Here is a 144,179-nt window from a genome sequence, read left to right on the forward strand (position 1 = left end):
TTTAATGATATAAGTTTGCATATGATAGAATACTGCATGATGACCTCTTTATAACTCAGACTGTTTTCGTTCACTGTGACCTGTTATCATGCAGGGAAGGAGCAGTACCTGCTAGATAAGAGCTTAATAAGCAGTTTCACTTTGTACCAGGTAGAGGAGCCTCTCCTGGCACACGCACACACGCATGCACACACACACACACACACACACACACACATATTCGCACATGCTCACACATCAACATTCCACTGAACAAACGTATTCACTGTTGTATTACTCTTCTTGTGTATAAATAAAGACCAGGGCAGTGGCAGAGTGCGAGTCTCGGAGCCCTCACTCCAAGTGCGAGTGCTCTGTGACTGCCCTTGCATGCAAGTAAAACTGTGTGTTTCTCCTCTCTGATTCTCAGCTGAAGAAGTGTCTTAGAGTACATCTCTTGACAGTGTGGTTGTTCTTTTTTTAACTTATAACATTTGCATGAATATGAAATTGGCAACAAGATGTTACAGAAATGTTAATTTGTACAGAATGACAACATAATATCACAATTTGTGCAAAAAATAAAAAAGGTGTGGTTTTTTAACAAAATGCTACAAATGTGTTCATTCATACAAAACTGTCAAGATGTTTACAAAAATATTGGATAATTATGCTGACTTTAAAATGTTACAACATAATGATATTAACAGAAACAAATAATGATGCATGTTTAAATATGTCTCCAAAATTATTGTCAATATCTATTGTAAAAAAATTAACACTATCATGATCAGGTAGTCCATCTTGTATACAAATATTTGTTGTTATTATTAAAGACATTAGGATTAAAGATAAAATGTGCAACTTTGTTACTTAGGAAGTTTGTATCAAACAAGTAGCCCCTTGTATTACTCAGTACCCTTGAAGTGGCTCTCAGTTTCAAAAAGGTTGGCGACTTCTGCCCTATTCTATTGACAGTTGTATTGACAGTTGACGGCCCTGCAGAGTCTGAAACTCAACTTTGATCATTGAGGAAGACGGGGTGTCTGAAGACGACACTTCTTCAGACAACATGTATGAACATGTATGAAGACATGTCAGACGTCATGTTTTCATATACATAGCTTCATAGCTTACTGAATCTTTGATTAGCTTGTCCTAAAACTCCTTGAAAAGCTGTCTAATAACTACAAGATCTTGAGTAACCTGGCCCCATTTTATGTTAAAGACCTCGCAGTATCACCCTAATAGAGCACTATTAGCGTATTTGTGGTTCCTAGATTATTAAAAAGTAGTGTGAGAAGCAGAGCTTTCAGCATTTGGGTCCCTCTTCTGTGGAGCCAGCTCCCAGTTTGGATTCAGGAGAAATACACGGACTCTACATTTCAAATTAGGCTTAAAACTCTCCTTTTTGTAAAGCATATACTTGTAGTGATGTGTCGGTCACTAACGAAATGGCTCTTAGAGCCGACTCTTTGAAGTGAACGACGTGAGCCATGGGGTTTTTTTTTTTTTTTTCTCTCACCCTCTCTCTTGCACTTTTTTTCCGCCTCAGCACAAGGCTCGCGTGCTGAGTGAAGTAGCACAGAGCCGGAGGGAAAGAGAGAGAAAGAGAGCCAGGGACAAGAACGTCACATTAGAAAGGTATAGTAATCATCCACAACTATTTTCAGTTGCAGATGATAAAGGATTCAAAAAGTTAATTCATGCAGGCCCATATGACAGAGAATGTGCATCTTCTTTTTGTTTTCATATTTTAATTTATATTTAATTGTGTTGTGGTTTGCAGTGTTTTGTGTTGTTTCACTTTAAATTTGTTTAAAAGGAAAAAGCTGAAAATTTAAATAGTTAAAAGTTGAAATGTAAATAGTTGTTTTTGTATTATATGATTTATTTATTACATTTTATGTGGAGTGAATAAATAAAAGTATATTTACGGTGACCGCTACAGACAAAGCACGTACAAACTCCAAAGCACATACAAACCCCGAAGCACGTACAAACTCCGACGCCATGATAATCCACTTGGTAAAGTAAACCTGTTGGGCATCTTTTTTGGCCTTCAGACAACAACTCTGATGGCCAAAGAACCAAAAGGCAAAGAGAAGGACTCATACACTATATGAGTTTTGAACAGGTTTCACATTTATATCAACCCTCTAATTGTGGATTAACTAAAAAAACAAACAGAACAAAGCTAAAAAAATATTTATAGTGACTAAGCACTAAATAAGCTCACTAATTTTTAAACCAATTTATTTACCAGGGAAGTATTTCTAGCAAAAACTATACACAGAATTTTGATGTTACAGAATGGCTGACAGCATGACCAGCCACATGGTTCAGACTCATGAATAGACGCTGTGCACATTACAACACAATAAATATCAGCCGTGGCTTTTTGAGCAACTTTCTGCTTTGAGAAAGAAGCTGCTAGCACTTCATACCATCAAGTAGTTGTTTGTCTGCAAAATGTGATGGCTTTATTCCAGTAATAATTACATTGGTAAAGCAGTCACAAGGAAGTTGCTTGCAAGATCCCAGCACTGCCTGTTGGCATAACCAGCCATTCCAGTTATTAATTATTCATGTGGTTTGCAGCAGTTGTAAAGAGTTGGCAGCTTTCATTTGTTTGCATGTTTCTTTGGTAACAAGCAAAACACCACAAGATTGTGTGTGTGTGTGTGTGTGTGTGTGTGTGTGTGTGTGTGAAGTGATTTCAGTAGCACTGAGGTGTATATGGGTTGATGCAGCAAATCGGGTTCGAACCCAAATGAAGTGAATCGGACTGGTCAATGTGACCTGCCATCCTGAATTCAACTCGTCGACTCATGAGAATGATATTTGTCTTCTGAAGCCGTCAGCTCCTGTGAACTTCACAGACTACATTCAGCCGATCTGCTTAGCCTCAGAAAACAGCACATTCGACAATGAGACCAGCAGCTGGTTATCAGTTTTGGTGATGCTGGTAAGTTATAAAATATTTATTGTCTTATAGAGATTTGTGTTGGAGTCCTTAGAAAAGTCTGATGTGATGACGTGACGAATCCTGGTTCCGGGCCTAAAGTAGTCTGCGTTTAACATAGCTTTTGTGTTGTTAACATGTTTTATGTTTTGTATTTTCTCCTATTTAATCTCAAAAAGCTCCTAAAAACAGTCAGTGATCACTGTTGGCATCCCTCGGCTTTTATTACCGCTAATCATTTTAAAGCTCAATTTTTAAAACCTTACGATGTAACTACAGCCCAGCCCATGCAGCAGTATATGAATGACTAACCTCATATTGTGGATGGATTGTCTTAGTTGTTCTCCTGGCTGAAGTTTGGTCCGTTTACAGCATCCTGCCATGCAATTACATTTGTTCCTGACCACCAAGAATCCTCACGTTAACTTTTATAGAGTGGAAAAAGTTAGCGTGTTTATATTATGCTAACATAGCTCTGTCGCTAGCGGTCACGTAGCACATCGTTATATGCCAGCTAGCCAAACTTCAGTAACCCTACAAACGCTGTGTAGTTTTCAGTCTTCATTTATGTCGGAAGTGATAGCAGAGCTGTACGTTTGAATTTGTTTCCAAAATCCCTCAGTCAGGACATGTTATATTGTGTTTAGATGGAAGCTAGCGAGCTAACTTCCTGCTAATTTCTAACTTCGTTAAATGTCATAAATTCCGTTTTCATGGATGCCTGAATGTTAAACTCAATTGTTACACCTGGTACATCAGAACGCTGATCATTTTATTACAGATGAAAGACTTTAGCCAGTTTTTCAACTCTCAGTGATGCCATAGTGATTGTGTGATTTATGAACCTGCAGCGCAGTTTAAGCCCAGACACGGCTAGTGGCGTCAGACTTAAAGACCGGATTACCTCAAATTAGTTGTAATGATTTACTCGCCAACACCCTTTCTGTCTGTGGTATCATGTTAAAAAAAGGACTGAAGAAGAAGAAATTGATGATGCTGTAAATCTGTATTTATCAAAAATATCAGTTGTTTTGACCATTTGTCTGCCCTTCAAATTTGTTTGATTTTATTAATAATTTATTGCAGTGTGTCTTCATACTTACTGATACTTATAACCAAATCACCAAAAAAGGTAACTGTACATACATTACAAAGTAATTGTACATAAGGGCTTCATATTGAAGTGGGTAACAAATACTCTCTTAACACTTTCCCTAACAAGACGTGTATCAAGTAGTGATGTGCGGATCGATCCTGAAATATCGATTCCTCCGATACCACTCATTTGTGTTCTAGAATTGATTCTCACATTAAAATATTGATATTTTAGTAATTTAGGGTAAATTTGTAGTTTATCATTAACAGGAACACAGTGGAAAGAAACTATAATCGGATTGTCTACATTCAAAGGAACTACTTCCTCTTCCACCTTTCATAGTTATGTGTGAAATACAGCTGTATAAATGTCTCGCAGCCGCTGGCGAGCCCACTCACAACAATGGCTGAGCGTAATTGGAGTCATGTGCGGACGTATTTTACCTCCACAAACAGCTGAGACGTGGTTTGCGATACCTGTGGCAAAAAAGTGCTCCAAGAGTGAGGTGTTGTGGCCATACTTGCCAACCTTGAGACCTCAGAATTAGGGAGATATTCAAAAGGGCTGTTGGGGTGGGTGATAAACACATTTTACAGTGTTTATTTATCGGATAAAATACATTAAATGTCCCCGTTATTATTGGCCGGCCTGGAAACAGTGGGGGTGTCCAAATTCAGAGGCTGCTTCCACCTGAGGACCCGGCCTTCGTGGTCTAAAGCAAGCCTGGTAGTACGTCACGAGCTCCCTCAGTGGAGTGAAATGCTGCCATCTGCTCCTTGCTGTCTAAAATATAACCGGACGCTGACGTAAACTCTTGACCGTCTCACACTTCTGTTTAATCAGTTTTCTGTTTGACGTTTATTCAGCTGTGTGAAAACCCCGGAGGAACCCACCCGGCCCAGATAGCAAGACTACATTGAATTGATGTTGATTTTTCATCCGATCCGTCGTTATGGTCAGGGTTGAAATGCCAATGTTGTAACAACATTGAAATACTGTGGTAAACCGACGGTCTTACTATAGGGATGTTGTAATAATGTTGATTTACCGTTGGTTTTTTGTCATTGATATTTGATCTATTTGTAGTCGACCAGATGACAACAACGTCGAGAAAACGTCTATTTATAGTTGACCACCATTCTGCGCCGGTCACCATCAAAAAGCCATTGATTTGTAGTTGAGCGTTAAATTGCATTGCAACTGAGCGGGTATAAAGTACCGGAGAAAGTAGATTTATTGTTCTTTTGTTATCAATAATTTCTGTTCTAGGTCACCAGCTTTAAAAAATCGTGTCGACATGCAATTTATGTATAGTTGACCGGGAAATTAAAGCAGCAATCACTTGGACTATTCCGCAGCACCCCTCTCACAGTGGTATATCCCTCCAGGTAACCATTGTCTTGTACAGTAGAGCGGGACATTACGTTTACTCTCAGCGGAATTGACCGGAAAAGTCACTGCTCTGGCCTGCACCACGGTTAGTATAAAGTAAGAATGAATGAATTTTCTTCTATTCGTTATTTCCACGGTCGCATTTGAATAACAGTAAAAAAACTCGTTAATGTACAGTTTCGGACAAAATGTGGGAGCCCGAAATTGTGTCTACTTTCATCTTACAGTCCGGCAATAAATAAATTGTCTATCAACAAAGTCTATCAACAAAGAAAACATTTTCGTTTCATACTTTTCCGTTTTATTCCCTTGCAAAGCTAACCTAACGCTTCGAGGGTTCCTTTGTTAGTATTGCCGTCGCATCGGCGACCATTGACCCAGACTTTCGCTCTGTAGTTGCTTTTTAGCATAGTACTACAAAAAATTGTAAATCTGTGATATATGATTGGTAAACGTAAAGTTAACTGTATAAACGTGTTCAATGACTTTGTTACTTTTGATGATTGGAGAGCACCCGCTTCCATTCGCAAATGAAAACTTTAGACTCAGTTCGAATGCTCACGTTGCACGCTCACCTAACTTTACCTTGCACGCATACATGACTTTCCGTTTGTGCCTTGAATAATGAATAAGGCTACATACACACGTACCAGCATATTTTTGAAAACGCTGATTTTTCTATGCGTTTGCACCTTTTGTCCACACGTAATGTATGTCTGGCCTTACATTGTGTTTGTATTTCCACATTTCACGAAGCAGAACGCAGTCTTCAGAGATCTCTACGTGAACACTGTGATACGTCTGACCTTCAGTCTGACAGGGGATTTCTTTAAATCACCCTGCTGTTCTTCAGCTGAGACATCTGAGTTAGAAAACACAAACACTGCAGTTGTCTTTTCACTTGCGAGGGCAGTCATGAACGCACGACCTGTGCCTCATGACTGTCTGCGTCCTTTATTTATACAAGATAGTCTGTGTGTGTGTGTGTGTGTGATACAAAGATAACAACGTCACTCAGAGGAGCGGGTTTTTCCCTTTTCTACATCCGTATGTTCTTGTAAAAGAGCTGAGGTTTCTCTTCTCTACATCTAAATGTTCTCTGAAAACAGGAAGCGGTTAATAGCTGCACACAAGTTACTAGGTGAAAAGTCACGTAGACATGTGCTTAATGATACATGAAGGAATACATTTCATGGAGCTGATCACATATATACAATTTTCCTTTGACACAGTCCGAAGCAGAAACCTATGGAACGCCAGGACTGCCATAATGAATTACTTAAATACACCATTAAATAATTAATTAAATGTGGCAATAATTAATTAAAATTGGAATTAATTAATTAAATACATAGTTATGACACATGTAATTAATTAATTATTGACACATTTAATTAATTATTTATGTATTTCACATTTTAATTAATTATTGACACATTTAATTAATTATTTAATGATATATTTATTTATTTCATTTTGGCAGTCCTGGCGCCTGGCTCTCATCATGAATTAATTTTATCTGTCAGCCTCACCCATCAAACCCAGGGGGCGGGGTTAACGCTGCCCATGCAGCTTCTCTAACATTTGATTGGTTGCCGTGCAAAGTAAGTCAAAACAGGTCGATCCTAGATAATCGATTGCTTCTGTAGACTTGAGGCAGCCAGGTGTCCCAGAATGCATTTCAAATCACAGGCAGCAATGGTGGTGGTGTAGTTTTAAAATACCCCGTTTTTCTGTCACCAACTACACTTTTAACAGTGTTTTAGCCGCGAATGTCGCGCCGTAATCTTCACATGTCTGGTCAGGTTGTCAACATAGAACATGTTTGCAAAAGTGCTCAGATGTTTTCACAGACTTCACTCGCTCTGCCTACAGTCAGCTGACAGAGTGCACCGAGGGGGTTACGTCAACCGGTTTGTTTACATATTCCACTCTCCGTGTTCCACATGTTGCATTCGCACATTATCATTTTCACCAAACGATCGTCTCTTTCCGCCTGGTCTTGTGTGTCTGTGCTTCTGTAACATAAAGAACGAGCTGACATGTTTCTCACGAAACCAGCGATCAGCTCAACAGGCCCTCAGTTTACCTGCATGCGTCCTCCTCACCTGTCAGCTGTTTAACACCTGCTGCTAATTCAAGAAACACGCCCACGTTACCTGGTGATCGTCACAGTTTAACTGGGCAGCCGGTACTCGATATAACGCAATGTCAGCGCATTTTTCTGCACAAGATAAGTATAGTATTTTCCCGAGCGCAGAGCTGCTGGAGCGTGTTTCCTTACAGAGGACTTTATAGGCAAACCCACTTTATCGGCGGCTGATGTCCAATCACCGCACACAGCTTTGAAACCTCACCTGAGTTTTAGCTCTCAGTGGTTAAACGCTGGACTTAATTCACTCAGGTTTTGTCTGTCGGGTCACGTTTACTTCGCTGTTTTATTTAAAACTGAGCAAATCGGTTTGGCTGAGGTTAAAGTTACGTTTCATAACTGCAGAGTTTTACAGACGTTTAATGGTTCACTAACACATGTGTTAGACTGAACTATTCGCTTTTCTTTATCTGGTGTGTTTTGGATTTAACAGTGAATTTTGAGATTAAACTGACTTTTAAAATGTTTTTATACAAAGAGGAAAGAGAAGGCGCATTTCCACCGAGAGGAGCAGAGTTTGCAACAGCATGTTCAAGATGAAGACTGCAACCTGGACAGAAATATTATATCATCTGTTTTTTAATAGTTATTCAACTGTATTCTAAGCACCAGCTGTTTGTTAGAATTTTTAGAGTTTACTTAACTAAAAATAAATGAGGTTAACATATAATTTGTGTGATTTCTCTCTCTCTTTTTTTTTCTTTTTCGGTCATGTTATGTTTAACTGTCAAAGGCTTGTTACAAACTATGAAACACATCGTGCAGACTTCTGGATGTTAGAAGAAAACTAATACTGCTCAAGAATTAGACTAAAGGCAGGGAGGTGTCCTTTAAAACTAAACATGTTAGTAGGACCTCCCTATTTAAATCATAGTTTATAGCACGTGTATTTCAGTAATAGCCTACTGATTTCAGCAGCTCACATGGGCGTTATCTGTGATACTCCTTAACTATAATTTATCCAAGTTAACTTCAGTTAACCATTCAGACAGTTCTTTTGCAATGAAAAACATAAACACCCATGCTGCGCAATGTTTACATTATAGCTGCTTATGCAGTAACCATGGTAACCACGGACTCTGAGCGGCTGGATCGACGAAAGTCAGACAACAATGTACATGTATGATCTTAAAACAGGACACAGCCACTATACATGCTGGCCTCATATCGAATGTGAACGCAGACTGAGTGTTGGACGTTTGCTTTATATAATCTTCCTCTCAAACATTTAAACAGCAGCGAGTCTGCAGCTGAGGGAATACAAACTCAAACTGTCGGAACAGGTTCGATCGTGGATTCATTTGGTAATTTATTAAATGTATAACTGTTATTCTAATCTGCTGCTGAGTCTCTTACACTGATGAAAATGCAGATAACACAGATCACGAACACCTGTTCAACCAATCACTTTCATTCCACTTTGATCTGCGACAAACTGACGGTTCATCTCTGTTACAGTGTTGCGTTAGACTGCTATATTTTTGTGTTCTTTATCGTGTAGATTTTCACGTCTTGGAATAGTTGGCAGTATTAAGGATGCTTTTCTGTAAAATCATATTGATATGACCCGTGACATATTCGTAGATGACAGTTAGATAGTCAGCTGGGAAACTCTGGGTTAATTTAGAGATGAAGATATCGTGGATATGCTGATCTTGCTCCGTCGTATACCAACCCATGATTAATATTCACGATAAAAATATTAGCTGAACATCATGAAGTCTGTATGTTTCATAGTGTCGAACAACCTTTGTACAGTTAAAGCCAGCAGTTACTACATGACGGAAACACCAACGTTATCTCTCTTCTGCGATTATACGCAGGTCACGCAGATTACTGAACAAAAACCCAAAGATCAGCTGTTAATCGAATTTATTTGCTCTCTCTCCTCTTTAAACATGTTTTTAATGTTAGTTATAATTCAGAATTGGCGACTGAAACACGTAGGACACATACGAACATCAGGAAATAAAACCCCGATAAATAAAACCTCAGTAAAAGAAGTCAGTGTCAGCGGGGATTATTACAGCTGTGTACCGGGGCCTGCGCTTTGTCGGCGGTAACAACAGCTCGATTGCTTGCGAGGCGAGCGGGTCTATCCCACGCTTTGCCGTGAGACTGGGCAGACATCTCCGAAATCATCGAAGCACTTTTGCAAAGAGGCTGTATCTTGACAAACCGACCACACATATGAAGATTAAACCACTACATTGGTTAAAAAAATATTAAAACGGTATTTGGTGACACACAAACAGGGTTTTTCAAAGTTCAGTTCTGTTAGTTTCCAATGGTTGTGTGCTAAAAACAATGGCCACCAGGCCAAAGCAATGGTTTTGAGTCGATCAGCGTTAACCCCGCCCCCTGAGTTTGATGGGTGAGGCTGACAGATAAAATTAATTCATGATGAGAGCCAGGCGCCAGGACTGCCAAAATGAAATAAATAAATATATCATTAAATAATTAATTAAATGTGTCAATAATTAATTAAAATGTGAAATACATAAATAATTAATTAAATGTGTCAATAATTAATTAATTAAATGTGTCAATAATTAATTAAAATGTGAAATACATAAATAATTAATTAAATGTGTCAATAATTAATTAATTAAATGTGTCAATAATTAATTAAAATGTGAAATACATAAATAATTAATTAAATGTGTCAATAATTAATTAATTACATGTGTCATAACTATGTATTTAATTAATTAATTCCAATTTTAATTAATTATTGCCACATTTAATTAATTATTTAATGGTGTATTTAAGTAATTCATTATGGCAGTCCTGGCGTTCCATAGATTTCCCCCTGGTGACTTTCATGTTTATCAGCCTAGGAGTTTACATACCTTCTCCCTCCTGGAGACAATTAACAAGAGCTTATTCATGTGCTCTGATTCACTTTTTTTGTCTGTTTTTGTGTGTGTGTGTGTCTATTTTTGTCCTAGATGGCCTGACGCAGCAGGTAGGGGCGAACTCTATGTCTGAGTTTGTCTTTGCTCAAGCAGTCCAGAAATGGCTCAGATACGCTCCGGATCGTATGGGTGGCGCAGGACGCACATCATCCATCCCCATCCCGGAGTAAAAATTAAAAAGTGACGTGAAACATAGAAATCTTAATAGGAAACTTTGTCTTTTAATAAAGTATTTTGTAAACGATACATGTCTATTGACCTTTTTTTGTTTAGTTTTTTTTCTCTGTTACATGTGTGATGCTTTCTGTTTTTAGAATGTTTGACATGATACATAGTGAGACAATTTTTAACATATAAAGGTTGTCCAATTTGAGGAATAAGTACAATTATGTGTTTAGGTGGTTTAAGTATTGATGGAAACATGCAGTAGTTTAGCATTGGTTAAAATACCTATAACGAACGGTAGATTTCTAGTCATGATTTAACTTTTGTTCCACCTCTTTCGCAGTTGCGAAAGAGGTGGAAAATCAACATCATAGTTCAACAGTGTTTCAATATCAGAATCTGACATTGTTTCAATGTCAACAGTATTAAAAAATAATCAATGTCAGCTTTCAACATTGATTCAATATCAAAACCTGACGTTGTTTCAATAACAATAAACGGTGCAAGAGTGACGTTAGGTTAACGTCACACCTCAACGTTGATTCAATGACATCGCCTGATATTAACTAAACATTGTTTCAATGTTTCCTTGCTATCTGGGGATGGATTAATAAAGTTACATTTAATTTTAATCTAATCTAATAACTATAATCTCAGCCAAACCGATTTACCCACGAACAAATAAAACACTGAAAAAGCCAAACAATAACATTTTCAAGTTATCAAAGTGACTTATATATCATGTTTAAAATGAGTAGCAAAAGACCGCTGGGGGTTGAAGACGATGTGTCGGTCGGCTCAGATATTTTAAGTTTACACAGCTACATTCTCACCTGAAAATATGTTAAAAGTTTTTTTGCGACCCAGAAAGAGAAATAAGAGTAATATTAAAACTAAGTTGCTGCCGCCATTGTTGGAAACTGGAATTGGCTGGGCCGCGCTATGAATTCTGCGATATGGTTTTTCAATTTTGTTGTCCGGGTGGAAAATTGGGAGAAATTCAGGAGAATGGTGGCTCCGGGAGATTTTCGAGAGGGGACTGAAATTCGGGATTCTCCCGGAAAAATCGGGAGGGTTGGCATGTATGGTTGTGGCAACATCACTAACCTTGTCAAACACCTCAGAGTAAATCATATCACAGAATATGACGAGCGTATGTTGAGACGAACTGAAGAGGAGGAGAGGGACAGGTGCTGCTAGGGCAAGACAGACGTCTCTCACGGAGTTAGTGATGCAGGCAGGCAAGGTGTTCAAATAGAGCACAACTTCACTTTTTTTATTTCTATATGATGAACCCTGCATTATTAACTGATAAGAACAAGTAATCTGATGTCCTGTAGTGGTAGTTACACTCGCAGTAGCACAGGAACAGAGCAGGAGGGAGAGACAGTGAAAGAGAGCCAGGGACAACAACGTCACATTAGAAAGGTATAGTAATCATCCACAACTATTTTCAGTTGCAGATGATAAAGGATTCAGAAAGTTTGTTCATGCAGACCTATATGACAAAGAATATACATCTTCTTTTTGTTTTCATATTTTAATTTATATTTAATTGTTTTCTGGTTTGCAGTTTTTTGTGTTGTTTCACTTTAAATTTGTTTAAAAGGAAAAAGCTGAAAATTTAAATAGTTAAAAGTTTAAAATGTAAATAGTTGGTTTTTGTATTATATGATTTATCACATTTTATGTGGAGTGAATAACTAAAAGTATATTTACGGTGGCCCCTAGAGACAAAGGACGTACAAACTCCAAAGCACGTACAAACTCCAAAACACATTTCTAGCGTTAACTGAACTTCCAAAACAGAGCTACCTAGATCACTTAAATTACACAATTGACAGCATATGTGTATTGTTTGTGTCTTTATAGACAAGCACTCATATATATTCAAATAATTAAAAAAAAAAATGTACATTTACCTGTTACTACCACACACCAAATCTGGTCGTTGGTACTTCCTGGCTTGTGTAGCCACTAGGTAACAAAGCTCAACACTGCCACTAGCATCCTGGATCACTTCTGTTGTGTTTTGTACTTGCTTCGGAGTTTATTATGTGTTTTGGAGTTTGTACATGCTTCCGGGTTTGTGCGTGGTATGGAGTTCTTACGTGTTTTGGAGTTTTTACGTGTTTCGGGTTTTGTACGCGCTTCAGGGTTTGTACGTGCTATGGAGTTTTTACGTGTTTTGGAGTTTTTACGTTTATATATATTTATATATAAACATATATAAATAAAACTACATTTTTTTACATTAGTAATTCCTTTTGTGCATAATTTCATATTGTTGTTAATAATAAATTAATTAAGGCAACAAAACAACCTGAAGAGCCGATTGGGAGCCGAAAGAGCCGGCTCTTTTTAGTGAGCCGCGCCGAAAGAGGCGGTTCTCTAAAAAGAGCCGGAAATCCCATCACTAGTTTGTACGTGCTTTGGAATTTGTACATGCTTTTTGGAGTTTGTACATGCTTTGTCTCAAGGGGCCACTGCATATATTTATATATAAACATATATAAATAAAAGCACTTTTTTTTTTACATTAGTAATTCCTTTTGTGCATAATTTTATATTATTGTTAATAATAAATTAAGCCCCACGCCCCCGGTACCGGGGGCAAAAGGGAGGAGATCACGTTTAATCGGTTATAACGCCGGTTGAGAAATATAACTCCAGACATGTGTGGTATCCACAGAAACCTCAGAATCTCAGCTACAATGTCATATAAACCATTTCTACAACCACCAAACACACCGCAAACAAGCCGCGATTAAACGAGCAGTTACGTAAATGCGCAGAAGTCCGCTAACACGCAAACGAGAACCAGACATTCTTCAGACTTCATGTAACCGGTTATAAATAGGCTGGCTAGCTTCCAGGGCTATCACTGCGTAAACACACAAAGTTTGACCACGATCGGACTAAAATTCACCGAATTAGCTGCAAAAGAAGAAAAAAATTAGGCGAGAATAAAATCTACTTCCTTTTTCTGTGTTCCAGTCTCAGTAACTTTGACACAGTAATATCCGCTTTAATATTTACACCTCTGATTAAATGTCCCAAGTGTTAGCTTCATTTTGATACCAAGATTGTAAGGACGGAGTTTGTAATTGCAGAGAAATAATCAATTTAATTGAGGCATTGCATTTTCGAGCAGGAAGCTCAGAAAACCCCTTGGGGCTCAAGAGGTTAAAGCAACAAAACAACCTGAAGAGCCGGTTCGGAGCCGAAAGTGTCATGATCCTGGGCCATGTTGGCCCAGCATTATTGGTTCTCTTGTATTTTTGGTATGTTCTGTATTTAGGCCATGGTTCCTGCCCTGTTACGTTGTTCCTTATGTGTTTTCCCCCTTGTGGCTCTTACCCCCTGTGTGCCCCTCTGTGTATCTGAGCCCTCGTTTCTCCTTGTGTTTTATTCCATGTTTTCCCCAGCCCGTTATGTCTGTGCTCTCCCCGTGCTCTCTCTCCTCCTGTCTGAACCTCTGTACTTCCTGTTTTACTTTGACAGTCTCCCGTCAGTGTTGCGTTTACTCCTGCCTTGTCTTGTTATGATTATCAGTGTTACCTGTGTTCCTCGTGTGCTCCCACTTCCCTCCCTGTTATATTTTTCGTGCTAGCCTGCAATAAAGCAGTGTTTTGAGTTCACTTTTGTCTCGGTGAGTTTTGCGTTTGGGTCCTTCTCCTGCCTGCACACAGCCGAAACATGACAGAAAGAGCCAGCTCTTTTTAGAGCTCGGCTCGCTAAAAAGAGCCGGAAATCCCATCACTACGGAGAACGTCCAGTCAGGTCTGCAAATATAATGTTTACATATGCACACCTCTTAAAAGAAATTAATGAAACATTTTGTAAAAATTCAAAAGTTGAATGGCATTCAAGAGAGACCAGCAGATTTCAATTCAATTCCTGGAGCACCTCCTCCATTGTTCTGCATACAGGGTCAAACCTCCAGGTTCATTATGACATCTATAAAGAGAAACTTCACAATTATAATTTACAACTGAGGAGTGCAAGGAGGTCCTACTTCTCTGACATCATCACCAAAAACAGTCATAATGCTCGGGTCTTATTTTCTACAGTTGACAGGCTAACAAACCCTCCTGTGTCAGTGGCAGCTGAACTTCATTCGACCGTGGCCTGCAATGACTTTGCCAAATTCTTCACAGAAAAAATCCAAAAGATTAGACAAGCAATTAGTACATCAACAGCAGATCCAGGATATGTACTGTGTCCACCAAAAAACTGTTTAAATACCATGAACCAGTTTCACCCTATTAACAGCAAAGACCTGGAGGACATCTTAGGTCAACTGAACTCCTCCTCTTGCTGTTTAGATGTCCTGCCAACAAGATTTTTCAAAAAGGTCTCAAAGACTTTGGAGTCAGACCTATTACAGATCGTAAACTTTTCTTTAATATCAGGTGTGTTTCCAGAACCACTAAAAACTGCTGTAATTAAACCTATACTGAAAAAGGACAATCTTGACAAGACACAAATGAATAACTACAGGCCGATCTCAAATCTCCCATTTTTAAGTAAGATCATTGAAAAAGCAGTTTCTCAACAGCTCAATTACTTCTTAACACAGAATAACTGCTATGATGCCTTCCAGTCAGGTTTTAGACAGAACCACAGCACTGAAACCGCTCTGACCAAAGTGTTTAATGACATATGTCTGAACACAGACAGTGGAAAAATGTCAGTCTTAGTTTTACTGGATCTCAGTGCAGCATTTGACACAGTTGACCACAACATATTACTCAAACGACTGGAGAACTGGGCAGGTCTTTCAGGAACTGTACTAAACTGGTTCAAAACATACTTAGAAAACAGGAAATACTTTGTATCAATAGGTAACTTCACATCTGAGCAGACAAGTATCACATGCGGAGTTCCCCAAGGTTCCATCCTGGGACCCCTTCTGTTTAACATTTACATGCTCCCACTGGCACAGATTATAAAGAACAACAAAATAAACTATCACAGCTATGCAGATGACACACAGATATATATCACAATGTCACCAGGAGACCGAGGCCCTGTACAGGCTCTTGGTAAATGCATTGAGGAAATTAATGACTGGCTGTGCCACAATTTTCTCCAGCTAAACAAAAATAAAACTGAGGTAATAGTCTTTGGTGCCAAAGAAAACGATTACAGGTCACCAGAGAACTTCAATCTATACACCTAAAACCACAAACCAGGCGAGAAATTTGGGTGTAGTGATGGATACAGACCTAAACTTAGAAAAACACATTAAGACAATAACAAAATCAGCTTACTATCACCTCAAGAATATTTCAAGGATAAAAGATCTGATGTCTCAACAGGACCTGGAAAAACTAGTCCATGCATTCATCTTCAGTAGGCTTGATTACTGTAACAGCATCTTTACAGGTCTACCTAAAAAATCAGTCAGACAACTACAGCTCATTCAGAACTCTGCTGCTCGAGTTCTCACTAAGACCAAAAAAGTGGACCACATCAGTCCAGCTCTGAGGTCTTTACACTGGCTGCCTGTCTGTCAGAGGATAGACTTTAAAGTTCTGATGCTAGTCTATAAAGCTCTGAATGGTTTAGGACCAAAATACATCAGTGACCTCCTGACCCAGTATGAACCTTCCAGATCTCTCAGGTCATCTGGATCCGGTCTTTATCAGTTCCCAGAGTCAGAACCAGACACGGAGAAGCTGCATTCAGCTTTTATGCTCCATATATCAGGAACAAACTCCCAGAAAGCCTCAGATCAGCTGAAACACTCAGTTTATTTAAATCCAGGTTGAAGACTCACCTGTTCTCTGCTGCTTTTGAATAAAGCACCAAATCCACACTTTTAAGCTTAAATTCCAAAACTTACATTTTAACTACTGATTTTATCTACTGTTTTGTTTGTTTGTTTGTTTGTTTGTTTGTTTGCTTGTCTTAATCAATTTTAAATCATGCTTTTTATCTATTTTGTTTTTAATGTCTCTGTAAAGCACTTTGAATCACCTTGTTGTTGAATTGTGCTATATAAATAAATTTGCCTTGCCTTGCCTTGCCTTGTAATTTTTACATGGTTCTGAGTTTTTACGTGTTTTGGAGTTTGTACATGCTTCAGAGTTTGTATGTGTTTTGGAGTTTGTACATGCATCAGAGTTTGTACGTGTTTTGTCTGTAGGGGCCACCGTAAATATAGTTTTATTTATTCACTCCACATAAAATGTAATAAGTAAATCATATAATACAAAAAACAACTATAAAATTTTCAGCTTTTTCCTTTTAAGCAAATTTAAAGTGAAACAACACAAAACACTGCAAACCACAACACAATTAAATATAAATTAAAATATGCAAAACAAAAAGAAGATGCACATTCTCTGTCATATAGGCTGCATGAATAACTTTCTGAATCCTTTATCATCTGCAACTGAAAATAGTTGTGGACCATTACTATACCTTTCTAATGTGACGTTGTTGTCCCTGGCGGTGAAACTACCACCCCTAACCCCTCTGCCGAGCGCAAGCACAAGGCTTGCATGCGGAGTGAAGAGGAATAAAAGTGGGAGAGAGAGGGTGGCTCTAAGAGCCATTTCGACACATCATTACTGTATAAAGGGCTAACATCTCCAAGATGTCAGGAGTTGTTAGTCATTACAAGAAGCATTTGTGAACTAAAAATCAAGAATGCGGGAGACTGTTTGTCCGTGATTTGGAGAGCCCAGCGCATGCTCCCGATGCAGGGAAAAATAATTCTGTCGCAGAGACCTAGCTTGGCACTTGTGCAGGTGAAGCCAAAGGGAAGATATGCTTCATATTTTCTAGTCTTTGGTTTGAAAGGTTGGTTTGGAAACATATTTGGCGATGCCTCATCTCCTGCTTTGCGTTTGTGTGGGAGCCCCGTCAAGAATCTGTGTATTATGCTAGCAGTGTCCAAGCGTTCTTTTTTTTCCTTCCTTTTCATGCGCGACTCCATTTCAATGGCTTTGCAGGCAGGCCCCACACTTTGGGAACCTCTGAATTAAAGCAACACTTTCCATAATATCAAAACCCCGGTCTACTATGTCCCTAGGTGATAGCTTCTGCTGAAAGCCAGATGTTTCAGCTAGGGATGCAGCGATACCGATGCTGGTATCGGGTATCGGAGCCGATACCATAAAATGTGCGTGTACTCATACTCGCAAAAGTTAACCGATACCATGAATCGATACTAATTTACTTCATGAATCAGAGGGTGGCCTCTACTTTCTGTTGTAATTTTTTAGATTGGCCGCTAGGGGGACATGTCACTAGGGGGTTAGGCGAGTGAGACTGGCGGCTCCTGTAGCTACGCTAAACAAAATGTCAGCAGTGTGGACTTACTTCAAAATTTGTGAAGATCACAGAAGCAAGGCCGAGTGCAAACTGTGTACCAGTAAGGTGTCCAGGGGAGGGAAGGAGAGTACATCGTTCAATACAAGCAATTTAATGTTATGTGAATCTGAAACCTGTAGACCAGGGGTCTCAAACTCGCGGCCTGCGGCCCATTTGCGGCCCACATCTTCTCTACTTGCGTCCCGCATATTCATGTGAAGAAATATTTTTTTTAAATTATTATACGAAAATGATTTAATACGACAGCAGAGTGTTACAGGCATGGCCCTTTAAGACTGTAGCCTCATGGGCGGTGTAGTCCTTGCTGCAGGGAGAACGTGTGGGACCGCCCCTCCCGCTGTGTGTCTGAGCGTGAGGGAGGGAGAAAAAGGAGAGTCAAAAAGTACGAGGTGCTACCGAGCAGAAACGGGAGCTGGAAGCATGTAAATATAAAAATAACCACTGCAGCCAAAAAGAGTGCCTGACGAGCCCAGTTGTAAGTGCTATTAAGACTCGACTGTACACCGTGTTCCTGTTTTCCTCCAAAACAATAAAGTTCTGCTGGAGCAGCCTTTCAGTGCCTCTCTCTGTCTCTCGCTAGCAAAGTTGACCCAGACAGTAAAGCTCGTTCCCGGCTACGAGCCCGACACGGAACCCAAAGTATTAGCCAGAGGTCTCTTTACCACTCTTCGGAGCCGCGGACCTGGCTGAGGTAACAAGAGAGTGCAAACAAGGTTAGGGCTGTGTTAGTTCAGTGAGAGATTTATTTGGAAAGAAAACTATTTTCACTTGCAGTCGAAAACTAATGTGTACGCTTATGCCTGCATTTTAATTTTGTTAAATACAAACAAAATTGTAGCAAAAGTGCTGGAAAGTATCTGGCCAGAAAGAGCTGTTTATTTGGTAGTTCAATGAAACTACTGTACTATACTGTACTGTACTGCTGAGTGACTGTCTGCTGCTCGTTAAATTCATTTCATTGCAATGTTGACCCTGCGCTAACTTGCATATGACAAATAAAACTGAAGCGGAAAGGCTTCAGATAGTTAAGAGTGAGAAAAAAAATTGCGTTCATGTTTGCAATTTTGTCTTGTTACACAATGTTTGGAATTAAATAGAACAAACAAAACACTACATTTTAGGAAATATTAGAGGGTGTTTTCGTGTTTGTTTTTTTGTACTACTTGGACACTAAAGTGGCCCTCCAATGAGATGACGGTGCCAGAAGTGGCCCGCGGCTCATTTGAGTTTGAGACCCCTGCTGTAGACAGTGCCACATAGTTCACTGTTATTTTGTTTGGATATAATATGGACATTGTGCAATAATTTAACAAAAGTGTTTATTTTATTCTGAAACCTAAGTTTTATTTGTTTTACTCTGAACAGAAGTGTTTATTTTTCAATCTGAAAGCGCGAAAGAGACCCAAAGAGTTCAGTTATTTTTGTTTTTTATTACAATGTGGATACTCTGCAATAGGTTCATTAATGTTATGTCTGTCTGAAACATGGAGACTGCAAGACACTTTAGTTATTTTGTTTGTTTGTTTTCAATGTGGACACTGCAATAATTTAAGAGAAGTGTTTATTTTATTCTGAAATCTAATTTTTATATATTTTATTCTGAACAGAAGTATTTATTTTTCAATCTGAAAGCGGGAAAGAGACCCAAAGAGTTCAGTTATTTTATTTTTTAATTACAATGTGGATACTCTGCAATAGGTTCATTAATGTTATGTCTGAAAGCTGGAGACTCCAAAATACTTTAGTTATTTTGTTTCTTTGTTTACAATGTGGACACTGGACAATTTAAGAGAAGTGTTTATTTTTCACTTGAAATTTAATTTTTGTGGTCATTTTTATTAATATTTTATTTTTTATTCACAGAGAATAAAAAAAAACTGTCTTCCAATTCATTGCATTTTTCTCTGTGTGTGTGGTAGACGTATCAGTTTTTGTACTTGGTATCGGCAAGTACTCAGATCCAAGGATTGGTATCGTATCGGTTTGAAAAAATTGGTATCGTTGCATCCCTAGTTTCAGCTATATGTTTGTCACTGGTACGCCCTCCCCATCCCTTAAGAAAGGAAAGAGATGGTCCCCTGTGCCTATGCGACATTTCATTGTGTGCCTACTTTTTTTATGTGGAATATGTCTCTGCCTTAGCACATACATTTTGTGCGCTCTCTATGAAAACTTCTAAACAGTCAACAATAACTGTCATACAGTCACCAAACATCTCAACATACTAGTATGGCATACTGGCCTGTATGCAATGTCTTTTAGGCCAGTGCACCAATGTGCTGAGGTGAGCGTAGAGTACATTTTCAGTAATGTTAAACACAGTGCATGCAGTTGTCCGGTAAATATCAGTGAGGTGTGCAACATGTTCAAGTGAAAGGTTTAGTCTTAAACGCAGGAGAGTGAACAAGAAAATTTGAAAATGAGAATTTTTTCTGTCAGTATCTGGTAAGCTCGTGCTAATTTGTTGTAGCACCCCCATTAGTACAGCAAAAGATGGCAGCCCTGTGTTGAACTTCACTTTAGAGTCGTTGTCTTTCAGGAAGTTCTTGTCTAATTTCTTTCTTTCTTTCTTTCTTTCAATTTTTCATTTTCTTCCTGCAGGTATGCTATTTCTTTTAACCTTAGAGAACAGATTTTACACTCCTACTGATCTTCATCCTCGTGCTGTAGACTTATCTGCTGTGGTTAAATCTCTGCTGTGGTTTCAGTAGTGACTGGTGCTGAAAAACACACATACATACATAAAAAAACAAGATTATTTTTGGTGCAAAAACAAGGCTAAGTACTAAAACACCACCAGACTTGGCACAACACACTAGTTAAATAACAAACAGGCACATTTCTATTTTGGCATTGTTAAGAAATAAATATATATTCTTAGTGCTTATTTGCTGATTATGTTGTTTTATATATTTTAATAAAAGAGGGCCAACTTTGAGTTTGAACTAGGTCGCAGGCTGGCAGGAAACTACATGCTTTTGCAGAGCACAGGAGTTGCAGACAGAAAGTGAAACTAAGCAGATTGTTTTGATCGAAACTATATGTGACATAGCAGAACTATATATACACATGCAGCTTGTAATGCTTTCAGAACTGTGGGTGCATGAGAGCGCCTAACAGTTCTTCTTTTCCGGAAATGTAAAATAAAGATCATTTTTTGAGCTTTAACCACTCTGAGCCCAGTCTTTCTCTTCCGTCAAAAGAATAAAAAGAACAGAATTTAATAGCATTTAAAACTTGACTTGGCCCTGTGACCCATGCAATTTAAAAATAATTGACCCATGCAATTTAAAAATAATTGCTTTTAAAAGAAATGACCGTGATGACAAAACTTACAACATAGACATCAAAAACAGTAAATGACTTGTAACTGTAAAGTGAACTATCCACAGTTGCCAAAGAGCAAAATAGTTAAGCTAAACACAGGTAAACACAGTGGGAAAAGTAGAATATTTTAAGGTAAAATAATAATTTTACCTGCATATATTTTGCCTGGATTATTTGTCTCTGGCCCAGAGTAGCTGTTTTGATCTTGCTCTCTCTCTCAAATCTCGCTGTGGTAGCAGCTTTAAACTTGGTATGATCCATGTTGATATAGGGTGCCCAGTCTGGATTGCATTTTGTAGGTTGGTTTTTCTACAAAACACAACAAACATTAGCTCCCAAATCCACAGTGAACAAAACAGCATAGCGCAACATATTCAATTCAAATCAATATAAGACTTATTTGTAGCCTACATCAACAATTATGTTATGATAAATTACTTATTAACTACAACAAAAGACTGACCTTTGTGACTTGACATGACTTGAACAATTTTTCTTCCACAAAGGAATCTGATGAAAATCGATGTCTTTACCCATTGCCTTCCCATGTCTGTCATGTGACTGGTTATGACAGTTAATAATACAACAGCTTCTTGCCATTCTTTGTGTCTCTGTTTACAGTGGGATGCAAAAGTTTGGGCAACCTTGTTAATAGTCATTATTTTCCTGTATAAATCTTTTTTACAATAAAAAATGTCAGTTAAATATATCATATAGGAGACACACAGTGATATTTGAGAAGTGAAATGAAGTTTATTGGATTAACAGAAAGTGTGCAATAATTGTTTAAACAAAATCAGGCAGGTGCATAAATTTGGGCACTGTTGTCATTTTATTGATTCCAAAACCTTTAGAACTAATTATTGGAACTCAAATTGGCTTGGTAAGCTCAGTGACCCCTGACCTACCTACATACACAGGTGAATCCAATAATGACAAAGAGTATTTAAGTGGGTCAATTGTAAGTTTTGATCCTCTTTTAATTTTCTCTGAAGAGTAGCAACATGGGGGTCTCAAAACAACTCTCAAATGACCTGAAGACAAAGATTGTTCACCATCATGGTTTAGGGCAGAGGTTCCCAAAGTGTGGGGCCCGCCCCCGTGGAGCTATTGCAGGGGGGCGCGGTATGAAAAGAAAAAAAAGAAGAAGAAGAAAGCTTGGACACTGCTAGCATAATGGACAGGTTTTTGACGGGGCTCCCACACAAACGCAAAGCAGGAGATGAAGCATCGCCAAATATGTTTCCAAACCAACTTCCTTCCAAGTCAAATACTAGAAAATATGGTGAAGCATATCTTCCCTTTGGCTTCACCTGCACAAGTGCCAAGGTAGGTCTCCCCTGCAAAATTAGTTTCCCTGCGTCGGGAGCAGCGCTGGGCTCTCCAAATCACGGACAAATAGAATCCCACATTCTTGATTTTTAGTTCACAAACACTTCTTGTAATGACTACTCCTGACATTTTGGACATGTTAGCTCTTTATACAGTAAAGTTACAGCGGGATACAAATAATATCAGGCTGATCCTGCCACAATTTGTTCCCCCGGTTCAAATCACGGACAAACAGCATCCAACAGCTGTTTTTGAACCCATTTTGCACAGAGAGACATTTTTTGAAAAATGTATTGACAGCAATGTTGAATATTATTACACAGGAAAAAGAAACAACTACATGTAAAATAATCACACCGTGACGCCTCTGCCTTTCTAAATGGAGGGACAGTAACTGCGTGTGTATATGTAAGCATGTAAAACCTGAAGATATTAAGATTAACAGTAACAGTATTTTGTCTCTATCTGCCATTCTGCAATTCATCTCATGTAAACAATAATGTGGCGCACAGCGTGACGTGAAAAGAGGCAAATACCTTTGTCGTTGCGTGATGAACTCTGTATTCCACGTCCACACATAAACGCAAAAAAGGAGTTTTAAATAATCTCCGTTTTCGATGAATCGCAACGCCGTTTACGTGTTGACGAAAAGCCCAAACGCATAGAAACAGCTGCGTTTTCAAAAATACCCGTCTAGGTGTGGACGCAGCGTAAAAGAGTTAGTAGTATATTTTATTACTACCTGTAATTTATTGCCCTTTACTTGTATTTGCTTAATTGTTTACTAAATGTTTGAGGTGTGAAATGCAGCAAAATATGGGTGTGTGTGTTTGGAGGATGTGTTTGTGCGGGGGGGGGGGACATTTTTCTTGTAAAAAATAGGGGGGCCTGGCAAAAAAAGTTTGGGAACCACTGGTTTAGGGGAAGGATACAGAAAGCTGTCTCAGAGATTTAAGCTGTCTGTTTCCACAGTTAGGAACATATTGAGAAAATGGAAGACCACAGGCTCAGTTCAAGTTAAGGCTCGAAGTGGCAGACCAAGAAAAATCTCAGATAGACAGAAGCGACGAATGGTGAGAACAGTCAGAGTCAGCCCACAGACCAGCACCAAAGACCTACAACATCATTTTGCAGCAGATGGAGTCACTGTGCATCGTTCAACCATTCGGCGCAATTTACACAAGGAGATGCTGTATGCGAGAGTGATGCAGAGGAAGCCTTTTCTCTGCCCACAGCACAAACAGAGCTGCTTGAGGTATGCTAAAGCACATTTGGACAAGCCAGCTTCATTCTGGAATAAGGTGCTGTGGACTGATGAAACTAAAATTGAGTTATTTGGGCATAACACGGGGCATTATGCATGGAGGAAAAATGAACACAGCATTCCGAGAAAAACACCTGCTACCTACAGTAAAATATGGTGGTGGTTCCATCATGCTGTGGGGCTGTGTGGCCAGGGCAGGGACTGGGAATCTTGTCAAAGTTGAGGGACACATGGATTCCACTCAGTATCAGCAGATTCTGGAGTCCAATGTCCAGGAATCAGTAACAAAGCTGAAGCTGCGCCGGGGCTGGCTCTTTCAACAAGACAACAACCCGAAACACTGCTCAAAATCCACTAAGGCATTCATGCAGAGGAACAAGTACAACATTCTGGAATGGCCATCTCAGTCCCCAGACCTGAATATTATTGAAAATCTGTGGTGTGAGTTAAAGAGAGCTGTCCATGCTTGGAAGCCATCAAACCTGAATGAACTAGACATGTTTTGTAAGGAGGAATGGTCCAAAATACCTTCAACCACAATCCAGATTCTCATTGGAACCTACAGGAAGCGTTTAGAGGCTGTAATTTCTGCAAAAGGCGGATCTACGAAATATTGATTTCATTTCTTTTTTTGTGGTGCCCAAATTTATGCACCTATCTGATTTTGTTTAAACAATTATTGCACACTTTCTGTTAATCCAATAAACTTCATTTCACTTCTCAAATATCACTGTGTGTGTCTCCTATATGATACATTTAACTGACATTTTTTATTGTAACAACCAAAGATTTATACAGGAAAATAATGACTATTAACAAGGTTGCCCAAACTTTTGCATCCCATTGTATCTCTCTGTGACTCTTGCCTTGTAATAGCCTGTGTGGGCTAGTACCACTTGCCACTTGTAACTACAATCTGTGCGGTTTTACCCCGGAAATGACATCACATTTTCGATCTCTATAGTTCTGTTGTATCTCATGCTATGAATAAGCATAGCATGCAAAGTTTGATTTTTTATTGTAGTCAGTAACAAAGCTGTTAATGTTGCCAAATGATAAGGAAGGAGTTAAAAATTCTCAGCATTTCTCATGTGCTGAAGCGTCTATTCCAGGTATTGTCAGAGGTATCACTGACAACAGAGCGTGCGGTTTGACAGGTTTTGCTAGCCTGCGTTTTTCTTGGTAGAAAGATTAGCATCTTTTTTCTTTTCTTTTTTGTCCAAACATTTTTCAAAACAAGCTGTACTGAAAATCAAAACATGGAGAATTATGTAAGCTTGTTAAACTAACTAACCTATGAATGTGTCTGTAAGGCTGTAGAAACCCTGAAATCTGAACTATGGAGGAGTTAGAAACTATGATTTAAATGATATTAAATGATTATTGCAAATTTTTTTATAACACACAAAAAACCCATCAAACTACCTGAGTAAAGCATACTTCAGAACAAGCATATTTAAACAGCCATTGGAATTAGAAGATGTCACAGGTTCTTTTCATGCTTTCAAGAAAAAAGGTAATTAACTCTAGAACACTATCGCCGGGTGATTTACACCCGAGCAAATACATTTACATGATTTCTCTCTCCTGCAGCTGTTTGCGTGTCGAGGAGCCTGTGCCTTCACCAGGGAAGTCTCAAATTTCCCAGGAATGGGTGGACCAAAGACCAGCTTTCCAGAGTCATTATTTTGTTTTAGGAGCGGTTTTTTTTTTCATTTTGTTAGACATGGCACAGTTGAAAGTAAAAGAAGACCACTCTAATTTGTCATGTGTTGTCATATATTGATATATTTGATTACTTTTTATTGGTTATATTATATCGGGTAAAAATCACCCAGCATTAGTGATTGTGTTACTATTTATAGCGATAGTGTTCTAGGGTTAAAAAAAGAACAAAAACAGTAACAATAAACATTTTTGATATTGACAATATTGTTTTATCTAATATTTAGAGTGCTGTTTATAACCCATAAAGAAAAAGTTAATAAATCTTAAGGCAGATTTAACAACTGTTGTTTGGTGTTCAGACTCTGGGAAATGTGCAATGACTCATTAATCATGACACACTGGCCCCCCTTAATAGGTTAAAAGTATTGGTATTGGTATCAGCAATACAGCTCTTAATTTACTTGGAATCAGATCAATATCAAAATTTGGAGTACTGCATAGCACTGCTGACAAGAGCTCACAAAGCATCCTTTTTTTTTGCAAAATCAAAAGAAAGACATTTGCTGGTAAAAAGAGAATGCAACACACTAAAGAGCACTAAAAAATACATTCAAATGAACTGTGATAAGGTAAGTTGATACGATAGAGAAAGAAAATAAACAATGTGGCAAAAAAGAGTTATTAGGAGGAGTTGATCCATATGAACACAACGAATAGTTCCTTGTTGACAAGGTGTGTAAGGGCCTCAGTATACCTTATCAATGGTCGCTTCCCTCGATGCCGCAACATTGTCTGAGTCTGTGACCCAGTGTTTTCAGTTTATTTTGTGTTTTTGATTTCTTATGTTATATTGGAAATATGTTAAGCCCATAACATTGTCTCACAGTCATTTGTATTTATACCCACCTTTATTTTTTTAAATTCCCCCGAATGATAGGCGTCACCACTCAGACAATACTATGCATATAAGTGCTGAAGATGTCAAAACCAGAAGTAACAGTATTTCCAAGTGTTTTTTGCACAAGTTTCTTCCACAAACTGTCAAGATTTCAACCTGCTGTAACATCTCCCTCTGCATATCTGTATATTTCTGAGCTTATGTACTGGAATGTCATGACAGTTATGGTAAAAACCAATGTGACTTGCATCTTTAACGCGTCGGCGAAGATCCCAACACAGTGTGACAGGTTAAGGTTAATTTAAGCATAATTTAGATTTCAACAGGAAATCTACATCCTAATGTTTTAACCTGAAACTCACTGTGTCCCCAAGTCACAATTTGAATACAATTCAATCGATCTGACGTGTAGTTACATTTGTCAGGTGCTTCAATTCTTCATTCAATATTTTTCAAATCACAACAACAGATTGCCTAAAGAAGCTTATTTTTGTGAGGTAATGAAACTACAATAATACAAATAACACAGAAAAAAGCCCAACAATCATATGACACCTCTATGAGCAATTTTCAATTTCATATTTTGTAATAATTTTTACATCTCAGCACTGCATACACACTTATATTTCTTAAATGTTTAGTTGGTTAATGGTAATTAAGGCAAGGCAAGGCAATTTTATTTGTATAGTACACTTTCAGCACAAGGCAATTCAAGGTGCTTTACATGATTAAAATTAAAACAGAAAAAAGAACATAAATCACTTTGAAGTTTAAAATACAAGAAAGCATTTACAATAAAACAATGGTCAAGACAATAATTTGTATGAAGATTAAAAACAAGCAAGTAGAAAGCCATAATATCAGATCAGTTACTCATGAGTAAGTTTTAATTTTAGACTTTAAAGTGTCCAGTGTCTCTGCAGCTTTGCATTCTCCCGAAAGTGTGTTCCAGATGTGAGAAGCATAGAAACTAAAAGCTGCTTCTCCATGTTTAGTTCTGGTTCTAGGGACAGTCAGTAAACTAGAGGTGGAGGACCTGACTGATCTGGATGGTTTGTACCAATGACTTTAGAAAACATGGACAACGCGACAGCGCCTCCTCCCATTGTACAAACATGAAGCCAAAATCCTGCTTGTGGAGGCTGCCATCTTGCATTTTTGGAGCCAGAGGCTGTGTCCCAATTAAGAGACCGCACGCTTGAGGTACGCATTTTGAGACCTATTAAGTCACCGCGACGCGACGATGGCTGTCCCAATTCGAAGTGTACTCCAAATGCGCCGTCGATTTCCCCAAATATCAAGCGTGGTCCGGTGCACGCTTCGTGGTCCCATATATCCCACAATTCATAGCGTAGTGGTGGGTGTGGATAATTTTGCCAAAAAATACGGCAGAAGCAGAGCAGCCAAAGAGTGAATTGTCAAAAGTAAGTACAGAATATTATGTCACTTATTTGTGTGCAAAAGTTTAATAATGAAGAACATTAAAACATTACTGTTGGCCAAAATGTCTGTGAAGGTTCTCAGTCATCCAGGTCATCGTAGTCAAAGGAGTTTGCAAAGAAAAGCGTCTGGACTTCTTTAAGTTGCTTGAAGACGTTTCACCTCTCATCCGAGAAGCTTCTTCAGAAACTTACCCTGGATCCAGATGAAACCACGGTGTCCTTTGATGTAGTCTCTCTCTTCACTTGCATACCCACCACGGAAGCAGTGGAGACTGTCAGAAAACGACTACAAGAAGACAGCTCCTTGGAAGACAGGACCAACTTCACACCCGATCAGATTTGCACACTGTTAGACCTCTGCCTTACCACAACATACTTCAAATACACGAAGGCTTCTACAGACAAAAACATGGCTGTGCCATGGGCTCCCCTGTGTCACCTATTGTAGCCAACCTTTACATGGAGGAAGTGGAAAGAAAGGCTCTTGGCTCTTTCAAAGGAGGAGTACCCAGCCACTGGTACAGATATGTAGACGACACCTGGGTCAAAATCAAGACACAAGAAGTGGAATCCTTCACTGCGCACATTAACGCCGTGGATAAAAACATCAAGTTCACCAGGGAAGACACAAAGGACAACTGCTTGCCTTTCCTGGACTGTGCCGTGCACATTGAAGAGAATGGCAACCTCAACATTGAAGTTTACCGGAAGCCCACACACACGGACCAGTACCTCCTCTTTGACTCCCATCACCCTCTGGAACACAAACTTGGAGTAATTAGGACGCTACACCACCGGGCAGAACATGTTCCCTCTAAGCCTGAAGGGAAAAAGAAGGAACACACACATGTAAAGGAAGCACTGAAAACATGTGGTTATCCTAACTGGGCGTTCATAAAGTCAGCAAAGATGCACAGAAAAGAAGATCAGACACCAGCGAGGGAGGATAAGAAAGACAGACGCAACAACGTTGTCATCCCCTATGTAGCCGGTGTATCAGAGAAACTCAGGAGAGTTTTCTCCAAGCACAACATCCCAGTGTACTTCAGACCCAGCAACACACTCAGACACAAACTGGTTCACCCGAAAGACAAAACTCCAAAACACAGACTGAACAACGTGGTGTATGCTGTACAGTGCAGCGAGGAATGCCCAGACCTCTACATTGGAGAGACCAAACAGCCACTTCACAAGCGTATGGCACAACATAGAAGAGCCACCTCCACAGGACAAGACTCAGCAGTCCATCTGCATCTTAAGGATAAAGGTCACTCTTTCGAGGATGCCAATGTTCACATATTGGACAGAGAGGACAGATGGTTTGAAAGAGGAGTGAAAGAGGCCATCTATGTCCAGTGTGAGCGACCATCTTTGAACAGAGGCGGTGGTTTACGACACCAACTGTCTGCCATCTATAATCCAGTTTTGAGTTCCCTCCCCAGACGCCTTAACGCCCACTCACATCCTGGGCCATCTGACCTCAGGAATTCACATGACAAGGTGGGGCCAGGTTTCACAATGAGCTCACCCGAAACCCTGGCTGATTAGGTCCCACACCCGCTTTCACACCTTGGCGCATGTGATTAGAGGATCACCAGGGGTCCTTTGTCCCTCCTTGGGGGGATACTCCCACTGGGTTTAAATCTGGGACTCTCGGCCATTTGACCTTAGAACTGAAGAAGCTTCTCGGATGAGAGGTGAAACGTCTTCAAGCAACTTAAAGAAGTCCAGACGCTTTTCTTTGCAAACTCCTTTGATTACTGTTGGCCACATGTCGGCAAAGTTATGTGATATTAGTGATGTTTGTACTAACTTGGTATTAAAGCCTTTACTTTAAAATATACGCCGTTCAATAGTTGACCTTAATCTTACAGAGAATGTGATGATTTTATGGATTATTAAAGTCAGTCACATATCCACAAACACAAGAAGCTGAAAGTCAGTGAATGCTGCTCGGTTTGCAGTCTTGAATATCACGGCACAAGCAGGATTCACTGCACTGTTAATGTTAGCTATGTTATATTGCTGCCTCTGTTCGGTGGTGTCGAGCCAAACGGACTTTAACGTGTGTTTGAACGAGCTGACGGTTCACTCGTTAAGCTGAAAGAAAGATGCTTTAATCACAGGAGTCACACGTGTCCACTCTGCCATCTGGGAACTCTTCTTGTTTAGCACTCGTAATAACACAAACACTTCTCTTCTGCTGTTTTGTAGCAGTGTATACACCTGAGACTGTCACCTGTCTGCCTGTCCTGCACTCTCTCTCTGTTTCTTTCTCTCTGATTGTGTAATAAAAGTATGAACATGTATTTATAAGTTACACTTGTGTTTGAATCCTGCAGCTTATCACACATTTGATTTCCATGTGTGACAACTGCAAGTGTCCAGAGTGAGGACCGGTGTTGGGACTAACGCGTTATTAAGTAACGCGTTACAGTAACTACGTTATTATTGTGGTAACGAGCACGGTAACTAGTTATTATGCCAAAACCAGGAACGCGTTACTCGTTACTGGGATTTAGATAGGCTCGTTATTCGTTACTTCGTGTGGTGGCTATCGCGGAGCTTCCACAGATTCAGTAACATTAGCAAGTGGTGGAGGCCAGCAGGTGGATGAAGGAACAGGGAGGCAAGAGGAGAGACCCAAGCGTCGCCGGTCCGAGTGTCAGGTGAACTGAACTTCAGGTAAGAAGTTATGACCTGCAGTCTATCTGGGTCAGATATAAACCAAGTTTAGGTGGAGTTTATTTTCGTTATGCTGACTTTTTCGTACTGCGTGCTAGCTAGCATGACAGAGTTTCTATACAGCTGTGTGGCAAAATTGGCAAAATTATCCACACTAACCGCCGTGCTATGAATTGTGGGATATATGGGACCACGAAGTGTACACTGGACCACACTTCAAATTTGGTGAAATCGATGGCGCATTTGGAGTACGCATTTGGAGTACACTTCAGATTGGGACAGCCGTTGTCGCGTCGCTGTGACGTAATAGGTCTTAAAATGCATACTCCGGAGCGTGCGGTCGCTGGATTGGGACACAGCCAGTGTCTGCGTCTTCCCCTCCTTGTTGTCGCGTCGTACCTTAGTTTATGTTTTTCCAGTTTAGTTAGTGTCCTGTACAACCAGGAACTGGCAATAAAGCTGTTTAATTTGAGTTCACCCTTGCCTCCGTGAGTCCTGTATTTTGGGTCCATTTCCGTGCCTTCCTGCACACAGCCATGACAGAAATGTTCCTCAGGTGACAGAAGGCTGACCTTGTTATTACTTTTATGTGCCCCTTGAGGTTCAGGTCTGAGTCCATTATTACACCTACAGTCGAGGCCAAAAGTTTTGAGAACTACATAAATATTGGAAATTGGAAAAGTTGCTGCTTAAGTTTTTATAATAGCAATTTGCATATACTCCAGAATATTATGAAGAGTGATCAGATGAATTGCATAGTCCTTCTTTGCCATGAAAATTAACTTAATCCCAAAAAAACCTTTCCACTGCATTTCATTGCTGTCATTAAAGGAGCTGCTGAGATCATTTCAGTAATCGTCTTGTTAACTCAGGTGAGAATGTTGACGAGCACAAGGCTGATTGGGTATTATGTCAGGCTGATTGGGTTAGAATGGCAGACCTGACATGTTAAAAGGAGGGTGATGCTTGAAATCATTGTTCTTCCATTGTTAACCATGGTGACCTGCAAAGAAACGCGGGTAGCCATCATTGCGTTGCATAAAAATGGCTTCACAGGCAAGGATATTGTGGCTACTAAGATTGCACCTAAATCAAGAATTTATAGAATCATCAAGAACTTCAAGGAAAGAAATTCAATTCTTGTTCAGAAGGCTTCAGGGCATCCAAGAAAGTCCAGCAAGTGCCAGGATTGTCTTCTAAAGAGGATTCAGCTGTAGGATCGGAGTGCCACCAGTGCAGAGCTTGCTCAGGAATGGCAGCAGGCAGGTGTGAGCGCATCTGCACGCACAGTGAAGCGAAGACTTTTGGAAAATGGCCTGGCGTCAAGAAGGGCAGCAAAGAAGCCACTTCTCTCCAAAAAAAAATCCCCATCAGGGACAGATTGATCTTCTGCAGAAAGTATGGTGAATGGACTGCTGAGGACTGGGGCAAAATCATATTCTCCGATGAAGCCTCTTCCGATTGTTTGGGGCATCTGGAAAAAGGCTTGTCCGGAGAAGAAAAGGTGAATGCTACCATCAGTCCTGTGTCATGCCAACAGTAAAGCATCCTGAGACCATTCATGTGTGGGGTTGCTTCTCATCCAAGGGAGTGGGCTCACTCACAATTTTGCCCAAAAACACAGCCATGAATAAAGAATGGTACCCAAATACCCTCCAACAGCAACTTCTTCCAACAATCCAACAACAGTTTGGTGAAGAACAATGCATTTTCCAGCACGATAGAGGACCGTGCCATAAGGCCAAAGTGATAACTAAGTGGCTCGGGAACAAAACGTTGAAATTTTCGGTCCATGTTCAAGTGCTTGTCATTACATTTCAGTACATCACAGAAACAACTGAAACAAAGATCTAAAAGTAGTTTAGCAGCAAACTTTGTGAAAACTAATATTTGTGTCATTCTCAAAACCTTTGGCTACGACTTTAGATTTCTGGCCCCGTCAGCAGTAAATGCTAAATAAGAGGGGCCCTAGGATGGAGCCCTGGGGGACCCCACATGTGATTTCTATATTTTGTGATAAGAATTGGCTAATTGACGCATAGAAGTTCCTGTTCTTAAGGTAGGATTTGAACCAGTCGAGTGCCGTACCAGAGAGTCCGAGCCAGCTCTCTAGACGGTCCAGTAATATATCATGATCAACGGTGTCAAACGCCGCATCAAGGTCCAATAGTACCAATTAATGTTAGTTAACGTTAATGTTTTCCACGGTAAATGGTAAATGGCCTGTATTTGTATAGCGCTTTACTAGTCCCTAAGGACCCCAAAGCGCTTTACACAACCAGTCATCCACCCATTCACACACACATTCACACACTGGTGATGGCAAGCTACATTGTAGCCACAGCCACCCTGGGGCGCACTGACAGAGGCGAGGCTGCCGGACACTGGCGCCACCGGGCCCTCTGACCACCACCAGTAGGCAACGGGTGAAGTGTCTTGCCCAAGGACACAACGACCGAGACTGTCCAAACCAGGGCTCGAACCGGCAACCTTCCGATTACAAGGCGAACACCCAACTCTTGAGCCACGATCACACGTAATAATATAGTAACACTTATAGTAACAATGTTTCAGTACAACACTTTGTGTTGTGTTGTGTTAGTATCTCATGCTGTGAAGAAGCATAGTTTGATGGTTTAATTTAGTCAGTGAGCAAACTAATAGTAGGCAAATAATAATTAGGAAGGAGTTAAAAATTCCTAGCATTGCTCATGTGCAGAACCACCCATTCTAGTTATAGTCAGAGGTCTAGTAGGTGCAGCTTGACAGGTTTTGCTAGCCTGCATTTTTCTTGGTAGAAAGATTACCATCTCTGTTTTATCTTTTCTGTGAAAACATTTTTCAAAACAAACTGTAGGCAGGAAAAATATGTAAGCTCGTTAACCTAACTAACCCATGAATGTGTCAAACATTTTTGTCATACAGTATTGTTTTCTCAAATATATAGAGTGAACAAAAAGGTAGTTTATAATCCTTAAACAAAAGGTTTATAACACCACCTGTATAGTAAATTTTTAGTAGGTGGTTGGTCACATCCATTCACTGACTTCAAATTTGCCAAAACTACTGTTGGTGAAGCAGAAATGAATGCAAAAAAATAATATTAAGAATAATAAATTAATATTATCAACAGCAACATTAAGAATCTCTCTCTCTCTTTCTAATTATGATTTTTTGGGAAATCTGACTTCATCTTTCTCACAGTATTCCTGTAAATGCATTCCTTCACATGTCTCAAGCTCAAGATAAACAAGCTTCCTGACATTTTCTTGTAAGGCCAGTTTATGTATCTGCGATAAGGATCTAGTGACTAAAAATGACTCCATGGGTGGAGCTAAGGATAGATTCTAGGTATTTAAAGGCTAAGAAAGTGTAGAAGACTAACAGTAAAAATGGTGCTCCATTGGTTTGTGTGCTGTATGAGTTTGATGACCATTCTCTTATGGACAGGTGAGAAAGCCAGACTTTGTTCATATTTAAGCATGCCCTATTTTATCTTGCAATCACAGTCACTGACAATCCATTTTTTTTCTTTTGTTAAACCTTTATCTACTTAGTGAGATTGCACTACAGACATTTCATGTTAGATAATTAGATTGAAAAAAGTTCAAACTATCTTATTTTTTTGAGTGGTGATGTCAGCAACACATTATAATTATGAGATTTATTACATGGTGCATTGATACTCTGTTGTTGTTTTTTGAATAGCTTTTTTAAATGTAATATATAGCATATATAATAAAGCACTTGGTGGTGGTCACAGTGAGTTGTCACTGTTAAGCTGTCACCTAAAGCGTTGCATGTTTTCTGAAAATCAAGATGCCCATCATCACCTGATTGTTACTAAAGCCTGCATTATAAAGCAAAAATAACAATTAGTTTCCATTAACAAATACAAAAATATGTTTTCTTTTGTTTTTCTTAGGGGAGTAGTAGTTGTGATTAGGTTATCAAAATATGATTACTATTGTCTCTTATAGGCTTTGATATGATAAATAATACAAACTCATATAAACAAGGCTAGGTTACAACATTAGTGTTTAATAATCCTTCAAAATTTTGACAAAAGGTCAGCGTTACTTTGAGTTTCTGTCAAAAATGTTTTGTTTAATGAGTGTTACGGGTTCGAAATTGAGGATGAGAGTAAAACAATGATAGTCCAGAAAAGGTCGTTCAAACAATTGATTTTAATGAATGCACGCCGCGTGGAGAGGTGCAAACTGCAAAACAGTTGTACATCTCTGCCCAAAATACACTCTAGATTGCTTTTATAACATCAGGGTATTGTAACGCCCCTTCTTGCGTTTACAAGCACATAATTTGCATGTACAGAACATTCATGTATTTTAAGAATTAAATGCAACATAGAGGTTCCTCCTTGTGGCATACTCTTCCGAATATGGTGATGACCTAAGGCCTTTGAGGTCACCATGGACTGGACATCCTTACGTCACCTGTAACTAAGCAAACTCAAATACCACAAGAAGCTGAATACATTCAGGCCTTTGCTCAGCTACTATTTTACTGTAACCATGTACTCAGCCTATGAGTTATGATACATATATTTAACTCAATCATTTTAAAGTAGTTATAACTGCACCTGTAATAAACATGTTAATATTTGATTATGATAACCCCTATAATATAAATTATAACATAATGCCAGCAGCTTCAATAAACACTTTGATGAAATAATAATTACTGCAATGATAAGATGATGGTTATGTAAAATAATCCCTGTAATTCCACAATTCCCTCTCTTGACGTCTTCCAAAGACGTCACTACACCATTCCCAGGTCCACTACCTTCGCTCTGACCCTCTCTAGCCGCCCCTGACTCAGCAAATCAGACAACCTCATGTCCTCTAGGTGGTCCAGCAATAAAACACCAGCTCCCACTTGAAAACACTTCATGCTTAAGTGGTCTCTGCTCCTTTTCTGGGTCCCTCTCTAGTGGAAATCTTCTCCTGTAAGGGATAGAAAACAAACAACCTTTCTCTGCTACACCTTACTAACTTACTGTGTTCATCTCAGGTTCCTGTCATTATTCAAAGTTGGTTCACAATATCATATCAGGCAAAATCACAAACCCTACTGCCAAGTCTACTTTGTTAAGCTCTTGAGCTAGACTCTGTACCGGTTTGCCAATCTGTGTGTACATGTCTCTACACTTTTAATGTCTAAATGCACATCTGGATGTATGTGCACTTGTATGTCTATCTGCATCTATGAGTCAATGATTTGTCAGATATAAGGCGTTAATGTGAGAAATGTTTCCTGACTATTAACTCCTGATACTCAAGGAACTTTCCTGTTTGCCGAACTTCCTAGGTTTGGCCTTTTACACTTTTACTAAAGAAATTTTAACAGAGCCCAAAGAGATTTTTATTTTGCTCCTGTGCTTGACAGGTTGCTTAAGTTGTTTTTGTTTTGTTTTGAAATTTTTCTCTGTGTGTGTGTGTGTATACATAAGTAAGGATATGATAATCAACATAAGATCCCTGGTTTGCAAATGATTTTCTGCCCCGCTGCAGGGCCACATCCTGCATCATTTTGTGGTGAGTCTATGTTGGCTAGTTTAATACAGATATGTAACAGTTGCTTCATTGCATTGCCCACTCAGAGTTGCGCAGTTTCAATGTATGTGGAGAGTGTTTTCACAGTTTAAACATAGGTTACTCACATTTCTAGCCTGGTTATTTCCCAATAAAAGTGAAATCAAACATTACATTTGATTTCACTTATGTATTATCATGTTCTGGGCTCTATCCATTATATTAACTTTGTTCAATCTCAATACTTTTTATGTGTGTGAGCAACGCTTTTAGTCTTATTAAACACAACCCAAGTAAAATACACACCATCCCCTGTCAGCCTAAATCTCCGCTAAAAAGCACACTTCAAAGTTTTCTATCTGGATTTACACCTCTTTTGGCCTCAAGCATATACATAACATGCAAAGGTTACTGTTAATGCCCGTTAGACAAGTTTCCATTATCCACAACATTTTGTTTCACCCGGCTCACCCTTACACATTTCCTGTTCACTTATTGCATATTTATCTTTAACACCATTTACCTCAGTAGTTGCTAAGCAGAAACAAAGCAACCTGTGGTCCACCTTTACCCTGTAAAATAAACCCCTGTCATGTTTGTGTCTGTAAGCATATTTTGCATTCATTCATTACACTCCCCGCCATTCCTGCAAGTTAGGAGCTGTAAAGTTGAAAGCTACATCAAGTCCAGGCCTTTGGCCTGGCCTATATATAAATCATGTGTGTTTGTAAGCGTGCGCGCAATTCACCTGCTATGTTCTCATCTTCCCTCAACATGTATCACCTGGACACTCTCACCAGTGAAGCTTAAAACCCTTTTGGACGGAACATCAACTCTAAACAAGCACAGATATGCAATGTGTATAAAATGAACTAAACCTGTGAATAGAATGAATGTGATGACAAACCTATTCAATGCAATATGAACCCTGTAAACAATATTACTGGTAAACAATGCTGTAAAACATGTTCTTAATGCAATCATAATAATGCAGATTATATAATAGGAATAAAGAATTTCCCTCAACCCAGGCAGGGTTCGCAACCCTCGCCATTATCTTTACCAACCATCCTCTGACACAAGGAATGATACCACAACTAGCGATGACCAATATTCCCAAAAGTACAGTCAAAGAAAACATCACTGACACTTGCCAAGTTTACTTAGCCACACCTTTCCATTGTCCAAACACAGATGTCATCCAGGACGCCAGCAGATTTTCGATACCTGAGTGCTCATGCATGGTTTTAGATAATTCGATTTCGCTCTCCCGTCAGTGAACTCGGACCTAATTGTTCTGCGAACCCCATCATGGCGTCCCTGGTTTGGTTAGAGAGTCTCAGCAGGTTGTAATGAACATAATACGGCCAACATTTTTCTTAGGCGTTACCCAAAGAAATACTCTCCAATCCTGCAACTACCTGACTTACCAGCTTGCACTCATTAGGAACTCCCTGGGCACTCCTATGGAGTCTATCCAGGTCGGCGAGTTCAAACGAGGATCATATGCATGGGTAGTCTGGGTCCCTCTTTGGCCAAAATGTATCTCTTACGTATGGCAGCTAAAGTTCACGTGTTATGTTGTGGAATAGCCTTTACCTGGTTTCCAATAAGCATGATCGGAGCTCCCAATCGCACCATCGCACATGTCCCCACGCTTCCCATAGGAACACGAATATCTTCCCCACAGTATTAGTAGAGCCCACTTCTTGCCCATGTTCCAATTACCGTGGTAGGGTCGCTTACATTGTTGGTGGTTCGTCCTGTGAGTGTGACAGCACACCTAGTTGGGTCGATCTCTCCCACCTTGTACTTTTCATTATCTGTAGAAAACTTGAAACATGTAATTATCTAATTTTAGCATAAATGGTCCCACTGCTGTCTGCTTTGAAATGGCAGGGAAAAGTCTGGACAACACAGTACAGTTGCCAGTAGTCACTTCACTTCTAGTTAACTGTAACATACAATCATAGCCCCACTCATCCTCTAATGCAATGGTGCGGGCTCTGTAAACAACCGTGACCTAGCTGAAGCACAGGCAACACAGTCAGATACATGTTGTTCTCTAGCATCTTGAGCCACCCAATCAAGCCAGAGGTTACTGTCCTTGAAACTGTATGGCGCTTTATCAACTCTTTAAGCTTCAGTCTAAAGTAATCTGTTGTCAGAAGTACTCTCCTTTTGGTTCCTGTTCCTTTTGAGCTACTGTTCCCGAAGTTACCATCTGATCAGTCAGAATGGTGATTAAGCTTTCTCTGAGCGGCTTAGACTTTGCATCAACTAAATTTACCCTAAGCATATCATGGGGTGATTGCAGACCCGTACATCATACGCTCTCCAGCTACTACTAGCTCCTGTACACTTAATGACGCCACACAAATCAAATGTGAATGAGCTGGTAGACCCTTTACCATAATTCAACCCTATGCCCTTATTCCTGCTGAGACACTCATCACCTTTACCTGACCCCTCGCGCTTTTGTCTTTTTACCGATCCTGTTTTAGCAACTACAGTCTCAGGAAGTGCTGGGCTGGACTGGCCTCCGTGTTCAGACAAGTGGTTCGGAGTGCCCTGCAAAATATAGACAATAAACAACACAGCCATAGTTAATATCATTGCATACAATAAACATGTAGTTGTAAGGAACATTCTAATCAGTTTTCTCATTACGTGTCTCTGATTCGTGTGTTTGCATCATGTTATATAAACTTTGTATACTTTGTAGTGCATTATGCTAAACAAACCAACCCTTTCAATTCCCCAACCCTATCTGTCTCCTCAACGGGTTGTATGTTTTCAATGTTTCCTTATTATTTTGTCATAAAATAAATCAAACAAATAACTTAAGCTGTGTGACGGCACCTTGCGTTTACGCCAGGCTGTGAGCTGCCCTGAATCTACTTGCTACACCCCCTTTCACCCAATTTAATTTCTCAATCTTAGTTTAAACTATTCCTGACCTTCCCCTTCTCTCATCTGATCATCTCAAGCACGTCCTGTACCAAATTTGCTTCCTCTTTTCAAGCCCACATTTAATTACAAGCTCTAACACATTTGCCCTATACTGGCGGTCTCGACGTGTTTCCTGTCTACTTACAAAATACCAGAGTTATTCTCAGAACTCAGAGCTGAAGTTCCCCTTTTCTAAGTCTGTATGTTCAAGAAGAGAGCAAGCTGCTAGTCGGTAAACAACTTTATCATCACATAAGTTATTAGGTAAACGTCACGTAGACACATTTCATGTAGCTAATAACATATATACAATTTTCCTTTGACATATCTGTATGTGCACGCCTAAATTATAACCTCTTATTCTAGAAATCAAAAATAACCTGAAAATAACACTTTCTGCCTCAGTTTTACCATACCTAAATTATCAAAAACCTAAACATCATCAAGTAATCCTAAAACCCCTTTCAAATTAAACCTTAAATCCTGTAACTCCCCTTTTTGTGACACATCTCATGTGTTACAAACTCAAAATCCTTCACTCAGGTTAGGGCATTAAAAAGGTTAGTCATATCATATTAAGTCTACATGCTCCGGACCTTCAAACCTGTTTTTAAGGAATGAAATCAAATTAATCATCATGTCAAATCTTTTCTTGGCTCCATCCACAGACTGCATCCTTGAAACGTCCTATAAACAAAAGCCTGTGTGTTAACCAGAACATCACCTTTTATACTCACTTTCTCCACTGATGATCCAACCTGTGTTATAACCCAAAATAAACTTACACAGAACAGTTATTAATCATGTGTCCCCTCCGTTCATGGTAACTTAAGTTACATCAATGTTTCCTTTTAGCATTTAGCATTCTATAATGTAATAACATAATCCAACCCCAATAAATAATTTTCTCAACGCACACATCAATATCCCAAAATCAGCATCCCCAGATTTAAGTCTCCCACTTGTCCTGTTTGTCAACCTTTTATTTATTTCCCTCCTGGTCCCATCACTCACATTCACTCCCATGCATTCACATGATATTTTTGCTGATCTGCAGCCTTCTGCGCACGTCATCAGATGCTCCACATCAGCAAAATGAGCTCAATCATTTGTTTTATTTCGTTTTCCTTTTAGGAAAATAGTTCTCTATACTTTTGACTGGATTGAATCGATCAATCCATTTTTAGACAGAGACTTGCCGCCAATCAGTCTCTGATTGTAATCAATTATAATTCTGTAATGCCCACCTGATTTTCGTACTTGGTAATTTTGTCAACGCCGTCCGTTCGCTCTCTTCCAGGCCTGCTTAGAACAAAAATGAAAAAAGAGAGCTGATTATTAGCTCATCAAAGTACCAAACAAAATCACCTGACAGGTTTTTTCCTGAGTGCACTTACTACTACAAAAATTTTTGGGGCCCCTCTCAGACATATCCATGTCTTAATCAACCACCCTCTCTAGAAATAAAACAACAGCCTCAAAAATCTGAAACAATCTTAAATTTCACCCGTTCAACACACCGAAAACCTCGCCAAAAGCTACACCGTTTCGTACACAACCATAACCCCCATTAAGCACTTTACCATACTCAGATTCAGCCTAACACCTTACAACAATGTGTCAACACTAATTTATAAACCTCTTAATCAAATTTGCACCTCTGAACAATCTACCCCTCCTTTAAGGCCTCAATCACACACACAGCAAGCTCCTCTGTCCACATTCACACAAGCTCTCAAACTTTTTCCATACTCAACCATATCTCAACAATTTAACTTGGCAAAAGAAATACATGTTTAAACTTTATCACATTATTGAATCATTTTCATTTTCTTTCTATACTAATCACTTGTTTTGATCACTCAGTGCAAAAGCACTGCTAAGTCACCCTTTTAAACTAGTTTAATCCGTTTATTCAACATTCACACCATTCTATCACTCATACAAGTAGCAAGCCGATCTCCATTGCGTATGTTTGTGTGTGCTATTTTGCATATATGGCTTCACAGTCTCACAGACACTTTCCCATTCTCCAGTTAAAGAGTCAGTTTTCTCCGTCCCCCAATCACTAACCCAAATTTTACTTCCCCACCTTAAATCACAGCCCCGCTGGTCTTCCACCACCAGTTAGGGCTTGCTGTCAGGTTCCTGGACACTGTAAACAATTCAACCAGAAACTTGTCTTAACATATCCATTCATGTTAACCTGTAGTTTCATCCGACTCCTGGATCTGGAGAATTGGTCCAGGTCTGCTTGCCCCTAAAAATAACAAACTAAAACATTCTCATTATTATCACGGACGCCTAAACGACCCATTTCTCTTTTTCTAGTCAAAAATACCAATTATGCCATGTATGTAAGCGTGTTCTTCCTTGCGTTATGTGGTCATGTAAATGCAGTGTAAGCTGTTTTCTTCATTGCTTCCTTATATATTCATTGCATTTTCATGTATTCATATTTAATTTATGCATCTTTTCACTGAGCTCTAGATTCAAACTATCTCACTTCTGATTCATTTCAAAATAATCTCACATGTAACAATTGGTATATGTGTGTTTTCTATTCATTAATATAATTGTCAGTTATTTTGATTATCTTTACCTTTTGTATTGTTTACCTCTTTGTTGTGACGTGGTGGACATCCCTAAACTATCACGAGTTCAGGGTTCAATTTCAATCCAATCATCTCCTATCTTCTCGCAGTCAAACTCGTCCAGCTTCATCTCTCACTGGTCCTTTTCCATTCACAGTGTCCTGTTCGGGCTTCAGAGCCCCAGCAAACACAGTCGGTTTCTTCTCTGTTTTGATCTTTCAGTATTTCCTCTTCCTTCAGTCTTATTTTCATTTGCTCTGTTTTCTTCTCCATTCATCTTTTCAGTCTTTTCTTCCAAGATTGCTCCAAGCTTGGCAAATATGACAGTCAGTGCCTTCAAGCAGACATATCACGCTGTTCTTCACCAGCATGCATGTTGCATCTCGTGCTTTCTGTCATGCTGCTGGACTCATCAGTCGTTGTCAGTGTTACTGCTTTCGCGTGCACTGTCTTTTAGCTTCCGTTACTTCTTCACATCCACGATGTTCTATCGATCTTCATCAGGAAATTGACTGTCCTTTGCGTTTCTTCTTGGGTCAAGGACAAAGTAAGAGCTCAAGCTGCACAATTTCGAGCCAAAGACTGGCTTATTTTCTCCCAATTCTTTTAATCTACTTTTCTGCTGCTGAACTCAAAGTTGCAAAGTTGAAAGACGCCCACCTGTATTGACACACTAAACCATATAATTAGTAATATATGCATTTTTCCTTAAAGGCTTCATTTGCTTCATGTGCCTAGAGTTAACTCATCTATCTCTCTGTGTTCTTTCTGTACACACTCAGTTCCTTTTATGGGCATGCATTTCCTGTCCCCACACACACACACACGGTTTCCTGTTTCTACAGCTTCTGCAGAGACTTCCTTTTAATTTCACAATCTACAAATAATCAGTAATTCTACTAAAAAACCATATGCCTTCATTTCACTCACACACATTTTAATAGCGCTCTTTCACACATCAGGACAACTAAGACTTCTCCACACACATCACCATTCTTTAGGTCAGTTTTGTAGCATCAATCACACAATCATTTCTTGAGTGGGTGTACTAAGTGCATATACTTATGTGTTTTTAAACAGAAAAATAAACTCAACCTCTCATCTTCATAGACCCAAAAGTAAGCATATTATTTCCCTAGTCAAAAGTCAAACCGTTACTCACAGTAATTTTTAATCTAACAGCCTTTGTGTTTTGAAACTAAAAAGAGGAAGGAACAGCGCCCAATTTAAACTGCGCATGTTGTCACTCAACAACACACACACAGAAAATGTAACTGTATATATTATCTCAAACTGAAACAAAACCCATCTAAAAATCCTAAAACATCTTACTTCGACACCCCAAAACACACATCGCTTACAGACATCTTTATTAATTAAATTATCTCAAATTCAATTTCAGTTCTCAGAACCCAGGTAACGGTCTTAAGTATCAACAGTTTATGTATCCTATCTCAAAACCCCTCAAAAAGTCATACAGTCATGGCAAGAAATAAAACTTTACTTACATATTGTAATAAACAAAACCAGCGTCTTAAGTACATGCATCAGCAATGTCTAGCAGTCCCTATTAACTTCCTCATATTCTATTGACCTCTCAGCTGCCTTATTTGCATTCTCACACACACACACAATCTAAAAATAATACCAGCCTGACTCTCAGACTCAGACAAGTCTCTTAATCTATTTACACAGGTGTCCTATGATTACAACTGCACAGATTTTAGGCCTCTCATTTCAAAACCTACACAATTTAGACAATTTTTAAATTAACGGTCCGACTGATAAACTCCCTGAGTTTTTGTCATCAATTTAACCAGTCTCGGCCCCGGCCGTGGTCACATATCTAAGACCCTACACAATTTAAAAGCGCCAACCAACTCAACCCCTGCCGAAAAGCTCTGTTTTGGGGACATTTCACATCCCAGGCTTCCCCGAAGTTTTAAGTTAAAAGTTACACGCCCGAAACCCGGTTTCTACTGACCAAAAAAGTGCAAACCACCGTCCCGGACGGTAAACTGACCCAGTCAGTGGCTATTTTGGAGCGTCGTTGTTCTCCACACTTGCCAAGTGAACTATCCTCCCGAGGAAGATGTCGATCGTCACCGACAAATTGGAAGCGCCACCTTCGACAAATGCACTTGTTAGACTCCCAGAGTCTCGTTCTATACAATTTAATTATTTTGAAGACCCCAAAAATCACAAACCCACCATATCGGTGTCCAAGCCCGGCTTTATATTCAATTGAGACTTTAATGTCACAAACTTCACCAATTACCTATTATTCTAAATTCTCTTTATTCTAAATCCTCTTTATTCTTATTCCTTTGGGACTTTAACCCGGTACCTTTAGTGAGACTCTAACTCACTTTTACTTATAACTTATCATTACTTCAACTTCAACTTCTCATGAGATTTTCACCAAAATCAAAACAGACCTTTACCAGTAATTTTCAGTGAGTAGACTTTCAATTTTGTCAGAACCAATTCAGCACTGTTTGGAAATAATTCAACAGGTAGTGCCTTACCTTTGAATAAGCCGGCTTATGTCCACTCACTTCGACCACTGACTCGTGTCTGCCTGTTTGAGCACCTTGGACCCTCTCAGTCTCAACCTCCAACTTTTCTCCCTCAACCCTCGGCCAATGCACCAAATGTTACGGGTTCGAAATTGAGGATGAGAGTAAACAATGATAGTCCAGAAAAGGTCGTTCAAACAATTGATTTTAATGAATGCACGCCGCGTGGAGAGGTGCAAACTGCAAAACAGTTGTACATCTCTGCCCAAAATACACTCTAGATTGCTTTTATAACATCAGGGTATTGTAACGCCCCTTCTTGCGTTTACAAGCACATAATTTGCATGTACAGAACATTCATGTATTTTAAGAATTAAATGCAACATAGAGGTTCCTCCTTGTGGCATACTCTTCCGAATATGGTGATGACCTAAGGCCTTTGAGGTCACCATGGACTGGACATCCTTACGTCACCTGTAACTAAGCAAACTCAAATACCACAAGAAGCTGAATACATTCAGGCCTTTGCTCAGCTACTATTTTACTGTAACCATGTACTCAGCCTATGAGTTATGATACATATATTTAACTCAATCATTTTAAAGTAGTTATAACTGCACCTGTAATAAACATGTTAATATTTGATTATGATAACCCCTATAATATAAATTATAACATAATGCCAGCAGCTTCAATAAACACTTTGATGAAATAATAATTACTGCAATGATAAGATGATGGTTATGTAAAATAATCCCTGTAATTCCACATGAGCAAGTCTTGATTTAAGAAACCACTGCTGAAAATTAATTAGCTGTCTCTCAAATGAAAGTCCTCATCTGCTCTTGTCTTTTTTTTCTCCAATTTTCAGGTTGTCACTCGCAGCTGCCTGGTAAGCAAAAAAATAAAAATGATTGCAAATCACAAGTTTGTCAAGTTTCATGTTTGTTTGATAACAAAAGAAAAACAAAGTACCATCATCAGTTGCATTGTGATGTAAAGCTTAAGGTATTCCTAATTTACCATGTTTTTTATGTAATGTTTCTGAGGTTAAGGTGTAAATTTGATTACTTGAAATACTTACCAGCACTATGATTCAAGTTTCTCAAAGTAACAAGGAACAGTATAAAAAATTTTTTTTTACAGAGGTAAAAAACTTGAGTGTTTTACAGGAAAGAATACAGTAGTAACAGCCTAATGTAAATACATTCGACTATGTAGTGAGTTATTTTTAGGGCTGGACCGATACGACATACAGTATCAGTATAAGTCCGATCCTGACCTAAATTACTGGGGAATATCAGGGAGATATAAAAACTAATATAAATATAAATAAAAACCCATATAAAAACTCAATCCATTACATATCACAAACGCACCTCATAAAACTTCCGACTTGACATAAAGCAGACAGTGACCGTAGCACGTTGGGGTGGTATGAGTCACGTGATAGAGCAGCTGTTGTGTGCAAGACCTGTTGACAGTCTGGACTTAATTCCCACTGAAAGCAACTGGGGCCTTGCTATGTGCTGCCAAACCGGCATTTCATCTCAGTAAATCCCACATTAAACTTAACTACTGATGTATGGATCTTGGATGTCTGTGCATTGTCATCACTAACTCCGACCATACAATGGATACAAAAAACAAAAGACAGTGTCGCAGGCTAAAAAGTTTTGTGGTTAAAAAAAAAAGCCCTATGAAAAGCACTTGTTTTTCATACTTGTGTTTTGTAGAAATTACTAGGGATGGACTGATGAGTACCAATCCGATGCTGAATTAACTTACTAGATTGGATGGTAAATGGCCTGTATTTGTATAACTAGTCCCTAAGGACCCCAAAGTGCTTTACACATTCAGTCATCCACCCATTCACACACTGCTGATGGCAAGCTACATTGTAGCCACAGCCACCCTGGGGCGCACTGACAGAGGCGAGGCTACCGGACACTGGCGCCACCGGGCCCTCTGACCACCACCAGTAGGTAACGGGTGAAGTGTCTTGCCCAAGGACACAACGACTGAGACTGTCCAAACCACGGCTCGAACCGGCAACCTTCCGATTACAAGGCGAACTCCCAACTCTTGAGCCACGATCGCCCTGATCGATATCGGGAAGAGATTTTTAAAAAGGTGACCCGATCGATTAAATATCAGAAATGCGCCTCACAAACCTTGCTTAACTCCCACCTCCTCATGAAAAACATTTTTTTTCATACTTGTGTTAAGTTTTGTATAGACATTACACAAATTCAGGTTAAATTAGATTACAGGACATCCATCTTGATAAAAGGTGAGTGTCATGAGAAGCCGAATTTGCATTTATTTGCACTGTTTTCCACTCTGGATGTCTATTTATGTTAAGTTTTACATATAAAAGGGTCTATTCTACAACTTGGGGTTTTTTTTGCTGTTTTTTTCTAAGTTGTTGAATATTATCATTCAACAACTTAAACTCAAATTGTATGATTGATATACAGTGGCTTGCAAAAGTATTCAGCCCCCTTGAACTTTCCCACATTTTTTCACCTTACAGCCACAAACATGAATCAATTTTGTTGGAATTCCAGGTGAAAGACCAAAACAAAGTGGTGTAGACGTGAGTGTTAAGTGTAGGCTGTGTGCAGACAGGAATAGGACCCAAGGTGCAGACTCCGGAGACCAAAGGTGAACTCAAAACAGCTTTAATACTGAACTCAAAAAGGGGTAACATAACATGACTGGAAAAAATCAAAATAAACTTAAACCAGAGGACTAACAGAACACACAGCTAAGTAAACGGTAGAACGCGACAGAGAGCACAGGAAAACACAGGGCTTAAATACGCAGAGGGAGTAATCAGGGAATGGGCAACAGGAGGGAAACACAGCTGGGGCAAATCAGGACTAACGAGACAAAGAAGCGTAAACTGAACACACTGAGAAAAGACAGACCTTCAAAGTAAAACAGGAAACACAACACAGACTGAACTTACAGACACAGACTGACTGGACACGGGGATATAGCAACTAAGGATACACAGAGACGCGAACTAGACAAGGGGATACAGCTGACAGGGGAGACAGAGCAACTAGAGACGACAGAGACAAACCATAAGACAGAACTCAAAGAAACCAAAGACTAGAAATTATAAATAATATAACAAACTCAAAAACCCTGGGTCAACGACCCAGGCCTCCTAACAGTGAGAAGTGGAACAAAAATCTTACATGATTCCAAACATTTTTTACAAATAAATAACTGCAAAGTGGGGTGTGCGTAATTATTCAGCCCCCCGAGTCAATACTTTGTAGAACCACCTTTTGCTGCAATTACAGCTGCCAGTCTTTTAGGGTATGCCTCTACTAGCTTTGCACATCTAAAGACTGAAATCCTTGCCCATTCTTCTTCTGGAGCAAAACAGCTCCAGCTCAGTCAGATTAGATGTACAGCGTCTGTGAACAGCAGTTTTCAGATCTTGCCACAGATTCTCGATTGGATTTAGATCTGGACTTTGACTGGGCCATTCTAACACATAGATATGTTTTGTTTTAAACCATTCCATTGTTGCCCTGGCTTTATGTTTAGGGTGGTTGTCCTGCTGGAAGGTGAACCTCCGCCCCAGTCTCAAGTCTTTGGCAGACTCCAAGAGGTTTTCTTCCAAGATTGCCCTGTATTTGGCTCCATCCATCTTCCCATCAACTCTGACCAGCTTCCCTGTCCCTGCTGAAGAGAAGCACCCCCAGAGCATGATGCTGCCACCACTTTGACAGTGGGGATGGTGTGTTCAGAGTGATGTGCAGTGTTAGTTTTCCGCCACACATAGCGTTTTGCAGTTTGGCCAAAAAGTTCCATTTTGGTCTCATCTGACCAGAGCACTTTCTTCCACGTTTGCTGTGTCCCCCACATGGCTTGTGGCAAACTGCAAACGGGACTTCTTATGGTTTTCTTTTAAAGTTGGCTTTCTTCTTCCCACACTTCCATAAAGGCCAACTTTGTGCAGTGCACGACTAATAGTTGTCCTATGGACAGATTCCCCCACCTGAGCTGTAGATCTCTGCAGCTCGCCCAGAGTCACCATGGGCCTCTTGGCTGCATTTCTGATCAGCGCTCTCCTTGTTCGGTCTGTGAGTTTAGGTGGACGGCCTTGTCTTGGTAGGTTTACAGTTGTGCCATACTCCTTCCATTTCTGAATGATCGCTTGAACAGTGCTCCGTGGGATGTTCAAGGCTTGGGAAATCTTTTTGTAACCTAAGCCTGCTTTAAATTTCTCAATAACTTTATCCCTGACCTGTCTGGTGTGTTCTTTGGACTTCATGGTGTTGTTGCTCCCAATATTCTCTTAGACAACCTCTGAGGCCGTCACAGAGCAGCTGTATTTGTACTGACATTAGATTACACACAGGTGTACTCTATTTAGTCATTAGCACTCATCAAGCAATGTCTATGGGCAACTGACTGCACTCAGACCAAAGGGGTCTGAATACTTACGCACACCCCACTTTGCAGTGATTTATTTGTAAAAAATGTTTGGAATCATGTATGATTTTGGTACACGTCTCACGTGTACACCACTTTGTATTGGTCTTTCACGTGGAATAATGATTGATGTTTGTGGCTGTAATGTGACAAAATGTGGGAAAGTTCAAGGTGGCCGAATACTTTTGTAAGCCTCTGTAATATTAGGGACCCTAAAGCTCCCCCAAGATAGGGTGAAATATTTTTTTCCCAAAAAATTAAAAAGCCATGGAGTAGAGGGTTATTGTGGTTGTTCTACAGTCCTCATGAACTCTAACAACTAAGGAACTCTAGTAATAATTTAAAATCTAAGGTTCTGGGTCTGAAGTAAATCCTTTGGAATTCCTAAAGGGTGTTTTTTTCCAGGGTGAGGCTACTCTGAATGTAACTATTACGTCTATCAGTTTATCAGTCTGCTATACCTGGGTATCTATAACTGGAAACTAAAAGTGTTGTATGTTCTTTCCGTTCATATCTTCTCTGTTTTTTATTTTCAGATGTGCCTATCATTTTAAATGGATCTGGATCAACTCAATGTGCTGGCAGAGTTGAAGTTTATCACAATAACAGCTGGGGAACAGTCTGTGATGATGGCTGGGACTTAAATGACGCTGAGGTGGTTTGCAGACAGTTGAACTGTGGGTCAGCACTGGAAGTTCCTCAGTCAGATCACTTTGGTGCAGGAACTGGACAGATCTGGCTTGACAATGTGACCTGTTCAGGAAATGAAAGTACTCTAACTGAGTGCCAACACAGTGGATTTGGATCAAACACATGTGAACATGGTCAGGATGCTGCTGTCATCTGTTCAGGTGAGAAAACTGTTAGATGGAGATGTTATTGCAAGTTAGAATGCATGAAACTTTTTCTTTTAAAGAAAGGACAAGTTAAAATGTTTTTTATGTTTTTTGCTTTTAGATCTGATCAGGTTAGCTGGAGCTGGATCATCTCGATGCTCTGGAAGAGTTGAAATCTTTCACAATAACATCTGGGGAACAATCACTGATTTTAACTGGGACTTAAATGATGCTGAGGTGGTTTGCAGACAGTTAAACTGTGGGTCGGCACTCCAAGCTCCTCAATCAGCTTACTTTGGTCCAGGAACTGGACCGATTTGGCTCGGCAGTGTGACCTGTTCAGGAAATGAGAGTTCTCTAACTGAATGTCAACACCCTGAATGGGGAAACTCCTACTACTACTACAACAACTACTACTACTCCTACTCTAACAATGGACATTATTCCGACGCTGGTGTCATCTGTTCAGGTTACAAAACTGTTTGATATGGAACAAACGGCATGTTAATGTGTCTTTGTGTGATATGTATCTTTATTATCTTCAAAGGACATATATTAAAGAATAGTTTGTGTTATGTCTTTTTCATCAAAAGGTCCAATCAGATTAACTGGATCTGGATCAACTCGATGCTCTGGCAGAGTTGAAGTTTATCACAATAACAGCTGGGGAACAGTCTGTGATGATGGCTGGGACTTAAATGATGCTGAGGTGGTTTGCAGACAGTTAAACTGTGGGTCAGCACTGGAAGTTCCTCAGTCAGCTCACTTTGGTGCAGGAACTGGACAGATTTGGCTTGATCATGTGACCTGTTCAGGAAATGAAAGTTCTCTAACTGAGTGTCAACACAGTGGATTTGGATCAAACACATGTGAACATGGTCAGGATGCTGCTGTCATCTGTTCAGGTGAGATATTCTCTTGATGATCTGATAAATATTAAACAATGTGGAAACAACCTTCTTTTAGACCTCTGTCTTCCACTTATTGATGTGTTTTATCATTAAATTCAGTGTGAGCAGTCAAACTGATCCATGCAATAACCACACTGTTGAGTATTTGAGTGGTGAAATGTTTGCATCTTCCTCTATAAACGCAGCTCAGATCCACAGAGAAATAAAGCAATTTTTAAAGAATGCACAATCTTACAGACATCATGTTAACCACCGTAAAGTTTGAATATTTTCAAATGCACATTTATGACAGCAACATGGAAGATATCTTCAAAAGTGTGTGTGTTTACGAGACACCACATATTTGAAATATTTGATAAACTTTGTAATTTAAATTTTTCTTAGGTTTTTCAGGTCTTGTAATTCAAACAGAGTCTCCTGCTTCAACTTTCTTAATATGGATGTTCTTCAGTCCTCACAAAATCTCTTATATTTCAAATTTGGGAGCTGAAAGTCTTTCGGGGTTAGAAGCAAATCCTTTGGACTTCTTATAGAGTGCTTTTTTAGGGTAAAGCTGTGATGACTCTGACTATTACATGTCTCAGTTTACCGTTCTACTATAGCTCAGTAGATCTGGCTGGAGACTGAAAGCATTCTTTGTTTTGTCCCCTTCATAACTTTTCTGTGTTTTGTTTTCAGCTGTGTCCATCATTTTAACGGGATCTGGATCAACTCAATGTTCTGGCAGAGTTGAAGTTTATCTCAACAACAGCTGGGGAACAGTCTGCAATGATGGCTGGGACTTAAATGATGCTGAGGTGGTTTGCAGACAGTTAAACTGTGGGTCAGCACTGGAAGTTCCTCAATCGGCTCACTTTGGTGCAGGAACTGGACAGATCTGGCTTGACAATGTGAGCTGTTCAGGAAATGAAAGTTCTCTAACTGAGTGCCAACACAGTGGATTTGGATCAAACACATGTGAACATGGTCAGGATGCTGCTGTCATCTGTTCAGGTGAGAAAACTGTTAAATATACATGATACTGGAAGTTAACTCTGTTCTTTTGTGTCTTCCATGAAGTCTTTTTGTGTAAGGATGTTTGAAAATATTTTTCATCTTCTTTCCTTTTCAGATCTGATCAGATTAGTTGGATCTGGATCATCTCGATGTTCTGGCAGAGTTGAAATCTTTCACAATAACATCTGGGGAACAGTCTCTGATTCCAACTGGAACTTAAATGATGCTGAGGTGGTTTGCAGACAGTTAAACTGTGGGTTGGCACTAGAAGCTACTCAATCATCTAAATTTGGCGCAGGAACTGGACAGGTCTGGCTCACTGGTGTGACCTGTTCAGGAAATGAAAGTTCTCTAAGTGAATGTCAGCACACTGGATGGGGAAACTACTACAACTACAACAACTACTACTACTACTACAACTACTATGGACATTATTATGACGTTGGTGTCATCTGTTCAGGTGACAACATCTTTTGATATGGAACAAATTGCATGTCAGTGTTTTTGCATGTTATGCATCTATATTTTTCTTTAAGGGATGTGCATTGAAATATAGTTTGTTTTGTGTCTTTTACATAAAAGGTGACATCAGATTAGTTGGATCTGGATCAACTCGATGTTCTGGCAGAGTTGAAGTTTATCACAGTAACAGCTGGGGAACAGTCTGTGATGATGGCTGGGACTTAAATGATGCTGAGGTGGTTTGCAGACAGTTAAACTGTGGGTCAGCACTGGAAGTTCCTCCATCAGCGCACTTTGGTGCAGGAACTGGACAGATTTGGCTTGATCATGTGACCTGTTCAGGAAATGAAAGTTCTCTAGCTGAGTGTCAACACAGTGGATTTGGCTCAAACACATGTGAACATGGTCAGGATGCTGCTGTCATCTGTTCAGGTGAGAAAACTGTTAGATGGAGATGTTATTGCAAGTTAGAATGCATGAAACTTTTTCTTTTAAAGAAAGGACAAGTTAAAATGTTTTTTATGTTTTTTGCTTTTAGATCTGATCAGGTTAGCTGGAGCTGGATCATCTCGATGCTCTGGAAGAGTTGAAATCTTTCACAATAACATCTGGGGAACAATCACTGATTTTAACTGGGACTTAAATGATGCTGAGGTGGTTTGCAGACAGTTAAACTGTGGGTCGGCACTCCAAGCTCCTCAATCAGCTTACTTTGGTCCAGGAACTGGACCGATTTGGCTCGGCGGTGTGACCTGTTCAGGAAATGAAAGTTCTCTAACTGAATGTCAACACTCTGAATGGGGAAACTCCTACTACTACTACAACAACTACTACTACTCCTACTCTAACAATGGACATTATTCCGACGCTGGTGTCATCTGTTCAGGTTACAAAACTGTTTGATATGGAACAAACGGCATGTTAATGTGTCTTTGTGTGATATGTATCTTTATTATCTTCAAAGGACATATATTAAAGAATAGTTTGTGTTATGTCTTTTTCATCAAAAGGTCCAATCAGATTAACTGGATCTGGATCAACTCGATGCTCTGGCAGAGTTGAAGTTTATCACAATAACAGCTGGGGAACAATCTGTGATGATGGCTGGGACTTAAATGATGCTGAGGTGGTTTGCAGACAGTTAAACTGTGGGTCAGCACTGGAAGTTCCTCCATCAGCGCACTTTGGTGCAGGAACTGGACAGATTTGGCTTGATCATGTGACCTGTTCAGGAAATGAAAGTTCTCTAACTGAGTGTCAACACAGTGGATTTGGATCAAACACATGTGAACATGGTCAGGATGCTGCTGTCATCTGTTCAGGTGAGATATTCTCTTGATGATCTGATAAATATTAAACAATGTGGAAACAACCTTCTTTTAGACCTCTGTCTTCCACTTATTGATGTGTTTTATAATGAAATTCAGTGTGAGCAGTCAAACTGATCCATGCAATAACCACACTGTTGAGTATTTGAGTGGTGAAATGTTTGCATCTTCCTCTATAAACGCAGCTCAGATCCACAGAGAAATAAAGCAATTTTTAAAGAATGCACAATCTTACAGACATCATGTTAACCACCGTAAAGTAAAGTTTGAATATTTTCAAATGCACATTTATGACAGCAACATGGAAGATATCTTCAAAAGTGTGTGTGTTTACGAGACACCACATATTTGAAATATTTGATAAACTTTGTAATTTAAATTTTTCTTAGGTTTTTCAGGTCTTGTAATTCAGAGTCTCCTGCTTCAACTTTCTTAATATGGATGTTCTTCAGTCCTCACAAAATCTCTTATATTTCAAATTTGGGAGCTGAAAGTCTTTCGGGGTTAGAAGCACATCCTTTGGACTTCTTATAGAGTGCTTTTTTAGGGTAAAGCTGTGATGACTCTGACTATTACATGTCTCAGTTTACCGTTCTACTATAGCTCAGTAGATCTGGCTGGAGACTGAAAGCATTCTTTGTTTTGTCCCCTTCATAACTTTTCTGTGTTTTGTTTTCAGCTGTGTCCATCATTTTAACGGGATCTGGATCAACTACATGTTCTGGCAGAGTTGAAGTTTATCTCAACAACAGCTGGGGAACAGTCTGCGATGATGGCTGGGACTTAAATGATGCTGAGGTGGTTTGCAGACAGTTAAACTGTGGGTCAGCACTGGAAGTTCCTCAATTGGCTCACTTTGGTGCAGGAACTGGACAGATCTGGCTTGACAATGTGAGCTGTTCAGGAAATGAAAGTTCTCTAACTGAGTGCCAACACAGTGGATTTGGATCAAACACATGTGAACATGGTCAGGATGCTGCTGTCATCTGTTCAGGTGAGAAAACTGTTAAATATACATGATACTGGAAGTTAACTCTGTTCTTTTGTGTCTTCCATGAAGTCTTTTTGTGTAAGGATGTTTGAAAATATTTTTCATCTTCTTTCCTTTTCAGATCTCATCAGATTAGTTGGATCTGGATCATCTCGATGTTCTGGCAGAGTTGAAATCTTTCACAATAACATCTGGGGAACAGTCTCTGATTCCAACTGGAACTTAAATGATGCTGAGGTGGTTTGCAGACAGTTAAACTGTGGGTTGGCACTAGAAGCTACTCAATCATCTAAATTTGGCGCAGGAACTGGACAGGTCTGGCTCACTGGTGTGACCTGTTCAGGAAATGAAAGTTCTCTAAGTGAATGTCAACACACTGGATGGGGAAACTACTACAACTACTACAACTACTACAACAACTACTACTACTACTACAACTACTATGGACATTATTATGACGTTGGTGTCATCTGTTCAGGTGACAACATCTTTTGATATGGAACAAATTGCATGTCAGTGTTTTTGCATGTTATGCATCTATATTTTTCTTTAAGGGATGTGCATTGAAATATAGTTTGTTTTGTGTCTTTTACATAAAAGGTGACATCAGATTAGTTGGATCTGGATCTACTCAATGTTCTGGCAGAGTTGAAGTTTATCACAGTAACAGCTGGGGAACAGTCTGTGATGATGGCTGGGACTTAAATGATGCTGAGGTGGTTTGCAGACAGTTAAACTGTGGGTCAGCACTGGAAGTTCCTCAGTCAGCTCACTTTGGTGCAGGAACTGGACAGATTTGGCTTGATCATGTGACCTGTTCAGGAAATGAAAGTTCTCTAACTGAGTGTCAACACAGTGGATTTGGCTCAAACACATGTGAACATGGTCAGGATGCTGCTGTCATCTGTTCAGGTGGGAAAACTGTTAGATGGAGATGTTAATATAAGTTAGGATGCATGAAATTTTGTTTTAAGAAAGGATGTTTTTAAATGTTTTTTTTGTGTTTTTTGCTTTTAGATCTGATCAGGTTAGCTGGAGCTGGATCATCTCGATGCTCTGGAAGAGTTGAAATCTTTCACAATAACATCTGGGGAACAATCACTGATTTTAACTGGGACTTAAATGATGCTGAGGTGGTTTGCAGACAGTTAAACTGTGGGTCGGCACTCCAAGCTCCTCAATCAGCTTACTTTGGTCCAGGAACTGGACCGATTTGGCTTGGCGGTGTGACCTGTTCAGGAAATGAAAGTTCTCTAACTGAATGTCAACACTCTGGATGGGGAAACTCCTACTACTACTACTACAACAACTACTACTACTCCTACTCTAACAATGGACATTATTCCGACGCTGGTGTCATCTGTTCAGGTTACAAAACTGTTTGATATGGAACAAACGGCATGTTAATGTGTCTTTGTGTGATATGTATCTTTATTATCTTCAAAGGACATATATTAAAGAATAGTTTGTGTTATGTCTTTTTCATCAAAAGGTCCAATCAGATTAACTGGATCTGGATCAACTCGATGTTCTGGCAGAGTTGAAGTTTATCACAATAACAGCTGGGGAACAATCTGTGATGATGGCTGGGACTTAAATGATGCTGAGGTGGTTTGCAGACTGTTAAACTGTGGGTCGGCACTGGAAGTTCCTCCATCAGCGCACTTTGGTGCAGGAACTGGACAGATTTGGCTTGACAATGTCACCTGTTCAGGAAATGAAAGTTCTCTAACTGAGTGTCAACACAGTGGATTTGGATCAAACACATGTGAACATGGTCAGGATGCTGCTGTCATCTGTTCAGGTGAGATATTCTCTTGATGATCTGATAAATATTAAACAATGTGGAAACAACCTTCTTTTAGACCACTGCCTTCCACTTATTGATGTGTTTTATCATTAAATTCAGTGTGAGCAGTCAAACTGATCCATGCAATAACCACACTGTTGAGTATTTGAGTGGTGAAATGTTTGCATCTTCCTCTATAAACGCAGCTCAGATCCACAGAGAAAGAAATAAAGCAATTTTTAAAGAATGCACAATCTTACAGACATCATGTTAACCACCGTAAAGTAAAGTTTGAATATTTTCAAATGCACATTTATGACAGCAACATGGAAGATATCTTCAAAAGTGTGTGTGTTTATGAGACACCACATATTTGAAATATTTGATAAACTTTGAAATATAAATTTTTCTTAGGTTTTTCAGGTCTTGTAATTCAAACAGAGTCTCCTGCTTCAACTTTCTTAATATGGATGTTCTTCAGTCCTCACAAAATCTCTTATATTTCAAATTTGGGAGCTGAAAGTCTTTCGGAGTTAGTAGCAAATCCTTTGGACTTCTTATAGAGTGCTTTTTTAGGGTAAAGCTGTGATGACTCTGACTATTACATGTCTCAGTTTACCGTTCTACTATAGCTCAGTAGATCTGGCTGGAGACTGAAAGCATTCTTTGTTTTGTCCCCTTCATAACTTTTCTGTGTTTTGTTTTCAGCTGTGTCCATCATTTTAACGGGATCTGGATCAACTCAATGTTCTGGCAGAGTTGAAGTTTATCTCAACAACAGCTGGGGAACAGTCTGCGATGATGGCTGGGACTTAAATGACGCTGAGGTGGTTTGCAGACAGTTGAACTGTGGGTCTGCACTGAAGTTCCTCAGTCAGATCACTTTGGTGCAGGAACTGGACAGATCTGGCTTGACAATGTGAGCTGTTCAGGAAATGAAAGTTCTCTAACTGAGTGCCAACACAGTGGATTTGGATCAAACACATGTGAACATGGTCAGGATGCTGCTGTCATCTGTTCAGGTGAGAAAACTGTTAAACATACATGATACTGGAAGTTAACTCTGTTCTTTTGTGTCTTCCATGAAGTCTTTTTGTGTAAGGATGTTTGAAATATTTTTCATCTTCTTTCCTTTTCAGATCTCATCAGATTAGTTGGATCTGGATCATCTCGATGCTCTGGCAGAGTTGAAATCTTTCACAATAACGTCTGGGGAACAGTGTCTGATAATAACTGGAACTTAAATGATGCTGAGGTGGTTTGCAGACAGTTAAACTGTGGGTCGGCACTAGAAGCTACTCAATCATCTAAATTTGGCGCAGGAACTGGACAGGTCTGGCTCACTGGTGTGACCTGTTCAGGAAATGAAAGTTCTCTAAGTGAATGTCAGCACACTGGATGGGGAAACTACTACAACTACTACAACTACTACAACAACTACTACTACTACTACAACTACTATGGACATTATTATGACGTTGGTGTCATCTGTTCAGGTGACAACATCTTTTGATTTGGAAGAAATTGCATGTCAGTGTTTTTGCATGTTATGCATCCATATTTTCTTTAAGCGATGTACGTTGAAATATAGTTTGTTTTGTGTCTTTTACATAAAAGGTGACATCAGATTAGTTGGATCTGGATCTACTCAATGTTCTGGCAGAGTTGAAGTTTATCACAGTAACACCTGGGGAACAGTCTGTGATGATGGCTGGGACTTAAATGATGCTGAGGTGGTTTGCAGACAGTTAAACTGTGGGTCAGCACTGGAAGTTCCTCCATCAGCGCACTTTGGTGCAGGAACTGGACAGATTTGGCTTGATCATGTGACCTGTTCAGGAAATGAAAGTTCTCTAGCTGAGTGTCAACACAGTGGATTTGGCTCAAACACATGTGAACATGGTCAGGATGCTGCTGTCATCTGTTCAGGTGGGAAAACTGTTAGATGGAGATGTTAATATAAGTTAGGATGCATGAAATTTTGTTTTAAGAAAGGATGTTTTAAATGTTTTTAAATGTTTTTGCTTTTAGATCTGATCAGGTTAGCTGGAGCTGGATCATCTCGATGCTCTGGAAGAGTTGAAATCTTTCACAATAACATCTGGGGAACAATCACTGATTTTAACTGGGACTTAAATGATGCTGAGGTGGTTTGCAGACAGTTAAACTGTGGGTCGGCACTCCAAGCTCCTCAATCAGCTTACTTTGGTCCAGGAACTGGACCGATTTGGCTCGGCGGTGTGACCTGTTCAGGAAATGAGAGTTCTCTAAGTGAATGTCAACACCCTGAATGGGGAAACTACTACTACTACTACAACAACAACTACTACTCCTACTCTAACAATGGACATTATACCGACGCTGGTGTCATCTGTTCAGGTTACAAAACTGTTTGATATGGAACAAACGGCATGTTAATGTGTCTTTGTGTGATATGTATCTTTATTATCTTCAAAGGACATATATTAAAGAATAGTTTGTGTTATGTCTTTTTCATCAAAAGGTCCAATCAGATTAACTGGATCTGGATCAACTCGATGCTCTGGCAGAGTTGAAGTTTATCACAATAACAGCTGGGGAACAGTCTGTGATGATGGCTGGGACTTAAATGATGCTGAGGTGGTTTGCAGACAGTTAAACTGTGGGTCAGCACTGGAAGTTCCTCAGTCAGCTCACTTTGGTGCAGGAACTGGACAGATTTGGCTTGATCATGTGACCTGTTCAGGAAATGAAAGTTCTCTAACTGAGTGTCAACACAGTGGATTTGGATCAAACACATGTGAACATGGTCAGGATGCTGCTGTCATCTGTTCAGGTGAGATATTCACTTGATGATCTGATAAATATTAAACAATGTGGAAACAACCTTCTTTTAGACCTCTGTCTTCCACTTATTGATGTGTTTTATAATGAAATTCAGTGTGAGCAGTCAAACTGATCCATGCAATAACCACACTGTTGAGTATTTGAGTGGTGAAATGTTTGCATCTTCCTCTATAAACGCAGCTCAGATCCACAGAGAAATAAAGCAATTTTTAAAGAATGCACAATCTTACAGACATCATGTTAACCACCGTAAAGTAAAGTTTGAATATTTTCAAATGCACATTTATGACAGCAACATGGAAGATATCTTCAAAAGTGTGTGTGTTTACGAGACACCACATATTTGAAATATTTGATAAACTTTGAAATATAAATTTTTCTTAGGTTTTTCAGGTCTTGTAATTCAAACAGAGTCTCCTGCTTCAACTTTCTTAATGTGGATGTTCTGCAGTCCTCACAAAATCTCTTATACTTCAAATTTGGGAGCTGAAAGTCTTTCGGGGTTAGAAGCAAATCCTTTGGACTTCTTATAGAGTGCTTTTTAGGGTAAAGCTGTGATGACTCTGACTATTACATGTCTCAGTTTACCGTTCTACTATAGCTCAGTAGATCTGGCTGGAGACTGAAAGCATTCTTTGTTTTGTCCCCTTCATAACTTTTCTGTGTTTTGTTTTCAGCTGTGTCCATCATTTTAACGGGATCTGGATCAACTACATGTTCTGGCAGAGTTGAAGTTTATCTCAACAACAGCTGGGGAACAGTCTGCGATGATGGCTGGGACTTAAATGACGCTGAGGTGGTTTGCAGACAGTTGAACTGTGGGTCTGCACTGGAAGTTCCTCAGTCAGATCACTTTGGTGCAGGAACTGGACAGATCTGGCTTGACAATGTGAGCTGTTCAGGAAATGAAAGTTCTCTAACTGAGTGCCAACACAGTGGATTTGGATCAAACACATGTGAACATGGTCAGGATGCTGCTGTCATCTGTTCAGGTGAGAAAACTGTTAAACATACATGATACTGGAAGTTAACTCTGTTCTTTTGTGTCTTCCATGAAGTCGTTTTGTGTAAGGATGTTTGAAAATATTTTTCATCTTCTTTCCTTTTCAGATCTCATCAGATTAGTTGGATCTGGATCATCTCGATGCTCTGGCAGAGTTGAAATCTTTCACAATAACGTCTGGGGAACAGTCTCTGATTCCAACTGGAACTTAAATGATGCTGAGGTGGTTTGCAGACAGTTAAACTGTGGGTCGGCACTAGAAGCTACTCAATCATCTAAATTTGGCGCAGGAACTGGACAGGTCTGGCTCACTGGTGTGACCTGTTCAGGAAATGAAAGTTCTCTAAGTGAATGTCAGCACACTGGATGGGGAAACTACTACAACTACTACAACTACTACAACAACTACTACTACTACTACAACTACTATGGACATTATTATGACGTTGGTGTCATCTGTTCAGGTGACAACATCTTTTGATTTGGAAGAAATTGCATGTCAGTGTTTTTGCATGTTATGCATCCATATTTTCTTTAAGCGATGTACGTTGAAATATAGTTTGTTTTGTGTCTTTTACATAAAGGTGACATCAGATTAGTTGGATCTGGATCTACTCAATGTTCTGGCAGAGTTGAAGTTTATCACAGTAACAGCTGGGGAACAGTCTGCGATGATGGCTGGGACTTAAGTGATGCTGAGGTGGTTTGCAGACAGTTAAACTGTGGGTCAGCACTGGAAGTTCCTCCATCAGCGCACTTTGGTGCAGGAACTGGACAGATTTGGCTTGATCATGTGACCTGTTCAGGAAATGAAAGTTCTCTAGCTGAGTGTCAACACAGTGGATTTGGCTCAAACACATGTGAACATGGTCAGGATGCTGCTGTCATCTGTTCAGGTGGGAAAACTGTTAGATGGAGATGTTAATATAAGTTAGGATGCATGAAATTTTGTTTTAAGAAAGGATGTTTTAAATGTTTTTAAATGTTTTTGCTTTTAGATCTGATCAGGTTAGCTGGAGCTGGATCATCTCGATGCTCTGGAAGAGTTGAAATCTTTCACAATAACATCTGGGGAACAATCACTGATTTTAACTGGGACTTAAATGATGCTGAGGTGGTTTGCAGACAGTTAAACTGTGGGTCGGCACTCCAAGCTCCTCAATCAGCTTACTTTGGTCCAGGAACTGGACCGATTTGCTTCGGCGGTGTGACCTGTTCAGGAAATGAGAGTTCTCTAAGTGAATGTCAACACCCTGAATGGGGAAACTACTACTACTACTACAACAACAACTACTACTCCTACTCTAACAATGGACATTATACCGACGCTGGTGTCATCTGTTCAGGTTACAAAACTGTTTGATATGGAACAAACGGCATGTTAATGTGTCTTTGTGTGATATGTATCTTTATTATCTTCAAAGGACATATATTAAAGAATAGTTTGTGTTATGTCTTTTTCATCAAAAGGTCCAATCAGATTAACTGGATCTGGATCAACTCGATGCTCTGGCAGAGTTGAAGTTTATCACAATAACAGCTGGGGAACAGTCTGTGATGATGGCTGGGACTTAAATGATGCTGAGGTGGTTTGCAGACAGTTAAACTGTGGGTCAGCACTGGAAGTTCCTCAGTCAGCTCACTTTGGTGCAGGAACTGGACAGATTTGGCTTGATCATGTGACCTGTTCAGGAAATGAAAGTTCTCTAACTGAGTGTCAACACAGTGGATTTGGATCAAACACATGTGAACATGGTCAGGATGCTGCTGTCATCTGTTCAGGTGAGATATTCTCTTGATGATCTGATAAATATTAAACAATGTGGAAACAACCTTCTTTTAGACCTCTGTCTTCCACTTATTGATGTGTTTTATAATGAAATTCAGTGTGAGCAGTCAAACTGATCCATGCAATAACCACACTGTTGAGTATTTGAGTGGTGAAATGTTTGCATCTTCCTCTATAAACGCAGCTCAGATCCACAGAGAAATAAAGCAATTTTTAAAGAATGCACAATCTTACAGACATCATGTTAACCACCGTAAAGTAAAGTTTGAATATTTTCAAATGCACATTTATGACAGCAACATGGAAGATATCTTCAAAAGTGTGTGTGTTTACGAGACACCACATATTTGAAATATTTGATAAACTTTGAAATATAAATTTTTCTTAGGTTTTTCAGGTCTTGTAATTCAAACAGAGTCTCCTGCTTCAACTTTCTTAATGTGGATGTTCTGCAGTCCTCACAAAATCTCTTATACTTCAAATTTGGGAGCTGAAAGTCTTTCGGGGTTAGAAGCAAATCCTTTGGACTTCTTATAGAGTGCTTTTTAGGGTAAAGCTGTGATGACTCTGACTATTACATGTCTCAGTTTACCGTTCTACTATAGCTCAGTAGATCTGGCTGGAGACTGAAAGCATTCTTTGTTTTGTCCCCTTCATAACTTTTCTGTGTTTTGTTTTCAGCTGTGTCCATCATTTTAACGGGATCTGGATCAACTACATGTTCTGGCAGAGTTGAAGTTTATCTCAACAACAGCTGGGGAACAGTCTGCGATGATGGCTGGGACTTAAATGACGCTGAGGTGGTTTGCAGACAGTTGAACTGTGGGTCTGCACTGGAAGTTCCTCAGTCAGATCACTTTGGTGCAGGAACTGGACAGATCTGGCTTGACAATGTGAGCTGTTCAGGAAATGAAAGTTCTCTAACTGAGTGCCAACACAGTGGATTTGGATCAAACACATGTGAACATGGTCAGGATGCTGCTGTCATCTGTTCAGGTGAGAAAACTGTTAAACATACATGATACTGGAAGTTAACTCTGTTCTTTTGTGTCTTCCATGAAGTCGTTTTGTGTAAGGATGTTTGAAAATATTTTCATCTTCTTTCCTTTTCAGATCTCATCAGATTAGTTGGATCTGGATCATCTCGATGCTCTGGCAGAGTTGAAATCTTTCACAATAACGTCTGGGGAACAGTCTCTGATTCCAACTGGAACTTAAATGATGCTGAGGTGGTTTGCAGACAGTTAAACTGTGGGTCGGCACTAGAAGCTACTCAATCATCTAAATTTGGCGCAGGAACTGGACAGGTCTGGCTCACTGGTGTGACCTGTTCAGGAAATGAAAGTTCTCTAAGTGAATGTCAGCACACTGGATGGGGAAACTACTACAACTACTACAACTACTACAACAACTACTACTACTACTACAACTACTATGGACATTATTATGACGTTGGTGTCATCTGTTCAGGTGACAACATCTTTTGATTTGGAAGAAATTGCATGTCAGTGTTTTTGCATGTTATGCATCCATATTTTCTTTAAGCGATGTACGTTGAAATATAGTTTGTTTTGTGTCTTTTACATAAAAGGTGACATCAGATTAGTTGGATCTGGATCTACTCAATGTTCTGGCAGAGTTGAAGTTTATCACAGTAACAGCTGGGGAACAGTCTGCGATGATGGCTGGGACTTAAGTGATGCTGAGGTGGTTTGCAGACAGTTAAACTGTGGGTCAGCACTGGAAGTTCCTCCATCAGCGCACTTTGGTGCAGGAACTGGACAGATTTGGCTTGATCATGTGACCTGTTCAGGAAATGAAAGTTCTCTAGCTGAGTGTCAACACAGTGGATTTGGCTCAAACACATGTGAACATGGTCAGGATGCTGCTGTCATCTGTTCAGGTGGGAAAACTGTTAGATGGAGATGTTAATATAAGTTAGGATGCATGAAATTTTGTTTTAAGAAAGGATGTTTTTAAATGTTTTTAAATGTTTTTTGCTTTTAGATCTGATCAGGTTAGCTGGAGCTGGATCATCTCGATGCTCTGGAAGAGTTGAAATCTTTCACAATAACATCTGGGGAACAATCACTGATTTTAACTGGGACTTAAATGATGCTGAGGTGGTTTGCAGACAGTTAAACTGTGGGTCGGCACCCAAGCTCCTCAATCAGCTTACTTTGGTCCAGGAACTGGACCGACGGCTCAAGCGGTGTGACCTGTTCAGGAAATGAGAGTTCTCTAAGTGAATGTCAACACCCTGAATGGGGAAACTACTACTACTACTACAACAACAACTACTACTCCTACTCTAACAATGGACATTATACCGACGCTGGTGTCATCTGTTCAGGTTACAAAACTGTTTGATATGGAACAAACGGCATGTTAATGTGTCTTTGTGTGATATGTATCTTTATTATCTTCAAAGGACATATATTAAAGAATAGTTTGTGTTATGTCTTTTTCATCAAAAGGTCCAATCAGATTAACTGGATCTGGATCAACTCGATGCTCTGGCAGAGTTGAAGTTTATCACAATAACAGCTGGGGAACAGTCTGTGATGATGGCTGGGACTTAAATGATGCTGAGGTGGTTTGCAGACAGTTAAACTGTGGGTCAGCACTGGAAGTTCCTCAGTCAGCTCACTTTGGTGCAGGAACTGGACAGATTTGGCTTGATCATGTGACCTGTTCAGGAAATGAAAGTTCTCTAACTGAGTGTCAACACAGTGGATTTGGATCAAACACATGTGAACATGGTCAGGATGCTGCTGTCATCTGTTCAGGTGAGATATTCACTTGATGATCTGATAAATATTAAACAATGTGGAAACAACCTTCTTTTAGACCTCTGTCTTCCACTTATTGATGTGTTTTATAATGAAATTCAGTGTGAGCAGTCAAACTGATCCATGCAATAACCACACTGTTGAGTATTTGAGTGGTGAAATGTTTGCATCTTCCTCTATAAACGCAGCTCAGATCCACAGAGAAATAAAGCAATTTTTAAAGAATGCACAATCTTACAGACATCATGTTAACCACCGTAAAGTAAAGTTTGAATATTTTCAAATGCACATTTATGACAGCAACATGGAAGATATCTTCAAAAGTGTGTGTGTTTACGAGACACCACATATTTGAAATATTTGATAAACTTTGAAATATAAATTTTTCTTAGGTTTTTCAGGTCTTGTAATTCAAACAGAGTCTCCTGCTTCAACTTTCTTAATGTGGATGTTCTGCAGTCCTCACAAAATCTCTTATACTTCAAATTTGGGAGCTGAAAGTCTTTCGGGGTTAGAAGCAAATCCTTTGGACTTCTTATAGAGTGCTTTTTAGGGTAAAGCTGTGATGACTCTGACTATTACATGTCTCAGTTTACCGTTCTACTATAGCTCAGTAGATCTGGCTGGAGACTGAAAGCATTCTTTGTTTTGTCCCCTTCATAACTTTTCTGTGTTTTGTTTTCAGCTGTGTCCATCATTTTAACGGGATCTGGATCAACTACATGTTCTGGCAGAGTTGAAGTTTATCTCAACAACAGCTGGGGAACAGTCTGCGATGATGGCTGGGACTTAAATGACGCTGAGGTGGTTTGCAGACAGTTGAACTGTGGGTCTGCACTGGAAGTTCCTCAGTCAGATCACTTTGGTGCAGGAACTGGACAGATCTGGCTTGACAATGTGAGCTGTTCAGGAAATGAAAGTTCTCTAACTGAGTGCCAACACAGTGGATTTGGATCAAACACATGTGAACATGGTCAGGATGCTGCTGTCATCTGTTCAGGTGAGAAAACTGTTAAACATACATGATACTGGAAGTTAACTCTGTTCTTTTTGTGTCTTCCATGAAGTCGTTTTGTGTAAGGATGTTTGAAAATATTTTTCATCTTCTTTCCTTTTCAGATCTCATCAGATTAGTTGGATCTGGATCATCTCGATGCTCTGGCAGAGTTGAAATCTTTCACAATAACGTCTGGGGAACAGTCTCTGATTCCAACTGGAACTTAAATGATGCTGAGGTGGTTTGCAGACAGTTAAACTGTGGGTCGGCACTAGAAGCTACTCAATCATCTAAATTTGGCGCAGGAACTGGACAGGTCTGGCTCACTGGTGTGACCTGTTCAGGAAATGAAAGTTCTCTAAGTGAATGTCAGCACACTGGATGGGGAAACTACTACAACTACTACAACTACTACAACAACTACTACTACTACTACAACTACTATGGACATTATTATGACGTTGGTGTCATCTGTTCAGGTGACAACATCTTTTGATTTGGAAGAAATTGCATGTCAGTGTTTTTGCATGTTATGCATCCATATTTTCTTTAAGCGATGTACGTTGAAATATAGTTTGTTTTGTGTCTTTTACATAAAAGGTGACATCAGATTAGTTGGATCTGGATCTACTCAATGTTCTGGCAGAGTTGAAGTTTATCACAGTAACAGCTGGGGAACAGTCTGCGATGATGGCTGGGACTTAAGTGATGCTGAGGTGGTTTGCAGACAGTTAAACTGTGGGTCAGCACTGGAAGTTCCTCCATCAGCGCACTTTGGTGCAGGAACTGGACAGATTTGGCTTGATCATGTGACCTGTTCAGGAAATGAAAGTTCTCTAGCTGAGTGTCAACACAGTGGATTTGGCTCAAACACATGTGAACATGGTCAGGATGCTGCTGTCATCTGTTCAGGTGGGAAAACTGTTAGATGGAGATGTTAATATAAGTTAGGATGCATGAAATTTTGTTTTAAGAAAGGATGTTTTAAATGTTTTTAAATGTTTTTGCTTTTAGATCTGATCAGGTTAGCTGGAGCTGGATCATCTCGATGCTCTGGAAGAGTTGAAATCTTTCACAATAACATCTGGGGAACAATCACTGATTTTAACTGGGACTTAAATGATGCTGAGGTGGTTTGCAGACAGTTAAACTGTGGGTCGGCACTCCAAGCTCCTCAATCAGCTTACTTTGGTCCAGGAACTGGACCGATTTGGCTCAGCGGTGTGACCTGTTCAGGAAATGAGAGTTCTCTAAGTGAATGTCAACACCCTGAATGGGGAAACTACTACTACTACTACAACAACAACTACTACTCCTACTCTAACAATGGACATTATACCGACGCTGGTGTCATCTGTTCAGGTTACAAAACTGTTTGATATGGAACAAACGGCATGTTAATGTGTCTTTGTGTGATATGTATCTTTATTATCTTCAAAGGACATATATTAAAGAATAGTTTGTGTTATGTCTTTTTCATCAAAAGGTCCAATCAGATTAACTGGATCTGGATCAACTCGATGCTCTGGCAGAGTTGAAGTTTATCACAATAACAGCTGGGGAACAGTCTGTGATGATGGCTGGGACTTAAATGATGCTGAGGTGGTTTGCAGACAGTTAAACTGTGGGTCAGCACTGGAAGTTCCTCAGTCAGCTCACTTTGGTGCAGGAACTGGACAGATTTGGCTTGATCATGTGACCTGTTCAGGAAATGAAAGTTCTCTAACTGAGTGTCAACACAGTGGATTTGGATCAAACACATGTGAACATGGTCAGGATGCTGCTGTCATCTGTTCAGGTGAGATATTCACTTGATGATCTGATAAATATTAAACAATGTGGAAACAACCTTCTTTAGACCTCTGTCTTCCACTTATTGATGTGTTTTATAATGAAATTCAGTGTGAGCAGTCAAACTGATCCATGCAATAACCACACTGTTGAGTATTTGAGTGGTGAAATGTTTGCATCTTCCTCTATAAACGCAGCTCAGATCCACAGAGAAATAAAGCAATTTTTAAAGAATGCACAATCTTACAGACATCATGTTAACCACCGTAAAGTAAAGTTTGAATATTTTCAAATGCACATTTATGACAGCAACATGGAAGATATCTTCAAAAGTGTGTGTGTTTACGAGACACCACATATTTGAAATATTTGATAAACTTTGAAATATAAATTTTTCTTAGGTTTTTCAGGTCTTGTAATTCAAACAGAGTCTCCTGCTTCAACTTTCTTAATGTGGATGTTCTGCAGTCCTCACAAAATCTCTTATACTTCAAATTTGGGAGCTGAAAGTCTTTCGGGGTTAGAAGCAAATCCTTTGGACTTCTTATAGAGTGCTTTTTAGGGTAAAGCTGTGATGACTCTGACTATTACATGTCTCAGTTTACCGTTCTACTATAGCTCAGTAGATCTGGCTGGAGACTGAAAGCATTCTTTGTTTTGTCCCCTTCATAACTTTTCTGTGTTTTGTTTTCAGCTGTGTCCATCATTTTAACGGGATCTGGATCAACTACATGTTCTGGCAGAGTTGAAGTTTATCTCAACAACAGCTGGGGAACAGTCTGCGATGATGGCTGGGACTTAAATGACGCTGAGGTGGTTTGCAGACAGTTGAACTGTGGGTCTGCACTGGAAGTTCCTCAGTCAGATCACTTTGGTGCAGGAACTGGACAGATCTGGCTTGACAATGTGAGCTGTTCAGGAAATGAAAGTTCTCTAACTGAGTGCCAACACAGTGGATTTGGATCAAACACATGTGAACATGGTCAGGATGCTGCTGTCATCTGTTCAGGTGAGAAAACTGTTAAACATACATGATACTGGAAGTTAACTCTGTTCTTTTGTGTCTTCCATGAAGTCGTTTTGTGTAAGGATGTTTGAAAATATTTTTCATCTTCTTTCCTTTTCAGATCTCATCAGATTAGTTGGATCTGGATCATCTCGATGCTCTGGCAGAGTTGAAATCTTTCACAATAACGTCTGGGGAACAGTCTCTGATTCCAACTGGAACTTAAATGATGCTGAGGTGGTTTGCAGACAGTTAAACTGTGGGTCGGCACTAGAAGCTACTCAATCATCTAAATTTGGCGCAGGAACTGGACAGGTCTGGCTCACTGGTGTGACCTGTTCAGGAAATGAAAGTTCTCTAAGTGAATGTCAGCACACTGGATGGGGAAACTACTACAACTACTACAACTACTACAACAACTACTACTACTACTACAACTACTATGGACATTATTATGACGTTGGTGTCATCTGTTCAGGTGACAACATCTTTTGATTTGGAAGAAATTGCATGTCAGTGTTTTTGCATGTTATGCATCCATATTTTCTTTAAGCGATGTACGTTGAAATATAGTTTGTTTTGTGTCTTTTACATAAAAGGTGACATCAGATTAGTTGGATCTGGATCTACTCAATGTTCTGGCAGAGTTGAAGTTTATCACAGTAACAGCTGGGGAACAGTCTGCGATGATGGCTGGGACTTAAGTGATGCTGAGGTGGTTTGCAGACAGTTAAACTGTGGGTCAGCACTGGAAGTTCCTCCATCAGCGCACTTTGGTGCAGGAACTGGACAGATTTGGCTTGATCATGTGACCTGTTCAGGAAATGAAAGTTCTCTAGCTGAGTGTCAACACAGTGGATTTGGCTCAAACACATGTGAACATGGTCAGGATGCTGCTGTCATCTGTTCAGGTGGGAAAACTGTTAGATGGAGATGTTAATATAAGTTAGGATGCATGAAATTTTGTTTTAAGAAAGGATGTTTTTAAATGTTTTAAATGTTTTTGCTTTTAGATCTGATCAGGTTAGCTGGAGCTGGATCATCTCGATGCTCTGGAAGAGTTGAAATCTTTCACAATAACATCTGGGGAACAATCACTGATTTTAACTGGGACTTAAATGATGCTGAGGTGGTTTGCAGACAGTTAAACTGTGGGTCGGCACCCAAGCTCCTCAATCAGCTTACTTTGGTCCAGGAACTGGACCGATTTTGCTCAAGCGGTGTGACCTGTTCAGGAAATGAGAGTTCTCTAAGTGAATGTCAACACCCTGAATGGGGAAACTACTACTACTACTACAACAACAACTACTACTCCTACTCTAACAATGGACATTATACCGACGCTGGTGTCATCTGTTCAGGTTACAAAACTGTTTGATATGGAACAAACGGCATGTTAATGTGTCTTTGTGTGATATGTATCTTTATTATCTTCAAAGGACATATATTAAAGAATAGTTTGTGTTATGTCTTTTCATCAAAAGGTCCAATCAGATTAACTGGATCTGGATCAACTCGATGCTCTGGCAGAGTTGAAGTTTATCACAATAACAGCTGGGGAACAATCTGTGATGATGGCTGGGACTTAAATGATGCTGAGGTGGTTTGCAGACAGTTAAACTGTGGGTCAGCACTGGAAGTTCCTCAGTCAGCTCACTTTGGTGCAGGAACTGGACAGATTTGGCTTGATCATGTGACCTGTTCAGGAAATGAAAGTTCTCTAACTGAGTGTCAACACAGTGGATTTGGATCAAACACATGTGAACATGGTCAGGATGCTGCTGTCATCTGTTCAGGTGAGATATTCACTTGATGATCTGATAAATATTAAACAATGTGGAAACAACCTTCTTTTAGACCTCTGTCTTCCACTTATTGATGTGTTTTATAATGAAATTCAGTGTGAGCAGTCAAACTGATCCATGCAATAACCACACTGTTGAGTATTTGAGTGGTGAAATGTTTGCATCTTCCTCTATAAACGCAGCTCAGATCCACAGAGAAATAAAGCAATTTTTAAAGAATGCACAATCTTACAGACATCATGTTAACCACCGTAAAGTAAAGTTTGAATATTTTCAAATGCACATTTATGACAGCAACATGGAAGATATCTTCAAAAGTGTGTGTGTTTACGAGACACCACATATTTGAAATATTTGATAAACTTTGAAATATAAATTTTCTTAGGTTTTTCAGGTCTTGTAATTCAAACAGAGTCTCCTGCTTCAACTTTCTTAATGTGGTTGTTCTGCAGTCCTCACAAAATCTCTTATACTTCAAATTTGGGAGCTGAAAGTCTTTCGGGGTTAGAAGCAAATCCTTTGGACTTCTTATAGAGTGCTTTTTAGGGTAAAGCTGTGATGACTCTGACTATTACATGTCTCAGTTTACCGTTCTACTATAGCTCAGTAGATCTGGCTGGAGACTGAAAGCATTCTTTGTTTTGTCCCCTTCATAACTTTTCTGTGTTTTGTTTTCAGCTGTGTCCATCATTTTAACGGGATCTGGATCAACTACATGTTCTGGCAGAGTTGAAGTTTATCTCAACAACAGCTGGGGAACAGTCTGCGATGATGGCTGGGACTTAAATGACGCTGAGGTGGTTTGCAGACAGTTGAACTGTGGGTCTGCACTGGAAGTTCCTCAGTCAGATCACTTTGGTGCAGGAACTGGACAGATCTGGCTTGACAATGTGAGCTGTTCAGGAAATGAAAGTTCTCTAACTGAGTGCCAACACAGTGGATTTGGATCAAACACATGTGAACATGGTCAGGATGCTGCTGTCATCTGTTCAGGTGAGAAAACTGTTAAACATACATGATACTGGAAGTTAACTCTGTTCTTTTGTGTCTTCCATGAAGTCTTTTGTGTAAGGATGTTTGAAAATATTTTTCATCTTCTTTCCTTTTCAGATCTCATCAGATTAGTTGGATCTGGATCATCTCGATGCTCTGGCAGAGTTGAAATTTTTCACAATAACATCTGGGGAACAGTCTCTGATTCCAACTGGAACTTAAATGATGCTGAGGTGGTTTGCAGACAGTTAAACTGTGGGTCGGCACTAGAAGCTACTCAATCATCTAAATTTGGCGCAGGAACTGGACAGGTCTGGCTCACTGGTGTGACCTGTTCAGAAATGAAAGTTCTCTAAGTGAATGTCAACACTCTGGATGGGGAAACTACTACAACTACTACAACTACTACAACAACTACTACTACTACTACAACTACTATGGACATTATTATGACGTTGGTGTCATCTGTTCAGGTGACAACATCTTTTGATTTGGAAGAAATTGCATGTCAGTGTTTTTGCATGTTATGCATCCATATTTTCTTTAAGCGATGTACGTTGAAATATAGTTTGTTTTGTGTCTTTTACATAAAAGGTGACATCAGATTAGTTGGATCTGGATCAACTCGATGTTCTGGCAGAGTTGAAGTTTATCACAGTAACAGCTGGGGAACAGTCTGTGATGATGGCTGGGACTTAAGTGATGCTGAGGTGGTTTGCAGACAGTTAAACTGTGGGTCAGCACTGGAAGTTCCTCCATCAGCGCACTTTGGTGCAGGAACTGGACAGATTTGGCTTGATCATGTGACCTGTTCAGGAAATGAAAGTTCTCTAGCTGAGTGTCAACACAGTGGATTTGGCTCAAACACATGTGAACATGGTCAGGATGCTGCTGTCATCTGTTCAGGTGGGAAAACTGTTAGATGGAGATGTTAATATAAGTTAGGATGCATGAAATTTTGTTTTAAGAAAGGATGTTTTAAATGTTTTTAAATGTTTTTGCTTTTAGATCTGATCAGGTTAGCTGGAGCTGGATCATCTCGATGCTCTGGAAGAGTTGAAATCTTTCACAATAACATCTGGGGAACAATCACTGATTTTAACTGGGACTTAAATGATGCTGAGGTGGTTTGCAGACAGTTAAACTGTGGGTCGGCACTCCAAGCTCCTCAATCAGCTTACTTTGGTCCAGGAACTGGACCGACGGCTTTCAGCGGTGTGACCTGTTCAGGAAATGAGAGTTCTCTAAGTGAATGTCAACACCCTGAATGGGGAAACTACTACTACTACTACAACAACAACTACTACTCCTACTCTAACAATGGACATTATACCGACGCTGGTGTCATCTGTTCAGGTTACAAAACTGTTTGATATGGAACAAACGGCATGTTAATGTGTCTTTGTGTGATATGTATCTTTATTATCTTCAAAGGACATATATTAAAGAATAGTTTGTGTTATGTCTTTTTCATCAAAAGGTCCAATCAGATTAACTGGATCTGGATCAACTCGATGCTCTGGCAGAGTTGAAGTTTATCACAATAACAGCTGGGGAACAGTCTGTGATGATGGCTGGGACTTAAATGATGCTGAGGTGGTTTGCAGACAGTTAAACTGTGGGTCAGCACTGGAAGTTCCTCAGTCAGCTCACTTTGGTGCAGGAACTGGACAGATTTGGCTTGATCATGTGACCTGTTCAGGAAATGAAAGTTCTCTAACTGAGTGTCAACACAGTGGATTTGGATCAAACACATGTGAACATGGTCAGGATGCTGCTGTCATCTGTTCAGGTGAGATATTCACTTGATGATCTGATAAATATTAAACAATGTGGAAACAACCTTCTTTTAGACCTCTGTCTTCCACTTATTGATGTGTTTTATAATGAAATTCAGTGTGAGCAGTCAAACTGATCCATGCAATAACCACACTGTTGAGTATTTGAGTGGTGAAATGTTTGCATCTTCCTCTATAAACGCAGCTCAGATCCACAGAGAAATAAAGCAATTTTTAAAGAATGCACAATCTTACAGACATCATGTTAACCACCGTAAAGTAAAGTTTGAATATTTTCAAATGCACATTTATGACAGCAACATGGAAGATATCTTCAAAGTGTGTGTGTTTACGAGACACCACATATTTGAAATATTTGATAAACTTTGAAATATAAATTTTTCTTAGGTTTTTCAGGTCTTGTAATTCAAACAGAGTCTCCTGCTTCAACTTTCTTAATGTGGATGTTCTGCAGTCCTCACAAAATCTCTTATACTTCAAATTTGGGAGCTGAAAGTCTTTCGGGGTTAGAAGCAAATCCTTTGGACTTCTTATAGAGTGCTTTTTAGGGTAAAGCTGTGATGACTCTGACTATTACATGTCTCAGTTTACCGTTCTACTATAGCTCAGTAGATCTGGCTGGAGACTGAAAGCATTCTTTGTTTTGTCCCCTTCATAACTTTTCTGTGTTTTGTTTTCAGCTGTGTCCATCATTTTAACGGGATCTGGATCAACTCAATGTTCTGGCAGAGTTGAAGTTTATCTCAACAACAGCTGGGGAACAGTCTGCGATGATGGCTGGGACTTAAATGACGCTGAGGTGGTTTGCAGACAGTTGAACTGTGGGTCTGCACTGGAAGTTCCTCAGTCAGATCACTTTGGTGCAGGAACTGGACAGATCTGGCTTGACAATGTGAGCTGTTCAGGAAATGAAAGTTCTCTAACTGAGTGCCAACACAGTGGATTTGGATCAAACACATGTGAACATGGTCAGGATGCTGCTGTCATCTGTTCAGGTGAGAAAACTGTTAAACATACATGATACTGGAAGTTAACTCTGTTCTTTTGTGTCTTCCATGAAGTCTTTTTGTGTAAGGATGTTTGAAAATATTTTTCATCTTCTTTCCTTTTCAGATCTCATCAGATTAGTTGGATCTGGATCATCTCGATGTTCTGGCAGAGTTGAAATTTTTCACAATAACATCTGGGGAACAGTCTCTGATTCCAACTGGAACTTAAATGATGCTGAGGTGGTTTGCAGACAGTTAAACTGTGGGTCGGCACTAGAAGCTACTCAATCATCTAAATTTGGCGCAGGAACTGGACAGGTCTGGCTCACTGGTGTGACCTGTTCAGGAAATGAAAGTTCTCTAAGTGAATGTCAACACTCTGGATGGGGAAACTACTACAACTACTACAACTACTACAACAACTACTACTACTACTACAACTACTATGGACATTATTATGACGTTGGTGTCATCTGTTCAGGTGACAACATCTTTTGATTTGGAAGAAATTGCATGTCAGTGTTTTTGCATGTTATGCATCCATATTTTCTTTAAGCGATGTACGTTGAAATATAGTTTGTTTTGTGTCTTTTACATAAAAGGTGACATCAGATTAGTTGGATCTGGATCTACTCAATGTTCTGGCAGAGTTGAAGTTTATCACAGTAACAGCTGGGGAACAGTCTGTGATGATGGCTGGGACTTAAGTGATGCTGAGGTGGTTTGCAGACAGTTAAACTGTGGGTCAGCACTGGAAGTTCCTCCATCAGCGCACTTTGGTGCAGGAACTGGACAGATTTGGCTTGATCATGTGACCTGTTCAGGAAATGAAAGTTCTCTAGCTGAGTGTCAACACAGTGGATTTGGCTCAAACACATGTGAACATGGTCAGGATGCTGCTGTCATCTGTTCAGGTGGGAAAACTGTTAGATGGAGATGTTAATATAAGTTAGGATGCATGAAATTTTGTTTTAAGAAAGGATGTTTTAAATGTTTTTAAATGTTTTTGCTTTTAGATCTGATCAGGTTAGCTGGAGCTGGATCATCTCGATGCTCTGGAAGAGTTGAAATCTTTCACAATAACATCTGGGGAACAATCACTGATTTTAACTGGGACTTAAATGATGCTGAGGTGGTTTGCAGACAGTTAAACTGTGGGTCGGCACTCCAAGCTCCTCAATCAGCTTACTTTGGTCCAGGAACTGGACCGATTTGGCTCAGCGGTGTGACCTGTTCAGGAAATGAGAGTTCTCTAAGTGAATGTCAACACCCAGAATGGGGAAACTACTACTACTACTACAACAACAACTACTACTCCTACTCTAACAATGGACATTATACCGACGCTGGTGTCATCTGTTCAGGTTACAAAACTGTTTGATATGGAACAAACGGCATGTTAATGTGTCTTTGTGTGATATGTATCTTTATTATCTTCAAAGGACATATATTAAAGAATAGTTTGTGTTATGTCTTTTTTTCATCAAAAGGTCCAATCAGATTAACTGGATCTGGATCAACTCGATGCTCTGGCAGAGTTGAAGTTTATCACAATAACAGCTGGGGAACAGTCTGTGATGATGGCTGGGACTTAAATGATGCTGAGGTGGTTTGCAGACAGTTAAACTGTGGGTCAGCACTGGAAGTTCCTCAGTCAGCTCACTTTGGTGCAGGAACTGGACAGATTTGGCTTGATCATGTGACCTGTTCAGGAAATGAAAGTTCTCTAACTGAGTGTCAACACAGTGGATTTGGATCAAACACATGTGAACATGGTCAGGATGCTGCTGTCATCTGTTCAGGTGAGATATTCACTTGATGATCTGATAAATATTAAACAATGTGGAAACAACCTTCTTTTAGACCTCTGTCTTCCACTTATTGATGTGTTTTATAATGAAATTCAGTGTGAGCAGTCAAACTGATCCATGCAATAACCACACTGTTGAGTATTTGAGTGGTGAAATGTTTGCATCTTCCTCTATAAACGCAGCTCAGATCCACAGAGAAATAAAGCAATTTTTAAAGAATGCACAATCTTACAGACATCATGTTAACCACCGTAAAGTAAAGTTTGAATATTTTCAAATGCACATTTATGACAGCAACATGGAAGATATCTTCAAAAGTGTGTGTGTTTACGAGACACCACATATTTGAAATATTTGATAAACTTTGAAATATAAATTTTTCTTAGGTTTTCAGGTCTTGTAATTCAAACAGAGTCTCCTGCTTCAACTTTCTTAATGTGGATGTTCTGCAGTCCTCACAAAATCTCTTATACTTCAAATTTGGGAGCTGAAAGTCTTTCGGGGTTAGAAGCAAATCCTTTGGACTTCTTATAGAGTGCTTTTTTAGGGTAAAGCTGTGATGACTCTGACTATTACATGTCTCAGTTTACCGTTCTACTATAGCTCAGTAGATCTGGCTGGAGACTGAAAGCATTCTTTGTTTTGTCCCCTTCATAACTTTTCTGTGTTTTGTTTTCAGCTGTGTCCATCATTTTAACGGGATCTGGATCAACTACATGTTCTGGCAGAGTTGAAGTTTATCTCAACAACAGCTGGGGAACAGTCTGCGATGATGGCTGGGACTTAAATGACGCTGAGGTGGTTTGCAGACAGTTGAACTGTGGGTCTGCACTGGAAGTTCCTCAGTCAGATCACTTTGGTGCAGGAACTGGACAGATCTGGCTTGACAATGTGAGCTGTTCAGGAAATGAAAGTTCTCTAACTGAGTGCCAACACAGTGGATTTGGATCAAACACATGTGAACATGGTCAGGATGCTGCTGTCATCTGTTCAGGTGAGAAAACTGTTAAACATACATGATACTGGAAGTTAACTCTGTTCTTTTGTGTCTTCCATGAAGTCGTTTTGTGTAAGGATGTTTGAAAATATTTTTCATCTTCTTTCCTTTTCAGATCTCATCAGATTAGTTGGATCTGGATCATCTCGATGCTCTGGCAGAGTTGAAATCTTTCACAATAACGTCTGGGGAACAGTCTCTGATTCCAACTGGAACTTAAATGATGCTGAGGTGGTTTGCAGACAGTTAAACTGTGGGTCGGCACTAGAAGCTACTCAATCATCTAAATTTGGCGCAGGAACTGGACAGGTCTGGCTCACTGGTGTGACCTGTTCAGGAAATGAAAGTTCTCTAAGTGAATGTCAGCACACTGGATGGGGAAACTACTACAACTACTACAACTACTACAACAACTACTACTACTACTACAACTACTATGGACATTATTATGACGTTGGTGTCATCTGTTCAGGTGACAACATCTTTTGATTTGGAAGAAATTGCATGTCAGTGTTTTTTGCATGTTATGCATCCATATTTTCTTTAAGCGATGTACGTTGAAATATAGTTTGTTTTGTGTCTTTTACATAAAAGGTGACATCAGATTAGTTGGATCTGGATCTACTCAATGTTCTGGCAGAGTTGAAGTTTATCACAGTAACAGCTGGGGAACAGTCTGCGATGATGGCTGGGACTTAAGTGATGCTGAGGTGGTTTGCAGACAGTTAAACTGTGGGTCAGCACTGGAAGTTCCTCCATCAGCGCACTTTGGTGCAGGAACTGGACAGATTTGGCTTGATCATGTGACCTGTTCAGGAAATGAAAGTTCTCTAGCTGAGTGTCAACACAGTGGATTTGGCTCAAACACATGTGAACATGGTCAGGATGCTGCTGTCATCTGTTCAGGTGGGAAAACTGTTAGATGGAGATGTTAATATAAGTTAGGATGCATGAAATTTTGTTTTAAGAAAGGATGTTTTAAATGTTTTTAAATGTTTTTGCTTTTAGATCTGATCAGGTTAGCTGGAGCTGGATCATCTCGATGCTCTGGAAGAGTTGAAATCTTTCACAATAACATCTGGGGAACAATCACTGATTTTAACTGGGACTTAAATGATGCTGAGGTGGTTTGCAGACAGTTAAACTGTGGGTCGGCACTCCAAGCTCCTCAATCAGCTTACTTTGGTCCAGGAACTGGACCGATTTGGCTCGGCGGTGTGACCTGTTCAGGAAATGAGAGTTCTCTAAGTGAATGTCAACACCCTGAATGGGGAAACTACTACTACTACTACAACAACAACTACTACTCCTACTCTAACAATGGACATTATACCGACGCTGGTGTCATCTGTTCAGGTTACAAAACTGTTTGATATGGAACAAACGGCATGTTAATGTGTCTTTGTGTGATATGTATCTTTATTATCTTCAAAGGACATATATTAAAGAATAGTTTGTGTTATGTCTTTTTCATCAAAAGGTCCAATCAGATTAACTGGATCTGGATCAACTCGATGCTCTGGCAGAGTTGAAGTTTATCACAATAACAGCTGGGGAACAGTCTGTGATGATGGCTGGGACTTAAATGATGCTGAGGTGGTTTGCAGACAGTTAAACTGTGGGTCAGCACTGGAAGTTCCTCAGTCAGCTCACTTTGGTGCAGGAACTGGACAGATTTGGCTTGATCATGTGACCTGTTCAGGAAATGAAAGTTCTCTAACTGAGTGTCAACACAGTGGATTTGGATCAAACACATGTGAACATGGTCAGGATGCTGCTGTCATCTGTTCAGGTGAGATATTCACTTGATGATCTGATAAATATTAAACAATGTGGAAACAACCTTCTTTTAGACCTCTGTCTTCCACTTATTGATGTGTTTTATAATGAAATTCAGTGTGAGCAGTCAAACTGATCCATGCAATAACCACACTGTTGAGTATTTGAGTGGTGAAATGTTTGCATCTTCCTCTATAAACGCAGCTCAGATCCACAGAGAAATAAAGCAATTTTTAAAGAATGCACAATCTTACAGACATCATGTTAACCACCGTAAAGTAAAGTTTGAATATTTTCAAATGCACATTTATGACAGCAACATGGAAGATATCTTCAAAAGTGTGTGTGTTTACGAGACACCACATATTTGAAATATTTGATAAACTTTGAAATATAAATTTTTCTTAGGTTTTTCAGGTCTTGTAATTCAAACAGAGTCTCCTGCTTCAACTTTCTTAATGTGGTTGTTCTGCAGTCCTCACAAAATCTCTTATACTTCAAATTTGGGAGCTGAAAGTCTTTCGGGGTTAGAAGCAAATCCTTTGGACTTCTTATAGAGTGCTTTTTAGGGTAAAGCTGTGATGACTCTGACTATTACATGTCTCAGTTTACCGTTCTACTATAGCTCAGTAGATCTGGCTGGAGACTGAAAGCATTCTTTGTTTTGTCCCCTTCATAACTTTTCTGTGTTTTGTTTTCAGCTGTGTCCATCATTTTAACGGGATCTGGATCAACTACATGTTCTGGCAGAGTTGAAGTTTATCTCAACAACAGCTGGGGAACAGTCTGCGATGATGGCTGGGACTTAAATGACGCTGAGGTGGTTTGCAGACAGTTGAACTGTGGGTCTGCACTGGAAGTTCCTCAGTCAGATCACTTTGGTGCAGGAACTGGACAGATCTGGCTTGACAATGTGAGCTGTTCAGGAAATGAAAGTTCTCTAACTGAGTGCCAACACAGTGGATTTGGATCAAACACATGTGAACATGGTCAGGATGCTGCTGTCATCTGTTCAGGTGAGAAAACTGTTAAACATACATGATACTGGAAGTTAACTCTGTTCTTTTGTGTCTTCCATGAAGTCTTTTTGTGTAAGGATGTTTGAAAATATTTTTCATCTTCTTTCCTTTTCAGATCTCATCAGATTAGTTGGATCTGGATCATCTCGATGTTCTGGCAGAGTTGAAATTTTTCACAATAACATCTGGGGAACAGTCTCTGATTCCAACTGGAACTTAAATGATGCTGAGGTGGTTTGCAGACAGTTAAACTGTGGGTCGGCACTAGAAGCTACTCAATCATCTAAATTTGGCGCAGGAACTGGACAGGTCTGGCTCACTGGTGTGACCTGTTCAGGAAATGAAAGTTCTCTAAGTGAATGTCAACACTCTGGATGGGGAAACTACTACAACTACTACAACTACTACAACAACTACTACTACTACTACAACTACTATGGACATTATTATGACGTTGGTGTCATCTGTTCAGGTGACAACATCTTTTGATTTGGAAGAAATTGCATGTCAGTGTTTTTGCATGTTATGCATCCATATTTTCTTTAAGCGATGTACGTTGAAATATAGTTTGTTTTGTGTCTTTTACATAAAAGGTGACATCAGATTAGTTGGATCTGGATCAACTCGATGTTCTGGCAGAGTTGAAGTTTATCACAGTAACAGCTGGGGAACAGTCTGTGATGATGGCTGGGACTTAAGTGATGCTGAGGTGGTTTGCAGACAGTTAAACTGTGGGTCTGCACTGGAAGTTCCTCCATCAGCGCACTTTGGTGCAGGAACTGGACAGATTTGGCTTGATCATGTGACCTGTTCAGGAAATGAAAGTTCTCTAGCTGAGTGTCAACACAGTGGATTTGGCTCAAACACATGTGAACATGGTCAGGATGCTGCTGTCATCTGTTCAGGTGGGAAAACTGTTAGATGGAGATGTTAATATAAGTTAGGATGCATGAAATTTTGTTTTAAGAAAGGATGTTTTTAAATGTTTTTAAATGTTTTTTGCTTTTAGATCTGATCAGGTTAGCTGGAGCTGGATCATCTCGATGCTCTGGAAGAGTTGAAATCTTTCACAATAACATCTGGGGAACAATCACTGATTTTAACTGGGACTTAAATGATGCTGAGGTGGTTTGCAGACAGTTAAACTGTGGGTCGGCACTCCAAGCTCCTCAATCAGCTTACTTTGGTCCAGGAACTGGACCGATTTGGCTCGGCGGTGTGACCTGTTCAGGAAATGAGAGTTCTCTAAGTGAATGTCAACACCCTGAATGGGGAAACTACTACTACTACTACAACAACAACTACTACTCCTACTCTAACAATGGACATTATACCGACGCTGGTGTCATCTGTTCAGGTTACAAAACTGTTTGATATGGAACAAACGGCATGTTAATGTGTCTTTGTGTGATATGTATCTTTATTATCTTCAAAGGACATATATTAAAGAATAGTTTGTGTTATGTCTTTTTCATCAAAAGGTCCAATCAGATTAACTGGATCTGGATCAACTCGATGCTCTGGCAGAGTTGAAGTTTATCACAATAACAGCTGGGGAACAGTCTGTGATGATGGCTGGGACTTAAATGATGCTGAGGTGGTTTGCAGACAGTTAAACTGTGGGTCAGCACTGGAAGTTCCTCAGTCAGCTCACTTTGGTGCAGGAACTGGACAGATTTGGCTTGATCATGTGACCTGTTCAGGAAATGAAAGTTCTCTAACTGAGTGTCAACACAGTGGATTTGGATCAAACACATGTGAACATGGTCAGGATGCTGCTGTCATCTGTTCAGGTGAGATATTCACTTGATGATCTGATAAATATTAAACAATGTGGAAACAACCTTCTTTTAGACCTCTGTCTTCCACTTATTGATGTGTTTTATAATGAAATTCAGTGTGAGCAGTCAAACTGATCCATGCAATAACCACACTGTTGAGTATTTGAGTGGTGAAATGTTTGCATCTTCCTCTATAAACGCAGCTCAGATCCACAGAGAAATAAAGCAATTTTTAAAGAATGCACAATCTTACAGACATCATGTTAACCACCGTAAAGTAAAGTTTGAATATTTTCAAATGCACATTTATGACAGCAACATGGAAGATATCTTCAAAAGTGTGTGTGTTTACGAGACACCACATATTTGAAATATTTGATAAACTTTGAAATATAAATTTTTCTTAGGTTTTTCAGGTCTTGTAATTCAAACAGAGTCTCCTGCTTCAACTTTCTTAATGTGGATGTTCTGCAGTCCTCACAAAATCTCTTATACTTCAAATTTGGGAGCTGAAAGTCTTTCGGGGTTAGAAGCAAATCCTTTGGACTTCTTATAGAGTGCTTTTTAGGGTAAAGCTGTGATGACTCTGACTATTACATGTCTCAGTTTACCGTTCTACTATAGCTCAGTAGATCTGGCTGGAGACTGAAAGCATTCTTTGTTTTGTCCCCTTCATAACTTTTCTGTGTTTTGTTTTCAGCTGTGTCCATCATTTTAACGGGATCTGGATCAACTACATGTTCTGGCAGAGTTGAAGTTTATCTCAACAACAGCTGGGGAACAGTCTGCGATGATGGCTGGGACTTAAATGACGCTGAGGTGGTTTGCAGACAGTTGAACTGTGGGTCTGCACTGGAAGTTCCTCAGTCAGATCACTTTGGTGCAGGAACTGGACAGATCTGGCTTGACAATGTGAGCTGTTCAGGAAATGAAAGTTCTCTAACTGAGTGCCAACACAGTGGATTTGGATCAAACACATGTGAACATGGTCAGGATGCTGCTGTCATCTGTTCAGGTGAGAAAACTGTTAAACATACATGATACTGGAAGTTAACTCTGTTCTTTTGTGTCTTCCATGAAGTCTTTTTTGTGTAAGGATGTTTGAAAATATTTTTCATCTTCTTTCCTTTTCAGATCTCATCAGATTAGTTGGATCTGGATCATCTCGATGCTCTGGCAGAGTTGAAATCTTTCACAATAACGTCTGGGGAACAGTGTCTGATTCCAACTGGAACTTAAATGATGCTGAGGTGGTTTGCAGACAGTTAAACTGTGGGTCGGCACTAGAAGCTACTCAATCATCTAAATTTGGCGCAGGAACTGGACAGGTCTGGCTCACTGGTGTGACCTGTTCAGGAAATGAAAGTTCTCTAAGTGAATGTCAGCACACTGGATGGGGAAACTACTACAACTACTACAACTACTACAACAACTACTACTACTACTACAACTACTATGGACATTATTATGACGTTGGTGTCATCTGTTCAGGTGACAACATCTTTTGATTTGGAAGAAATTGCATGTCAGTGTTTTTGCATGTTATGCATCCATATTTTCTTTAAGCGATGTACGTTGAAATATAGTTTGTTTTGTGTCTTTTACATAAAAGGTGACATCAGATTAGTTGGATCTGGATCTACTCAATGTTCTGGCAGAGTTGAAGTTTATCACAGTAACAGCTGGGGAACAGTCTGCGATGATGGCTGGGACTTAAGTGATGCTGAGGTGGTTTGCAGACAGTTAAACTGTGGGTCAGCACTGGAAGTTCCTCCATCAGCGCACTTTGGTGCAGGAACTGGACAGATTTGGCTTGATCATGTGACCTGTTCAGGAAATGAAAGTTCTCTAGCTGAGTGTCAACACAGTGGATTTGGCTCAAACACATGTGAACATGGTCAGGATGCTGCTGTCATCTGTTCAGGTGGGAAAACTGTTAGATGGAGATGTTAATATAAGTTAGGATGCATGAAATTTTGTTTTAAGAAAGGATGTTTTAAATGTTTTAAATGTTTTTGCTTTTAGATCTGATCAGGTTAGCTGGAGCTGGATCATCTCGATGCTCTGGAAGAGTTGAAATCTTTCACAATAACATCTGGGGAACAATCACTGATTTTAACTGGGACTTAAATGATGCTGAGGTGGTTTGCAGACAGTTAAACTGTGGGTCGGCACTCCAAGCTCCTCAATCAGCTTACTTTGGTCCAGGAACTGGACCGATTTGGCTTCAGCGGTGTGACCTGTTCAGGAAATGAGAGTTCTCTAAGTGAATGTCAACACCCTGAATGGGGAAACTACTACTACTACTACAACAACAACTACTACTCCTACTCTAACAATGGACATTATTCCGACGCTGGTGTCATCTGTTCAGGTTACAAAACTGTTTGATATGGAACAAACGGCATGTTAATGTGTCTTTGTGTGATATGTATCTTTATTATCTTCAAAGGACATATATTAAAGAATAGTTTGTGTTATGTCTTTTTCATCAAAAGGTCCAATCAGATTAACTGGATCTGGATCAACTCGATGCTCTGGCAGAGTTGAAGTTTATCACAATAACAGCTGGGGAACAGTCTGTGATGATGGCTGGGACTTAAATGATGCTGAGGTGGTTTGCAGACAGTTAAACTGTGGGTCAGCACTGGAAGTTCCTCAGTCAGCTCACTTTGGTGCAGGAACTGGACAGATTTGGCTTGATCATGTGACCTGTTCAGGAAATGAAAGTTCTCTAACTGAGTGTCAACACAGTGGATTTGGATCAAACACATGTGAACATGGTCAGGATGCTGCTGTCATCTGTTCAGGTGAGATATTCACTTGATGATCTGATAAATATTAAACAATGTGGAAACAACCTTCTTTTAGACCTCTGTCTTCCACTTATTGATGTGTTTTATAATGAAATTCAGTGTGAGCAGTCAAACTGATCCATGCAATAACCACACTGTTGAGTATTTGAGTGGTGAAATGTTTGCATCTTCCTCTATAAACGCAGCTCAGATCCACAGAGAAATAAAGCAATTTTTAAAGAATGCACAATCTTACAGACATCATGTTAACCACCGTAAAGTAAAGTTTGAATATTTTCAAATGCACATTTATGACAGCAACATGGAAGATATCTTCAAAAGTGTGTGTGTTTACGAGACACCACATATTTGAAATATTTGATAAACTTTGAAATATAAATTTTTCTTAGGTTTTTCAGGTCTTGTAATTCAAACAGAGTCTCCTGCTTCAACTTTCTTAATGTGGATGTTCTGCAGTCCTCACAAAATCTCTTATACTTCAAATTTGGGAGCTGAAAGTCTTTCGGGGTTAGAAGCAAATCCTTTGGACTTCTTATAGAGTGCTTTTTAGGGTAAAGCTGTGATGACTCTGACTATTACATGTCTCAGTTTACCGTTCTACTATAGCTCAGTAGATCTGGCTGGAGACTGAAAGCATTCTTTGTTTTGTCCCCTTCATAACTTTTCTGTGTTTTGTTTTCAGCTGTGTCCATCATTTTAACGGGATCTGGATCAACTACATGTTCTGGCAGAGTTGAAGTTTATCTCAACAACAGCTGGGGAACAGTCTGCGATGATGGCTGGGACTTAAATGACGCTGAGGTGGTTTGCAGACAGTTGAACTGTGGGTCTGCACTGGAAGTTCCTCAGTCAGCTCACTTTGGTGCAGGAACTGGACAGATCTGGCTTGACAATGTGAGCTGTTCAGGAAATGAAAGTTCTCTAACTGAGTGCCAACACAGTGGATTTGGATCAAACACATGTGAACATGGTCAGGATGCTGCTGTCATCTGTTCAGGTGAGAAAACTGTTAAACATACATGATACTGGAAGTTAACTCTGTTCTTTTGTGTCTTCCATGAAGTCTTTTTGTGTAAGGATGTTTGAAAATATTTTTCATCTTCTTTCCTTTTCAGATCTCATCAGATTAGTTGGATCTGGATCATCTCGATGCTCTGGCAGAGTTGAAATTTTTCACAATAACATCTGGGGAACAGTCTCTGATTCCAACTGGAACTTAAATGATGCTGAGGTGGTTTGCAGACAGTTAAACTGTGGGTCGGCACTAGAAGCTACTCAATCATCTAAATTTGGCGCAGGAACTGGACAGGTCTGGCTCACTGGTGTGACCTGTTCAGGAAATGAAAGTTCTCTAAGTGAATGTCAACACACTGGATGGGGAAACTACTACAACTACTACAACTACTACAACAACTACTACTACTACTACAACTACTATGGACATTATTATGACGTTGGTGTCATCTGTTCAGGTGACAACATCTTTTGATTTGGAAGAAATTGCATGTCAGTGTTTTTGCATGTTATGCATCCATATTTTCTTTAAGCGATGTACGTTGAAATATAGTTTGTTTTGTGTCTTTTACATAAAAGGTGACATCAGATTAGTTGGATCTGGATCTACTCAATGTTCTGGCAGAGTTGAAGTTTATCACAGTAACAGCTGGGGAACAGTCTGTGATGATGGCTGGGACTTAAGTGATGCTGAGGTGGTTTGCAGACAGTTAAACTGTGGGTCAGCACTGGAAGTTCCTCCATCAGCGCACTTTGGTGCAGGAACTGGACAGATTTGGCTTGATCATGTGACCTGTTCAGGAAATGAAAGTTCTCTAGCTGAGTGTCAACACAGTGGATTTGGCTCAAACACATGTGAACATGGTCAGGATGCTGCTGTCATCTGTTCAGGTGGGAAAACTGTTAGATGGAGATGTTAATATAAGTTAGGATGCATGAAATTTTGTTTTAAGAAAGGATGTTTTAAATGTTTTTAAATGTTTTTGCTTTTAGATCTGATCAGGTTAGCTGGAGCTGGATCATCTCGATGCTCTGGAAGAGTTGAAATCTTTCACAATAACATCTGGGGAACAATCACTGATTTTAACTGGGACTTAAATGATGCTGAGGTGGTTTGCAGACAGTTAAACTGTGGGTCGGCACTCAAGCTCCTCAATCAGCTTACTTTGGTCCAGGAACTGGACCGATTTGGCTCAGCGGTGTGACCTGTTCAGGAAATGAGAGTTCTCTAAGTGAATGTCAACACCCAGAATGGGGAAACTACTACTACTACTACAACAACAACTACTACTCCTACTCTAACAATGGACATTATACCGACGCTGGTGTCATCTGTTCAGGTTACAAAACTGTTTGATATGGAACAAACGGCATGTTAATGTGTCTTTGTGTGATATGTATCTTTATTATCTTCAAAGGACATATATTAAAGAATAGTTTGTGTTATGTCTTTTTCATCAAAAGGTCCAATCAGATTAACTGGATCTGGATCAACTCGATGCTCTGGCAGAGTTGAAGTTTATCACAATAACAGCTGGGGAACAATCTGTGATGATGGCTGGGACTTAAATGATGCTGAGGTGGTTTGCAGACAGTTAAACTGTGGGTCAGCACTGGAAGTTCCTCAGTCAGCTCACTTTGGTGCAGGAACTGGACAGATTTGGCTTGATCATGTGACCTGTTCAGGAAATGAAAGTTCTCTAACTGAGTGTCAACACAGTGGATTTGGATCAAACACATGTGAACATGGTCAGGATGCTGCTGTCATCTGTTCAGGTGAGATATTCACTTGATGATCTGATAAATATTAAACAATGTGGAAACAACCTTCTTTTAGACCTCTGTCTTCCACTTATTGATGTGTTTTATAATGAAATTCAGTGTGAGCAGTCAAACTGATCCATGCAATAACCACACTGTTGAGTATTTGAGTGGTGAAATGTTTGCATCTTCCTCTATAAACGCAGCTCAGATCCACAGAGAAATAAAGCAATTTTAAAGAATGCACAATCTTACAGACATCATGTTAACCACCGTAAAGTAAAGTTTGAATATTTTCAAATGCACATTTATGACAGCAACATGGAAGATATCTTCTTCAAAAGTGTGTGTGTTTACGAGACACCACATATTTGAAATATTTGATAAACTTTGAAATATAAATTTTTCTTAGGTTTTCAGGTCTTGTAATTCAAACAGAGTCTCCTGCTTCAACTTTCTTAATGTGGATGTTCTGCAGTCCTCACAAAATCTCTTATACTTCAAATTTGGGAGCTGAAAGTCTTTCGGGGTTAGAAGCAAATCCTTTGGACTTCTTATAGAGTGCTTTTTAGGGTAAAGCTGTGATGACTCTGACTATTACATGTCTCAGTTTACCGTTCTACTATAGCTCAGTAGATCTGGCTGGAGACTGAAAGCATTCTTTGTTTTGTCCCCTTCATAACTTTTCTGTGTTTTGTTTTCAGCTGTGTCCATCATTTTAACGGGATCTGGATCAACTACATGTTCTGGCAGAGTTGAAGTTTATCTCAACAACAGCTGGGGAACAGTCTGCGATGATGGCTGGGACTTAAATGACGCTGAGGTGGTTTGCAGACAGTTGAACTGTGGGTCTGCACTGGAAGTTCCTCAGTCAGATCACTTTGGTGCAGGAACTGGACAGATCTGGCTTGACAATGTGAGCTGTTCAGGAAATGAAAGTTCTCTAACTGAGTGCCAACACAGTGGATTTGGATCAAACACATGTGAACATGGTCAGGATGCTGCTGTCATCTGTTCAGGTGAGAAAACTGTTAAACATACATGATACTGGAAGTTAACTCTGTTCTTTTGTGTCTTCCATGAAGTCGTTTTGTGTAAGGATGTTTGAAAATATTTTTCATCTTCTTTCCTTTTCAGATCTCATCAGATTAGTTGGATCTGGATCATCTCGATGCTCTGGCAGAGTTGAAATCTTTCACAATAACGTCTGGGGAACAGTGTCTGATAATAACTGGAACTTAAATGATGCTGAGGTGGTTTGCAGACAGTTAAACTGTGGGTCGGCACTAGAAGCTACTCAATCATCTAAATTTGGCGCAGGAACTGGACAGGTCTGGCTCACTGGTGTGACCTGTTCAGGAAATGAAAGTTCTCTAAGTGAATGTCAGCACACTGGATGGGGAAACTACTACAACTACTACAACTACTACAACAACTACTACTACTACTACAACTACTATGGACATTATTATGACGTTGGTGTCATCTGTTCAGGTGACAACATCTTTTGATTTGGAAGAAATTGCATGTCAGTGTTTTTGCATGTTATGCATCCATATTTTCTTTAAGCGATGTACGTTGAAATATAGTTTGTTTTGTGTCTTTTACATAAAAGGTGACATCAGATTAGTTGGATCTGGATCTACTCAATGTTCTGGCAGAGTTGAAGTTTATCACAGTAACAGCTGGGGAACAGTCTGTGATGATGGCTGGGACTTAAGTGATGCTGAGGTGGTTTGCAGACAGTTAAACTGTGGGTCAGCACTGGAAGTTCCTCCATCAGCGCACTTTGGTGCAGGAACTGGACAGATTTGGCTTGATCATGTGACCTGTTCAGGAAATGAAAGTTCTCTCTAGCTGAGTGTCAACACAGTGGATTTGGCTCAAACACATGTGAACATGGTCAGGATGCTGCTGTCATCTGTTCAGGTGGGAAAACTGTTAGATGGAGATGTTAATATAAGTTAGGATGCATGAAATTTTGTTTTAAGAAAGGATGTTTTAAATGTTTTTAAATGTTTTTGCTTTTAGATCTGATCAGGTTAGCTGGAGCTGGATCATCTCGATGCTCTGGAAGAGTTGAAATCTTTCACAATAACATCTGGGGAACAATCACTGATTTTAACTGGGACTTAAATGATGCTGAGGTGGTTTGCAGACAGTTAAACTGTGGGTCGGCACTCCAAGCTCCTCAATCAGCTTACTTTGGTCCAGGAACTGGACCGATTTGCTTCGGCGGTGTGACCTGTTCAGGAAATGAGAGTTCTCTAAGTGAATGTCAACACCCTGAATGGGGAAACTACTACTACTACTACAACAACAACTACTACTCCTACTCTAACAATGGACATTATACCGACGCTGGTGTCATCTGTTCAGGTTACAAAACTGTTTGATATGGAACAAACGGCATGTTAATGTGTCTTTGTGTGATATGTATCTTTATTATCTTCAAAGGACATATATTAAAGAATAGTTTGTGTTATGTCTTTTTCATCAAAAGGTCCAATCAGATTAACTGGATCTGGATCAACTCGATGCTCTGGCAGAGTTGAAGTTTATCACAATAACAGCTGGGGAACAGTCTGTGATGATGGCTGGGACTTAAATGATGCTGAGGTGGTTTGCAGACAGTTAAACTGTGGGTCAGCACTGGAAGTTCCTCAGTCAGCTCACTTTGGTGCAGGAACTGGACAGATTTGGCTTGATCATGTGACCTGTTCAGGAAATGAAAGTTCTCTAACTGAGTGTCAACACAGTGGATTTGGATCAAACACATGTGAACATGGTCAGGATGCTGCTGTCATCTGTTCAGGTGAGATATTCACTTGATGATCTGATAAATATTAAACAATGTGGAAACAACCTTCTTTTAGACCTCTGTCTTCCACTTATTGATGTGTTTTATAATGAAATTCAGTGTGAGCAGTCAAACTGATCCATGCAATAACCACACTGTTGAGTATTTGAGTGGTGAAATGTTTGCATCTTCCTCTATAAACGCAGCTCAGATCCACAGAGAATAAAGCAATTTTTAAAGAATGCACAATCTTACAGACATCATGTTAACCACCGTAAAGTAAAGTTTGAATATTTTCAAATGCACATTTATGACAGCAACATGGAAGATATCTTCAAAAGTGTGTGTGTTTACGAGACACCACATATTTGAAATATTTGATAAACTTTGAAATATAAATTTTTCTTAGGTTTTCAGGTCTTGTAATTCAAACAGAGTCTCCTGCTTCAACTTTCTTAATGTGGATGTTCTGCAGTCCTCACAAAATCTCTTATACTTCAAATTTGGGAGCTGAAAGTCTTTCGGGGTTAGAAGCAAATCCTTTGGACTTCTTATAGAGTGCTTTTAGGGTAAAGCTGTGATGACTCTGACTATTACATGTCTCAGTTTACCGTTCTACTATAGCTCAGTAGATCTGGCTGGAGACTGAAAGCATTCTTTGTTTTGTCCCCTTCATAACTTTTCTGTGTTTTGTTTTCAGCTGTGTCCATCATTTTAACGGGATCTGGATCAACTACATGTTCTGGCAGAGTTGAAGTTTATCTCAACAACAGCTGGGGAACAGTCTGCGATGATGGCTGGGACTTAAATGACGCTGAGGTGGTTTGCAGACAGTTGAACTGTGGGTCTGCACTGGAAGTTCCTCAGTCAGATCACTTTGGTGCAGGAACTGGACAGATCTGGCTTGACAATGTGAGCTGTTCAGGAAATGAAAGTTCTCTAACTGAGTGCCAACACAGTGGATTTGGATCAAACACATGTGAACATGGTCAGGATGCTGCTGTCATCTGTTCAGGTGAGAAAACTGTTAAACATACATGATACTGGAAGTTAACTCTGTTCTTTTGTGTCTTCCATGAAGTCTTTTTGTGTAAGGATGTTTGAAAGTATTTTTCATCTTCTTTCCTTTTCAGATCTCATCAGATTAGTTGGATCTGGATCATCTCGATGTTCTGGCAGAGTTGAAATCTTTCACAATAACATCTGGGGAACAGTCTCTGATTCCAACTGGAACTTAAATGATGCTGAGGTGGTTTGCAGACAGTTAAACTGTGGGTCGGCACTAGAAGCTACTCAATCAGCTTACTTTGGTCCAGGAACTGGACAGGTCTGGCTCACTGGTGTGACCTGTTCAGGAAATGAAAGTTCTCTAAGTGAATGTCAACACTCTGGATGGGGAAACTACTACTACTACTACTACAACAACAACTACTACTACTACTACAACAATGGACATTACTCAGATGCTGGTGTCATCTGTTCAGGTGTCAAAACTGTTTGATATGGAACAAACTGCATCTTAATATGTTATTGAGTGATATGTATCTTTATTTCCTTTAAGGAACATATATTAAAGAAAAGTGTGTGTTATGTCTTTTTCATTAAAAGGTCCAATCAGATTAACTGGATCTGGATCAACTGGATGCGCTGGCAGACTTGAAGTTTACCACAATAACAGCTGGGGAACAGTCTGTGATGATGGCTGGGACTTAAATGATGCTGAGGTGGTTTGCAGACAGTTAAACTGTGGGTCAGCACTGGAAGTCCCTCCATCAGCTCACTTTGGTGCAGGAACTGGACAGATTTGGCTTGACAATGTCACCTGTTCAGGAAATGAGAGTTCTCTAGCTGAGTGTCAACACAGTGGATTTGGATCAAACACATGTGAACATGGTCAGGATGCTGCTGTCATCTGTTCAGGTGAGATATTCTCTTGATGATCTGATAAATATTAAACAATGTGGAAACAACCTTCTTTTAGACCTCTGTCTTCCACTTATTGATGTGTTTTATCATTAAATTCAGTGTGAGCAGTCAAACTGATCCATGCAATAACCACACTGTGGAGTATTTGAGTGGTGAAATGTTTGCATCTTCCTCTATAAACGCAGCTCAGATCCACAGAGAAATAAAGCAATTTTTAAAGAATGCACAATCTTACAGACATCATGTTAACCACCGTAAAGTAAAGTTTGAATATTTTCAAATGCACATTTATGACAGCAACATGGAAGATATCTTCAAAAGTGTGTGTGTTTACGAGACACCACATATTTGAAATATTTGATAAACTTTGAAATATAAATTTTTCTTAGGTTTTTCAGGTCTTGTAATTCAAACAGTCTCCTGCTTCAACTTTCTTAATGTGGTTGTTCTGCAGTCCTCACAAAATCTCTTATACTTCAAATTTGGGAGCTGAAAGTCTTTCGGGGTTAGAAGCAAATCCTTTGGACTTCTTATAGAGTGCTTTTTTAGGGTAAAGCTGTGATGACTCTGACTATTACATGTCTCAGTTTACCGTTCTGCTATAGCTGACTATCTCTGGCTGGAGACTGAAAGCATTCTTTGTTTTGTCCCCTTCATAACTTTTCTGTGTTTTGTTTTCAGCTGTGTCCATCATTTTAACGGGATCTGGATCAACTCGATGTTCTGGCAGAGTTGAAGTTTATCACAGTAACAGCTGGGGAACAGTCTGTGATGATGGCTGGGACTTAAATGATGCTGAGGTGGTTTGCAGACAGTTAAACTGTGGGTCAGCACTGGAAGTTCCTCAGTCAGATCACTTTGGTGCAGGAACTGGACAGATCTGGCTTGATCATGTGACCTGTTCAGGAAATGAAAGTACTCTAACTGAGTGCCAACACAGTGGATTTGGATCAAACACATGTGAACATGGTCAGGATGCTGCTGTCATCTGTTCAGGTGAGAAAACTGTTAAACATACATGATACTGGAAGTTAACTCTGTTCTTTTGTGTCTTCCATGAAGTCTTTTTGTGTAAGGATGTTTGAAAATATTTTTCATCTTCTTTCCTTTTCAGATCTCATCAGATTAGTTGGATCTGGATCATCTCGATGTTCTGGCAGAGTTGAAATCTTTCACAATAACATCTGGGGAACAGTCTCTGATTCCAACTGGAACTTAAATGATGCTGAGGTGGTTTGCAGACAGTTAAATTGTGGGTCGGCACTAGAAGCTACTCAATCATCTAAATTTGGTGCAGGAACTGGACAGGTCTGGCTCACTGGTGTGACCTGTTCAGGAAATGAAAGTTCTCTAAGTGAATGTCAACACCCTGGATGGGGAAACTACTACAACTACTACAACAACTACTACTACTACTACTACTATGGACATTATTATGACGTTGGTGTCATCTGTTCAGGTGAAAAACCGTTATGATATGGAACACATTGCATTTCAGTGTTTTTGAGGGTAATGCATCTGTATTTTCTTGAAAGGATTTATATTTAAACATAGTTTGTGTCTTGTCTTTTACATAAAAGGTGACATCAGATTAGTCGGATCTGGATCTACTCGATGTTCTGGCAGAGTTGAAGTTTATCACAGTAACAGCTGGGGAACAGTCTGTGATGATGGCTGGGACTTAAATGATGCTGAGGTGGTTTGCAGACAGTTAAACTGTGGCTCGGCACTAGAAGTTCCTCAATCAGCTCACTTTGGTGCAGGAACTGGACAGATTTGGCTTGATCGTGTGACCTGTTCAGGAAATGAAAGTTCTCTAACTGATTGTCAACATAGTGGATTTCAATCAAACAGATGTGAACATGGTCAGGATGCTGCCGTCGTCTGTTCAGGTGAGAAAACCGTTAGATGGAGATGATATTGCAAGTTAGGATGCATTAAATCTTATTTTTAACGTAAGGGTGAATCTAAATGTTTTTCATGTTCTTTGCCTATAGATCTGATCAGGTTAGCTGGAGCTGGATCATCTCGATGCTCTGGAAGAGTTGAAATCTTTCACAATAACATCTGGGGAACAGTCTTTGATTTTAACTGGGACTTAAATGATGCTGAGGTGGTTTGCAGACAGTTAAACTGTGGGTCGGCACTCCAAGCTCCTCAATCAGCTTACTTTGGTCCAGGAACTGGACAGATCTGGCTCGGTGATGTGACCTGTTCAGGAAATGAGAGTTCTCTAAGTGAATGTCAACACTCTGGATGGGGAAACTACTACTACTACTACTACAACAACAACTACTACTACTACTACAACGATGGACATTACTCAGATGCTGGTGTCATCTGTTCAGGTGTCAAAACTGTTTGATATGGAACAAACTGCATGTTAATATGTTATTGAGTGATATGTATCTTTATTTCCTTTAAGGAACATATATTAAAGAAAAGTGTGTGTTATGTCTTTTTCATTAAAAGGTCTGATCAGATTAACTGGATCTGGATCATCTGGATGCGCTGGCAGAGTTGAGGTTTACCACAATAACAGCTGGGGAACAGTCTGTGATGATGGCTGGGACTTAAGTGATGCTGAGGTGGTTTGCAGACAGTTAAACTGTGGGTCAGCACTGGAAGTTCCTGCATTAGCTCACTTTGGTGCAGGAACTGGACAGATTTGGCTTGACAATGTCACCTGTTCAGGAAATGAAAGTTCTCTAACTGAGTGTCAACACAGTGGATTTGGATCAAACACATGTGAACATGGTCAGGATGCTGCTGTCATCTGTTCAGGTGAGATATTTTTTGGATGATCGGATGAATATTAAACAACTGTAAAAACAACTTATTGGTGTGTTTTATAATGAAATTCAGTGTCATTAGTCAAATTGATCTGTACGATAACCACACTGTGGAATTTGATCAAGTCTGCAGCTTGAAGTTTTCTTTATTCTTTACAAGTCTTGTAATCCAAACACAATCTCCTTCTTCAGCATGTGGATATTACGCAGTTTTCACAAACTAGGTGTTTCTGGTTTTCTGAGGCAGAATCAAATCTGGTTAACTTCTTATAGACTATTTTTTATTCCCAAGCTCTTTTGACTGTAAGTATTACATCTTTCAGTTTACCATTTTGCTATGCCTGGGTATCTATGAGTTGACCTTAAATATTTTCTATGTTCTGTCCCCTTCATATCTTCTTTGTCTTTTTTTTTTTTTTTTTGCTGTGCCTTTCTGTTTCTTGATCAACGCAATATTCTTGGACAGTCTATTTTTTTTTAGGAATTGCTACCTGCTCTCGTCAAAGGAGCTGATCTTTAAGCATTCACATCAGGTTCTAACAGTGGCCTGTTGTCATGAACTCTGTGTAGTGACTGAACAAATTAGATTGTAGATATAAGCATAAATACCATATTATCCGGATCGTAAGGCACACCGAATTATAAGGTGCATTAAGTGAAAAAAAAACAAAAAAACAGTCAGATTGGTCAAACTTTACTCAACTCTTTTCTTCTTGCTTCCTCGACTTCTGTACCATTTTAATCGTTAATGTTGAATTCTCTCGCAGCTGCTCTGCTTGCATGTTGTCTCAGTATATTGATGATTGACCTTGTATTGTGGATGGATTGTCTCAATTTTTCTCCTGACTAAAGTTTGGTCCGTTTACAGCATCGCGTTAACTTTTATCGAGTTAGCGTTCATCCTCCAGCGTCACTGTGCTAATATTATGCTAACATAGCTGTGTCGCTAGTGATCACGTAGCACATAATTATATACCAACAAGTCCAACTTCAGTAACCCTAGAAACGTTGTTAAACGTTTTGTTCCTAAACACTTCATTTATGTCGGAAGTGATAACAGAGCTGTACATTTCAATTTACAGAGAAATCTCTCAATCAGAACATTGTATATGATTTTTAGCTGGAAACTAGAGAGCTAACTTCCTGCTAACTTCTAACTCCATTAAATTGAATAAATTCTGTTTTCATGGATGACTGGATGTTAAACTTAATTGTTATAACTGGTGGAGCAGCAACGCTGATCATTTTATCAAAGATGAAAGGATTCAGACAGTTTTTAACTCTCAGTGATGCCATAGTGTTCGTTTGACTTAGAAACCTGAAGGGGATGGAGTTTTGGACCCAGATTACTCCGCGAGGCTCCTGACTATGGTAGCCGTAATGCTCCGACAATCCATCAAGCGGTGCGGCTTCATAGCGTAGCAAAGTCATGCGAAACATTTTTCGACAGATTTTTGAGCACTGTATACCACATAAAATTGGTTCAAAGTCAGTAAAGTCATACATAAGGTGCACTGTCGATCTATGAGAAAATGAAAGGATTTTAAGTGCACCTTATAGAGTGGAAAATACAGTAAGCTTTTTGTTTTAGTGTGTCTGTAGTATCTCTCGCTTAGCAACATAGTGAGGATTTTGGTCATCTCGGAGGCACTCCCCAATGACCTGTAGAGCTTATTAAATTTTATGAATGAGAATTTATGTCTTTATTCAGCCATTCATCCAGCTCACCTGATTCATCACTTAGCCCGACTGTCACTGGCATCTGATAGTGTGGCACTGCATATTCTTCCCTTAATAGCTTTTATTTTCTGCATGTTTCAGTCAACCACTCGGCCAGAGAATCTTCAATCCAATATTAGTGATATTCCTCCCTCAAACATTTGGAATTACCCTTCTTTTGCGTGAAAACTAGGTGTGGTCAAATTGGTACTATAAGAAACAAAAGCTTAGGACAGAACAGTTATCAGTCATGTGCTTCATACAAAACTTACATATGTTTTAATTTCATGTTGATCCTCTGAGTGTAATCGTACATTTTAATTTGAATTTATCAAAGCTACACAAAATAGGTTTTCTATTTTTTTTTTTTTACTTTGCTCTTGTTTTTCTGCAGTACCACGTCCTATCTCATGCCCCTACCGGTTGTACTCTTTTTTTTATTTTTTATTTACTATTTTAAAGGGAAAAAACCTCGCTCCCTTGGACCAGTCTTCATTATTCCATAACTGTATTTGGAATGTGACCAATCTCCCATTCCCCTATGTAATTCATAAATATTGTTTTGGTTTTGGCTATTTTCCTCTATAAAATTGAATTGACTTCTACAGTGGCCTGTTACGGTTAATACTGACATACTCCAGTCATGAGTGATATCAAAAGTTTTCTCCACTTTAGCATTTGGCATTTTCCCAACAGCATAATGTGATACCTTGATCAAAACACAGCCAATAAGACAGAATTTTCTTAATGCAAACATCAATAACTCAAAATTAGCAGCCAAAGGGTTCAGTCTACAGTTCCACACTCTCATGTGAAACCACAGTCTCCCCCTCTGGTCTCTCTTATCCTCCTGCTCCTGCAAAAAAACAAAACAAAGCCTCCACCGTTTTTCTTACCGGCGTGGTGCATTGTTTGTCAACATTTACTAATCCTAAGGTTGGTCCAGTTTTTATCTCAGTATCCAATCAGTCAAAACTTTAGTCCACATCGTCAGTCCCGTCACAGTCCAGTCACACATTCATTCACACGCATTCACACTAGATATTGTTGATAGTGGAGTCTCACGCGCAAATGATCAGATTCTCCACTCTCCAGCTCATCCATTTGTTTTTTTGAAAAAGAAAAACAGTTCTTCATAATTTTGGACTGGATTCACTCGCTGCAATCCTTTTAGACAGGGACTCACACTCTGACCGGGTCCCCATAGGTAACCTTGTCCTGAGCCCATTGTAATCTGGAAAAGCTCGCCTTATATTTGCTCCCACAAAAATGTTTTACAGCGCTGTTTATTCAATCTTACAGGCCTGCTTAGAACAAAAATGAAAAATAGCTGATTATTAAATCATCAAAACACAAAACATCATCACCATAAGGGTCGCACCTGACAGGTTTTCTCTAAGTGCACTGTTACAAAAATATTGGGCCCAGTTCTGGACATGTCCATGTATAGAAAAACTCTCTCTGTTGAAAAGAGGAAAACAACCCACACCTAACTGGCAGAATCCAGCTATCACTAAAACAAAAACCCCCAAAATCTGCGAGATTAATCATAGAAAGTTTTGTTAGCAGCCGCACAGTTCGCACAACACTAATATTCTCCATTAACCACTTCCTAAACAACTTATGACAGAGTATCATCACTAGATTATAAATTTCTTCTCCAGGTCTGCACTACTGCATTTTAGTCACAGACCTAATCACTTTATTTAATTATCCTGTACCATGCTATCATATATTTTACCAAGCAATTCTTCTCACACAGTCAGAGATATGTTTCTCTTAGTGCAAGCGTCAAAATTAAATTATTATTATTTTTTCTTCCTACAGTAATCACTTCTTTTGCTCAATTAGCACAAGACCTCTTCCAATTTACTATTTTAAAATCAAATTTATTATCTGATCACCGTTTGGTAACATCCTTATATTTTCCTTTTCACAAAATCCCCCTTTTTTCTTGGACTTCTAGAGCTATTCACTGCAATGGATAACCTCCACAGTTAATAGCAAGTCTCTATTAAATCTACAATATTTAGCATTTATGTGATATATTAACATTCATGAGTGTAAGCTGGTCTTCATTGCATGTATGGGTTTGTATTCAGATTAATTCAGGCATATTGGCGTGGAGCTTTGGATTCAAAATGTCTCCTCCAGCTCTTGATTCTATCCAAAAACAATTTCACATGTTTCTACTGGTGTATGTATGTTTTCTATTCATTTATATAATTATTAGTTTATTTATTTATTTATTTACCTTTCTGTTGCGATGCTCTGGACATTTCAAAACCTCCACAAGTCCGCCAGCCTCAATTTTCAACCCAATTTTCATATGCTCTCACTTTAACAGCCTCAGCTTTCATCTCTCACCCCTGTCCTCTCTCCTCTTCTCACAGTTGCCTGTGTGCCCTCCCGAATCTCCAGCAAACACAGGCCCAAATCAGCTGTTTCTTCTTCTCTGTTCATTCTCCTCTTCTTCTTTTCAGTCTGTTTTTGCCGCTTAAGTCCCAGCATGGCAAATATGAACCTCAGACAGTCCCATCAAGCGCTTTCACACAATTATGTCACTGGTACACTTCCCAGCTTGTGATTAGAGCGCATGTTCAACTATCAACTATGGTATTCGTACATGCTTCTGGACCTTTCAGAGTATCAGGTCATTCTTGCTGTCTGTTTTCTGCTGTTGATACTTCAAGTCGACTCTATTGCTCTTGAGCTGCCTTTTGTCTTCAGGCAGAGATTGACCGTCCTTTAAGGTTCTTCTGAGGATAAGTACATGATGAGAGGTGAAGCTGTGAAATTTTCAGCCAAAACCTGGCCTGTTTGTTGTCCCAATTATGTTAATCTATGATTTTGTTCTGGCCGCTGTACTCATTTAAAAGGTTGAGCCAAGTCCATGGGCTCCTGTATTAACACACTAACACATTTATTTAATATCATTTTCTTCACTAATTATTAACACATTCATTCTCTGATCCCTCTGTTTTCATTTTGAAACATCTCTATTTTTCACTCGTTGCACACACAGCCACAATCCTTCAAACTCCATGCAGACATTTTCACTTCCTGTCACAGACCCACACACACACAGTGGTTTTCATACACACACACTCTTCACATCACTGCATTTCCTGAGTTTCTTCACCCTAATCAAACTCTTGTTACAATGTTTACACACTATATATAAAACTGTATATTAAATGAATGCACCCTCAGCCATGCACACAAACTGAACAGCTTCACACAAGTATATACTAACCCCTTTAGACTTGCAACCATACACAATAAACAAGCAGCCAATTACACAAACATGATCAACACAATTGCACACAAACAGAAGCCCCATGGGTCCCTCGTGGGTTTTTTACTGTGCTACGCCCACGTCGTTAATTTACTATAAGGGCTCAAGTCCCCCGAGTTCCAAACTCTGGTCGCCAAACAACAGACCACTGGTATTTAACGGAGTGCAAATTCCGAGGAAATACCGACCTGGCACCCAGTACCACTGGATCCACTCTTGCGTCCAAGAGAGGTGGCTTGCCAGAGCTGCACTTCGCGTTACAAAACTAAGATCAAATTGGTAACTTTAACTAAAACGGTCTTACTGCCGAGCCAATTATAAAATTTATTATACTTCCACGGCAACACGTGAAGACAACTTTGCACAGACACTTAAAATAACTCTGCAGTAGACTTAAACATCAACCTGCAGTTCTTAGCAAAAATCTCTTGTTCTTATGTTTCAACACTACTGAGCCAATTTAACAGTGAAGAACGTTAACTCAGCGAACAGATAATTTAGAATTCATCCAATATGCACACTTTGCTTTAACAGGTGGTGCCTACCTTTAAATTCTATAGGACCGGTCCTCTGTTCGCCTCATTTCATAATTCCACCTTGGGCCAAATTTGTCCTCTCTGATGTAAAAGAATCCGGGGTTTCGGCACCAAGTATTAAAGTTTGTTCTTTGAATTCTTTTACTAAATAGAGAGAACATGACTCAGTTGGTTAAAGTATTTATAATTATTTTATTCAATCATCTTCTGGAAGAGAGAGAGAGACATGCACAGCCTAAAGCCAGTTGCAGATCTCTAGCATTAGAAGCCAAAAATGTATATCATATAGGTGTTATTTTGGTCCTTTACACGTCACACATAGTTTCGATAAAAACAACTCCTTCTCGCCTGACTTGATGTGTGTGTGTGTGTTGCTTAGTTCCGCTTTTTCTGTCTGGTTTCCTGTTCTTGCCTCTGCAGCTCTGCACTTCCTGTATTTTTATTCTGGCTGAGCACTTGGTTTGTGAGTCAAAGCTGGCCTTCCTTTATACAGGCCTTTATTATTAAAATAAATAAAAACAATATAATCAGAAAATAAGCATCAAGAATATATATTTATTCCGTAACAAGCTGTTGTACCAAATCCTTAAATCAGCTGCAGCAGGACTATATCATCATCATCATTATTATTATTATTATTATTGTTTTATTCATATTTTATTATTACTAATTTTATTATGTTATTATTATTATGTTGTTGTTGTTGTTAAGTGAGTATCTTCAAGCTATCCACTAAAAGTGAATCCAAGCTGTAGCAGACAAAGAATAAAGACCACAATTTTACCAGCCAACTTTGTACTAATTCTTATAAAAAATATATTGAAATCTTCAAGAAGACGTTTTAACAATTTTACTCTGAAATTATCACTATTTTAAAAATAACATGAAAGCATATAATTGCAACATTTATTCTAAATAGTATTGTTAATTACAGTACTTTCCAATGTTCCATTTATGTCAAGGTCCTGGGTCTCCTGACCCAGTGTTTTTAGTTCTTTGTGATTTTTGTATTATTGTACTTGTGTGATTTATTCTATGGTTTCTAGTTTTGATCCCTTGCCCTTCATGTCTCTCTGTGTCCCCTCTGTTCTATGTAAGTCTGTGTCTGCATGTTTGAGTTTCCCTCTTTGTCTTTTGGTTCGTCGAGTCCTCTGCCTTACTGGTTATGTCTCTGTGTTTCTTAGTTGCTGTCTCCACTGTGTCAAATTCGCATCTCTGTGTCATACTTCCTGTTTTACTTTGAAGGTCCGTGTCTTATGTGAATGTGTTCGTTTACAATTCCTTGTCTCGTCAGTTCTGATTTCCCCCAGCTGTGCTCTCCTTCTGTGTCTCATTCCCCTCGTTACTTCCCAGTGTATTTAAACCCTGTGTTTCTCTGAGTCAGTGTCGCGTCGTACCCTCAACAAGCTGTGTGTTCTGCTTCCGTGTTTCTAGTGTTTCTAGTGTTTAGTCACCTGCTCAGGTTTAGTATTTATTTTCCAGTGTTTCAGTCCTCAGTTCCTCTATTCAGACTTTTGTTTGTCTTTTGGTGAGTTTAGTTAGTACGAGGTTTTTCCCAGCAATAAAGCTGCGCTTTAAGTTGTACTTCCGTGTCTGAGTCCTGCATTTTGGATCCACCACTCCTGCTTGCCTGCCTGCCACACAGCCAACCATGACAATTTACTTTATTTTCAGTTTTTATTATCATACTGCTTCTTTTGTAACTTGACTATATTTGTTAATTTATTCTTTATGTGTTTATATTTTACTTTTGAAAAACATCTTTTATAGTCACTTTTTTACATGCTTTTTTCATACCTTTAATCAATCATAAATTTGTTGTTTAACTTTTACTTTGTTTCAACCAGCATTTCCTCATATGACACTAAATATACATTTAAATGGACATTGTATGCTTGACTTGGGTCATCGACATACTGTATACGTCATCCCAATGTTGATTTATTTGATCTGTCTCAGATGCCATAATTCTTTCTTGTGTTCTTAGCCTTACTAATTTTTAAGCTTGTTCACTCACACCAAATGAACACCTAACATCTGAATGATGTATAATCCAAAAAATAGAGAGATGATAACTTCAATAAGTCAAAAGAAATTCACTTGTTACTGAAAAATGAGCAACCGGAAAAACAATTTTGTCACTAAGGATAGTACTGTCTTTGGAAATCTGACTAGGTTTGCTAGGTCAATCGAAACCAATGATTTAGTGCTTTTAAACAATTTCCAGTTTCAATGAGATTTATATAAACACTCTACTATTTAAATGCAATATGTGAATACCATCCAAATTTATACTGTGAAATTTATTCTTGAAGATGATTCAGAATTGTTTTCATAATAATACAAAATTGCATCAAAAGCAATGTTGCTTTCAAAATTAAATAATTTATGTTCAGTTGGCCAGCCAAGGAAACACATGTCCTAAAGTTCATTCGAGAGGAGGTTTGAGCCTCTGAATATAGTGAGTTAGTGAGCTATTTAGAATGATCCATCAATTTCATCAATGTTTGAAAAAGGTGGACTGCATGTCTAGATGCTTTTTCTTTTCTTTCTTTTACAACTGTGACGATGGAGCTGAAAAAAAATCGAAATTAAAAAATTAAGAGGTGTGCCTCTTCTCTACTTCTGGCCTTTTACATCTCAGTAGAAGTAGAAACATGTCAGATAATTGGGGTGTTTGTTCAAAAACAATATATGTAAACATTGTTTCTCATAATTGTGAAAGATTTTTGTGATGATTTTCTCCTTGTCTCCTCTACAGAGCCAGTGGAGTTTAATATAGACTTGAACTTGCTCTTCCCAATATCCAGTCTGCCTCCAAATTTCATTGATCTGTTTAGAGACTATGTGGGAAATTTGACTTTCCCCCAAACAATCAGTTGGTCTTTAATACTGGAAGAATTGAACTTCACCACATGTAAGAATTTTATACTCAGTCCTAATTAAATGTGTTCATACTCTGGTGAATGATTTATGAGCTATGTTTGGTGATTGTCTTAAATGTCCTTATCAGGGTGCTATCCAAACTCCACTGGAGGACTGCAGTGTCAATGTGAGGACCAGTTTGCCTGGTCATGTGACAAGTGTGGAGTATACGGTGCATGCAGCAATGTCACCTCCCAAACTTGTGAATGCATCAAAGAGCTTCCTTCTACTGGAGAGTTCTGTGAACCAATTACAAGTAAGCTTCTGTCATGGCCAGTTTTTAAGTACTTGCTCTGCAGCACAAACACTGCAAAATTGGAAATTAACCAACCAAAAACAATTACTATATTTGGTTTGATTTTTCTTTTTACATTATAATCTTTTTACAGTATAACAACAACAACAACAACAACAACAAAAAAAACCAACGTCAGCTTCAACTTCTCCTCTCCAGTCCTCTCTATCTTATATCTTTCTCTATGTCTCTCTAAGTTTTTTTTTCTCCCCATAGAAAATAGATAAACTGTACATTTCTCTATTTCAGGATACCATATCATCCAAGCTGCACAGACAAGATGTTGAGCTTGCCTAAAACTTTCATGACGCCTGAATTTAAGTTACTCCATTGATTCCCACGTCTCTTGAGCAATACTGCTAAATGCATAGTGTTGACTCCAACTTTATTATTAATTTCGACCATGACCACAAAGCCATGCTGAGAAGGAAAAAAGGGTTGTTTTGAGGGTGTACACAGGACTATGGGATGGCATTACTTTCTTATTATTAAACAAGTATCTCCAACCTGTCCACTGAAAGCAGTTCCAGACTGCAGAGAACAAAGAATTAACTAATAGTATAATTAATTGATCTTGCACAACTTTAATTTAATAAACTCCGTGCCCAAACTTCATTGATAACTGTTCCAGATTATTCCCATCCAATTTTAACTATAGGTCTTAGGTTATTTCAAAACATCCAGCCCTATTTGTATTTTTTTCTTCAAAAGGCGATATTTTAAATCTAATTTTGAAGGTATAGAGAGAGTGCCTGTCTCCCAAATCCAAACTGGGAGCTGGTTCTACAGAGGAGGAGTCTAAAAACTCTAATTTTGAATAAATGAATGTATCTGACCAGCAGCATGTGTTCATCAACATATAGCTATCATTACTTGGAATCATCTATTAAACATATGCTTCAATGTAAACTTTCTGTTGTTAGACATAAGGGTGTGTTTGTGCTCGTTTCCTTTTTTTAAAATATCTTTTTCATTTGTGTTTTGTTTCTCATCTTTGCTGTTAATCTTTTTGGTCATTCATTAAATAATGAACATTTTAAAAGCACAATTTTCCTCTACAGATATTTCGTCATGTCCAACAACAACTCCTGGTATGTGAACATTCTTCTTTCTTCTATGTTCATTCTTTAAAGTATATTTTTGCAGTAAATGTCATTACAAAAATGTGTAGTCATTGTACTTACAGACCTAAAAAATCTTTCAACAATTCAATCGGTGTTAATAATTTATATTGGTTCAAATATACATCTTAAATGCCTTTCATGACCAAAGCTTATACGGTGATAATAACTAACCACAGCATGTGAAGTGTTTTGCTGCATCTCCTTAAAGCAAACGCTGAAATTAAATATTACACAATATGTAATTTTGCAAGGTTTATTTGCATTAAATTCTGTGGCTGCGTTTGAAACAAATAATTTGAAATATAAAAAAAAGTATGTTGAAATCTAAACTGCTGCTTTTTTCCACCTTTTTCCATAGAAATAACACCATCACCTACACCAACATACAGTAAGACGTTTGAAATGTATAGTGAAGAATGAAGGTCTTTGTGTGAGCTCCAGATTATCACTTGCACTGTCAAATCTAAAAAAATGAATCACTTTTGTTTCAACAATACAGCTCTTTATATGATCTAGAATCACATGTGTTTGGTTTGTGACTCAATTAGCTGAGATTATTTCAACTTTCAGTTTAAATGGTAGAAAATAAGGTTTGACAGTAAGAGGGGCAAGAGGTGTGCCTCTTCTCTACTTCTGGCCTTTTACATCTCAGTAGAAGTAGAAACATGTCAGATAATTGGGGTGTTTGTTCAAAAACAATATATGTAAACATTGTTTCTCATAATTGTGAAAGATTTTTGTGATGATTTTCTCCTTGTCTCCTCTACAGAGCCAGTGGAGTTTAATATAGACTTGAACTTGCTCTTCCCAATATCCAGTCTGCCCCCAAATTTCATTGATCTGTTTAGAGACTATGTGGGAAATTTGACTTTCCCCCAAACAATCAGTTGGTCTTTAATACTGGAAGAATTGAACTTCACCACATGTAAGAATTTTATACTCAGTCCTAATTAAATGTGTTCATACTCTGGTGAATGATTTATGAGCTATGTTTGGTGATTGTCTTAAATGTCCTTATCAGGGTGCTATCCAAACTCCACTGGAGGACTGCAGTGTCAATGTGAGGACCAGTTTGCCTGGTCATGTGACAAGTGTGGAGTATACGGTGCATGCAGTAATGTCACCTCCCAAACTTGTGAATGCATCAAAGGGCTTCCTTCTACTGGAGAGTTCTGTGAACCAATCACAAGTAAGCACTGAAATCTTCTAGCTGTTGTTACAGAAAAGTGCTTTCACCAAGAACATTAATGAATGTATCTGACCAGCAGCATGTGTTCATCAACATATAGCTATGGTTACTTAGAATCATCTATTAAACATATGCTTAAGTGTAAACTTTCTGTTGTTAGAAATAAGGGTGAGTTCTTGTTCTTGTTTACTTTTTATGTCATTTTCTTTTGTGTTTTGTGTTTTTTTTTCTTTGCTGTGAATCATTTTTGTCATTCTCTAGAAATGATCATTTTAAAACCACAATTTTCCTCCACAGACGTTTCTTCATGTCCAACAACAACTCCTGGTAAGTGAACATTCTTACTTGCTTGTTTATTCTTTAAAGTATATTTTTGCAGTAAATGTCAATAAAAAACTGTGTAGTCATTGTACTTTCAAACCATTTTTTTTTTCAACAGTTCAAGTTGTGTTAATAATTTATATAGGTTTAAATATACATTGAAACTGTCTTTTATGACCAAAGCTTATACGGTGATAATATGTAAACACAGCACTTGAAGTGTTTTGCTGCATCTCCTTAAAGCAAACACTTGACATTAAAGACATAGTATGTAATTTTGCAAGGTTGATTTGCATTAGATTCTGTGGCTGCATTTGAAACAAATAATTTGAAATATTAAAAAAAGTATGTTGAAATCTAAACTGCTGCTTCCCCCCCCCCCCCTTTCCATAGAAATAACACCATCACCTACACCAACATACAGTAAGAGATTTGAAATGTATAGTGAAGAATGAAGGTGTTTGTGTGAGCTCCAGATTATAACTTGCACTGTCAAATCTAAAAAAAATGAATCACTTTTGTTTCAACAATACAGCTCTTTAAATGATCTAGAATCACATGTGTTTGGCTTGTGACTCAATTAGCTGAGATTATTTCAACTTTCAGGGGTGCAAAGTCACACAGATGATGTGCAGCAGTGGGTCCCTCAGTCTGTCCTCACTCTGGACACTTGCAGTTGTCACACATGGAAATCAAATGTGTTATAAGCTGCAGGATTCAAACACAAGTGTGTCTTATAAATACATGTTCATACTTTTATTACACAATCAGAGAGAAAGAAACAGAGAGAGAGTGCAGGACAGAAAGAAAAGTGACAGCCTCAGGCGGTATTACAAAACAGCACAAGAGATGGAGCATTTTCTGTTTGTACTAAATAAGTACCAAATACTTCCAAAATAAGAAAAGTTTCCAGTTGGTGCTGTGGTCACATGTTTGACTCCTCTGAATAAACCACCTTTCTTTTAGCTTACTGTCAAACAAACATTAAAATCAATTTGGCTCGACACCACCAATTGGAGGCAACAAAAATAACCAAGCTAGCAATAACAGTGCAGTGAATTCTGCTTGTTCCATAATTTTCGAGACTGAAAACCAGGCAGCATTCACATTTCACTTTATTCTGTTTGCATAATTCTGTTATTACTGTTGGCCCACATGTGGCCAACAGTAATCTTTTAATGTTCTTCATTATTAAAACATTTGTATTGCCTCGTACATAAGTAACATAAAACTCAGTACTTACATTTAAAAGTTTACTCTTTGGCCGCCCAGCTTGAACCTGCCATCATTTTTTCCAAAAAATTATCCACCGCCACTGCCGCGCTGTGAATCCTGACATAGGTTGGGCCACGAAGGATAGACCCAACCTATTCTGGGGAAAAGGAAGACTCAAGGTTGCCTTTAACTGTGGCCTCTGAAGGATGTGGCCCCTCAATTGGGACACAGATTATGTGGAAACAGGGGGCATAAAAGTCACAGCTTTTTGTCAGCATTTTCTTGTAAATATCATCTCCCATGATTGTGTTTTGTATATGTGATGGATTTTCCCCTTTTTCTCCTTAGAAATAAGGGTGTGTATTTGTTCTTGTTTTCTTTTGGTCTCTTTTTAATTTTTTTTGTTTTTTTTCTAAGCTGTTAATTATTTTTGCCATTTACTGTAAAATGAACATTTTAAAATGATAATTGTCATCCACAGATACTTCTTTATCTCCAACAACAACTCCTGGTATGTGAACATTCTTCCTTAAAGTATTTTTTGCAGTAAATGTCATTACAACTTTCTAACCTAAAGAATCTTTCATCCGTCCCATAAATTTAAATACTTTTGTTTCTCATATTAATTGAAAAACATTCACAAAAACATTAACTACTAATTATCAAAGCTTATGTTTAAGAGGTTTTCTGCTTCATGTCCTTAAACAAACACTCAGTATTAAAGACATACATAATATGTAATTTTGCAAGGATTATGTACATTACATTCTGTGGGTGCATTTGAAAATAGAAATTTAAAATATATAAAAATGTATACTGAAACCTGAACTCCTGTTTTTTTTCCCATTTTCATAGTCATAACACCATCAACACCATCCTTTACTACAACAACAAATGGTATGGTGTTTGAAATGTAAAATAAGAATGAAGGTCCAGATTATCAGTTGCACTGTAAAATCTAAAACATGAATCACTTTTGTTGCACCAACAGAGCTATTTAATGGCTGCATTAGAAAAGGGAAATTTGAAATATAAGAAAAGTAGGCTGAAATCTGAACTACTGCTTTTTTCCATTTTCACAGTCACCACACCAGTAACAACAATACCTACTACAACAAATGGTATGATATATGAAATGTAAAGTATAAATGTCTTTGTGTGAGCTCCAGAGCACTTTAAAATATGAAAAGCTCCATCACCATTGTTGTAACTACACAGCTATTTGAATGATCAGGAATTACATTTTATTATTATGATATTTGTAATCAATTTTTGTCATCTCTGATTTTGTATCAAAGCTGTTACAGTATTGGTATCAAACCAAATCTCTTAAACCGTCACTAAATATGTTTGTCTACATGTCTGGTCATATGCTAATTGAAAAGATTTTAAGTGTTTTGTTTCATGTCCTTAAAGCAAAAACTTGGTATTAAAGATATAATATGTCATATTGCAGGGATGATGTACATTAGATTCTGTGGCTTGATGGGAAAAGAAAAATGATAAATTTAAAAAAGTATGCTGAAACCTGACATGCTGCTCTTACCCCTTTTTTACAGTCACAACAACATCAACTACATCACCTACAACAACAAATGGTATGATAATTGAAATGAACAGTGCTGCAGATTATCACTTGCACTTTAAAATCTAAATAAATTGAATCTCCTTTGTTGTAAAAATAAAGTTATTTAAATTATCTAAAAAATGAATCTGTTTGCCAAGTGACTCATAGTTTTAGATTTTTGCCAGCAGGGTTTTGACCGTGTAAAAATAGGAGCTTGCTGTCTACACAATCATGTAAATATTGTTTCCCATTATTGTGACAGGTTTATGTGATGCATTCACTCCTTTTCTCCTTCACAGCACCAGTGGTCTTCTATATAGCAGTTGAAATGCACATCCCAGCAGTCAGTGTGCCCCCAAATATCACTGTTGTACTCAGAGACATTATGAAAAATGTCGTCTCCCCTCAAATCGAATCTTTAACAGTAAAAGACTTGAACTTCACCACATGTGAGGACTTGATCTTATTTATGTGATTTTTGTACTATTCTTATATAGTGCCGTATGACTATGATTTGTCATTCTTTTAACTGTCTTGAAAAGGGTGCTCTCCAGTCTCTACGGGATGGCAGTGTCAGTGTGAGGACCAGTTTGCTTGGTCATGTAAGAAGTGTGAACTATATGGAGCATGCAATAATGTCACCTCACAAACCTGTGGGTGCATAAATGTGCTTCCTCCTGGTGGAGAATTATGTCAACCAATCTCAAGTAAGAATTTAGCAAATAATTTTTATGTGACCTGGGGCCTGTTCTTCGTACCTCGCTAAGTAAGTTAGCCGGATTTGAATGTTGACGATTTCGCGTGATCTTGGATCGTTCGGTTCTCCGAAGCTCATCTGGGACTTGCTGTCATAGCAACAGATCCGTAAGCGTAAACCTGCTCGGGAGCAGGTTTACTTTATGTAAACAGGATTAGATCGCGGCCTCTCAGGTATGTCCGCTGCAGTTATATGAAAGCAAGAGCGATATTTCGCCACTGTTTTACCATAAATAAATATTATCAATGTAACTAAAGATAATGCAGTATTTGATTCTTTTATTGATTTCATACAGATACATACAGGTCATTTCCGAAAAAAAGGGAAATGTACTATTAATCATTCTATTACATGTAGTAGATCATGTCAGATGTAATTCATATTTTAGAGTAGTAATAGTAAATTACTACGTGCAATCAAGATGACAGACCACGGCTAAAAAGCGAAGGTGGATTTGGGAAGTCTGTCGCAGCCATGTCCTGTCCGTTTGTACGCGAGCAAGGAAGGTGCAAGATTGATAAGGAGAGTTTACAGAATTTAGCGTATATTGCGGGATAGACGGGATCCTTTAGCTCGGCGCGACGGTGTGCTCATAGAGAGATATCGATTCTCCCGTGAGGGTATTATTTACTCTCTCTCTCTCTCTCTCTCTCTCTCTCCCTATATATATATACATATATATATATATATATACTTACTGTACTGTATATACTTACTCCCGACTTACTGTGCATGCTTCAGTCACCCCTTGCATGGGAACAGGTAAAAGTGATGGAGTGTTATGTCAAACTACACACAAAAAACCCACAATGTCAATAAATGTCACAGTACAAAAAAGGGGTGTGACGAGGGGTGCAGGACCACCACCTGTCTTTATTTGCTCTGCCCTTTTCTTGGTTGCTGTTATAAACAAACAAACAGATTATTCCAGGGTCTCTTGTCATAGACTAAAAGCAATATAAGTGATAAATATTACCATTCTGTGGAATATTCTTATATTTCACTTTTACTTGTTCCCATGTTCTAGTGGGTCCTGTTGTGGCTCTAATGTGAAAGAGGATATGATGTAATATAATATAATGTGGAATAAAATAATATCACATGATATAATGTAATATCATGGATCACTTACGAGTTTAATTTGTCAGCAACTTTCTGCCAGCCCTCTCTCCTTGCTTTTGCAGCCTTTGCAGTGTTCCCCTGCGTTTTAATTAAACTCTGAAACTCCTGAAATCCCTCAATCAAGAGTTCTTGGTCTGCTGCCGTGAAATACTGTGCGCGCTCCTTCGACATCTTCGCCGACCAATCACAGGGTTGCTGATCAATGTTTCTACTATCGATGCGTAGCCCCTTTTAAGCCACCCAGTGATCTCAGATTACTTCATCCAGCTATACTAATCGTCAACAACAGGTGTGTTCGGAGAACCGGATTAGCGAGCTCAAAGTTAGCGCGATGATTTGATCTTGGATGTGTCATTTGATCTTGGATGTAGTAAGCGAGGTACGAAGAACAGGCCCCCGATTGTGATTATATACTCACTCAATGTATTCAAATATGTCTTTAATACATTTATTTCTGTTGGAATTCTCTGGTGTTAATTTTCTTCTTTTCTCTTGGATCTTAATTTATTCTCCACAGCTTTCACTCCATGTATAACATCAGCTACAACTACATTACCATCAGTTACAACTACAACAATGACGATAACACCAACAATGCCAAACACAACAACAACAATGCCCTTTCTACCACCACCACTGACAACCACAACATCAACAACAACAACCACAGCATCATCAACAACAACAACCACCACAACATCAACAACTGCACAGATGAAGAAGACACTAGAAATAACTATGGATGTTGAATTCAAGGAAGAATACAATCAGGAAACCAATGACTTTCACAGAAATGTTAGCAACACTGTAAGTTTTTATTTGCCTTTTTTATTAATCATTCTGTTTTCTGGTGTTCTCATTCCACTAGCTATATGGGATATTTATTCCATTTTTTGCCATTGTCTCAAACAGATCAGGGATGAAGGACTGAAGCAAGGAATAGAAGCAAAATTAATCAACTTCCGGTAACTCACAATGTCTTTTTAGTAACTACAATATTCCTATCAAGGTTTTTTTTTTCCCTTCATTTGCTACTCCTTTTATGGTATGGTTATTACATGTTTTTGCAAAGTCCTTTTAAAAGACTGCTATTTTACTGTTAACTAGCTTGGGGGACTAGTTAACAGAACAGTGTCTTGAAGGTAATACTTTATTTAACAAACTAGGAGGGAAAAAAAGTTACTCACGTTACTTTCAAGTAATGAAATTTCTTAATCTATCCTGCCTCATCACAATGAAGACTTTACTGTAAACATTTTCATCTGTTAAATTGTAAATTAAAGTGACTGAGGGAGAACTCAACTTGCAGTAAAACTGTCTGCTACTCATTCTAGAAACATATAATCTACCCAGTAGGGAAAAAATGGTTAATTATTTGCTATTTACTGTAATCTTTTTTTTGCTATATCTAAGGGCATTTGATGTTTGTGTTATTTGAGATGAGACTTGTTTGGCCTGTGTGAGTGAACACATCACGTGTGAGCACATGAGAGTTGGCAACTCTTTTGTGGTTACATTTTTAAGGGACTTCTATTTTCTGTTGCAGGAGTGGAAGTACCATTGCCCAATATCAAGTCAGTGCTAACTCTTCTGTTACACCAGACTTTCAAGCACTAAATTTAAAAATAGCTGGCAAGCTGGCAGAATCATACCCTGTGGTATTTGAGGGTAAGGCAGTCTTTTACATTTCTCCTTTCAAATGTTGTGAATATCTATCGGTCCAGATAGTTGTTTAACAATTGTGTGACATTTGTGTCCTTAAAGCATCGGGTCCCCTGACATTTGTGCCAAATGATGGATTTTATGAGGAAACAGTGACTGTCACATGTGGCCCTCCACCAGTGAATCTCAATTTTGGCACTGTCTCAGCAGCAGAGTGGAGACGTAATACGGTGCTCATATCTGAAGATGGAGAACACAGAATTTCAATTAAGGATGGAAAATCAACCTTAACTGTGTCAAGATTTATTAGCTCTGACAATGGTAAGAAATTGACTGATACGTTTAATAGGAATACTTAAAAAAAAAAAAAGTAATTGTATTGTAATATTTTATTTAAAAAATGTAATATTTTCATTTTAATAACATTAAAATGTAAGTCCTGCATTACAGTTTTCTGATAGTGCCCAGGCTACCGCAACAGCAAAATTCTGATTGACTGGGTAAAATTCATCTTACAGTGCACCACAACACCACATTCTCACTCCCAAAGCATAATATTTTATGCTAGGAGACAAATCGTCAACACAGTACACTTCCAAGCACCCAACACATCCTTAAATGACGAGAAAATTAAGGAAACACGAGAAGCATTCGGAATCAATCTACACATGTTCGTTCATTTTACTTAAATCGCTTTGGAAAACACTATTTAACGTCATTAAAGTGCTGGTTAAAGTTAGGGATAAGGCTATGGCTAAGCTTAGGGATAGGGTTAGGGCTGGTATACATGGCTGGAACGTATATTAACGCAGGACCGTCATTCTACTGTATTTCACCCACAACCTGGCACATAGCATAACAACATGGAAGGTCACCTTTCGCATTCCTCAGGAACGACACGGGATGTGACAAATTGTCAGGATTTTATTAGGGATGGACCAATCGGATGTTATGTATCAGTATCGGTCCGATACTGATCTAAATTACTGGCGATCGTGGCTCAAGAATTGGCAGTTCGTCTTATAATTGGAAGGTTGCCGGTTCGAGCTCCAGCTCGAATAGTCTCAGTCGTTGTGTCTTTCGGCAAGACACTTCACCCGTTGCCTACTGGTGGTGGTCAGAGGGCCCAGTGGTGCCAGTGTCCGGCAGCCTTGTCTCTGTCAGTGCGCCCCACGGCAGCTGTGGCTACAATGTAGTTTGCTATCACCAGAATGGGTGAATGACTGAATGTAGTATAAAGCGCTTTGGGGTCCTTAGAGACTAAGTGAAGCGCTATACAAATACAGGCCATTTACCATTTTAAATTACTGGATCGGATATCGGAGAGAAATAAAAAATTAAAAAAAACAAAAACAAAATTTGCGACATGGCGTAACCCAGCTCATGACCTTAGCATGTCGGAGCAGTGTGCGTCCCGTGATAGAGCGGCTTTGGCGTGCGAGACCTTTCAACGGTCTGGTTGAGCACTTGGAGTCTCACTACGTGCTTGCAAACCGGCATTTAATCTCCAGGAGAGCTATCCCAGAGAAGTAAAGCAACTGTGTTCATTTCTGAATGTTTGTAAAGCATTCTCACGTTAAGCTTAACAACCGATATATGGAGCGACTGCCTCTTCTTCTCTCTCTCTCCCTCTCCTGCTGCTACTTTATTCATGAAACTGATCAATGATCAGCTGATCGGCTTTCCTGTCACGACTCCTGTCTCTCTTGTTTTTTTATTGCCCACTTTGCTCCAGAAAGAGGAAACCAGCGGCTAAACAACAGCAGCACGTTTAACCACCAGGATCCTTTTCTATGCAGCTGATGGCTGGTAACTGTGTAGCGGCAGGTAGCAAGTTTTGCCAGGGTGGCAGGTAGGGCATTAACAGGGAATAGGGGGAGCACACAAAAATACGTTTCCTCCTTATTCTCATTTAAAATGTCTAGTTTTTAATAAATAATTATCTGAGTCTTACAACCAGATATCCGAATTTATGATATCGCTATAGATATCGCACATAAAAAAGTGGTATCATGCCAGATGTTATGCCTCGGGAGTGAGAACGAGCTGAACTCAAGCATTGTCAGTGAATCAATCAGTCTGTATTCACTGTAATATTCTATTGTGAATGGCCTGATATTCTCCTTTATAGTTCTGTGCAGTCCAGGTTTTTTTCCCTCACAATACATGGAAATGAAAGGACTCTGTCTTTACAATACAGAATGTAATATGTTATGCTTTTGATTTCAGCATTTAAGCAATATTTTGATACACAATATCAGAAAAAAAATATGTGCATTCACTGTAGGTAAAAACATGGAAATCATAACATAAGGAACTCGCTTTTAGAGTCAGCTGTCTAAAACAGTATAGTATCAGTGAAGTATCTAAAACTTCTGACCACCCCAGTTTCCACATTGTCAAAGGAACTAGTGGCTTTGGTTAAAAAAAGAAATGGCTTAGTTGACAAAACGTCTCTTTAAACTAAACTTAAAGGTTTTGGGTTGGTAATTGCCAGTGTTGGGCAAGTTACTTTGAAAAAGTAATTCAATTAGAGTTACTAGTTACTTCTTCAAAAAAGTAACTGAGTTACAATATTCTAAAAGCAATTAATTACTTGAAAAATAACTATTGCGTTACTTTAAAGAAAACGTTTAACCCTCTGGGTTCCAGGGTATAATTGGTCATTTTTTACTACTTTTGATTTTCCCTCCACATTTTGCCTTTTAAAAACTATTTACTTTGTCTTGTTTGGTATCATCCTTTTCAGCACAACCTCACGTGTCAGAATTTACAGTTATGTTTTCATTTTGACATACTGTATTAACACAATTGATCTAAAATCAGACAAAAACCATAAAATCAGAGTAGAAAAAGTTATATATTTTACTGTAACAACCACAAACATGTTTAATGAATCATATTTCATAACTTTAAATGCAAATATAAATTGTCAATTTTAAAATCCTATGCACAAGTTTTGCAAACAAAGTTATTTGCATCCATTTACCTTTTACCTTGATTTTTTAAATAACCATTTCAAACTATTTACAGAACAATCAGCTGTTAAGATGCCACACAAATTATTTGTGCCATTCCAAAAAAATAATTTCTGTCCACTATAAAGGAGAACATCACAGCCTGATACCTGCAGGTCTGACAGCAGCAGGTGTATCACTGCTGTTTCTACCTGGAGACAGCAGTCGCCCCATTGTTCTGACACACAACACAAAACTATCCACAACACTACACACTAACTACCCAAGACAACACATGAACTACACACTCCAAACACGCTAAACGTCACAAATCTCACATCTCAAAACTCGCTCTCGCTTTTCCTGCTCTCTCTCTCTCTCTCTCTATCTCGCCGTCACTCCTAAAACTTCCACTGTTTTGTTTTGTTTTTTTGTTCATAAGCAGAGAGTGCTTGCTAGCGCTAACGTGGCGAAACTATTGAGGAAAAAACTCCGCGTATATATTGTTTATCATGACTCTGGTTTTACGTGGCCTATCAACACAATTTATAAACTGGTATATATCACTGTGTTGCTTTGTCTTTAAGTGGTCATGTGATTGGCTTACCACGACTACTTTATTCTTCCTCAGTCAAACAGCAGCACTCATGCGATTGTTTTGCCTCCTTAGCTCCAGGTGTTGTGCTAGATAGTGATCGTGATTACCGTCCGCGGGAGCACGCAGCTGCTTAAAGCTGTACTTACATAGACAGCTACTTCCGTGCAACTGATATAAGATGCGGTAAGCTGAACACAGCTTCAACCGTCTGTTTGTTGAAAAATAGTAACGGACCGCGTTTCCTTGTTATTAACTGTAACGGCGTTGTAACGATAGGAATAGTAATTAGTTAGATTACTCGTTACTGAAAAAAGTAACACCGTTAGTAACACCGTTATTCCCATCACTGGTAATTGCATTCACAGGTTAACCAGTGTCTTTCTGAATGTATGAGCTATTTTGGAAATTGCATGTTCAGAGAAATTGAGAAATATTGTAACTGGAGGTGAGTAACTAATTTGACAACAAACTGTCCTTTAGTTAACGGATGAATATTTGAGAGACATTATTGTTTAGTCTAGTTTTGCTAAAAAGCTGCGTTGGCTTTTTTAGGAAAACTAGAAGGAGGAAAACTAAGAGTATTCAAAAATATTGTTGTTATTACAAATATGGTACCGCTTTTGTTTTTTTTCATTAAAGCACTTCACTTTTAATTACAGGAGTTTATGAATGTCGGCTCATTCGCACAAACGACAAAGCATTTTTTCACCAGAAATCTGCAACATCCTTCAGTCTGAAAACAAAACCCACAATCACAGTCTCACCAATCAGACAGTATGTGCAATGTTCTGGAGGAAGTGTGGCTCTGAAGTGCAGTGTGAATGATGGGTATGAGGTTCAGTTTCGGGGCATTTTGCAAGCAGGTAAGTCTGACACAAAAACGCAAAAATCAACAAAAGGCAAATCTGTTACTGAGAAACATTTTATATGACAGCATTTTTCACAAAACCATATTTAATGCAATTAATATGATTTTGTAACTTTTTGGTCTTGCTATTGTTCTACTCTCTAGGATATTTTTAAACTTACTTTTATTGTTGTTGTTGTTGTTGTTTAGGCACTGGTACTTCAATTACCTATAATTATCCTACACCTCAAGGTTGTGAACAAGGGGAAAAGCCAATCATCTGTCAGTTAAAAAACCAACCGTTATTTACAAATGCAATAACACTACAATTATCATCACAGAGTGAGTATTACATTCAGATATTCACAAGTATTAACTTAAGCATGCATTAACACACCCTCTGTCAGTGCACCCCAGGGCAGCTGTGGCTACAACGTAGCTTGCCATCACCAGTATGTGAGTGTGTGTGTGAATGGGTGAATGACTGGATATGTAAAGCGCTTTGGAGTCCTTAGGGACTAGTAAAAGCGCTATATAAATACAGGCCATTTACCATTTGAGAAAATGAAAAATACATATTAAAATTGCTGATGTATTTTTTTCTCTTTCTTTATAGACGCTGTCTGTAAAGATGACAGATTTGGCCAAGGAGATGTAGGTTACAAAGCTGCAGTGCCCTGTTCAGAACCAAACAAGGTGGGAGAAATAACTGCAGTCTGTAAGGAGAGTGGAAATTTTGGAGACATTCAAGACAACTGCATCCTGTTGCCAGTTAAGGAGCTGCTTGACCAGTCTCAGGTATTCTAGCTCTCTGGTTGTTTCTAACAACATTTCATGAACCATTGGTTAGATTGACAAAAATCAAACATTCTACAAACATTTTTGAAAGATTCAGAATACTTTATTAATCCCCGAGGAAATGATGAGTTCACAGTTGCAGTAAAAACAGTAACTAACTAAACAAAATTAATTATACACTGTATTACAAAGTTACAAAATATAACAAAATAGCTTCAATAGATATAAATGGCTCTAATTCAAAATACCAGAGTATAAGACACCCACAGACATACAAACACACATATATGTATGTATATACTAGGGGTGCAACAATACTCATATCGGTATTGAACCATTCGATACAGTGCTTTCGGTTCGGTACAAATATGTATCGAACAATACAAAATTTTAAATTTATTTTATCAACTTTTCTTCTGATGATGCTGTCTGTGTTGAGAGCTCAGTGGATCTGCGTTTGACTACCTCGCCTAGGCTGCACTTAGGTTTAACTGTTATTGTTAGCTGTTTATATATATATATATATATATATATATATATATATATATATATATATATATTATGCATAATTTGTGCTTAAAGAAGCAGGAAAACAAGAAGAAAGATTAAATAAAACAAGATTTCATCTGTTTCAGTCTGGAAATACCCTGAAAAAAAAATAGATACTGTGAATAAATAAAAATTAAGAAAGTACTTATAGTATACTTTGACTCCATACTTCAAACTTTCAAATTCAGAAACCTTTGATCACCAACTCCTCTGATTATAAATGTGCATACATAAAAGTATTACATGGAGATAACATGTGAAATTGTTCTTTCCTCTGTCCAAATCTCACAGTTCTTGACTGCCACTACCTTGCCAGCATTTTTGGAACAGCTCAGCAATGTCACTGTCAGTTTTACTGAAGAAGTGATTACATCTCCTCCCAACATTAAAGCTATTGTGAAAATACTCACCAATGTAGCCAACAAAACTTCATCCTTCAATGTCTCGATTAGCAGAGATTCAATGGAGGTATGTTTATAAGTTTGCAAAATTTATCACATTCCAAACTGTATTTTTTTAAATCTAATATCACTCTTATTTTTTTCCTCAGAATGTCTTGATAACAGCAGGGGTTCTCACCATCAATGGAACAAAGAAAGCATGGAACACATTGAACAATAATGACTCCACAAGCATCTTAAACAATACTGATGCTGGAAGTGTCAGCTCGTCTTTATTGGACTCGCTTGAAAAAATAACATCTCATCTTGTCAATACAACTTTTGACATTAAGACAGAATTTATTCAGTTAAACAGAACTACATTCACAGACACTTTCAATGCTGAATTTAATTCTTCAGTGGTAATAAAAATACCAGAGTCTTATGGAGATAACAAAACAATCACTATGATAGTATTTAACTCGTTAGATAATGTACTACCTGCAAGAAATGAGGCCAATTCATCGCTCAACTCCATAAACGGCAGGGTTGTACTTGTTCAGTCCAGTGGCCAAATCAAAAATATCTCTTTCACATTTGATATTTTAAATGATACACTGCAAAAGCCTGAATGTGTCTTCTGGAACTTCAGCCTCTTTGATGGCCTGGGAGGATGGGATGGCAAGGGCTGCGAGTTAGTGTTAAACATAAATGAAACAGAAACTGTCACCTGCAACTGCAACCACCTGACCTCATTCTCCATCCTCATGTCACCGAACAGTCCAAAGAAACTCTATTTGGACATTATAACCTACATTGGAGTTGGCATTTCAATGGGATCCTTGGTCATATGTCTCATCATTGAAGGCCTCATTTGGAGAAAAATAAGAAAGAATGAAACCTCTTACTTGCGTCATGTTGCCATTGTTAACATTGCCGTTTCCCTCCTGATTGCAAACATTTGGTTTATAATTGGAGCGGCCATTTCAGATGCAGAAGTTAAAAACCCTCCAGCATGCACTGCAGCTACCTTTTTCATCCATTTTTTCTACCTGGCCCTGTTCTTCTGGATGCTGGCCTCAGCTATGCTGCTGCTCTACCGTACAACAAATGTTTTTGCTGGTGGTTTGTCTAAAGCATCTATGCTGGCCATTGGATTTTTTCTAGGCTACGGAGCTCCTCTCATCATTGCAACAGTAACTATAGCTGCAACTGCACCTGACAACGGATACATCCGAGAAAATATCATATGTTGGCTCAACTGGGATAAGTCCAAAGCTCTGCTGGCATTTGTGATTCCTGCACTATCAATAGTGGTGATAAACCTCATTATCCTGGTTGTGGTTTTGTACAAAATCATAAGGAGAAGGGTTGGAACAACTGCTGCACAAGCAGAGGAAAGGCATGTCTTAGTGGTTATTGCCAAGAGCTTGGCTGTGCTCACACCATTTTTTGGCATAACTTGGGGTTTGGGAGCTGGAATTCTGGCTGATCCAAGAAATGAAGGAATCCATATTGCATTTGCATTCTTCAATTCGCTACAGGTACAAATTCATTTTTTGCCTATCTGTATGCTATGATAGTAGCATATCTAATCACTGAATCCTTGATAACTCATGTTACTCTGTTTTTAAAAAAGGGTTTCTTTATTCTGGTATTTGGAACACTGCTGGACGGTAAGGTACGTAGAGCTCAACTTTAGTACAGGTTAATTCAAAGAAAAATAATAATAAATATATGAACGATGTGTATGAATGAGTAAATCATTATTCTTGAATTACTTAAAAATTAAAGGTCAATGATATAATTTTGGTTTAACAACAAAGTGTGTACTGGAAAAAAAGGAATTTAGTAATTGTCTCCTAATCTTTACTGACAAAGGACTATAAATTGTAATAATACTACACTAAAATCCTCCTTTGTCAAGTCAAACCTCCCCTTTCAGTGCCATTTCATGCTTCCTATATAAGCCCATCTAAATGGCTACTCAGACTTGAGGATGAAAGTAGCAAACAGCACATGACCATACTTCAATAAATAACAGTTATGTATATATGTTTGTATTCCACACAAGCACACAAAAGAACATGATGACCATCACCATAGAGCAGCAAAAATACAAGATGGTTTGCTTGTAGTGTTTGGCTTGGCAACATGAATAAATGTAATTTTAACAACAAATTCATGTGACTTCCATTTTAGTGTTCTAACATTTGACATTTCATTTATCAGGTGCGGTCAGCAATAGTATCATGGTCACAACCCTCCAGAAGTAGGACAGGGGTAAGAACAGTTTTCCTAGTCATGAGTTTCATGTTCCTTTTTTCTTTCCTTTCTTATGAATCATAGCTAATTTGCTTCTTGTTAATATTGCATGATTTATTTATTTTTTGTTTTTTTAGAGCACAAGTGCTGGAAACTCAACATCAAGTGGACTTCGAGTTTTAAGGAACTGGAGACGTGGGAGAGGTAAAGAACCATTAAGGAAATGAATAAACCAAAGTTCTATATAAAAAATGAAGTGAAAGCTGTGTGTTTTTAGGTGTGCTTGTACTTTGATCAGGCAGTTAACTGGGAAAATAATAATTGGATGGGTGGCGCATCAACACATACAAAATGTCATTTTTTAGATTTTTGTTCATGCAATTATTTTAAATGCCAACAAAACTACAGCTTCCTGGTGTAGTACTGTGTCTACTGTTGTAATAACTTTACCGTTCTGTTTTTGTTGTTGTTGTTGTTGTTTTCGTAGATGGCTACAACATGACATCCAGTGCATCCAGTGATTTGCATTCAGTTAGCAACACATAATGTATGCAGACAACTGTGGTTATTCAGATAACCAACAAGAAGTCACCTCACTAACAGGTGCCATGTTGAAGAGAAAAATAATGTTATTTGCTTCACTTGTCTGTCATTTTCTACATGTATTCATCATAAGCTAATTTTAAATACCAAACAACATTTGTTAAAGAAAGTTTTGGTGTTAATCACTTTATAAGCTTGGCTACTACTTAGTTGTAGAAGAAAATCCATCTCTAAATCTTGCGGTTTTATTTCGTCTGAATATATTATAGCACACAATCCCAAATTTATTCTAATGAAAATAATTCATTTAGCTTTAATAATATCATTAATTCTTACCTATTGCTGGTATTTTTATTCTGTATATGTTGTGCTGTATAATAATAATTTCTTAATAATTTCCATACATGTTAATTTTACCCATACTTTTTTTCTTTGCTGACCACATTATAGTTATACTAACTAGTACCTTTATATTATAGTCACTCTTTACTGGCTACTCAAAAATAAACCAAATATGCTTTTATCTTTTTTTTGCACACTTATCGTTGTATATTCTTGCATAATTTTGACATGCCTTTATTTTGATCCTGTTTAATAATGTATACAACTACAATTTGCTTTCTATTACTAATTATGTCCTGAATTTGTTACATTCAGAATTATGATTAAAATATTTTAAAAACTTAACCTTGTGTCAGAGTTCCAGCTTCACACACCTTGTTAATCTAGCAGACTGGCAGAAGTGGAATGATCCTTAAGGCCTAAGTCACACAGACCTAGTTCATAACAACCCTGCCAACCTCTACTTCAATTTCATTTCATTTCATTTAAAAGATTAACTAAATTAAAATGTTAACGTTGATTGCCATGTGTAAAAAGGCATGATAATCAGGCTTTGGCCTTCACAGAATAATATGGGAGTAAATTAGTTTGAACTACCTGTTCAAACAGGCTGGCTATGGGCTTTTGACATTGAAAGTTCCTGTTGTTTGGCATGACACTTTATTGGATACTGTGAGAGGAAAGGTGAAAATGTAGATGAGAGGTGCGTTGCCAGCATTGTTGATGGCTGGAGTTTTCATTGATTGACTTAATTCTATATTGTAGGAGTAGTGTCACGGCGAGGTGCGCCGGTGTGTTAGTTAGAGCAGGGCTCAAGAGCAGACATAGTCAAGGAGACATGACATGACTTAACAAAAGGCGAGCCTTTATTATGGCTGATGACAGAAAGCAAAACAAAAGCTAAGACGAGTGCAGGCAAGACAACTAAACTGGAAAACAGACTATGAAAAACCTATGACACTGAATGTTAAAGTGAATTGTTAAATGTTGTCATTTTTATGCTTACCATCTCTACATTGTTTCAAACTGTGTGATCAAAGACATTCCTTTGTTCCCCTCCCCAGCCTGTCGATGGTGGGGGAGGCTGTAGTGTTTTATCACAAGCACATCCCATGTGAAGGTTTGTTTGATGTTTGCTAAGCTTCCTGCCCTTTTATGGCTTCACCTGTGTTGTGCATGGTGAACCAATACAGGAATTGAGCCATATATTGGGTGTGGGGGAGATTACTCTCTTTATGACCAAGGATGTTCTTAAAAACAGTTGTGATCAGGAAGTCACGCACACAGAGAGACACACACGCAAACACACACACACACACATTCTTGCACACGTGCTTACACGTGCTCACACACACACACAGTGCCTTGTCTCTTTGTAACCAAGGGGGGTTTTACGAGGGGAGGTGCTTGTGTAAACTATTATGTATTCAATAAAAGGCAGCGAGCAGAGGTCGGAATTGGGGTCCATTTTGCGATAGGATTCGAAGCGCGTTCCTCAGATACCGATGAGGCCTCCCTTGCGCAAGTAAACTGATCGATCACTGTTGCCTTGTTTTTTCCTTCATGGGAATAGGGCTTTGGAGTTGACGTCACGCCGCAATGCATTGTGGGAGCGCAGCACCATTTTCGGGGTCTACGAATCAAAACAAACACACTGTGTTGGAACAACGATTACAAGATGCTTAAAAGCAGCTCAAAAGAGAATGGACTGTATGGAGACCGATTGCGTCCAGAGGCGAAGCGGCGGTACCTGCAGAAATAGCGTGCATTGGAAATGTGGACCCGTATGAAATACGGCTGTGGAGTAGAAACCCTGAAGACCAACCGCTACTGACATAGCCTGACATATTTTCGTACCTTGTCTGTGGAATCAGCGCGTACAAGTTGTCATTCCAACAAAGGTAAGTCAGCTCGAATACTGCGAGTAAAATGCGTTTGATTTTCCCCCGAACATTCAGATTAGTGCAGCATAAATTCATTCATGAGGGGGAAATTACAGTGAGAACATTTTGAGGCTGTTAGAGGGATAACATAGTGAGTTCAGTGCATTGATGTGACATTGTCCTGAACGATTTAGTTATTCTTTATGGTCAAAGAAATTGCAATGATTTATTCATATTTATTATAAATAATTCTAATTATACATCTTGCTTCAATATTTGTATCTTGTGTCACTAAAAATACATTTTATTTTAATTTTATACATTGATTAATGACCTGCAGAATCTCCTTATCATATTAAGTGATTCATAATTGTCACTTTATGCTTTCTCCATCTCTAAAGCGATTACATCCTTACATTACATACTTTAGGTTCATTTTCTGCAGGCAGGTTTCTGACAGAGAACAGGCTGATTTAGAATATAACATGCAGCGTTCTATTGATGGACACATAAAGAAATGAAAAATTACATGTATGTGCTAACTTTCTAAACACTGTTACATTTATGATAAAGTAGATAAAACACATTTGTGTCGGCCTTGGCTCATAGTTCTTGTCTTTAAATGAACTTTGTGTGTGTTTTAGGTACTGCACTCTCAAAGACTGAATGAACCAGCATTGCAGCCATGGGTCACTGTGAGCATCACAGGGAAGGTTGAAGCCGCCCACTGCACCTGTATGGCCGGAGTCGCGGAGACCTGCAGCCATGTCGCTGCTCTTCTGTTTAATGTAGAAGCAACTGTGTGGACCTGTGGCACAAGGACTGTTACAGATGAACCTGCATACTGGGTTTTGCTGGGTTATGTGACCAAGATACAGTCAGTGGTTGGCCATAAGATAGATTTCTCCTCTTCAGCTGCCCAAAAAAAGGCTCTTGATCAAAACATAAACAGACCATCCGTATTGAAAGGTAAAAGGAGCCGTCCTCAAAAAAGAAAAATCCCACCTGCTACTGTGGAGGAGTTGTCACTGCTATAATGCCATAATGTTTTATCTAGGGGTCCAGATTTATGCCTGTAGTGCACTGCCATGTAAATAATTTGCATTTACTGAATATGTACTGACTGAGTACCACTGTTCAAAAGTTGAATAAAGAAACAAACTAATTTTTGCCTCTTTTTTTTTATTAAAACCACTTTATAGCACATCACATCAGTTACAATGTAGAATCCATGTCATTTATAGTTTACAAATGACAAAATGTTTACACAAAATCATGACAGTGTTTACATGATATCACCCACTACTAACATTATTTACTGTATCTTTTGAAAAAAATTTTTACCGCTATTTAAACAGCACAAGACTTAAGAATATTTAACAGGAGCAAGTTTCATTTTCCCTGGTTTTACTACCACACTGTTCCCCAAACGCAGCAAACCTTCACCATCTTATCCAGAAGGGTCACCTCTTCACCCTCACATGGAAGAAGTAATCTGATTGGCATGGTGGTATGTTTGAAGCAGGTCCCTTATGTAGCGCTGGAACCCAGTCAGAATGTGTTTCATCCATTTCATAGGCTGGTTTGCCTGCAATAATGCCAAATAATTAGCAACTCTATAAATAGAAGGTAATTCTGCAAAATCACTCAGTAGGATGTTTGTTCTAATTTGCTATGACCTCAGAGCGCATCGAAAATAAAACTAATAGGCTATAAAGAGTGATATGAACATATTTAGAACTTACTGGAATGAAAATGTCTGGAGCACCAACAGATATTTGGAGATGGAAGAGAGCTGGATATCAGCTCGTCTCACAGCTGCTATCCAGGCTAGACGCCTTCGTTTGGTAACATCCGATACACGAGCTGCCTCATGTTGCTTCCAGGTTGGGAAAGAATGAAAAGATAAACCTCTTGATGCATTCTCAATCATCCAGGAAAGTAAATCTCCAAAAGTTGAATCTGTTCATCTGGACGTAGCGTTTTGTGGGAGAAACGTTTTACCATCGACATGCTAAAATCTCAAGAGGAGCGGATCCGACGGAGACTGACTATGCTTTTAGATGAGAATACTCTTAAAAAGGTGTTTGACTTCACTGAGAAGGCTCGTCTAGCACAGCACAAGAAGTCTAAGACCAGGCAACAAAGGAAGTTTGACTTACTTTTTGTATGTCGGAAACCACCACAAAATACGGAGAGTGTCCTCAGTGGCCAGAAGAGACAAGGATGCGACATGGAGGATGTGGACAAGTGGGTGAAGAATTTGTCTGACAGACAGCTCACCCAAACAGAGAAAAACATCCTTGCTAAAGGGTTGAATTTTGCCGTCACACCGAGACAAATCCCTCTAGTGGAGCTGATCACAGCCACAGAAACAGCAATTCGTAACAACAATATTGCAGAAGTGGAAGCAGAGCAACTACGGACGAAATTTTCGGCCTGTCTCAGCAATGCAAAGCCCCCAGCATCCAACATCACCATGGAGGAGAGGAAGGCACTCACATCACTTAGTGATGACAACAACATTATCATCCTTCCGGCAGACAAGGGTAGGTGCACAGTATTGCTTAACCAGAAAGACTATCATGAGAAGATTTTGTCACTACTCAGTGATGAAAATACTTATGAGCCCCTGAAACGAGACCCAGGAAGTGGCTACAGGAAGAGGGTCATAGACTGTCTGAAGCAGTTAGAACAAGACAAGGCTATCGACCGGACCTCATACCACAGGCTGTACCCAGGGGAGTCTACACCAAGTCTGTATGGTTTACGGAAAATACATAAGCAGGGTGCACCTTTAAGACCAATTGTCTGCATGATCAACTCGGTCACCTATAACATCTCCAAGTTTCTGGCTTTGATCCTCAACCCACTGGTGGGCAGCTCTGAACACCACATCCAGAACACCCTGGATTTTGTTGAGAAGGTGAGAGATGTCATTATGGAGGCAGATGAAACCATGGTCTCATACGACGTTACATCTCTCTTCACTTGCATCCCAGTCACGGAAGCGTTGGAGGTAGTCCGTAAGAGATTACAGGATGACACCAACCTCAGCAGCAGGACCACTCTCAGCATCGACCAAGTGTGTTTGCTTTTGGAACTGTGTCTTCGTTCCACCTACTTCACATACAAGGGTCAGTTCTACAGGCAGAAACATGGGTGTGCCATGGGCTCCCCAGTTTCACCCATCGTGGCCAATTTGTACATGGAAGAAGTGGAAAAGAGGCGTTGCTATCCTACCCTGGAACACCACCAAGCCATTGTTTCAGATATGTGGATGACACCTGGGTGAAAATCAAATCTCAGGACGTACTACATTTCACGGATCACATTAACTCGGTGGACCGACACATCAAATTCACCAGGGAGGATATGAAAAGTGGCAGGTTAGCCTTCTTAGACTGTGAGATTTCCATCGGTAATGGGGGACATCTAAAAGCTGACGTGTACCGTAAACCTACGCATACGGATCAGTATCTAAGGTTTGACTCTCATCATCCACTGGAGCACAAACTGGGTGTCATCAGGACGCTACAACACAGAGCGAACACCATCCCCACTGACACAGCGGCCAGGGAGGCAGAAGAACAGCACATCAAGAAGGCCCTGAGTAAATGTGGTTATCCCAGCTGGACTTTTGTCAAAGCTGGGAAGGCACCTAAAGAAAGCTCCAGCCGATCCAGGAGAGAAGGACAACCGCTGCCCAGGCGAAAACCTGTAGTGATCCCATATGTGTCAAGAGTATCGGAACAGTTGAGACGCATTTTTTCTAAACACCGGGTCTCTGTGGCTTTTAAACCCCAAAATATGCTGCGCCAAAAACTGGTCCACCCCAAGGATCGGGTCCCCCGACACAAACAGAGTAACATAGTGTACACTGTTAAGTGCCAGGAGGATTGCCAGGATTTATACATCGGGGAAACCAAACAACCTCTAGCGAAGCGGATGGCACAACACAGAAGAGCAACCTCATCAGGCCAGGACTCTGCAGTTTATTTACACCTACAGGCCAGTGGACACTCTTTCAATGATGAGGATGTACACATCGTGGACAGGGAAGAACGCTGGTTTGAGCGCGGAGTCAAGGAGGCCATTTACGTGAAAAGGGAAAGACCATCTCTGAATCGAGGAGGGGGCCTAAGGGTACATCTTTCGCCATCTTACAATGCTGTGATTGCAGCCATTCCCCAACTCTCTGTGAATGGTACTCATGGCCATTGATCAGTGTTCTTTGATCAGTGGGTTTTGGTCAGTGATTGTTGATCAATGGTCATGGGAATTTGCATAATTATGATTAAGGAACTGACCTCACAGCCCATTGTTCCTTCAGTGGGCTGGTTTCAGTCATTATGCAAATGTACTGTTTATAAGGTTTGGGGAAACCTGCAGTCAACTGAGACTGAAGAAGTCAGTTGGATGAGTGACGAAACGTTTCTCCCACAAAACGCTACGTCCAGATGAACAGATTCAACTTTTGGAGAAAAGATAAACCATTTTCAAGCTTATTCTCTTGCCGGTCGTGCGATCGAACATTGCAGCCGACCACACAGCAAGTACAAACCATGGCTGTTGTGTGTGCCTTCGCTCCCTTTTCACTTGCGCTAGACCCCCAAAATGGCGGATCGGGCCAAAATCCTTTCCACGCCCACCCCCGTGAGATCACGCTCCAAAGCCCTATTGTCTTTGTCTGGGGCTTTGTTTTTCTCAGCAGGGGGGTATAGGTGGGGGTGAGGGACATGCAGAGATGGTCAGATCCAGCCAGGTGGGGGAGGGGTGTCGCTCTGAAAGCATGCCTGATGTTTGAATAGGGCTTTGGAGCGTGATGTCACAGGGGTGGGCGTGGAAAGGATTTTGGCCCGATCCGCCATGTTGGGGGTCTAGCGCAAGTGAAAAGGGAGCGAAGGCACACACAACAGCCATGGTTCGTATTAGCTGTGTGGTCGGCTGCAATGTGTAATCGCACGACCGGCAAGAGAATAAGCTTGAAAAGGGTTTATCTTTTCATTCTTTCCCAACCTGGAAGCAACATGAGGCAGCTCGTGTATCGATGTTACCAAACGAAGGCGTCTAGCCTGGATAGCAGCTGTGAGACGAGCTGATATCCAGCTCTCTTCCATCTCCAAATATCTGTTGGTGCTCCAGACATTTTCATTCCGGTAAGTTCTAAATATGTTCATATCACTCTTTATAGCCTATTAGTTTTATTTTCTATGCGCTCTGAGGTCATAGCAAATTAGAACAAACATCCTACTGAGTGATTTTGCAGAACTACCTTCTCTTTATAGAGTTTCTAATTATTTGGCATTATTGCAGCAAAACAGCCTATGAAATGGATGAAACACATCGTGACTGGGTTCCAGCGCTACATAAGGGACCTGCTTCAAACATACCACCATGCCAATCAGATTACTTCTTCCATGTGAGGGTGAAGAGGTGACCCTTCTGGATAAGATGGTGAAGGTTTGCTGCGTTTGTTGAACAGTGTGGTAGTAAAACCAGGGAAAATGAAACTTGCTCCTGTTAAATATTCTTAAATCTTTTGCTGTATAAATAGTGGTATTTTTTTTTTCAAAAGATACAGTAAATAATGTTAGTAGTGGGTGATTTTTATGTAGACATTTTTTCTTTTGTAAACTATAAATGACATGGATTCTACATTGTAACTGATCTGATGTTCTATAAAGTGGTTTTAATAATAAAAAAAGAGGCAAAAATTAGTTTGTTTCTTTATTCAACTTTTGAACAGTGGTACTCAGTCAGTACATATTCAGTAAATGCAAATTATTTACATGGCAGTGCACTACAGGTATAAATCTAGACCCCTATATAAAACATTATGACATTATAGCAGTGACAACTCCTCCACAGTAGCAGGTGGGATTTTTCTTTTTTGAGGACGGCTCCTTTTACCTTTCAATACGGATGGTCTGTTTATGTTTTGATCAAGAGCCTTTTTTTGGGCAGCTGAAGAGGAGAAGTCTATCTTATGGCCAACCACTGACTGTATCTTGGTCACATAACCCAGCAAAACCCAGTATGCAGGTTCATCTGTAACAGTCCTTGTGCCACAGATCCGCACTGTTGCTTCTACATTAAACAGAAGAGCAGGGACATGGCTGCAGGTCTCCACGACTCCGGCCATACAGGTGCAGTGGGCGGCTTCAACCTTCCCTGTGATGCTCACAGTGACCCATGGCTGCAATGCTGGTTCATTCAGTCTTTGAGAGTGCAGTACCTGAAACACACACAAAGTTCATTTAAAGACAAGAACTATGAGCCAAGGCCGACACAAATGTGTTTTATCTACTTTATCATAAATGTAACAGTGTTTAGAAAGTTAGCACATACATGTAATTTTTCATTTCTTTATGTGTCCATCAATAGAACGCTGCATGTTATATTCTAAATCTGCCTGTTCTCTGTCAGAAACCTGCCTGCAGAAAATGAACCTAAAGTATGTAATGTAAGGATGTAATCACTTTAGAGATGGAGAAAGCATAAAGTGACAATTATGAATCACTTAATATGATAAGGAGATTCTGCAAGTCATTAATCAATGTATAAAACTAAAATAAAATGTATTTTTAGTGACACAAGATACAAATATTGAAACAAGATCTATAATTAGAATTATTTATAATAAATATGAATAAATCATTGCAATTTCTTTGACCATAAAGAATAACTAAATCGTTCAGGACAATGTCACATCAATGCACTGAACTCACTATGTTATCCCTCTAACAGCCTCAAAATGTTCTCACTGTAATTTCCCCCTCATGAATGAATTTATGCTGCACTAATCTGAATGTTTGCAGGGAAATCAAACACATTTCACACGCAGTACTTGAGCTGACTTACCTTTGTTTGAATGACGACTTGTAAGCGCTGACTCCACAGATAAGGTACGAAAATATGTCAGGCTACGTCAATAGCGGTTTGGTCTTCAGGGTTTCTACTCTACGGCCGTGTTTCATACGGGTCCACATTTCCAATGTACGCTATTTCTGCAAGTACCGCTGCTTCGCCTCTGGACACAATCGGTCTCTTTACCATCCGTTTTCTTTGGAGCTGCTTTTAAGCATGATTCTTGTCGTCGTCGTTCCAACACAGTGTCCGTTTTGATTCGTAGACCCCGAACATGGCGCCGCGCTCCCACAATGCATTGCGGCGTGACGTCAACTCCAAAGCCCTATAGACATGGTCCAAAGTGTTTTCTCCTCTCGTAGCAAAGTCCACAAACTGGACAAATTTAGGAAGCACAGTCTTTAGGCACGCTTTGTTAAAGTCGCCGGCGACAATAAAAACCCCATCAGGGTGGGCAAGCTGTTGTTTGTTTATGGTGTTGAGCAAGAGGCTAAGAGCCGTGCCAACGTTAGCATCCAGCGGTATATAGACAGCTATCACAATAACTACTGTAAACTCCCTCGGGATATAAAAAGGTCTGCACGAGACTGCCAGAACCTCCAAATCAGGAGAACAGTGTGTGTGAATGATCCTGCTACAACACCATTCGTTATGCACGTAAACACATAGCCCCCCTCCTCTGCTTTTACCTGAGTTGCTGTTTCTGTCATGCCGGTGTAGCGTGCGGCCTGCTAACTCGACTGCAGCGTCGGGAATTAGCGGGTGAAGCCACGACTCCGTGATAAGAATAATACTGCAGTTACGTGCAAAGCTCGTGGTGGCTATCTGTAGCTCCAATTCGTCCAATTTGTGGGTGATGGATCTGGCGTTCGATAGGAAAAGGCTCGGAAGTTCTGGCCGGTGTGGTTGTTTGCGTAGCCTAGCATCTGGGCCCGACCGGCATCCCCTCTTCTGCTTTCTCTCCCTCCGTCGCCTCCTACGCTTGCTGGGCGGGCAGACCATCCACGGTGACCCTGGCGGTCTCGCTATCTCCTCCAGGATGTTGTGTGTTCGCTGATAGTCACCAGAGACAGACAAACTATATTTGAAACCTAGGTCAATTAGGTTCTGGCGACTGTAAGAGATGGCGGCGTTGCAAACATTCAAAAATATACACAGTAAAAGTAAAAACGAGCACCAAACTGGAGAGCTAAGAGCCGCTGCACCCGTGCACGCCGCCATCTTTAAAACTGGATATCATACACATACACATATCATACACATCATACACAATATCATACACATTAAAAAAAACAGTATCACCAACGTAGCCTGGACAACATTTGCTAGTTAGATGAAGTCAGCTATCTCATTGTAGCAAAAGAGAAGCACCACCATTCTTTATGCAACTTCAACTGTCGGACAAAGTTGGAAGTTGTTCCATCACTGTCTGTGATTCTCTTCTTGCATTTTTTGCACATTACATTTCGTTTTTTTTGTTGACTACTTCATAGTTTATGTACCTGAAAAAAATAACTCCTTGCAGCATTTTTGAGCGTTTTTCTTTTTTCTTCTTAAAAAAAATCTGGTTAATTTGATTGGCTGTGCTACAGCTCACGGACACATACGTACGGAGTGTTGTTTGAATAAATGAATGAATTGAATTAATGGTGCACACTTTCTATATAATATGCGTGTTAAATTTTAGATTTGGGGTGAAATATCAAGTCTTTTCAAGTAAACCGATTCAAGTCCAATTCAAGTCCCAGGTCACTGGTGTAAAAGTCCAAGTCAAGTCACAAGTCTTAGAACATTTTTTCGTCAAGTCTAAAGTCATAAAATTAATGACTCGAGTTTGACTCGAGTCCAAGTCATGTGACTCGAGTCCACACCTCTGGAACTATGTTGGTTGGCCCCAGACTTTCCAGAATTGTGTGATATTCTGGAGCACTTGTGGGCAACCAGTAAATATTATGTGGGGAAAATGAACAAAGGTAGTGACTCTTAAGTCTGATTTCAGACCATGTAAGCATCAGTTATTAATTAAAGCCAGAATCAGTGACTGCAGCACTGCATGGCAGGTTCTAACCCCTACTGCGTGTTGTTTCACCTGAAGGCAAAACTTTTCCTGTGATTTTTCTGGCAGATTTTGGGGTTTTGTTTTAGTACCAGGCTGATTCTGCCAGTTAGGTTTGGGTTGTTTTCTTTTTCTAAGAGAAAGACTGTTTTTTTTTTACACTCAGACATGTCCGGAACCGGGCCTAATATGTTTTTTTGTAATGGTGCACTTAGGAAAAAACCTGCCAGGTATCATCCCTTTGGGGGTGATATTTTGTGTGTTGATGATTTAAAAGCAGGCCTGCAAGAATGGGAGTAAAAGCGCTATAAAATACTTTAATTCTGAGCAAATATAGGGTGAGCTTCTCTAGATTACAATGGGCTTCTGAAGAAATTCACCTACCTAGGAAGCTGACCATATTAGATGGTAAGTCCTGTGTTTAAAAGGATTGTAGCAATTCAATCCATTTCAAAAGCAATAAAAATTGTTCTTATTTCTGTAATATTGCTGCCAGTAGATACTTACATTCGTGCATGGTTTTCCACTATCAGCAATGACTGGTATGAATGCATGTGACTGGACTGTAGCTGGACTTATGATATGGACTAAGTGTGACTGACTTGAAATTGAGAGGACGGTGACTAATTTAGGATTAGCCCTTTCTAATGCCTAATCCACCCCAAACAGTGAAAAAAGGCTGGATGTCTTTTTGTTTTTGCAGGTGCAGAAGGATGATGGAGACCAGAGGAGGGGAGACTGTAGGTTTACATGAGTGTGGGCAGGCCTTGCAGACTTAACCCTTTAGCTGCTAGTTTTCTGTTTTACTGATTTTGTGTGAAAGAAACTGTTTTTACTGGCTGCTTGTTGATCATAGTAACACACTGTATTGTTGGAAAATGCCAAATGTTAGAAGTTTGCAGATAACATAGCGGCCTTGAAGAGCGTGCAGAGAAGGCCAGCCTACATCAGCAGCAGTTAAGCTATGCTCTGATGAACGGCTTTCACTCACCCACTGCTGATTTCATTAGGAAACAAAATTTTAATCAAAACACAGACGGGTCAGTTGAATGCATGAATTGGGCCCGCCATGCACAGGAAGTTATTAAAAATTAAAAAAAAGAAGTCACAACGCTCTGCAGCCACTGCCTTCATAGCAGATGAAATTTTTTCCAGGGATGGCCTGGAAGAGGGCAAAATAGAGGCAGGACTAGGAGAGGGTAGAGGCCCATGGCGACCCCGGGGGAACCGCAGAAGAGATGGGAAATGTTACCAATGCGGGGAAAGGGGTCACTTCTCCAGAGAGTGCCCCGAAAACAAACCCGAGGAGGGTAGACGACCACACTCACAAAATCCATCACATAATGAATGACTATCACCTGTCGACACTGCCAACACACACCCAGGTACAGATGACTCTTTAGACTGTCAGAATCAACAACAGCCTGTGCTTCAGACCATAGATTTAACTGAGGTGGATAAATGCTAAAAGTAGTGAGGTTGCACCTCCACCTGGACATGACGACAGGGTGGATGTATCTATGTGTGTTTCTCTGTTTTTAAAGGACTGGAAAGATGACAGCAACATCCTAGGTTGCGTGCTGATTTAACCTTTTAAATGCCACTTTCTGTGTCTGTGAATTTACCATCGGAGTGTTATTTATGACCTAGTATTGCCAAATGCAGAGGTCACTGTGAGAAAGTGTGCATACACCTGCGCAGCGCTAACATTTACATTCTCTTTTCTACAGCAGAGGGTTAATCACGTGATCTGATTCTGTTATTTATAGCACACACAACTGGCTAATTTTTTTTCCCACAGGATTACTGGGTTTATGTGTCAAGGCAACTGTGATTACAGATTATATGTTGGTTATGCAATTACACTATGTTGTTGAGAAAATGTGAATACAGTGTGAAACATACTGTGTTTGAAACCAGTATTACTTCTTTTACAGCAGAGTGTTAACTTTATGACCTTTTTGCAGCACCTTTGTTGATCCAGGAAAGACCTCCGGGATGCTTCATATGTTTTGCTGATGTTTGTTTCTCTCTAAGAGTGCTTGTGAAGGATTCAGCACAGACAGACAAGTAATGTTAGAGTAGAAGTGCAGTGATTATGTGACATTTTTAGTGTTGGGCTCGTTATCTGATTACTGTTGAGCTCACAGAGATGAAAAGTGTGAGTGACATTGCTTAAGAACAGTCACCTGTTACAGTAATGTTGAATAAACACATGGGATGATCCAGGCAAATTGTGGCAATAATTGTGGTTTAATGATTTGAGATAACCTGCACATAATATTTCTCTTTAATGCTGAATACTTTATTACTACAATTGTTTGCAAGTGTGAAATTTGATATACCTTCCAGATCTTGTTTTCCAGGCAATGATGGTGTGGATGCAGGCTCCTGGCGGAACCAGGTGTTAAGCAAACTTAATATGCAAAACACACTGACATCTTTTATTGCATGGATACAGGTCTGGAGTGGAGCTACTCCGGAGGAGATGCCCTGATGTTGCCTGGGAAATGATCTAACTAACCTTTTTCTTTAAGAAAGGAGTCTAGTTCTGATGAGTTGACTCATGGGAGTGCCCATGCATCAAGAGGAGGGATTCCAGGTTTAACATGAAACAATGTATCATTAAACAATGCTTTCTGTGTTTTCCATGAGTTTCCAGGTATTAAACCTCTACAGGTGGTACACCCATGTTCAGATGAGGTTTTGATAACCTATAAGTGAAGTTCACTAAACTGAAAGGAAAAATGTGGATTGATGTTGGTTGATATGTTTTCAAAATGGTTAGAAGTTTATCCTCCTAGTAAGGTGATACAGGTGCAGCAGCCAGAGTATTGCTGGAAGAAATCATCCCAAGGGTGGAATCTCCAGACTGAGATTGAGACTCGGTGCTAATCAGAAGTCTTCAGAGACCCAGCGAGAAGTAGGAAACATTCATGGCATAGCTGACAGCCCAGGCAGTGGCTGCATTGGAACAAGAGGGTGAGGGGTGAAAAGAGCACCCTCCTCCAACAAGGGCGTGCCAAGCTCCAACTCAGCGACTGCAGAGCGAGTCTCTGTGCCACCCAAGAGGGATCAGCGAATGAATGCAGATGACACCAGATTAGGACAAGATCAGAGAGGCTAAGGACAATTACAGGAGGAAGCTGGAGTGGAAGCTACAGCAGAACAGCATGAGATAGGTGTGGAGGGGCATGAAGACCATCACTGGATTCAGGCCAACCAACAGCAGGGGAGCTGAGGGAGGTGAGAATAGAGCTAATGAGTTGAATCTGTTTTTCAAAAGATTCGACACCACAGTGTCTGCTCACACCCCCACAACCTCACCTGTAGTCAGCCTGGAATCCAGAGCCACACCACTGTGCCAGCCTCTCTCTTCACATGGCGCTGTTGCCTCCTGTGAGATTCCTGACACCCCTCCCCCACCCATCACCTTCACTCAATACCAGGTTGAGATTCAAATGAGGAGACTTCACTCAGGCAAGTCTGCTGGATCAGACGGAGTGAGCCCCCGCGTCCTCAAGGCCTGTGCCCCCCAGCTGTGTGGAGTCTTCCATAAACTGTTTATGCTAAGTCTGCAGAGGGTACCAGTGATGTGGAAGACATCATGCCTCGTCCCTATTCCAAAGACGCCACCTCCCAGTGGCCCCCAGGATTACAGGCCCGTGGCACTGACCTCCCACATCATGAAGACCCTGGAAAGGCTCATCCTGGACCAGCTGCGACTCATTGTCAGACCACATCTGGATCCCCTTCAATTTGCCTATCAGCCTCGTCTCGGAACAGAGGATGCCATCATCTACCTGCTAAATCGTGTCTACACCCAGCTGGACCAGCCGGCGAGCACTGTGAGGGTCATGTTTTTTGACTTTTCCAGTGCTTTCAACACCATCAGGCCGACCATCCTGGGTGATAAGTTAACAGCGATGCAGGTGGATGCTTCTCTGGTATCCTGGATTGTTGATTACCTGACAGGAAGACCACAATATGTCCATCTCCCATAGAGTGTGTCTGACAAGGTAATCAGCAACACAGGGGCACCACAAGGGACTGTCCTCTCCCCCTTCCTCTTCACCCTCTACACCAGACTTCAGCCACTGCACAGAGACCTGCCATCTTCAGAAGTTTTCTGATGACTCCGCGGTGGTTGGATGTATCAGCAGGGATGATGAGACAGAGTACCGGGCTGTGGTCGACTCCTTTGTCACGTGGTGTGAGCAGAATCATCTGCAGCTCAACGTGGCAAAGATCAAGGAATTGATAGTGGACTTCAAGAAGACCAGGAAACACTTGACCCCTATTTCAATCCAAGGGGTCAGTGTTGACATTGTGGAGGACTATAAATACCTTGGAGTACACATTGACAATAAACTGGACTGGGCTACAAACACCACAGCACTTTACAGAAAGGGCCAGAGTCGTCTCTATTTTTTGAGGCAACATCTGCCAGAAAATGCTCAGGATTTTCTATGAGTCTGTTGTGGCCAGTGCGATCCTCTATGCTGTTGCATGCTGGGGGAGCAGGCTGAGGGTCGCAGATGCCAAAGGCTCGATAAACTGATTCGTAAGGCCAGTAATGTTGTGGGGATGGAGCTGGACTCCCTCAAGGCGGTGTCAGAGAGGCGGATGTTGTCCAAGATAAAGACAATGTTGGATAACACCTCCCACCCACTCCATGACATGCTGGTCAGTCACAGGAGCACGTTCAGTGAAAGACTGAGATTACCGAAAAGCACCACTGAACGACACAGGAAATCATTCCTGCCTGTGGCCATCTCCACAGTGGCAAGACATTTTTAAACATTGAAAGAATACAGAAACAGTCAGAGTTTTGTTCAGAGAACTACGTGCGCACGGGTGAGTGATCGGGTGATACCCACACCGAGGCTTTGCAGTCAGCTTTATTTATACATCGCAACATTCCCTGTTTTTTCAGGCTTTAACAGACAATCTGGGCATGTATAGGACACTGTGTGTGTGTGTGTGTGTGTGAGTGTATTGTCTATCTCGAGGAAAACAGAAGCCAGTTGGGTCCTGTTTCCAAGGGTGTCTGCAAGAGACTTTCACAGGAGTCAGCGAATACTGCGGGGCTCATGTGTATGTGTGTGTGAGAAGAAGCAAAGACAAAACATAAAGATATGTGAACACTATGTGCTTTCCAAGCCTTTCTTAACAGGAGCATATGAGTAAATGAGTAAATGGAGCATTATAAGGAGAACTGAGTAAATGAAACATTAAAAAGGAAGATGTATCAAAAAGGAAAAACATCATAAAATCACAAAATCCCTTAACATTCCCTGCTGTTGTTCATATATATTTATGTACCTCAACTACTAGTCACTTGCAGAAGCATTGTCAACTAGAGTATCATTTTGTGAAAACGTACATGATCAACTTTATTGGGTTCACACAGTTTAGTGCTTAAAAAATCATCTTCTTCAACTTGTACCTCTTCTCGAGCTTGTTCAACTTGAGATAATGCAATGTAAGCTTGCACTCTTACAGTAAACATTTTGCTTATCATACTCCGAATACAAGGCAGTACACATGTGGAAAATAAGCAAAGTAACATAAGGAGCATTCCAACGAATGTTAGTCCTTTTGTGAGTAATGACTTCCATGACCCGCTAAGCAGCCATGTGAGCCAGTCCTCTGTGTTTTGCGTGTAATCTTGCTGCTGTACTCGTCTGAGCTGACGTAGCGTGTTCAGTGTGTCAGACAAGTTGGTGGAATGCACATTATCAGGTGTTTTGCATTAAGAGGCATGTGCGAACAGATGTAATAGTTTCTGTCTCTTGTGGAGTTGTACACATAACGGTACCAGGCATTGTTCATCCATGGGTGGTTGTGATCTTGTGTCATGTCGTCTGGATGTATTGCGTCATGTGTCAATCTTGTCCTTCTTCTTCTGAAATCAGCGACAGCAGTCCCAACAGAATTGTGACACTGGCCACCAGAACGAGTAGGGTCTTCATGATGACCGAACACACCTGGTCCTGTGAGTGAGTAGACTAGGGGCGAGAAGAACAAGGGCGGGATTTACCCAAACAGCCCTCTCTCCACCTCCCAGATCACTAACAGGCAGGGGTGCTGGCGTCTCAGTGTCTATGGGCTGTCACTCACTTGTTTACAGTGGCTCTGATGAATCCAGGAAGGTCGTTCAGCAATTTTGCAGGCTGTTGGTGTGGCCAGGAGGACTTGGTAGGGTCCTTCCCACCTCGGGGAATGCCACTTTTTCCTCTGGAGCACTTTTATCAGGATCCAATCTCCTGGTTTCAACCTGGAAGAGACTGGAAGAGAATCATCTGGCAGTTGATTGTTCAAAACTATTTCTTTATTTTCTAACAGTTTTGTCATCCATTCTGCTAGTGTTGTTTCTCTTATGGATTTGTCTATCGGTTCACTTGTAATAGGTACTCTGCGGGTGATATGAGAAGTGATGTTTTATACTGAAGCCCAGTGCTTCAGAGACTTTTGATATTACTTCATTTACGAAGTGTGTAGCACAATAGACAATTCAATCAAGACCTTGAGCCATAAACAGACCTCACGCACAGACATTGTTTTCATAACCAGACAATTTTAGACCTTGTTCCTTAAATCTACATAAATATCCTCTGGGTGACATAAAACACATTTTAAGTAATCAATTGCTTCTCATAAAAATTATGTATTGGGATGTTTGTGTGCAGCATTTTGCATATCAGCATAAGCATTTGCGAGCAAAGCATTCTTCATTGCATAAGCGTGTGTGTGTGCCATTTCTCCCTCTACCAACGAGTGCACATGTGTTCATGTGTGTGTTTCACTTCATTCTGAATCGGTGTATGTAGATGTGTGTGTGTTCATCACTTTCCTGTTCTGGTGTTCTGGGTAAACCACAGCCTGAAGCGTGCCCTGGGGTCCTGCCCTCCTCCTTTTCAGTCCGCTTACCACCATTGCTGCTGTTCAAAGTTCAGTTTGTCCTGGTTCTGGCCCCAATTGGGACAGTCCTTTTCTCCAGTGTCCATGCTCACCGCAGGTGAAAACTGCATCTTCTTCTGTGTTTTGTCCATTCGACCTCAGTTGCTCCTCCTGTCTCTGGCACGCCCTTTTTGCTGCCGTGTTGGTCCATCCCTGTCCTGCACAGTGTTAATGCAGAATTGTTAAGGTCAGCATTCTTTTGCTCGGCCTTACTTGTCATAAGTTGTCGGCTTGGCAGGCGTCTCGTCACAGCTCTGTCAGCTGAAGCTGTCTGGGAATTTTCCCCGTGTAGTGAAACGGGCCTTGGTTTTAACGCCTCCGTCTCCGCTGCATAAGATCGCTTTTCTGCAGCCCTGTTGACATTTTCAGGAAATTGTTTTTGTAAGTCCAGCTGCTGCAGCATTTGGTCAGGGTCACGTCGAAGGTGGTACAGGGAGAGCAGGAGTCCAGGTCAGCCTCGGCTTTCAGGGCCAGCAAAGCAGCCTGTATTTAAACATAAAGAGAAGAAAAACAAAACAAAAAAAAAAAACAAACAGAAGTGTACGAACAGGAAAATTATGTTGTGCTGGCTGTGATACAAAGAGAGGGAGAAACACCGGGCAGGCCCTGTGTCAGCCTTCCCCTTTTTTTTTTTTTTTTTCCTCTCACGATGTAATCAACTGATAACCCACCAAGTTGACAGGACAACACAGGTAGATATTTAAATTCTTAAGATCATGTTTAAAAGCACAAAAAGGAATTTTCCTTCCGTCTCACAATTTGACTCTTAACCACTAAAATTGTTGTTTAATCACTGGTTGGTCATACCAGTCTCTTTATTTTCTTTTTGAAGTTTAATTGTTGTCCTGCAACCCAGAGGGTTTATTTGTTAGTAATAGATAAACTTCATCATTTAACAACAGGTGTATATTAATTTTTTTGCTGCTTTAACCTTGCTGGAAAATCTTCACGTGTTCATGAGTGTAAGCTGTTTTTTCATTGCGTTTGTCGGCAGGTTAATTTTAACTTTTTCTCAAACAAGGCATTTCTCTAACAGTTGCCCTTCACTCGCTTGTGCTAAGAAAGGCAAATGTGCTTGTAGTAGTTGTGAAATTATATCACATTATACCTGTAAACAAAATGAGCGAATCATGATACTGCTGTAGGCCACATCATACTTCTTGTTTAATCAGTATTTAGTTTCAGTTTGCATCACACCTCCCAATTGAAAGAATGTGAAAATCACCAGATCTATTAGATAGGTTTGTATTATCCTATACTGCTGATTTACTGTGAGTGAGTTACACTGTTTCATGACATTTCATAACGCTGAGTTATGAAAAGAGTATTGTGTTCAGAGAGTAGGGGCCTCCCTTTTTCCTTTGTGATAGTAAAAAGAACAGAGCACATGCCACGGGAGCGTCACCCCCACCTTTGGTGGAGGCAGAAAAACAGGGAGCCAAGGTCATAACTCAGGCTCACAGAGAGTCAGAAAGAATGTGAATGCTTAGTTTTGTGGCTGTGGCGCATTTTGTACAGTTTCTCTTCTTTTGTTTGTGTAGCTTTCTGCCTTCACCTGAGAGGGTGTGCCCTAAGCATGTGACTTCAGGTCTCCATGATTGGAGTTTATTTAAAGATAAATAAGATGATTTCATTTATTGCTCGCAGATCATGCACTAAACGGTATTTTGCAGTATTAGCTGTCTTCATCACTTAAACAAAACATCACTCACTCTTTGTTTTATTATTATTATTATTATTACTATTATTTTAAATTCTCCTTTCTCAAAAACAGAAAATGAAATTGTAGTTGTTCCTTGCTGAGAAACACAAAATTACATTTCAAACAAAAAACAGACAACCCAGCTCTCAGCTGGCTCTGGACTTATCATCATCAAACTGATACAACTGAAACTGATTTATTCATTTTTCAACCCAACAAAACAAAACAAAACAAAAACAAGTTACTGATGGCTTGAACGCTTTACACGCGAGTCAGGATGCAAAAAGGCTGCTGCCAAAGACAAATCAGAAGCATGGGGGAAAAACTGAGCCCACAGACAGCTTCATGTTTGAGCTTTAATAGCTGTTTCCCTCCCTCTGATGTGTTCTTATGCAGCCTCTGCTCTAAAAAATGTGTAACCTGCTCATCAGCTTAGCAGTGACCATATATTTAATTCAGCTTCACAATTGTGTGGCCTTAGCTGTTGTATAAAGGGTGTTTAGTTGTTAGTATAGGTGTGCTCTATATCTCAACAATGTCTCATCTAGGATGACAGGTTTTCAAGCAGGTCAAGCGTCTCTATGCACTTGATTAGATTTGGTATTTTCTTCATCTCATATATCATTATACTGAGTTTGAGCAAACCTTAAGCTTGATACAGATTACTTTTAACAGTTATCCACCTCACATCACAACTGACTGAGGTGCCTCTTCATATTTAATATTATTTCATTATTAATGTTATTATCTTTTTATATAACAGCAATAGTATATTACAATATTTTATTTGTGTCCACCAAAGGCTGAGGGTGAGCTGCAGTCTCACCCTTTCCCAAGCTGGAGACATTTTCCTTTTCACACACTTTCTTTGGCTGAACAATGACACAACCTTAATATACCTTGTGCGTCTCTCTATTTCATTTAATATGTGTTTGTGTGAGTTATCTGGTTTCATGCATTCTATCCATTCTAGGCACGGTCGTCCTGCCAACTATATTTCATTATTAATACCAGTTTACCAGTTGCTATCCTTCTATTATCAATTTGAATACATTAACTAAGCTCTAATTTAATTTAACCTTTTGTTTATTCCACTTCATTCCTCTTTCCATGCTTTAAAACATTACACCTTGTTTTGCTTTTATTTATTAATACTGCCAGCACACACTGTGAGACGTTCTGGTACTAGAGTCAGAGGAGGTTATTAAGTCAGCCTTCTACCCTGAACTAAATTCAGGGCGGACTTAATTTTACGCGTTGACGCGCAACCTTTTCTCTTTCTCACCATCCTGTTTTCTTTCTCACAGGAAAACAATAGGAGTAGTGCAGGAGCCTAGAGCTCCTATTCAATGAAGCACTTACTCCTCAACAAACATTCAGCAAACAGTTAGCGCGCTTAGAGAAAATCCTATTTTTATTTGACACTCTCGCTTCTCTGGCTACCAACCTTTATTTTTGTTGCGGATTGAGCCTCTCAGGGCATGTTAATCCGTCTTACACAGGCGAGCGTGGCTACCAACCTTTTGTTTTTATGCTGCGGATTAAGCCTCCCAGGGCGTGTTAATCCGTCTTACGCAGGCGAGCGTGAGATATACTGGCTACCAACCCTTACTTATGTTGCGAAACAGGCCCCCACAGGGCAGGTTGTTTCGTCTTACACGGGCGAGCATATTACATAGGACACGTCTGTCCTTTTCCTTTTCGGTCCACACAGGACCCTTCTACTTTGAGCAGTGTCAAACTAAAATCGATTATTCAATAAAGTGTTTCTGGCTGCTTTATATTCACCTTCAATGTTGCGCTGTGTTTTTTTCCCGGCGTCACCGAGAACCTGGCGTCGTGGACCTGTATAAGACACTGGCCAGTAGGCGAATGTACGACTCTGGGCTTTTCCTCGCTTCGCTAGAAACGGTGGTTGCAGTGCAGGTAGTCACGACGTCAGGATCTGGTGGCTCCGTCTGTGAATAGTTAGATGATACAATAATATCAATAAACTATCCGGCTCGAAGGACCAATTAAATGTCAGTGGCAAGACATTTTTAAACATTGAAAGAATACAGAAACAGTCAGAGTTTTGTTCAGAGAACTACGTGCGCACGGGTGAGTGATCGGGTGATACCCACACCGAGGCTTTGCAGTCAGCTTTATTTATACATCGCAACATTCCCTGTTTTTTCAGGCTTTAACAGACAATCTGGGCATGTATAGGACACTGTGTGTGTGTGTGTGTGTGTGAGTGTATTGTCTATCTCGAGGAAAACAGAAGCCAGTTGGGTCCTGTTTCCAAGGGTGTCTGCAAGAGACTTTCACAGGAGTCAGCGAATACTGCGGGGCTCATGTGTATGTGTGTGTGAGAAGAAGCAAAGACAAAACATAAAGATATGTGAACACTATGTGCTTTCCAAGCCTTTCTTAACAGGAGCATATGAGTAAATGAGTAAATGGAGCATTATAAGGAGAACTGAGTAAATGAAACATTAAAAAGGAAGATGTATCAAAAAGGAAAAACATCATAAAATCACAAAATCCCTTAACAAACTCATCCACTTAACACACCATTTACTGCAACAGCTACACCCTTTTTGCACATGTTCTTTTTCAGCTATTTATTAATAAGTGACTTTTATGTATATATATGCCTGTATATATTGTGCTATTCTTAGTTAGTGTATTGTCTGTCTCTGTTAATGTTTGTTTATAATGGAGCACTGTAACGAAAAATAATTTCCCCTGAGGGTCAATAAAGTATTCTGATTCTGATTCTGATTAAACAATCAGGCAGTTTTGCCTGAAGTAGTTCCACGTGTTTTTGCGTTGAGGGGGTCGTTGGTGTGATGTTTCTAAACATTTTATAAATGATATGCATTTACATGACTCTCTGAACATCACAAACTCTGTTAGAGTCCTGAGCCTGAGTAGAAGTGACTGGAGTAGTTATAGCATGCAAGTTTTACAGCAACCTAACTAATAATTATTTGTGTATATTTTGTAGGGTAGCTAGACTGATTTTCTAGCATGTCAGTTCCAGATGCATAAGTGCATTAGGTCCTCATTGCCTGAGTAAACACAGTAACAACAGTTGTGAGTTCTTTTGCCATGTGTACTCAACTTTGACACATTGTTTGATACCCTAAAGTAGGATTTTGGGTTCATCACATTTCATTGAGGGGTTTTGATAGGCCTCAAACATGCTGGAGGCACCTAAATAATGAGAATGTTCTTCCAGAGTTAAATGTGGTAGTTTTGTTTTCCCCAATAGCTGATGTGGGGACAGTAAAGATAATTGTAAATGCCTTTGAGAGGGTTTACACTGTTTAAATGGGTCGATTTCCCTACAATACTAAAGAGTACAGTGCACTGCATAGATAGAGAGGAAAGATCGATCTCTC

General features: G+C 39.5%; 2 protein-coding genes across 2 annotated transcripts; both read left to right on the top strand.

The window, feature by feature from the left end:
- Nucleotides 1-48,767: 48,767 nt before the first annotated feature.
- On the top strand, nucleotides 48,768-56,944 carry LOC120433671 (deleted in malignant brain tumors 1 protein-like). Its single transcript, XM_039600353.1, has 5 exons — nucleotides 48,768-48,780; nucleotides 49,530-49,559; nucleotides 51,134-51,448; nucleotides 53,921-54,235; nucleotides 56,730-56,944. Exons 1-5 carry the CDS (start codon nucleotides 48,768-48,770, stop codon nucleotides 56,942-56,944), a joined length of 888 nt encoding a protein of 295 aa, XP_039456287.1.
- A 41-nt stretch (nucleotides 56,945-56,985) lies between these two features.
- On the top strand, nucleotides 56,986-121,615 carry LOC116323703 (the record flags this gene model as incomplete). Its single annotated transcript, XM_039610092.1, has 46 exons — nucleotides 56,986-57,043; nucleotides 59,525-59,839; nucleotides 62,321-62,635; nucleotides 65,117-65,431; nucleotides 67,914-68,228; nucleotides 70,709-71,023; nucleotides 73,503-73,817; nucleotides 76,302-76,616; nucleotides 79,100-79,414; nucleotides 81,899-82,213; nucleotides 84,697-85,011; nucleotides 87,494-87,808; nucleotides 90,290-90,604; nucleotides 90,723-91,073; nucleotides 91,198-91,509; nucleotides 92,630-92,974; nucleotides 93,096-93,407; nucleotides 93,513-93,863; nucleotides 93,988-94,299; nucleotides 102,622-102,777; nucleotides 102,874-103,041; nucleotides 104,142-104,171; nucleotides 104,563-104,592; nucleotides 104,974-105,129; nucleotides 105,226-105,393; nucleotides 105,691-105,720; nucleotides 106,108-106,137; nucleotides 107,411-107,440; nucleotides 107,785-107,826; nucleotides 108,012-108,050; nucleotides 108,489-108,527; nucleotides 108,796-108,945; nucleotides 109,051-109,203; nucleotides 110,893-111,182; nucleotides 111,288-111,340; nucleotides 111,922-112,043; nucleotides 112,140-112,358; nucleotides 116,252-116,455; nucleotides 116,650-116,781; nucleotides 117,056-117,237; nucleotides 118,078-118,254; nucleotides 118,337-119,710; nucleotides 119,806-119,847; nucleotides 120,399-120,449; nucleotides 120,569-120,635; nucleotides 120,919-121,615. Coding segments are annotated over 46 exons (10,014 nt in total), but the record flags the coding sequence as incomplete, so codon positions are not given.
- Between the last annotated feature and the right edge of the window lie 22,564 nt (nucleotides 121,616-144,179).

This window comes from Oreochromis aureus, linkage group 3 (genome assembly GCF_013358895.1).
Source record: "Oreochromis aureus strain Israel breed Guangdong linkage group 3, ZZ_aureus, whole genome shotgun sequence".
NCBI lineage: Eukaryota > Metazoa > Chordata > Actinopteri > Cichliformes > Cichlidae > Oreochromis > Oreochromis aureus.

Bases quoted from the DNA above. Each gene is read 5' to 3' on its own strand.
- LOC120433671 (XM_039600353.1), top strand. The intron at 49,560-51,133 runs GTGAGAAAACTG...TTTTGTTTTCAG, and splicing joins TGCTGCTGTCATCTGTTCAG to CTGTGTCCATCATTTTAACG. The intron at 54,236-56,729 runs GTGAGAAAACTG...TTTTGTTTTCAG, and splicing joins TGCTGCTGTCATCTGTTCAG to CTGTGTCCATCATTTTAACG.